Source organism: Bidens hawaiensis, unplaced genomic scaffold (assembly GCF_021521415.1).
Source record: "Bidens hawaiensis isolate Kalapana, Puna unplaced genomic scaffold, B.hawaiensis_p1.1 tig00020461_1, whole genome shotgun sequence".
In the NCBI taxonomy this organism is placed as follows: Eukaryota; Viridiplantae; Streptophyta; class Magnoliopsida; order Asterales; family Asteraceae; genus Bidens; species Bidens hawaiensis.
The window spans coordinates 136472-280650 of record NW_027493128.1 but is presented as its reverse complement, the minus strand read 5'-3'; the positions used below and the strand labels follow the sequence as shown (position 1 = coordinate 280650).

General features: G+C 35.8%; 2 protein-coding genes, 2 non-coding genes and 2 pseudogenes across 5 annotated transcripts; 4 read left to right on the top strand and 2 right to left on the bottom strand.

Moving 5' to 3' along the window:
* The first annotated feature begins 45216 nt into the window (after positions 1 to 45216).
* LOC143560869 (putative indole-3-pyruvate monooxygenase YUCCA5 pseudogene) lies at positions 45217 to 46811 on the top strand (annotated as a pseudogene).
* Positions 46812 to 47749: 938 nt separating this feature from the next.
* Positions 47750 to 47823, bottom strand: TRNAV-AAC (transfer RNA valine (anticodon AAC)). Its single transcript has one exon. It is a non-coding gene; the product is annotated as a tRNA-Val (tRNA).
* Positions 47824 to 68290: 20467 nt separating this feature from the next.
* On the top strand, positions 68291 to 74882 carry LOC143560868 (monothiol glutaredoxin-S10-like). The gene is made up of 5 exons (XM_077049065.1): positions 68291 to 68389; positions 68486 to 68559; positions 70557 to 70631; positions 74317 to 74396; positions 74838 to 74882. Exons 1-5 carry the CDS (start codon positions 68298 to 68300, stop codon positions 74880 to 74882), a joined length of 366 nt encoding a protein of 121 aa, XP_076905180.1. The 5' UTR covers positions 68291 to 68297.
* Positions 74883 to 87065: 12183 nt separating this feature from the next.
* On the top strand, positions 87066 to 100626 carry LOC143560867 (protein LOW PSII ACCUMULATION 1, chloroplastic-like; annotated as a pseudogene). The gene is made up of 5 exons (XR_013140199.1): positions 87066 to 87123; positions 87194 to 87254; positions 97868 to 98433; positions 99260 to 99310; positions 100386 to 100626. The product of XR_013140199.1 is annotated as a protein LOW PSII ACCUMULATION 1, chloroplastic-like (transcript).
* Positions 100627 to 120467: 19841 nt separating this feature from the next.
* Positions 120468 to 120548, bottom strand: TRNAL-AAG (transfer RNA leucine (anticodon AAG)). Its single transcript has one exon. It is a non-coding gene; the product is annotated as a tRNA-Leu (tRNA).
* Positions 120549 to 139859: 19311 nt separating this feature from the next.
* On the top strand, positions 139860 to 142535 carry LOC143560866 (uncharacterized). Its single transcript, XM_077049063.1, has 2 exons — positions 139860 to 141017; positions 141862 to 142535. Exons 1-2 carry the CDS (start codon positions 139865 to 139867, stop codon positions 142533 to 142535), a joined length of 1827 nt encoding a protein of 608 aa, XP_076905178.1. The 5' UTR covers positions 139860 to 139864.
* The last annotated feature ends 1644 nt before the right edge of the window (positions 142536 to 144179 follow it).

Here is a 144179-nt window from a genome sequence, read left to right as displayed (position 1 = left end):
ACGTGGCCGCGGATGATAGGGTGGAAAGGGACGAAGAGAAAGAGAAGAAAGGGGTCACTCCTGCTAAACGACCCGGTACTCAGTTATGGAACTCCAAGGATAAGAAACTGAAAGTGTGGGAGAAGAGATCGTGTAAGACCTGCGGAAAGAGGCATGGTGGTGAATGCAAGTGGGGTAAAAGTTCTAATGTTTGTCTCAAATGTGGAAAGGCTCATGGTGGAGAATGCAGAATGGGGTCGAATGCCTGTTATAAGTGCGGGAAGGTAGGGCATTATGCCAATGAGTGCAGTGCGAAGCCAGCATGTTACAAATGTGGCAAGACAGGCCATATGTCAAGGGAGTGCACTGAAGGTGTAGCTGGAGGTAGTGGAAAGAAGGATGCCGATCAAGCTAGGCCCAGAACTAGAGCCTACATGCTGACCCAGGAACAAGCCAGGCAGATTCCGGATGTCGTCACAGGTACGTTTCTAGTGAACGATGTTTCCGCTTCTGTATTATTTGATTCTGGTGCGAATAGAAGTTTTGTAGCTACGACGTTTAGTAAACTAGCTAAAATGAAAGGCTGCCGAGTGTCTGAAACTTTTGTAGTAGAAACCGCAAGTGACACTTCGGTGAAAATAACAAAAATGGTTAAGAATTGTAAGATAGAGTTAGAGGGACATGAGTTCCCTGTTACTTTGTATGTTATGGCCTTAGGAGGGTTCGATGTAGTCTTGGGTATGGATTGGTTGTCTGAGTTTGAGGCTCAGATAGTATGTAAAAGTAAGATGATAAGGTTAAAGTCATTGGATGGTAGTGCGGTGACGGTTTATGGTGATAAGGAGAGTTATGGGCTTAATGTCATTTCGATGATAAAAGCCGAGGGTTTGTTAAGGCGAGGGTGCGGTGCCTACCTGGCGTATGTTGTCAACGCTACGGCCGAGACGAAAGAAATGAAAGATGTTCCTATTGTGCGCGACTACCCAGAAGTGTTCCCTGAGGATCTTCCGGGGTTGCCGCCGGAGCGAGAAATAGAATTTCAGATAGATTTAATACCAGGAGCCCAGCCCGTCGCGAAAACGCCTTACCGTCTAGCACCGTCCGAGATGAAGGAATTAATGTCCCAACTGCAAGAACTCCTCGACAAGGGTTTTATCAGACCGAGTGTTTCTCCGTGGGGCGCACCGGTTTTGTTTGTGAAGAAAAAGGATGGAAGTATGAGAATGTGCATAGACTATCGTGAGTTGAATAAGCTTACGGTAAAGAATAGATACCCCTTGCCTAGGATTGACGATCTGTTTGACCAACTGCAAGGTTCGAGTTGGTTCTCACGAATAGATCTCAGATCAGGCTACCATCAGCTGAAGGTGAAAGAGGTAGACATCCCTAAAACAGCGTTCCGAACGCGGTATGGACACTACGAGTTCCTTGTAATGTCATTCGGTCTAACAAATGCTCCTGCAGCATTTATGGACATGATGAATAGGGTGTGTCGACCGATGTTGGATAAGTCGGTTATCGTCTTCATCGATGATATATTGATTTATTCAAAGAGTGAGTCTGACCATGCCGAGCATCTGAGAGAGGTATTGGAAGTTCTGAAGAAAGAAAGGTTGTACGCCAAGTTTTCGAAGTGCGCATTCTGGTTAAGAGAAGTGCAATTTTTAGGTCATGTGGTTAATCCGGAGGGGATTACCGTGGACCCAGCTAAGATTGAAGCGATAACGAATTGGAAGACTCCGCAGAATCCGACTGATATACGAAGCTTCCTAGGGTTAGCTGGCTACTATAGGAGATTCATCGAAGGTTTCTCCAAGATAGCCGCACCGCTGACCGGTATGACCCGAAAGACGATAGTATTCAATTGGGGAAAGTTTCAGGAGGAAGCCTTTGAAGAATTGAAGAAGAGACTCACGCAAGCTCCAATCCTTACTTTACCCGATGGTGATGAGGATTTTGTTGTTTGTGCTGATGCCTCGCATCAAGGGTTAGGTTGCGTGTTGATGCAACGAGGGAAGGTGATAGCCTACGCGTCTAGACAGTTGAAGGTCCATGAGAGTACTTATCCGACGCATGATTTGGAGTTAGCAGCTGTAGTGCATGCTCTTAAGATATGGAGGCATTATCTGTACGGCACTAAGTGTACTATCTATACCGATCATAAGAGTTTAAAGTACTTCTTCGAGCAGAAAGAACTGAACATGAGACAGAGAAGATGGTTAGAATTGATAAAGGATTACGACTGTGAGATTAAGTATTACCCCGGTAAGGCTAACGTGGTCGCTGATGCGTTAAGTCGTAAGAATGAGGAAGTCCTTGTAACCGTGAAGTCATATAAGTTGATCATGAACTCAAGTCTTTTTGAAGAAATCATCAAAGTGCAGTCAGAAGTGTTAGTAGACGAAGGGTTAATAAAGAAAGAAAGGATTTATGGCCAGCAAGATGAGTTGATGGAAAACACTCATGGAGTTAAAACTAGATTTGACCGTATGTGGATTCCACGCCATGGTGATCTTAGAAGTCGAATCTTAGATGAAGCTCATAAGTCAAGGTACTCAATCCATCCTGGAGCTACAAAGATGTACCAAGACCTGAAAAGAGATTACTGGTGGCCAGGAATGAAGAATGATGTAGTAGATTATGTCGGTAAGTGCTTAACTTGCTTACAAGTCAAGGCCGAGCACCAAAAGCCTTATGGGAAGATGCAACCGCTAGAGATACCTGAGTGGAAATGGGAACACATCACTATGGACTTCATAACTAAGCTACCTCGTACAGCTAAGCAACATGATACCATCTGGGTGATTGTGGACCGTTTGACCAAGAGTGCTCACTTTCTGCCCATACGAGAGGCCGTCTCGTCAGAAACGTTAGCAAGCTTGTTCATTAAGGAAGTGGTAACCAAGCATGGAGTACCGTTATCGATCGTGTCTGATAGGGATACACGGTTTACTTCGAGGTTCTGGAAGAAATTTCATGAAGCTATGGGGACGAGGTTGAACATCAGTACGGCGTACCATCCTCAAACCGATGGACAGTCCGAAAGGACGATCCAAACCCTTGAGGATATGCTACGTGCTTGTGTTTTAGATTTTGGTGGAAGCTGGGATGATCATCTGCATCTGGCAGAGTTCTCCTATAACAACAGTTACCATTCGAGCATTGGTATGCCACCGTTTGAGATGCTTTACGGTCGACGATGTAGAACCCCGGTGTGTTGGGGTGAGATTGGTCAGAAGGAAATGGGAAGCATAGAAGTGGTTCAAGAAACGTCTTCAAAGTTCGATCAGATCAAAGCAAGAATGAAAGCCGCTCAAGACAGACAAAAGTCTTATGCAGATAAGCGGCGACGACCAATTGAGTTTAACGTGGGTGACTATGTGATGCTTAAGGTCTCGCCTTGGAAAGGAATTATCCGTTTTAGAAAGAGAGGGAAGCTAAGTCCGAGGTACATTGGACCATTTAAAATTTTGTATCGTGTGGGGGAAGTAGCTTATAAGCTGGATTTACCCGATGAGTTAGAAGGAATTCATTCGACCTTCCATGTTTCTCATCTGAGGAAGTGTCTAGCTGATGACACGTCTCACGTGCCATTGATGGACATTGAGGTTGATGAACAATTGAACTACATCGAGCAACCGATAAAGATCGTTGATCGCAAGGAGAAGCAGCTTCGTCACAAGATTATACCCTTGGTAAAAGTGATATGGAAACACCGCAAGGGATCAGATGCTACTTGGGAAGTCGAGGATGAGATGCGCAAGTTTTACCCTAGTTTGTTTATGTAATAGTTAGGTTTCGGGGACGAAACCTCTTTAAGGGGGGAAGACTTGTAACATCCTAAAATTTTTATAATGTTAAATAAAAGAAAGTTATGTTTAGTGATTTCACGTTTTAGTTATTTAATGTCGAGTAAGGAACGGGTCATGGGCTTAGATTACGTAAAATGGGTTAAATGAGAATGGGCCTTGGGTCCGTGGGCTTGAGAGATATAAATACCCATCCCAAGCCCAAGATATCATTTTATTTCCATCTTTCTCTTTTACACACTCAAAAACACACATAACCGACCGAGATCCGAAGTCGAGACCCGAGATTTTGCTGGTAGATCTGAGTTGGAAAGGTAAGAACTAATCCCGCAAAGCTAATATTACTGAAAATGGTTAGGATTTGACGGGTTAATCGGACCCGAAACACAACTGCCCAAATCGGACCCCTAAAACGTCGATTTTAGGCCGATTTGATGGTTGGGATTTGTAGGCGCCGATCATACGATTCCGTGGGTACCAAAATCGAGTTATTTGGCTAAGAAACGAAGGAGTTATGGGCAAACAGATCTGCAGCGCGACAACTTCGCCTTCATCTGGGCAACTTCGCCTTCAAGCGATGAACTTCGCCTGCAAGCTAAGTTCGCCTGATGAACTTCGCCTGCAAGCCAAGTTCGCCTGATGATAAGTTCGCCTGAAGCCAAGTTCGCCTGATGGCAACTTCGCTGAAATGGTAACTTCGCCTAAGGTTTAACTTCGCCTAAAAGCCAAGTTCGCCTGAGGTTTAACTTCGCCTAAAAGCCAAGTTCGCCTAAGGTTTAACTTCGCCTAAAAGCCAAGTTCGCCTGAGGTTTAACTTCGCCTAAAAGCCAAGTTCGCCTAAGGTTTAACTTCGCCTGAAGCCAAGTTCGCCTAAGGTTTAACTTCGCCTGAAGCCAAGTTCGCCTAAGGTTTAACTTCGCCTAAAGTGAAGTTCGCTTAGAAAATAAATTAAAAACCTAATGGAAAATGTGTTAAGGCAGTTATCGAAAATAAAATTTTTCCAAGCTGACCTGGCAGCTTAACCCCAGCCAGGGGCTCTGCCCCTTGGACCCCGCTAGGGGCTGCCGCCCCTAGAACCCCGCTGCCAGGGGCGCTGCCCCCGGACCCCCGTTCGTTGTGGGTCATATATAGATAGAAATACAAAACGAGAAGTAGTAGTTAATTGATATGTGTAAATATTATACAGTTAGCCGAGCCCAGTTAAAGAAAGGAATTACGATCAACGGCGAGCGTAACAGGATCCAGGTGAGTTTCTAGCCCCATTCCTTGTTATATTTTCGGGGCTGTGTGCATACTTGATGTGTTGTTAATACATTTATCCTAAGTGATAAGTGTATGCCATATGTGATATATGTGATATGTATGAATGATTGCTTGATGGTACGTGAACGATCTTCGGATATTGCACGTACTGTCAGGTTGTAACGTTATAAATATGGTAAGTATGATATGTATGAACGATTGCTTGATGGTACGTGAACGATCTTCGGATATTGCACGTACTGTCAGGTTGTAACGTTATAAAGCCATATGTGATATATGTGATATGTATGAATGATTGCTTGATGGTTCGTGAACGATCTTCGGATATTGCACGTACTGTCAGGTTGTAACGTTATAAATATGGCAAGTATGATATGTATGTTTATGTGTATGAACGTAATAAAGTTAATAAAAGAAGGAAATGACGGTTGTATGGTTGTATGGTTACGAAAAGGGTACCGAGCCCTAATAATACTCGAGGTATGATGTATGGTTGTATGGTAACGAAGAGGGAATCGAACCCCACTAATATTCGAAAACAAGGGACCAGACCCTAATAATATCTGTGATGTTAGGGACCAGACCCTAATAATATCTGTGATGTTAGGGACCAGACCCTAATAATATCTGTGATGTTAGGGACCAGACCCTCATAATATCTGTGATGTTAGGGACCAGACCCTTATAATATCTGTGATGTTAGGGACCAGACCCTTATAATATCTGTGATGTTAGGGACCAGACCCTTATAATATCTGTGAGGTTATAGGGCGAAAGGCTCTTTAAAACGTATGATTATGAATGAAAAGAAAGTATGTAAGTAAGAAAGAAAGTATGTAAGTAAGAATGAAGGTATGAGTACTTATGTGTGTATGAAAGAAAGTTATGAGGTTAAGTACGTATGTATGTAATAAGGTATTGTATGGTATTGTATGATTAACTAGAACTCACTCAGCGTAGCTGACTTTTAGTATGCACGCAGGTGAGTAGGTTGAGACAGCTGGCTTGAGTGGAGGACACATGGCAGAAGACTAAAGCCTGGCATCTGAAGATCTGATATGTTTTATAAGTTATGTTTTGATTTTGAAAGACAAGTGGAACGTTTTAAGACATGATTATGAATCGATATGTAATGTTTTATGAAAGTTTTATATTCCGCGTAAAGTTTTTAATTAACTCTGATATTTAGAACTGTGTTTATGAGTAAATCCAACACGAAAGTAGGGTTACCGGTAACGGGGCCTTACAGTATTTGTGTTTTCATGAATAATGCCTTTTATTTTAAAGCAATGTCGTCTAATGGCATTTATGAATTAGTTCATGATAACACATCCTATGATAACATGTTGTACCAATCAAGCACCAAGAAACTCAAAATGGATTTGAGTAAGACTTATCTTTGGCATTGTCGCCTTGGTCACATAAACAAAGACCGCACACATACACTTCAAAAGAATGGTCTTTTGGAATCAAGTGAAGATGATTCATTTGATAAGTGTGAGTCTTGTTTACTTGGAAAGATGACCGAGGATCCCTTTAGTGGAACAAACGAAGGGGCAAAAGACTTATTGGGTATCATACATTCGGATGTATGTGGTCCTTTTAAGACAATGACAAGGAATGGTGAAAGATACTTCATTACTTTTATCGACGATTATAGTCGTTATGGGTATGTGTACTTGTCAAGACACAAAGATGAAGCCTTTGAAATGTTCAAAGTCTTCCAAAATGAAGTACAAAATCAACTCGATAAAACCATCAAAGTACTTCGTTCGGATAGAGGAGGTGAATACCTAAGTGATGCTTTCTGAGATCATCTTAGGAGTTGTGGGATCATCTCACAACTTACTCCACCCGGAACACCACTACATAATGGTGTGTCCGAGAGGAGGAATCGAACACTATTTGATATGGTTCGATCTATGATGGCTAGAAGCACATTGCCTCTACCATTTTGGGGTTTCGCTTTGCTCTCCGCGGCCCGTATTCTAAATATGGCCCCAACCAAGAAAGTGGACAAAACACCTTATGAAATATGGAATGGAAGGGTTCCATCATTGTCATATTTAAAGGTATGGGGTTGTGAGGCTTATGTCAAGAACAACACCCAAAATAAACTTGAAAGTCGATCCACTAAGTGTATCTTTGTAGGATATCCCAAGGACTCCATGGGATACTATTTCTACAACCCAACCGAGCAAAAGGTGTTCGTTGCTCGAAAGGCCGAGTTCAAGGAAAATAAGTTTCTTATGGAAGGTACTAGTAGAACGGTGGAACTCGAGGAGGATCGAGAACCACAAGCCGATACACGTTTGGTTGATACTAGCAATCAACAAGAGGTTGTTGAGAATGATCAAATGGTTGATCAAGACACACAAAACGTTCGCAAATCCGGTAGGATTAGTCATCCACCCGAAAGATATGGATTTTTCATGGATGGATGCTATATGGTAGATTCAGATGAGTTATTTGAATGATATTGTATCTAGAGGCACGATCAATACAAATTTAATTTTTTATGGACAATTTACCGAAAATTTAATTTTTTTTTATACATTGGGTCTCTTGCCCCCCGATGCAGCTACGTTTCTGAAAAAAGTTCAGCGGGTCGTGCACAGTAACTCAACGACACCAAGGAACGATAACTTTATTTTCAGTAGGATCGGTTTTGCCATTTAAAGGGGGGCGACGGCGCAACTTGTTTCCCGCTTACCTGACTCTCTATTGTTATTGGATCCGATAGAGATTATAATTTCTGCTTGATGATCCTCCTCTCATTCATCTCATATAAATATCCAAAATACAATCTCCTATCTTTGTTAAGAATATTCACCATTAATTATAATTACAGAGAAATTAATAAAGTTTAAATATAATATAAGTCTATTACACCCCCGAAGTCGAAGCAGGAGGAGAACGAATGCTGAGACTGGAGCGAAAGTCTTCAAATAATGTGCGTGGAAAACCTTTAGTAAAAATGCCAGCTGTCTAATATGGAGATGGAACATGTAGAATACATACTTGACCCCGTTGTACTTGTTCACGGTTGAAGTGTATGTCGAGTTCGATGTGCTACGTTCGTTGATGTTGTACGAAATTACCCGAGAGGTAAATAGCACTTACATTGTCATAGTAAACTACGGTTGCACGAGATAACGGTCGAAGAAGTTCCAACAAAAGGTTTCGAAGCCAACAAATTTCAGCAACCACATTCGCCACACCCCGATATTCTGCTTTGGCACTCAATCTAGAAACCGTGGGTTGGCATTTGGAAGACCAAGAAATCAAATTGATCCCGTAGTATACGCAGTAACCAGAGGTTGAGCGCCGGGTATTCGGACATCCAACCCAGTCTGCGTCCGTGTAAGCAAGTAGTGAGGGATTCACGGATTTACCAAGAGTAAGAACAAACTGCAACGTCCCTTGAATATACCATAGGATACGCTTTAGGGCATCCCAATGTGCCATTGTGGGGGCATGCATGTGTATGCACATTTTTATACCACATACCTGATGTCTAGTGTAGTAAATGTAAGGTATTATAGGCCCCCTACCATGCTTCAATAGAGCATTGGATCATCAAAAAGTGTACCAGAAGCAACACCTAACTTACCTTTAGTTTCAATCGGGGGTGGCAACGGGTTTACACGTCTGCATTCCGGCCCGTTGTATGATATCACGAGCATAATTACTCTGTGAAAGAAACATAGTATCAGCTGTACGAGTTACCGAAATCCCGAGAAAGTAACTGAGATCACCAAGATACTTCATGGCAAATTCGAAGGCCAAGTTGGCAAGTAACTTTGTGCGAAAACTATCTGAGGAAGCAGTTAAAAGAATGCCATCGACATATAATAGGAGATAAGCCGATTCAGTCCCAGAGTGCAAAATGAATAAAGGGTTATCACACCCACTTTGTCGAAAACCTAAGGTCATAACATAATCCGTGAACCATTGATACCAAGCCCTAGGTGATTGCTTTAAACCATATAAAGACTTCTTAAGAAGACACACATGATTCGGGTAGGCATGGTTATGAAAACCAATAAGCTGATACATGTAGACCGTTTCATTCAATTTCCCGTGTAAAAAAGCATTTGTAACATCCAGCTGATGCACGGGCAACGAACGAGATAAAGCAATAGATAAAAGGGTTCGTATAGTCTCCAGTTTAACTACCGGGCTAAAAGTTTCTCCACAATCAATGCCTACCTATTGTGTTCGACCATCACAAACCAACCGAGCCTTATAACATTCGAGTGTGCCATCCGAACGAAACTTATGTTTAAATAACCACATGCTACGGATCACATTCATTTGTGGGTTACGTGGGACCAATTCCCAAGTCTCATTTTCAATAAGGGCATTAAACTCGTTGGTCATGGCAGTGTGCCATTCCGGTGTGGACAAGGCATGCGCGGGGTTTTTGGGAATTGGAACAATGGTTTTTACGGATAAATTAAATATTTTCTTAGGTTTGAGAATCCCATCCATGGCTCTAGTGCGCATGGATCAGGTAGAGGTATTGGTATTTTGAGCAGGTTGTGTAGTAGTGGGCTCGAAGTGGGATGATGAAGCCGTGGCTTCTGTTTCACGACAGGGTGGATGGATTCGATGGTAGGTGTGAGCTGGAAAGTGTTTGTGTGGGTGTTATTACATTTTTTGTTGGAGTGGGTAATGAATAGGATTGGGAGTTTGAGTGGGTTGTTGGGCTAGGGGATGGGAAAGTTGAGCCAGATGGTGTAGTTGGTGGTGAGCTGGGAGCTGCCGAAGGTAGATTATTTAGGACAGTGGGTGATAGAGTTTGGGGTGTGGTAGTGGAAGTGGAAACGGGTGATCGGTCAATTTGTGTCCAAAGGCGCAGATGGGGGGGGGTAGAGAGAAATTCATATGACCGTGGGGCGGAATATGGTGAGATCGAATACTTTGAGAAAACAGAAATATCGTTTCGTCAAAGACGACGTGTCAGGAAATAATGAGTTGGTTTGTGTGTAGGTTCAGACACTTATATCCCTGATGGTTTTGTGGGTAACCTAGAAAGACACAAGGTGAGGAGCGGTGGGCAAGTTTATGAGTTAGGGTGGACGGGTGAAGTGGTTAGCATAGCGATCCAAAAACTCGCAAATGGTTATAAGCGGGATGTCTATTATAAAGAAGTTCAGTCGGTGTTTTGTAATGGTGATACAATCTTCTATCTTTGTCAAGAATATTCACCATTAATTATAATTACAGGGAAACTAATATAGGCTAAATATAATTTAAGTCTATTAGGAACCTTTTATTATAATATAAAATTTTCCATTGAAAAAAAATTGTAAAAGGTTCGTAGATTTAACATGTTAGAGTTTAAGGGGTTGCATTCAAATACATAGTCTTCTAAAACTAGGAAGTCGTAGGAAAAGTATAAAACGAGCTCCAATTGAACTCAAAGTAGTGACATTGGAACTGTCTCGACGAACTCTAGGATATTAGATTTTAGGTTTTCGCTTTTCGTTTTTCGTTTTTTAGCTTTTAGATTTTAGAGTTTTTGTCCAGGTCATTGTATCTTTTTATTTATCACTTTTTTTGAGTATTTTCGTTATTGTGTCTTTTCTCCTCGACATTGTATTATATTACTCAGTATTGTGTTATATTTTGCTAGCATCGTGTAATATTTTGTGATCTATTGTGTCTTTATCTCCTTCCTAGATTTTGAAGATTATATAGGATAACTTAACTATCGGTTACATATATGTTTGTTAAAGCCAAAAAATAGTATTCGGATACACACACACACACACACAAACACACACACAAGTTTTTGAACCCGTGTATTACACAGGATTGTTACTGACCGAAATATAGTTTAATCATATGTAATTTGTGGATTTTCTTTTGAATTTATAGATTAATTTTAATATTATCATACACACTTCAAATTTTACATATTTAAATTTTACATTTTCTTATGATTGAAATAATGTTTTAAGATGACATAAAATCAATTATTGGTACCTAAACATATTAAAGATGTTTTTATGATCAATATGAATGTAAGTTAAATAGTTTTTTTACAAATTATAAGATTATAAATATTGTATTTATTCAACGAAATTTAAAATACACACACAATTAAATATCTATTATAAACATAAGTCACTAAATATTATACGATGAGGTTCATAGATCATCATTTAACTAATTTAATATTTCACTGTTTGATTTTAAACTTATTATAGATATTCAATAGTTTATATGTTTTTTTTAATTCATGGTCAAACTTTCTATATCTAATAGTAAAATTAGATTTAGCGGGTTAGTAAAAGTTATGGTGATTTAAATTACATTAAATACCTTTTTTGTCATATGAGTAAAATTAATGGGTCATACCAATTAAACACATGACCCATAGATACCATGGATTAAGGAGAGTTGAGATTAGAAAATAGGAGGAAAAATTAATGTTTAGAATGAATATGGTTAGGACACATCATCATTATTATTTTTGTTTATTAGTATAGGTAGAGGAAGATGTTACTTTATTTGTGATTCTCCTTATTGATTGAAAAGAGTAATAACTTCATTAGTTTCTTTAGTTTAGCTGCACACCCTTTTTCTTTTTATTAAATCACCTTATCCATATTGAATCGAGTTTTTACTAAAGAGTCAAGATTATCTACTGGATGTGGAAACAACAAGAGTCAATTTCTAGACAAACATATGAGAAACGGAAAGAGATAAAGAACGCCTATGAATATGGGGATATCTGTTTATGGAAGGGCTACTTTTCACCAAATCAAATGTTTCTCGATAGGTACTTTACACGCCGGTTTCGTATGCATTGTGCACTATTCATTTAAATTGTCAATGATATGTTATTAAATCATCCATACATTCAACAAGTAGATGTTGTTGGTGGAAAATTTCTTTCACCCGTTCAGACGTGCACATATGCCACCCTACAGTTGGTGTACGACACGACAGATGACCAAACAAATCAATATATACAGATTGATGAAACTGTGGCTATAGAGTGTTTTATTTATTTATTATTTTTTTTTGCAGGTATGCTTGATGAAACTGATTCGAGTATTTATCAACCTGAGAACTTTGCGTGCATGGCAAATATTGAAGAGGTTAGTTCTAACTCTTTAGAAAAAGATCTTGTTGTTGACAGTAAAGTAAGTAATACTTCTGTTAATGAGCCAGTATGTGTTCATTGTGGTGAACTAAAGTATAAACTTGAGTCTTCACTGCACCACAATGATCAGCTGGTTCATGTGTTAACAATTGTTCGTGAAAACTATAGACAAACTGTTCAAACTGAAAAAAATCAAATGAGAAAATTAAAGCCTTGTCTGATAGTAATCACAAACTGAAAGCAGAAGTTGGTGTTAAATTAGTCATAATTGAGAATCAATTCAAAGAAATTCTTAAACTTAGAACCAACATCACTAAGTTGGAAAATGAGATTTTGGAACTGAAGAATAAAATTGGAAAATTTTGAGATTCTTCATTTCTCTTAAACGAAATCATTGAAGTTAACCATAACCAGCAAAAGAATGGTAAAGCGGGTTTGGGTTTTGTTGAAATCCCTCGTTCATTTAACAATGATTGTACTAGTGTTCCAGAAGCAGTAGTTTATAAAAAGGTTGAAACTTATTCTTCATCGGTTATTAATCCTACTGATTCTATGAACAAAGTAAGTCTGGAGGAGAAAGCCGAAAATGTACAAGCTGTCAATGATAAATCGTTTCCAGTTTCTTATGTTAAAAGTAAAGCCGTGTTTACTGAAAACAAGTGTGATGGTTCAATTGAAGAACTTGATGAACCACATGTGATTCACAAGAGTACGAATATCTTTCGAGAAAATCATATTATTTGTGAACCACATGAATTTGAAGAAGCAATTTATGGTTCAAATCATTCAAAAAGTTCTAAAATTTCAAAAGATTCTCAAGTAAAAGTAAAGAAATTAGAAAATTCTACAATTTCTGATGAGGATTTGATGAGGTTTATCAATCCTACAAATAATGTTAAATTATCTAAAGGTCAGGTTTATAAGCTGAAAGGGATTAATAAAGTATTCAATGAACAAGAAATCCATTTAGGTTTAGTGAAACCTGAACTGATCGAGAGTGTGTTTCAAGATGAAACATCCACTGTAACTGAACTTTAGAAAGCTTTCAACAAGTCAAAATTGAATAATTCATCTCAAGAGAAAAGAAGCCAATTTTGTTTAAACCTAGAAAATTTGTGAAATCCTCAGGATTGGAAAATGCTTCCAATAGCACCAATCTTGAGTTCTATAAAAATAAAAAGGCAAACAACATGGTTGGTTCGAGTTCAGCACCTAAGGCTGTTTTTTTTCATCCTGAAGCTACACACATTCCAAATATACAACCAAAAACATTTATTGACACAAGAATATGTTTCATTTGGGGTGAACATGGGCACGTTGCCAAGAAAGGTTGAGCTAAGGTCAAGACTTCTAAAGCTATAACCAAGGAATCAGTTCTTCAGGTTAAAAAATATCATGAAAAGACAACATGTGTAAGTACAAGTGGATGATTCACACATAATGTTTCCTAATGTAAATCCTCGAAAAGTTGTTCGAGTTGATGATACTAAAGTATCTCACAGACCAGTTGAGTTTGTGCAACCGATTTGTAAGAACTCGGATATAGATGTGATTAAGGATGAATAACTTAAACGAAAGTCGAAGAAACCTTTGACTTATTGATAAATTCCTTAGTCACATTTGAAACTGAAACTTGATGTATTTCAAAAGGAATCAAAGGAAGAGCCCACGACTGAGCCCTGGGCTGGCTTTCTGAACAAATCGTTTACCTAGTTGTGCAGAGTGCATCCAAAACTATTTCCAGTGATAAGTGGATTTTGGATAGCTGATGTTCTCGGCATATTACTGCCAACCTCGATCTTCTGACAAATGTTAAACACATTCCATTGGGGGAGGAGGGGGTTATGTGGCGTTTGTTGGTAATCAGGTGGATTTATTACTAAAGAGGGTGAAGTAACAAATGATCGCATTATTTTTTAGCATGTAAATTATTGTGATAAAATGGATCACAATCTGTTGAGAGTCTCACAGATTTGTGATAAGAAGTTTAACACTTTATTCACAGACAAGGAGCGCGTTATCCTTCAACCGGGATTCGTAATTCTTGAAGAGATGGTTGTCATGAGATCTCTTAGATCGAATGATATTTATGTCCTTGACATGGGTAATAAATAAATTCTTTTCCAACCGAAACGTGCTTTGTCTTGAAAGCAACTGAGAAGGACACGATCTTGTGGCACAAGCGTATGGGTCACATCCACATTCGCAAAATGAATCATTTAATGGAGAATGATTTGGTGGATGTGGTATCGTTGAAGAATTTCAAGCTGACTAATCACTGTGTTTCATGTAAAAAAAGGCAAGCAGAAGAAGTCTCACCCGTCGAAGCAGATCAACTCTATTGATACTCCTCTTGAACGACTTCATATGGATTTGTTCGGTCTAGTGAATCGTCTGAGTATCGCTAGAGACTTTTATTGTTTAGTTGTTACCGAAGACTACTCAAGATATTCGTGGGTGTTATCTATGAGTACCAAGGATCAGACACCAGTTCTAGTTCAAAACTTAATCACTAAGATCGAATCGGTATACAAACATAAAGTGATACGAATCTGAAGTGATATGGCACGGAGTTCAAGAATAACGTATTGGATTTCTACTTTATACAGAAGAGAATACATTGGGAATGCAGTGCTCCGTATGTGCCACAACAGAATGGTGTACCTGAGAGAAAATATCAAACGTTGATTAAGGCGGCGAGAACAATGTTAGCATATTCTAAGCTTCCAGTTCAATTTTGTAACGAAGCTATGAATATAACTTTCTATACATTGAATCGAGTCCTTACTGTCACACCCCGACTTAGGGCCTAGGCGTGACACCCGTAGTTGGTACCTGTTTTGAAAATATATCAGAGTTGCTGGTTATTAGCGGAAGTCTTTGATTATAATAAAATATTAATTTATTTTAAAAATCTCTTGGATAATAAATATCCAAGTATTTTGGGTTTACAAACCTTGTTTATTCTTGTTTACAATATTTTATTTATTAAAAACCGAGCCATCTCCATCTGTGAGCATCTATCTCCAAGAATGACTCTAATTCCTTGCTATCTGTGCTATACTTGTTTTCTTGTAATGTGGGGAAAAATACGTTAGCGATATGCTGGTGAATCGTTGACTCTGAAAGCATTTGACTGACAAGATAGTTTTTGGAACAAACTCAGCAGAAATGTCTCTTATTTCTGGAACTTGTGCCACTGCCATACACACACAATTACGGTTCTCCAAGAACAGTTTCCCATTGGAGAACTTTCGTTATGTCTGTTAGCCTGCGGCCACATAGCCTTGATTGATAGGCTAACAGATATGTTTGGATCCAGACACACATGTACTCGGTCTGAGTTTCTTTTATTATCCATCCTGTGACTTTAGGGATCACGTAATCCCTTAAAATTTAGAGATCACGTAATCTCATATTTAACTGACCGTTTAAGATAAACAACCCGTTTATCTGACGGACTGCAAAAGGTTTAACGTATTCACCTATGATTGTGATTGCGATTGTCTTTTCTGAATGATGTGGTGATCTCGTTTGAAAACCCTTGTGAATGAATGATGATTGATCTATAATAAAATAGGTTTATATAAATACCCGGATAGTCTCTTGATCCAGCTACAGACCTTTAGTCTGGTTTTGATAGCTATAAACCTTAACTGATCATTTGTTTGAATAAAATATTTAGACCCGTAGTCTTTTCATTTGTTTACAAATCATGAGTTAAGTTTCTTCTTCATGAAGAAACATCTATTGATAGGTTTCTTCGTTAAGAAGAAACATTGAATTGACTATGACCCTGGTATGTAAAATCTTATGTTTCTTAGTTATGAAGAAACTACTATATCTGCTTGTATGTATAAGCTTATGTTTCTTATTCATGAAGAAACATTATTTTAACTATAACATTTGCATGTACAAAGCTATTATAAACATAATCATGATCAAGGTTTTGGGCTATACCCCTGACTATGGTCTAAGCCATATAATATAATAAAATAATATTTAGGCAGAACCCCTACCTATGCGGTATTTGGAGTTAAATGCTTATGACTGATCGAGTGGCACTTCTACTCTATATAGCGTATTATTGCTTAAACCGTCAGAGCTTCGGAACTTGGCACGCTTCACGAGGTCGGCACGCAAAACGATGCAAACGTGTGGAAAGTGAAGTGGTTGATGTGAGTTGGAAAGTGCCGATCGCCCCTCCTTTAATAGCTGAAATGTTGCATCTTCGCGTATCGTAAAGATGCAGGCCTTGTTGGTTTTTCGTATCGCGAAGATTCTCTAGGTTTGTCATCAGTAGGGTTGCCACGTGTCACCCATGCAGAGATGCAACTTCGCGTATCGCGAAGATGTTTCATTTGCAACTTTGCGTATCGTGAAGATGCTTCAAAGTCGTTTCAAGTCTTTTGTCTTTCGCGTATCGCGAAGATGCCTGGTCTGCAACTTCGCGTATCGTAAAGATGTAAGTTTTCAAATTTTCATTTCCAGTCCTTGTACAATCCAAAAATACTAAAGCGGTCCTTATGCGGCTCGCGGCCGAAGTGCCAAGTGTGCCATCAAAACGCCACATTACGCCCATCGCCCGAGTCCGAGTCCGTGCGCGTGCGCGTCGGGTGCTTCTCACCCTCCGCTAGGACTATGGAGAGTGATTAGCCACATTAAAACATTTCTATGGAAACTTGCCTCCTTATAAAGAGTTTCCATTTCTTTGTTTGTCTTCATGTGGGATGAAAATTTTTCTTATTTCCTTAAGATAAGATGCTTTCTTTTTCCTATCTTATTTTTCTCATTACTTGTCTTTGTAATTATTTTTAATCCTTCAACTTTCAAAGTTGGCAACTTTAGCCCAAAATAAGTATGGGTTTTTCCTAGATGATACATCGTCCCCACCTTGGAATGAATCTCGTCCTCGAGATTCGCTGTATTTGGTTTGGATGACTAGATTCTATTTAATCTGACTCTCGAGTTTAACTCTGAGTTGATAAATATTTGAAATACTTGAATCATTGCATCTTAATTGACATTATCAATCAATGATTCAGAATATCACAAGTAATTGTAAATTGCTAAGCACAGTGGTCAGTTGTGTTTAATTATTTACCTTACCTTTTGTATTCTAAACATTTACTGACGTTAAATAAAATGCCTGTCAGATTCAGTCTATCGAATCCTTTTAACTTATTCATCTTGATAACTTTCAAGATACTTTTATTTATCTCACGTTGTCTTTGGCTTGACAGATTCTTCTATTTATATCCATCGGTTATCTTTTTGAACTTTCCATGTTCATACAACAGCTTGATTAAAACATACTCCTTCTATCTAATTCAACGCATTCTTTTCTCTATTTCACTTTTCTACAGATGATGAACTATATTAACCATATAGTCTTTATATTCTTTGAATAAAAAGATCTTTTTAATGAATATAAGCATTCTTGTGCAAAGACACGATCTATATGCGAACATCTTTCTTTATTTATATTAGGGATTAAAAACCCTATTTCAGTTACAAAACTTCTCGTTTAAAATGAGTTTACAAGCAGTTTATAAGAGCTAACTTAACTATTAGTTGTTTTTAATGCCTTAGAATCTTGCACATTCAGTCAGCATACTCTTATCCGCTTTTATTCTTGATCGCCAGATGCTTCTTGCATGTTTAACACATTTATTCTGGCGTTTCCTTTCTTAGCTCCGCTTCCACTTGCATTGTTTGTCTTCTTTGGACATTCTATGCTGAAGTGCCCATTTTCTCCACAATTAAAACACACAACTGTTTTTCTTCTACAATCATTTTCAGAATGACCAACTTTCTTGTAGAAGGTACATATGATCAGTGGATTAGTTTTGGGAATGTTAGTCGATCTAAAACATCTCCCATGGTGTCTTCTTCCACAATTCGAGCAGATTGGTCTTGTAAATTTGAATGACCCTTCTTCTTTTTCTTTGTTTTTATTTGTTCCTCTTTCCTCAGCTTATTTTTCCTTTCGCTTATCATTCCTGTCTTCTTCTTGATTTCTGATTAGACCATTCATAAAGTAACCAGCCAATTCCATGGCTGAGTCAACAGTTTGTGGTAGATTGGATCTCACCATATCTCTAATCTACCGAGGCAATCCCCAAATATATCGGGTCACTTTGTTGTATTTGGGTGTTAGCATATGTGGTACCGGTCTACAATACTCATGAAACTTAGTATTGTATTCTCTGAGATTTATGCCTTCCACTTTGTGATTCAAAAACTTACTTTGAATAAGATCTCTTTCATGCATGGGACAGAACGTTCGTATTACAAGTTCTTTGAATGCTTCTCATCCCGTTTGGTATAAGAATTCTCTACCCTTTGTCATGATTAGGTCATTCCACCATTCTAAAGCTTCACCATTAAATAGTTGAGATGTGTACTGAATCTTTTGAATCTCGGTACATTGACTTATGATGAAGATAGACTGAAGTTCCTCAAGCCATCGTAATGCTGATATGGCACCTTGATCGCCATAGAATTCTTTTGGTCCATAAACTTGAAAATTCTTGAAATTACAACCTTGGATTTCTAACTTCTTCTTAAAATCACGATTGAGACTGTTATCAGCGCTAGAACTATGAACGCTTTCTTCATGGTCAACAGGATTTCGGTATGGATGAGGTCTAACAGTTTTGTTTGAATGCAAAGATTTACTTTTATATGATCCTCCTTTCATTGCATCGACGAGAGGAGTGATTGCATTATGAATCATTTCTTGTACTTTGACCATAAATTGCTCAGGAATCTCCTGGGCATGCTCGGATACTTTGTTGCTTCTTTGATTTGAAGCTTCATCATTGTTCCCTTGATTGATTGGATTTGACATTTCTGTAAACATAATTTCTTTAGTATGAAAGAAATATATTATTGATAATAAACGTTCGCAATAATGACGTGATACTGAAATAGACGATATAAGTATGAAATATCTATTTATGCTACGTTCAATGATTTTTTCGTATTTCGAGAAAAATTATGAAAGATCTCTTGTTGACTTTTCCTTTCCTTTTCTCAAATCTCAAATATCTCTTTCTTGAGATTATCTTACATAAGGCACAATCTCGATGCTTTCTCTTTGATTGAAGAATGATGTTTGGATAACCGTGTGAATAACAAATTCATGTATCTCATCACCACTTTGTGATTTTCTGATTATCTTTGTTCTTGAATCAGCAAACTTTGATAATTTCTCTTAATTCTCTTTCTAAGTCTATTCTTATTAAAATATTTTATCTGTCGTTGACTTTGAGCAAAATATCTTTTGAAATCTATCCACCTGGACCTTTCCTTAATCCCATTGATGGATCTTTTCTTTCTTCCAAATATATTAGAAGTATTACTTGAAGAGTTTGTGCTTTCTATTCTTGACATACTACAAAAATTTTTAAAGACAAGTTCAATATTCGGGGGAATTAAAACATATCTTTTATTCATCTTATTGTAGTTACAAGAGTGCACAAAATTATTATAGCTACACTTGTTTATAGTTACTACTCTTCTTATTATCTATTTCTTCCAACGGATAATCAATTTCTTGATTTTGCTGTCCTTTTTAGTATTCCCATTTGGTTCTTTTTCCTCTCCTTTTTCTTTTTCCTTCTCCCTCTCTTCTTCCATTTCAATATCGTTGAGCATTGATTCGGCTATTTTTGTAACATCAACTTCATAACATGTTGAGTCATCTCTGATGTACATTCCTTCATAATCTGTGCTCCGGAGTTCATCTGGAGGATGAGCAAAGTACGGATCTTGGTTCATCGGATAATTGAAATATTCCTGCCCCTGAGGATTTTCTTCCGAATCAGTCATTGTTCCTTTTCCCTTTGACTTTATTGATCTTTGGGATTTACTTGATCCACTTGATCTTGTTCCCTGCACATCTTGTCTTCGCATGATATGGGCTAGTGGGATGTTGGAATCGAAAGAATCTGAATTTTCCTCCATTGAGGTCTGATGCGAGTTTTCACTACTAGATATAGGGATTGAGAGTAAGGCTGTCCCTATACACCCTTTTCCTTTACCTGCCGGTGGTCGAAATGATCCTTGGCTGGATTGACGATCAGACATCTGTACGATGTTAGATTGGAAATAGGATCGCCTTCCTATCTTATCCGTAACAGTTTATCATTCAGTGATTATATCAGTTGGTATTGAATACCAATATTTTCAGCATATCCTTATTTCTAGTCAAAGCCTAGGTAATAAATATACCTAATTCGCTAAGGCCGATGGCTATGATACCAACATGTCACACCCCGACTAAGAGCCTAGGCGTGACACCCGTTGTTGATACCTGTTTTGAAAATATATCAGAGTTGCTGGTTATTAGCGGAAGTCTTTGATTATAAAAAAATCTTAATTTATTTTAAAAATCTCTTGGATAATAAATATCCAAGTATTTTGGGTTTACAAACCTTTTTTATTCTTGTTTATAATATTTTATTTATTAAAAACCGAGCCATCTCTATCTGCAAGCATCTATCTCCATGAATGACTCTAATTTCTTGCTATCTGTGCTATACTTGTTTTCCTGTAATGTGGGGAAAAATACGTCAACGATATGCTGGTGAATCATTGACTCTGAAAACATTTGACTGATAAGATAGTTTTTGGAACAAACTCAGCAGAAACGTCTCTTATTTCTGGGAACTTGTGTCACTGCCATACACACACAATTATGGTTCTCCAAGAACAGTTGCCCATTGGAGAACATTCGTTATGTCTGTTAGCCTGCGGCCGCGTAGCCTTGATTGATAGGTTAACAGATATGTTTGGATCCAGACACATGTGTACTCGGTCTGAGTTGCTTTTATTATCCATCATGTGACTTTAGGGATCACGTAATCCCTTAAAATTTAGAGATCACGTAATCTCATATTTGACTGACCGTTTAAGATAAACAACCCGTTTATCTGACTGACTGCAAAAGGTTTAATGTATTCACCTGTGATTGTGATTGCGATTGCCTTTTCTGAATGATGTGGTGATCTCGTTTGAAAACCCTTGTGAATGAATGATGATTGATCTATAATAAAATAGGTTTATATAAATACCCGGATCGTCTCTTGATCCAGCTACAGCCCTTTAGTCTGGTTTTGATAGCTATAAACCTTAACTGATTATTTGTTTGAATAAAATATTTAGACTCGTAGTCTTTTCATTTGTTTACAAATCATGAGTTAAGTTTCTTCTTCATAAAGAAACATCTATTGATAGGTTTCTTCGTTAAGAAGAAACATTGAATTGACTATGACCCTGGTATGTAAAATCTTATGTTTCTTAGTTATGAAGAAACTACTATATCTGCTTGTATGTATAAGCTTATGTTTCTTAATCATGAAGAAACATTATTTTAACTATAACCTTTGCATGTACAAAGCTATTACAAACATAATCATGATCAAGGTTTCTATACCCCTGACTATGGTCTAAGCCATATAATATAATAAAATAATATTTAGGCAGAACCCCTACCTATGCGGTATTTGGAGTTAAATGCTTATGACTGATCGAGCGGCACTTCTACTATATATCGCGTATTATTGCTTAAACCGTCAGAGCTTCGAAACTTGGCACGCTTCACGAGGTCGGTATGCCTTTTGAGGATGGCACGCTTTTCGAGGTCGGCACGCAAAACGATGCAAACGTGTGGAAAGTGAAGTGGTTTGTGTGAGTTGGGAATTGCTGATCGCCCCTTCTTTTATAGCTGAAATGTTGCATTTTCCTGTATCGCGAAGATGCAGGCCTTGTCGGTTCGCGTATCGCGAAGATGCTCTAGGTTTGCTGAGTCATCAGTAGGGTTGCCACGTGTCGTCACGTGTCACGCATGCAAAGATAAAACTTCGCGTTTCGCGAAGATGTTTCATCTGCAACTTCACGTATCGCGAAGATGCTTCAAAGTCGGTTCAAGTCTTTTGTCTTTCGCATATCGCGAAGATGCCTGGTTTGAAACTTCGCGTATCGCGAAGATACAAGTTTTCAGATTTTCATTTCCAGTCCTTGTACTATCCAAAATTCTAAAGCGGTCCATGCGGCTCGCGGCGATGTGAAGTGCCAAGTGCGCCATCAAAACGCCACATTACGCCCATCGCCCGAGCACGTGCGCGTACGCGTCGGGTGCGAAGCACCCTCTGCTAGGACTACGGAGAGTGATTAGCCACATTAAAACATTTCTATGGAAACTTGTCTCCTTATAAAGAGCTTCCATTTCTTTGTTTGTCTCCATGTGGGATGAAAATTTTTCTTATTTCCTTAAGATAAGATGCTTTCTTTTTCTTATCTTATTTTTCTCATTACTTGTCTTTGTAATTATTTTTAATCCTTCAACTTTCAAAGTTTGCAACTTTAGCCCAAAATAAGTATGGGTGTTTCCTAGATGTTACACTTACGATTAAGAAGCTCAAGAAGACAAGCTATCATGAGTTGCTTAATAACCGTAAGCCGAACCTCAAGTTTCTAGAACCTTTCGGGTTCTCGTGTACAATGCTGAAACGGGATGCAGGTAAATTCGAAGAGAAAGCTATCGAAGGTTACTTTCTTGGGTATGCTTCACCCAAGAAACGGGAATTTAAATTATCTTCGGGTGCGTGGAAGAATGGTATCATGTTGACTATTGGAGTTACACCACACCACCTATCAGCAAAGGACACAACTGGATGTTCGATTACGACTCCTTATTTAATTCGTTCACTATATCGGTTGAGGTGCAACACAAAAATTTGATACGGGCTTATTTGGAAGAACATTTTCTTTCAATTCCAAGATCTTCTAATTATGATGAAGACATTGTACAAGACTAACCATAAACGTTTGATGATGTTTCCACGACTTCTGATGATGCCGAATATGAAGATTCCTCATCAGCTCCTTTGGTAGATCATTAGGTTATTCTTGAGATCATTCAAGTTGAAGATTATTCCCAAACCTTAACTGAAGATATGGCTGAAGAAAATATGGCCAATCTGGATGATAATGTATTAGTTCCTGAGAATCTATCCCTTAGGATTCATTCGTACCATCCTCAGGACAATATCATTGGTAATGTAAATGATGGTGTGTAAACACGAAGTCAAGTCGCTAATGTATGTGCCGATAACATATTGTGTGCATACATGGATATGCATAAGATTTCGATATTGAGCATCTCCAAGTACACTTATTTCTTATCATAGATAGAACCAACGAGTGTCTCGATCGAACTTAAGAAACCATCGTGGGTGGAAACAATGCAGGAAGAGCTGCAGCAATTCGTGCAGCTGGATACGTGGGATCTCATAGACCAACTTGCTCGGGTTAAGAAAGCTATCCCGACTAAATAGGTATTTAAATGTAAAAAGGACGACCGTGGGGTAATTGTGAGAAATAAGGCACAATTGGTCGTTCTAGGTAACAATCAACAAGAAGGCATTGACTATACTAAAGTGTATGCTCCGGTAGCACGACTGGAGGCTATACGCGTATTTCTTACCTATGTTGCTTTCAAAAACTTCAAGGTGTATCAGATGGGCGTAAAGAGTGCATTTCTGAATGGTGAAATCCACTAAGAAGTGTATTGAAACAGCCTTCCCGCTTTGAACACCCTGACTATCTAGAACATGATTACCGTTTAACAAAGCTCTTTATGGTTTACACCAAGCCCCGAGAGCTTGGTACAGCACACTTGCTGACCATCTTATTGATAGTGGTTTCAAACGGGAGACTGTGGATTGTACCTTGTTTTATAAGACTCTTGGTGATGATCTTCTCCTTGCCCAGATCTATGTTGACGATATCATCTTCAGCTCAACAAATAACATATTGTGTAAGGAATTCGAGAAGACAATGCAGACAAAGTTCGAGATGAGTTTGATAGGAGAGATGAACTTTTTCTTGGGATTGCAGGTTCACCAGTCTAATTCTGGAATCTTTATTCAGACGAAATATGTGAACGACGTCTTGAGCCGATTCAAGATAACTGCCGGAAAAATCCCCTTGAAACCTCTTCCCATGGGTCACAATTTGTCACCGGCCGAATTGGAGGATACAGTTAATCCTACCCTTTATCAAGCCATGAATGGTTCTCTTAATTATCTAACAGCGTCTCGTCCTGACATTATGTTTGCTGTTTGTTTGTGTGCTAGATATCAGTCGAGTCCTCGAATGACTCACATGGCGGCTGTGAAGCATATATTACACTATCTGAGAGGTAATCCTGACATCGAGTTCTGGTATCCAAAGGACGATAGTTTCGATCTTACTACTTTCACCGATTCGGACTATAGAGGGTGCGAGATTAACTTCAAATCCACTACAGCGGGATGTCAACTTTTAGGAAGCCGGCTTGTTTCCTAGCAGTGTAAGAAGCAGACAACGGTCTCCACTACAACCGTCGAAGCCAAATACGTAGCAGTCTCGAGTTGTTGTTCACAGGTTTTGTGGATCCAGCAGCATCTGCGAGATTACGGTTTGAAGTTTCTTACTACTCCAATATATATTGATAATTCTGCTGCTATTAGTAACACTAAGAACCCCGTTCAGCATTCTAAAACTAAACACATCAAGATACGATATCATTTTATCCGTGATTGTTTTGAAAAGAAACTAATAGGTATTGAAAATATACACACGGATTTTCAGAAAGCGGACCTTTTTACCAAAGCCTTTGATAAAACGCATTTTCAATATACTTGGTATTAGAGGTTTTAAAACTTTAAAGGAAGTTCTATCACTCGGTTAATCATTTTGTGCTTTGTACAGTGTTTCGTTTTGTTTTCATTTCTTTATATTTTGGTTTTTAGGGGTAGAAAATTAGAAAAATACAAAAATATTGTACTTTCAGTTTGTACAGATAAAATCCAAAAATATTCAAATATGAGAAAATCCAAAAATATTCAAATATGAGAAAAATCCAAAAATATTGAAAAATTTGCTCCTCAAAAATGTGTTCTTGAAGCAAAAGAGGGAAAATGATAGTACAATGACCTAACGGATCTAGCACATAAATAAATTGACTGAAAATTGCCGTAAGACCAATTATATGATGTGTAAGATAGGCTTGACCGATCATATAGGTGCTGATAAGATATAAACATAACTACTTACCGAATCTAGTGGTATAACATCTTGATGCATAGTTAATATCTAATTTGAAGTACCAAAAAGTTTAAAATATTACTGTGTGTGCATGCGTTCATTTTGCTAAGAAATTTAGCTTATTTTCTTATTTCATTTTGCAAAGAAATTCAATTTTGTTTTTTCTTTATTTTTATTCAAATCTTGGATCCTCTCCTGCACGATAAGAAATTCAAAAGGTTGCTAATATTTGGGTATTCTGCTTTATTTTCTTGGTGTTTCGTACAAGCCTTGGACCTTCTCCGCGTATACTATAAGCACATATGTGTGAAAGTCATGTACTGAACTGGAGGTTAAGGCCCTGTACAACTTCAGCCTGTTTTATCTTTTTATTTTGTTAAAATGGAACCTTATCTGCGTGTAGTAATACCGATTTTAAGGGGAAATTTTAACCAGTCTGCTTTATTTTCTTTTTATTATTTTTGCATGATTCACGGTTAATCAATTCTATAGAAAAATGAAAAACATACATGTGAAATTCACTGTATAAGAGATATAATAATTGTGTCTAATAAGTGGGGTCCACATATGATTCGTGCTTAATTGAACAATTAAAATCGTATCGTAAAGCTACCGAAAAATCTGTGTAAAATTTAAAATGGACAATTATATATGCAATCATCATTGGATTATGTGCATAATATGATGAAATTGAAGTGTAGTTTAGGATGTTGGTAGTCAATATGATTCCCTGCTCGAACTCACAAAAACATGTACTACCATATGTACTTTACTTTGTTAATTTTCGTTTTTACATTCCGTTTGAAAAATGAAAAATTCAAAAATATTTTATATGTGTTTTAATTTAAATTTTCATAAATACAAAAAGATTTTCTTTTCTTCTTTATTTTCGATTTCCGAGCGTTGAGAATTTATCAAGTGAAAAAGAAAAACTTTTATCCCCATAATTTAAGTTAAGTCGTTTTAAAGTAAAGGGGTTTTAAAGTATATCTGTTTAATTTAAGCATTTGCGGTCAAGGTTTGACTGTTAATGTAATATTTTAATGTAAAAAAACCATCAAACTAGGGTTTGATGATTATTTAATTGTTTTTTGAATGGTAATATGGCCATTCGTTAAAGTAAGGTATGGGTTCAAGTATTTTTAGCCTCAAGTACCGACTCGTAAGTACATTGGTGATATCAGTTAATGCACTGGATGGAGGAAACTGGTTCTGAATGTCAAACCACCTCGTACTATGAAGATAGCTCCTATTAAAACTTTTCCCCAAAGTTTTTTCAAGAAGTTAGGTGGTATTACGACAATAAGACAGGTGAGATTGTTATAGTATTGGGAACGGGCTTGAAGACCGAGCTTATAAGGGTGATCGACCCAATGTGACTGGTAAACCTTTCTGAATCCGATAACGACGTGTTATATAAAAATTGGATCATATGGGCGGACGTTAGAGATAATGAACAAGCTATGCAATTTCAACGCATAGTACGTGTATGTTACGCGTTCGGAATTCATAGTTGTGTTGATTGGAAATCCAGCAGGTTCAAGCCATAAAGTATTTTGAAGACAAAGATCTCCAGACGAGGGGGAGTTTGTCAGTGCTCGGTTTTGCATCTCGGACTTTGTTTAAAGTATTATTGTGTTAGAAATAATGTATAGGGGTATTTTGATACATGTAATGTCATTCGTATGACACTTTCGTTAATTGTATGTCACATTCATTAGAGTAGCTAATAACAAATGTGACCTTTCGTTAATGTAATCATCATTCGTTATAAGTTTATAACGAATGAGTGGACGAATGTGTTCATTCGTTAAGTTTTAGCGAATGACTTAATGCGTTAATAGCGGATGTGATCTCATTCGTTAGGTCTGTTTAACGAATGAATCCCTTCGTCTATATAAACCTTGTAAAGTATTTCATTATTAAGAATTATTGATTATTGAATCATGTGTGTCGTTACTTTGCCAAAATACACTCAGATCATACACAGTTAACGTAATCATCAATCCAGTCACTAAATCATATCCAATGACTAGATCCTATCTCATAAACGTATTGAATCAGGATAATACTGCTTCTCAGTTTCTATGATCTTATTATAAATCAATCACAAACTAGTCAAGAAAACACAGTAAATGGCCTAACAGAATCCTATCATATGAAACAATCACTAAAGACTCTTTGAAACAATAAATTTCATCAAACAAAGCTAAGTACACATATGCATCGAATGAATAACATGAAACTGTTTACTAATTCATAAACCCATAGAGTAAAGCAAATCCCAAGAAAAATCAAACTTAACAATGGTTCATCATAAGCCTAGGCAGTCTATAATGTTTATCCTAGCATCGGTAAATCAAATAAAACAAGAAAGATGGAATTCATGGTCAAAAATAATAAAGAACGATAGATTAAAGGTGATAAAACTCGTAGACTTCGATCTCACTTCAATAGTGCGTCACCTGGTGATCCCAAGCCTCCAAAGCCTTCAAAACTTGCAATACTAACTCCGAAATTTCGTCCAAAACGGCTCTGCTTTGTCTGTTTATGTTAGGGAATGTTGTTTATATAGTGATTTAGGATTTCAAACCCTTCAAAATGAAGGAACTTTCTAGAAAGATAGGCTCTCAACGTCACGTGACGAGAAAAGGGAAGGGGGTCGTGCGTGGCGACGTGCAAGAAAACAAACCAGCCACCCCTATGACCCCTAGGGAGGGCTGGTCGTGTGTGGCGGCATGCTCAATTTGTCCGATCTATATGCCGGTCCGGTCCAGTTCAACCTGGTTCGTTCCGGTTCATCGTTTCTTCTCGTTTCTTGCTCTTTTCAACCGTGTTTATCGACCAAAAGTTATAAGACATTATTAAGTTAGTAGTATGCACATTCTAAATGAAAAACGAACGAAAACTAATAAAATATTAAATAAACTATACAGGAGAAAACATGTATATTTATCATTATATCAGTGACTAATCAAAAGATTATTTTGATCATTTAATTTGACCACTTAATTTGGGGTAATATTCAAATTTAATTTTTTCTATCATTTATGGGATAATTTGGATTTAATAGAGGTCAAATTCATAAATGGAGTAATTTCGGCATCTTGGTTTTTCGAAAACTACTCAAGGGTCAAGAAAAAATCGGTTTGTGCAAAAGTTTGAATATGTACATATGTTAATCTATTTAGGTATATATATGTAAGTCGACAATGATATCTCGTGTAATAGCCCAACTACCGCCGCACCATAATATTGTTCGCTTTGGCCGGGACATAGCACCATCGCCTCACAGATTTGCTTTTGGTTGTCTAGGTGGAGACTTCCCAAGAGGTCACCCATCCTGATATTACTCTCACCTGAGAACGTTTAACTGTGGAGTTCTCCTATCATCCGCTACCATTGAGCGCTCAAAACGCGTTATGATGGAGAATCTATCCACCTCCTTGTAAAGAAGACTTAGTTCTCCTCCACAACCGATGTGGGATGTCACACTCCACCCCACTTAGGGGTCCAGCGTCCTCGCGGAACCTGGCACCACCGGTCCGACCCTGGCTCTGATACCATCTGTAACAGTCCATCTACCGTCGCACCATAATATTGTCCGCTTTGGCCAAGACGTACCACCATCACCTCACGGATTTGCTTTTAGTTGCCTAGGTGGAGACGTCTCAAGAGGTCACTCGTCCTGATACTACTCCCACCTGGGCATGCTTAACTGTGGAGTTCTCTTCTCATCCATTACAATTAAGTTCCCAAAACGCGTTATGATGGGGAAGTATCCACCTCCTTATAAAGAAGGCTTAGTTCTCCTCCCCAACCGATGTGGAATGCTACATCTTGTTGTATGTATAATCTATTTGAATTGTAAAGTTTTGTGACACTGCGGAGTGATATAGGTTAAAAGAAAAAAGTTGTAATACATTTATCAATTTACAGAAGTTTAAAATGATTTATGTTTTAAATGCAATTTGGGTATATATATGTATATTTAACTAGGAAAAGTTAAAATGTAAAGGGAGACAAAAATGAGAAGTGTGAGAATGATTCGTAGGCACAAAAAAAAACCTAAAAAAATCATAACTCAAAATATATATAAAAATAAAAAAACTAAAAGAACTAAAATGTTTCCACGTCATTCCGTTCCGAAAAAACCGACAAAAAGGCACAATGCCGAGAGAAAAAGACACAATGACAAAAATTAATAAAAAACATTGTGATAAATTAAAAAACAGTAGATCGCAAAATATAGCACAATGTCGAACAAAATATAACACATATCAAGTACAAAGGACACAATGTCAAGGAAAAAAAGACACAATCAATGATGAAAATAAATAAAAAAACACAATGATAAATAAAAGACACAATAATCTTTTTTCCTTAACATTGTGTCTTTTTTTTCTTCTTCTTCTTCTTGTTTTCTTTTTTTTCTTTGTTCTTTTTTTCTTTTTTTTCTTTTTTGAAAATGAGGAAGATGGTGGAAACACTTTTTTAGTTTTTATATTAAATTTTGAGCTATGATTTTTTAATAATCTTTTATTATTTTTTTCTACAAATTATCTCATCATTTTAATTTTTGTCTCTGTTTATAAAATAACCTGACACGTATTTAACCTTGTGCATATTTAAAATTTTCTTATTACTTACCTAATTTAGATTGTTTAGCCCGTGTAGTACACACATAACTAACCTAGTACATGTTATAAAACAAAATGTTACAAGCCTAAATGACTTATTATAAAAATGTTTAGAAAATATATATAACAATTTGTATAGTTTAATAAAATCAAAATGGTTATAAAAACACGTAGGAGATAGATAGCAACACATTTTTATAAATTTTAGCTATAAAAATACATTAGTTAATGACAAGTTGCTGGATGCCTCTTCTTTGAAAAGGCAATCATAAGAATATTTTTCATTAATATTAAGGTGTTGTTTGTTTTTCCTCAAAAGCACTTCTGCACCTCTTCTGTCTGCGCCGCGCAGACCACACGCAGACGTTGGGCTCTGCAGTGTGTTTGTTTTTGCGAAGACGTTTCATTAAAAAATATCTGCGCGTCCTCTTCTCCTAGAAGTCTTGTACACGTGACTTCTCACCTCTTCTCCACTTCTTCTTCTTTGTTCCTTCATCATCAGACACTTCACTCCAACCCTTTCTCCTCTCCAACCCTAACCTCTCTTCCTCCACTCCTCCACTGTCTCGGCCGACGGCGGCCTCCACTCCACCGCCTCCACTCCTCCACTTCTCCACCGCCGCCTCCACTCCTCCACCGCCGGCCCCTCCACTTACCATCAAGCTCAATCAGGGTTGACCCGGATGGACCAGGTTTTCACCCGGTTAACCGTATATCACAGGCGAGGTCATACCCGCACCCGATTGTAGACACCTCCTTCTCAGCCGCTGATTGAAGATAGAAGAAATTGTTCTTGTAAATTGACATCGGAATTCTCGAATCAATTGGGGTTTCTGGGTTTTGGAATTTATTTATTTATAAAATTGGTGGGTGTGAATACCAGGTGGAAATTGATTAGTTAATGGTGTTTACCCATAATGAATGATATGAACGTAAATGGTGTAAGGGGTTGAACTTTCGGACCCAAATTCCTTTATCCGGAGCATGATTTTGAATTGATGATATCTCTCAAATTAAGATGGTGTTTGGGATTGCTTATCAAAACAACTTATTAACTTTTAAATTTTATAAATTAAAAAGATGTATGGGTAACGTTATTTTTTAACTTTTTAAAGAAGGAAAAATGAGTTTTTGATAAGTCAGAAGGGAATGACTTATCAAAACAACTTATAAAAGTTAAAAAGAGGTAATATATAAGCAATCTCGGCCTTATTAGTCATTTTGATTGGTTACTTACGCTAAATTTAGATTTATGTTTGAACAGCGGGAGTTGAAGTTGAAAGGTACTTGCTTTTATATAAAGGTTTTGTTTTTAATGACTTTATTTTAACAGTTTGCAGACGTTAAAAAACAAACAGTCTTCTTCTTACAGTCTGCAGATGTTTGGTCCACCTCTTCTGCTGCAGATGCCTGCAGATATGGTCCACAGACTGCAGATGTTTTACCTCTTAAAAACAAACAGCACCTAACTTTAGCATCTAAATCAATTATTATGTCTATAAAACTTAGTCACAAGAGACTTCATAAATCATTATGAAATATAACCGTTAATATTATACCTCTTACCGGTTCAGAAATATCCTGTTGAATAAATCAGTAACATACTGCAAAACAGCCTCTAATCAAATGAAAAATGCAGAAGTAATTGTTTTTGTTTAACCGATGATACCTCAATAGCAGTGCGATATTTCATATTTATCTTTTACCCAGTATCACGAACCCATCGATCTCTTGTGGCAGGCCGAACCAGTACCACCGACCACAGCTCTATAGCACATTTGGCTAAAACTAACTTTCTAATTTTGGTGACTCCGCATTATCGTAAGTACCATACCCTACATTAAATCACAGCCTTCTGGAATTAATATTTTTAATTAAGCAAATTACAGATTTATATAGTATAAATATATGAATGTAGGTGCTCGGTGCTTAAACTTCAAACACACGCTTTGTCGGCGTCAACCACAACGATGAAAGCTATTTCTTTAGAATTTGTTTAATAACTCGGAACCACCGGCTGTAAAGCAATTCTCCAAAGTTGGAGTAAAAAATGTATGATAACACACACCGGAGGATGAGAGATGACTGGTAAAAAAAATACCCTTTTGTTATATTTATGAATTTAAGTTTATAACAAAAAAACGGACCGTTCTTTCAAACCTTTGAACCCGTAATTTAATTTAAAAATCACGGCAAAGCAATTTCTCAAATTAAAAGTTGGATCCGTAACAAGACTTTAAACCCGTAATTTTAAAAATCACGGGGAAGCAATTTCTAAAATTAAAGTTGGATCGGAAAATTTAGTTTTAGCAGTTAGACAAAACGTAGTGGGCGGCAAATGCTGCGCGGCAAGGGGCGGCGACAGCTAGAACCCCCCCCCCCCCCCCCCGCGGCGATAAGTGGGGTGACATGTATTGTCGCCGACTTGTGTATGAGGCTGATGGCGTGGCGATCAAGTATTGGGGCGGATGGGGCGATTTGTGGGCTACAACACCGACCCTCTGGGCTGCATATCGCTCCCCTCTAGTTACGTGTCAAAAATCCTCCCATTTTGTAGCACCTCTACTACATATAGTTTTATTATGTGACATGACCTGATGCGTACTAAAAAAAATACTTTGCAAAGACAATAGGCTCTCAAGATTTTTGTCCATAAGAAAAATAGTTATGGGTGTGTGTGTGTGAGAGAGAGAAATTGAGATTTCTTACAAATATTTTATACTATCTTTAGGACTCGTAGGTGCCCGAGATAATTCAAAAAATAAAAAATATAATAATTAAACTTAAGCAATAGGTATATAAATAGGTAGAAAAATAAATTTGCATATATACTATTTCATATAATATGTGTACAACCAAATTTTACATTTACAATTTATAAATTAAAAAAATCTCTTTAAATATAAAATTTTGAAGTTGCATTTAAATGATCAAGTGAACTTGGACAAAACTTCTTGTTTAAAGAAACATATTACTTTTTACATTCTATCTTCAAGAATTTGTTCTTGATGACCTTTTTTCTTAAAGACATGCTCTTGACTACAATTTTTTCTTAAAGGCATTACTTTTGTTCTATTTTCATAATATCTTGTTCTTGTCAACCTTGTTTTATCAAGATCTGATTAATAACTGTTTCTTTAAAATCCAGTTTCTGGCTCCTTTCTGCTTTCTTTCTTTAACTCATTAGGAAAAGGAACACCATTCTTGATTACCTACTTACCGGAAACAATCTTGTGAACTGATTCCTTCTTCATCCTCACAGCTTCCAGACAAACACCCCTTTGATTATTGTTGATCCCTACAACTATCTCAAACCCTTGGTATGAAACTAGGGTTTGACCACCTGCTGATGCTGCTTAATCACATGCTACTTATTGCTTCTGATCGCTTATGATTACGGCCCCATGTATGAGAGTACACTATGATACCAACTGTTGGAAATCAGGCCCAAGAACTTGAACATGATATTTGATCTCAACCAAGATTAACTCTTTATGTTTATTATAAGTCTTGATGCACTTACTATGACCCCTAACTCATCTAGTCATACTAAAATAAATTATACTAACCCTGCTCAAATTAGACATAAACTTAACATATTCAAACTCAAACTCATAAATTCTAGACATTCAGACAAGCTAGATGATCTTAAATATACTATATATTACTTTGAGACCCGTGTATTACACGAAGAATTAATGAAAATTATAATATTTAAACATTAAGCAAAATACAATCAATAACACAATTATCATGTATTGTTAATACAATTAAGACTTATATTAAAATTACATGAATTACAAAACAAGCATTACGCAAGTGTTTTACAAATAAGAAAAAATTTTCTTGTACACTAGATTTGTGGTTGTATTGGTCAGATTACCTTGTTTATCAAAAATCAGAATCTTTAGCCCACACCTGCTAGTAACTTTGACAAGGCGACGTATAGTTGTCCATGTGAGAACACGGGTTTTTTCAAGTACAAACCAACCCTAGATAATGATTGACTTTGGCTTTTGTTTATGGTCATCGCAAAACATACTGCAAGGGAAAACTGTCGCCTTTGAAATATATATGCTATTTTGTTGTCTGTTAGAGTCAGTGGTGACCTATGGATCAAAACTGTATGTCCAATGTCAGTTCCAGAAATAATTTTTGCTTCAACTACACGAGTACCTAAAAATATAATTTGTAGTCGAGTATCGTTATATAAGCCTTCTTTCTTTAAGATTTCTAAGGAGCATAACAGGAACACCAACTTTTAGCACAAGCTTGTGGTTTGGTAAGCCTTCTTTCAGGTTTAAATAATATTTAAAATTTAAAAACTTTATAAATATTTTAGTTATATATATGTATATATATTACCCGAATTGATGGCTGCACAAATAAAAATCAAACTCAGTAGGATGGCAGATCTTTGAATCAACAACAGTGCCTATAGTGTGATTCCAATATGAAAAAATAAATAAATAAATTTTTGCAACTAAATAAGAGAAAATGTAAATACTAACTTTTTAAAAGTAATATCGTGTTGTGCGTTATATTTCCACTCCGGTCGACAGAATTACGATCAATAAATAACTGAAAGAAATTCACAAAATGTTATGGTACTTAGTTAATATCATTACTACATTGGCTTCATGTGCAGACGTGTATAGATCATACCACTTAACTATCAAGACAGATATCTAAACTCATAAAACATCATATCCAAACTCATACCACTTAACCATCATACAACGTAACTTTTTCTTAAAATTTATCTACTTCTTTTGTCAAACTCATATAAACAAATGTCCCAGAAACCGCCAATGTCACCAGATTACATAGAAGATACTTACAAAATGTGAAATGACTACTGATATAACGTTTAATATATATAAATTCCGTGTAAATTTATTTATTATTTTATTAGTTTTGTTCGGTTTCTTGCAAGATTTGTATACTACTAACATGGTTTTGTATTTTAGGTTCCGGGTTTCAATTGAGGTGAAAAGAGGGCGAAAAATGAGCGAAAATGAGCTAAACCGGAGAACCGGACCATCAGGAAACGAACCGGACCAGATCAGGAGTGAACCGGACCGGGACCAAATTAATTTGGCCACGCTGCGCGGCCAAATAAGGGGTTTTGGTAGCATAGCGCGGCCAAATTGCCCACGTAGCGCGACCAATAGGGGTATTTTGGTAGTGTGGCGCGAGCAACCTAATTTCTAGAATATTCCAGGTTTTAGGCTTTAATCACTATATAAACACCACTAATCTCACACTTAATCAGACCTGAAGTTGCCAGCCGAATTTGGATTGCTACTTTTGGCGCATTTGGAGTTGAAGAATCATCCGGTGGTGCGCGTATTGTTTGAAGACGAAGAACACGGGTTTCATCTTTTGTTTTCTTTTATTACCGCCATGAATTCTTATTTGCTTGCTTTGTTTAAACTTAAGATGTTAGGTTAAATTACATGAACTACTTAGGCTTATGATGAACCTACTTTGTCGTTTTGATTTGATTTGGGATTTATTTATCGTTATGGTTTTTATGGTTTAGTAATAGATTTATTTATATTAAATTGGTACATATGGATGCTTAGGATTGTTTGATGAGTTTTATTCCATAGTTTCCTTGATTATTGTTTGTCATATGATAGGTTGCTATTAGATCAATTACTTTGTGTTCTTGATTATTTTATGATTGATTTCATTATAAGATCATAGGAATAATATTGTCAAATAAACCTAAGTGTGCTGCTAACCTAAAATCTGTAAAGTGCTAGGTTATTGATAGATCTTTATTATTTATTGCTAGATTTAGTTCTTCGTATGGAGTCCGTCTAGGGTTGATTATCTATTATTGTCTATTAAATCAATTAAATAAATTATTAAATTACCTTTGGTTTCCGCGCTGTAAGGTAGGATTTCGTATAAAGGAACTAAATCATAATTAATTAGGTGACTGTAAGGGAACTTGATTTTTAATACTGGTGTGCATTAAAACTTGTTAGAAACCCAAAGGTATCTTCTTGAGAAGGGTCAGGGGTCCTGTTGGGTTTTCTCTTAAGTGTCTATTTTACGATCCCAGTCCATAACTAAATATTTTCCCGGTTCATTCATAACTGAAATTTAGGGGATTCTAGCCTAGGTAGTTCTCTCATTATCATCTTATTTTAATTAACAAACTTTTGCTTTCGTTTAAATTACTTGTTTCTTAATTAGTTTTTAATTATAGTCTTAAATTAGTATTTTAAATAAAAAAACCCCCTCAAACAAATATAAATTAATAAGTCGTGTTTGTAGTCGAGTCTAATTAGCTAATAAACGTAATTTAGAGAGTCTTGTGGGTTTGATATCCGAACTTACTTAGCTTTACTAGAGTCGATCGGTTCACTTGCCGGTTAGTAGTTTAGTGGAGTTTTAGAGAGCCTAAAGTATTACTTAGTATTTATTTTTAGTTAATTTAGTTAATAATCATTAAACTACTTTTTAGCACATCAACTACCCTTTAAGGTCTTCAAATACCAAACGCTTGTTACAACATTAGCACATCATTTATTTTATTATCATGCTCAAGATAGCAAATCATACCATGACAAAAAATTTATGATAACACGACGATGAAAGCTATTTCTTTAGAATTTGTTTAATAACTCGGAACCACCGGCTGTAAAGCAATTCTCCAAAGCTGGAGTAAAAAATCTATGATAACACACACCGGAGGATGAGAGATGACTAGTAAAAAAATACCCTTTTGTTATATTTACGAAATTAAGTTTATAACAAAAAAACGAACCGTTCTTTCAAGCCTTTGAACCCGTAATTTAATTTAAAAATTACGGCAAAGCAATTTCTCAAATTAAAAGTTGGATCCGTAACAAGACTTTAAACCCGTAATTTTAAAAATCACGGGGAAGCAATTTCTAAAATTAAAGTTGGATCGGAAAATTTAGTTTTAGCAGTTAGACAAAACGTAGTGGGCGGCAAATGTTGCGTGGCAAGGGGCGGCGACAGCTAGAACACCCCCCGTGAAGATGAGTGGGGTGACATGTATTGCCGCCAGCTTGTGTATGAGGCTGATGGCGTGGCGATCAATTATTGGGGCGGATGGGACGATTTGTGGGCTACAACACCGACCCTCTGGGCTGCATATCGCTCCCCTCTAGTTACGTGTCAAAAATCCCCCCATTTTATAGCACCTCTACTACACATAGTTTTATTATGTGACATGACCTGATGCGTACTAAAAAAGATACTTTGCAAAGACAATAGGCTCTCAAGATTTTTGTCCATAAGAAAAATAGTTATGGGTATGTGTGAGAGAGAGAGAGAGAGAAAGAAAGAGAAATTGAGATTTCTTATAAATATTTTATACTATCTTTAGGACTCGTAGGTGCCCGAGATAATTCAAAAAATAAAAAATATAATAATTAAACTTAAGCAATAGGTATATATATAGGTAGAAAAATAAATTTGCATATATACTATTTCATATAATATGTGTACAACCAAATTTTACATTTACAATTTATAAATTATAAAAATCTCTTTAAATATAAAATTTTGAAGTTGCATTTAAATGATCAAGTGAACTTGGACAAAACTTCTTGTTTAAAGAAACATATTACTTTTTACATTCTATCTTCAAGAATTTGTTCTTGATGACCTTTTTTATTAAAGACATGCTCTTGACTACAATTTTTTCTTAAAGGCATTACTTTTGTTCTATTTTCATAATATCTTGTTCTTGTCAACCTTGGTTTATTAAGATCTGATTAATAACTTATTTCTTTAAAATCCAGTTTCTGGCTCCTTTCTGCTTTCTTTCTTTAACTAATTAGGAAAAGGAACACCATTCTTGATTACCTACTTACCGGAAACAATCTTGTGAACTGATTCCTTCTTCATCCTCACAGCTTCCAGACAAACACCCCTTTGATTATTGTTGATCCCTACAACTATCTCAAACCCTTGGTATGAAACTAGGGTTTGACCACCTGCTGATGCTGCTTAATCACATGCTACTTATTGCTTCTGATCGCTTATGATTACGGCCCCATGTATGAGAGTACAACTGTTGGAAATCAGACCCAAGAACTTGAACACGATATTTGATCTCAACCAAGATCAACTCTTTATGTTTATTATAAGTCTTGATGCACTTACTATGACCCCTAACTCATCTAGTCATACTAAAATAAACTATACTACCCTGCTCAAATTAGACATAAACTTAACATATTCAAACTCAAACTCATAAATTCTAGATATTCAAACAAGCTAGATGATCTTAAATATATTATATACAACTTTGAGACCCTTGTATTACACGAAGAATTAATGAAAATTATAATATTTAAACATTAGGCAAAATACAATTAATAACACAATTATCATATATTGTTAATACAATTAAGACTTACATTAAAATTACATAAATTACAAAACAAGCATTACGCAAGTGTTTTACAAATAAGAAAAAATTTCCATGTTGTCACACCCCGCCAAGGCAGAAGCGCAGGCGTGTGACGTCATGTATTACGTAAGCATATGACTATCGCAAACATAATTAGGGGTGTGCAAGAATCGGTCCGACCCGAAATTACCCGAAAACAAGACCGAAAATTAACCGAAACCGAGACCGATATGTTAATTAGGGTTGGTCTACGGTTCTCAAAAATCTGCATTATCGGGTTCGGGTTGGTCCTCGGGTCTGGACCTAGGGAAACCGAAAGAAAAAAAACCGACCCGACTCTAGATATGTCTTCAAATTCCAACATAGTTTACAACAAAGTAAAAGACTATGCAGTTGGATGGACGCAAGCCCAAGTCTCAATCTAGTGAGACACAACTAATTCAAACAATTTATTGTCCATGAATATGGAGCTATGAGATGTATGAGAGCAAGAATGAGAAAGATGAATGTAGAATAGCAGAGGCTCCATAATTTGGTTGGAAAAAAAAGGATTTTAATTAAAGGTTTGGACTTCAAATGCTTTATAAATTGGAATGGATAAAAGTAAAAAACGTATGTGGTAAAACTGTAAAAAGTACTAAATGTTAAAAGAAATAAAGACACAAATACCAATAAAGTTATTTTCATATTGTCCTCTAATATTCTTCATCATATTCTTCTTTATGCACAAGACCAGTTTCTAACTTTCTTCATCATCATCGCCTTCTTCATCTCTTCACATAGTCGATCTCGGTTAAACATTTAAAACCGAATAACCGAACCCAAAATACACTGGTACCCAAACCGACCTCAGAGGTCCGATTCTCGGTCCTGGAATTTATGTTGATCTCAGGCTCGGGTCAGGTCGGGTTTAATCCGATTCGGTTCGGTTTCCTACCTTTGCACAGCCCTAAACACAGTAATATTAGGATGCCATAAGTAAATAGTTTTACAAAACAACTTGATTTTGAAACATTAAACACTAAAAATAGGATTTTCCAACTACTACAAAAAAAATTCCATTATGTTATACGTGCAAATGCTTTTCAAAAGCGGCATCCTAATAGAGCAACCTTTGGTCTCAAAAGTGGTGTCCATCTTTAGTTAATTCACCTGAAAAACATAATAGAAAACGTCAACACTAGGTTGGTGAGTTCACAGATTTATATATAAAATTAGTTTTCTTGTGAATCTTTTATGTAAAAAAAAATTAACTATTCAAAGAGTTTTCTAAGTATTGTGTATAATCATGCAAGTAGTTATCTTGTAAATCTTGTATATAAGTACGAGGAATAAATATAACAATTTATAGTGATCTTGTGTAAGTTTGCAAGAAAAGTAAACACGATTAACCAAACGAAAACATTTTTGGTATCCCCTTTTGTGGCGCAAATATTCTTGTGGTCTTATTAATCCCAAGACATCTTGTGGCGCAATTCTTGTGGTCTTGTTAATCCCAAGACATCTTGTGGCGCAATTCTTGTATTTTTATAAAACTTAGTTATATTGTATAAAACATGCTTATAATATGTTTCTAGCATCATGTAGTCTTGCGATAGTATAAAAACAAGTTTTAGTATGTTTCTCCCCCGAGGTTATAAAAACAGTAAAAAGCATAAAAAGGGGTAGTGAACTCACCTGGTAGTTTCGTTTTTAGAATTAGTTAAGCTCGGTTCTTGCGTTGTCCTAAACACGTAAGGACGATTAGAATCTAATTGTTATCTCACGAGCTGGTTTATGCCAGTTGTTCATCCAACTTAGTTATATTCGTTTCATTCTTGCGTGGTGTTATGGTCGTTAATTTTGATGACACATTGGTGATATAGTTCATATTAAGAATAAAACATATAGTCTCTGTCTCGTAATAATTATTATCGGTTTCATTAACTTGACGTTTATATACAATGACTCGGCCGCAAAATAAAATATATATTTATATTTGTTCTATTAAAATATTCTTACCACTATTATTTCTGAAGAATATAATATAATTATATTTTCACTTAAGAGCCACCATCATTTAATTTATTTAAAACCTTTATGTTTACAATAGCAATAAAAATAATATTTTATTATTATTATTTGCCATCTCTTTCTCGTTGAGAGTGGTGGTGGTATATGACTCGGTTTGATAAACTGAAGTTGGTTTTAAATATCTTACTTCATTAATATTATCTTCAAATTCTTTTAATAGTTTTTTTTATTATTTTATTGTTAAAATAATAATACATGTTTGTATGAAAATTGAATGTTTGATCATGAATTCTTTGAATAACAATTGTATGTGTATATATATATATTTTTTCATTTTAAAATGACGCTTCGTTCAATAACATAACACCACCTCCAACAAACTAGTGCAGGACACGTCAAGGGACACGTGTCACCATGCGGTGACACGTTACAGGCCTAGGTGACACGTGGCAAGCCTATGTGGTGACTCAGCGAAGCTAGTGCAGCTTCGTGATACGCAAAGTTGCAGAAAAATTTCTATAAATATATCGGCCATGAGGGTGTTCCTCATTCATCCAACACACTCCAAAAACACATACATTACCTCAAAAAACGTGCCATCACCCCGATATGTCGATATCCCGACAAGTTTTGTCTCGAAGTGCGTGCCATAACTCTACCTAGTTACTCTCTCGACCTCCCTCCAAGTAGATGTGCGGTCCAAGTAGAGAATAGGCATTTCGAGTAATAAGCCATTCAAGGTAGGGGTTCTGCCGGTTATTATATTAAAAATGGCTTAGACCCTAGTCGGGGATATAGCCCGTACCTTGATTTTATAAAGTAAAAATAAGATTTCATAAAGTCGAGATTATAGACAAAATAATAATTCTTTATTATATATAAAGAATTTATTAAATATTTCTTATAATAAAAGAAATTTGAAATAAACATTTCTTCATGAAGAATAAACAAAGGTTTATATATGATTAACAAAAAGAGAGAACTAGAGGTCCTTATATTTATAAAGAGACAAAATGTCAAGGTAAATGTTATGCAATCGAACTAAGGTCGAAGCTAGATCGTTGATCTAGTACTTATAAAATGTTATTCTCGTACCATAGGTCCGAGGTAACAAGGCTATACAAGCAAGTGAAATAAACCAAACAAGAAGAAATGTGAACACGTCCAACTTTTTATAAAACAAGTCTGTGAATATTTACATGGGATTATATCCCTAAAACTTAATAAACCAAAATAATGCTGGCCCTCAGGCTATTGTATATGTTTGTCTGGATCCTTATATATGTGGGTAGACGGTGGGCACACCGCACCACACTTGCTAATGCCTCTGCCACGTTGGGCCGGACCTAAGTAATGTCCGAGAGGGGATTATCTTGTGTATATTGATAGTTGCTAAGACCTCGATGCTACGGTATCGCTGAGAGGTTTCAAGTATAACTGGAGGTTTATAATAGTAAATTTAACTTGGTTGTTTCCTAAGCCACGATGGGCCGGGTCATAAGATACCCGAGGGGATAACTAAGTAACTTAAATATTTTGTGTCAGCGTGTTCACCAACATGTGTTGCTGACATATTTTATAACTGTTTTACAGGTAATGGAGAATAGGTGTTTGGAGAAGATGGATAGCCATTAGACGATCTGCTGTCTCAATGGATGTTTTATTATTAAAATAATGTGAAACATGGTTTTGTAATCCAAACACTTTTGAACAAATTAACGGGTGTTATAAAATCCCGTCTTTTAAATATAATAATATTTTATTAAAGTCTTCCGCTTTACAACCTTAAACTTTGATATATTTACAAAACAGGTACCAACGTTGGGTCACACGCCTAGGTCCTAAGCCGGGGTGTGACAGCTCGGCTAACTGTGTAACAAATTACGAGTAGCAATTATCCATTACTATTACTTATTACATCTAAGTTAATGAAACTCTCAACTAACGAGGGTCCGGGGGCAGCGCCCCTGGTAGCAGGGTCTAGGGGCGGCAGCCCCTAGCAGGGTCCAAGGGGCAGAGCCCCTGGTTGGGGTCGAAAATTTTTATTTTCATTAATAGTCCTTTATAAAAAATGCATCAGAAAATTGAATCGGGTCACGTTTTACAACAATTTTGAAAGAATTCGCATGAGAATTCGCTTCGCATGGCCATTCGCTTCGCATGGCTGTGCTATGCGAATTCTTCTTCGTGCGATCAGAATGCCTTTTCTTCGTTTTTACCATTTTAAAGTCATTTTCCTCTGTGACTCTTCCTTAGGACCTGATTTTACCCTTTTTATGGGTTTTGGATTGTACCAACTTTGTATACCAGTGTTTTATATAGTCCAGATATCACCTTTTCTTCCTATATCACACCCATTTGGTCATGGCTCGTAAAGTTTGTATTTTTCTTTCATCTTACAGCCCGATCTATCATTATATCGTTTTGCATGTCGAATCCAACCTTAAAACTTATCCTTTTGCCGAAGCTTACATTTTTGGTCTCGGGTTTGGGTTCGGATCTGAACAACCCGTGGATCTTAGAAGTGTTTCTTGTCGTTTGATGATGCTGAACACGAGATTCACCCTTCCTTTTTACTCGGATTTAGATCCGGAATACTAGAGAGAGATGTGTGTGTGTTGTTGAGTGTCTGTGTGTTTTGTGAAAGAAATGAAATAGAGAAATGGGGAGTCGTTGGGGTTTATATATGGGGTCCATGGGCCCTGTGGCCCATAACCCATTCTCAAGCCCAAATCCTAATCATAATCTAAACACTAACACACAATTAAATTAACGACACGCGGTTAATAATAAAAACTTTCTGTTATTTATTATTCACAGAAATACGGATGTTACATATTTAATATTTAATAAATTACTTTTACAATACATTAATTTTATAATATTATTATTTAAAATTACTTTAAAAATTATATAAATTAAAAAACATAATACTAAAATATAAACATATTATTATGAGTTAATTGTTAATTATTATATACTAAAATATATAAACATACTAAAATATAAACATTGGAGTATTATTTAACAATTGTTATAAAATGAGTTAATTCCTCCCATTGCAGCCAAGAAAAATCAACAGTTCCCCTTGAGTCTTCCCCGGCGCCTCGTCTGCCTCTTCCCCACCGTCTCGTCTTCCTCCGAAAAACCGCCGCTCCTACATCTTCCCCAAAAACCCACCTACCCACCGCCTCCGTCTTCCTCCGTGGATCAAGGTTTTGATTGCCGCCGGCTGGGTGACCCCAACAACGTCGGGGCGGTGATTGCCGCCGGCACCACACGCCGCCACATCATCAATTTATTGTATTTTATTTGATGGTGGGCCCATTTCAAACTCCATCACAAACGTTTGTATTCTCAAACAAACGCCCATCCCTCCGTTCCTCCACCGGTAAAACCCGCCGCTTGTCCGTTTGCTCCGGTCCACATCAACACAAACCTCTCCACGTCATCCCGGTGGATCTTAGACACGTTTGGAACCTGAAACGTACCACGTGGGTTTAAATAAGGCAAATAAAATAAAGTTTTAACGTCAACCACTAAAAGATAAAAATATCCATATCCATGTTAAGAAGGAAAATTGATTTGTGTATTGAGAGTGAAATAAATAACAATGAAGTAAATCAGAAAATGAAAATGAAGGGACCAAGTTAGTAGTGGTCAGGGGTCCCCACACGTGGAATGCATGAGGCCATGAGTTGGCAGGAATGGGCTCGATTGGGGTCTGAAAAAACATTCGCTTTCAAAGCCTAAAGTTTAAACTGGTCCGGGACCGCAAACCAGATGGCGCACTGGTCAAGGGTCCAGCTTTAACCTACTCCTGCTCCACGTGAGCACGCTCCCCAAATCCACCTAAGCATATTCATTTTCAGATGCCAGTTATCACTTTCACCAAGTCACTTTCAATCTCTTTAGGATCAATGTGTTCGTGCGCATACCAACTACTTACAATTTATATATTTTACGGTGAGAGAGAGAGAGCATTTAGATAAAATTGCGGTTATTAATTAGTAGTGATTTGATGTACCATTAATTGGATAGTTAAGTATTTTCACTTGTATGCGCTATGCAACTCCACTTTCGAATTTAAGCTAATCCAAACCCTAAATCCCAATCTTCGACTTAGATCTCCCGTTTCAATTCAATGAGAATATACAAACCCTGATGGCAGTGATTCCACCGCCAGAGACCGGTAATTCATTCACGGCGCTGCTAGAATCAATCAGTTCATGTTAATTATAAAATAAAATAAAAAGAAAAGAATGAAAGAAAAAAGTCAATAATAAAATATGTTTAATTTTTAACTTTTCGACCAATTTAGCTTTCGGTTATTAACAATATTGTTATGAATAACATTATCAAAGTGGCAACTTTAACGATTAAAATAATAAGATCAACAGCACAAAACAATTTGTATGCTTTACATAGAAAAACCATTTTTGTTTGATTCGATTTCTTTGTGTATAAGACTTTTGTATATATTTATACCTCCCGCCGTCGGGAAGAAAGTAGAATAAATTATCGAATCCCAAAAGATCACTTTGAGGTAGAATATTAGTTCAGTACACAATCATATGATGATTAGATTCTTGATCATATAAAATTATTAGTAACAAAAGCTAGGTATTGAAAATATGAAAACTAAATAAATAGGAATTCAATCATTTATGACTTTATCTTAGTTAATAAATATAATACTTTTCATATTAACAATATTTCCACTTCAATGTGCATTAATATTACACCCCCACCCCACCCCACCCCACCCCACCCCATGGCCCTATATACTATAAATACACCTCCTTTTCCTCTTCATAACTTCATTCTAACACCAACAACAAGAAGCTTCTCTCCAAGTATTATTTTCTTGCATCACAAGTGATCTCCAAAATGTTTGGATTCTCCGAGCAAAATATACCAGGCCGTCGGTGTGTTTGTGTCAACGGCCCGGTTATAGTTGGAGCTGGCCCTTCAGGGCTAGCAATCTCCGCTTGTCTAAGGAAACAAGGCATCCCTTGCGTAGTAATCGAAAGAGCTGACTGCATTGCTTCTCTTTGGCAAAAGCGAACCTACAACCGCTTGAAACTTCACCTCCCGAAAAAATTCTGTCAGCTTCCAAATTTACCCTTTCCAGAGGAATACCCCGAGTACCCAACTAAAAAACAATTCATTACGTATCTCAACAACTATGCAAATAAATTCGACATCAAACCACATTTTAATGAGTGCGTCCAATCCGCAACATACGACGAGCAATGTAGCTTATGGCGGGTTAAAACCTTAACCACAACGGGCTCTATTCAGTCTGAGACCGAGTATATGTGCCAGATGCTTGTGGTTGCAACTGGGGAGAACGCCGAAGGGGTGATGCCTCAAATCGAAGGCTTACACGAGTTCACAGGTGAAGTCATCCATGCAAAAGACTACAAGTCCGGCGAGAAATATAGTCAAAAGAAAGTTTTGGTCGTCGGTTGTGGGAATTCCGGCATGGAACTCTCTCTTGATCTTTCAAACCACAACGCAAATCCATCGATGGTGGTCAGAAGCTCGGTAAGCCCCTCGAAAAACGTGCTTTGAAAATGTTAAAATACCAATGTAGTTTTTAAAAGATTGGGTTTTCCAATTCAAAAGGGGATAGCAGCGCAACTTGTTACCCGCTTGCATTCTGTTTCGATGTAATAAAAAAGTTTTGAGTAATAAGACTGAAATACCAATCTTTTTCTCAAGAAAACAACACACCCGTTAAAGATTACTAAACCATTATTCAAATTCCGTCGCAGGTTCATGTATTACCACGAGAAACACTCGGAAAATCGACATTCGACTTGGCTGTCATGATGATGAGATGGCTTCCTTTATGGCTAGTGGACAACATGTTATTGATTTTAGCATGGTTGGTGTTTGGAAACACACAAAGATATGGGATCAAAAGGCCATCTTTAGGCCCATTACAACTCAAGAACACTAATGGGAAAACCCCTGTTCTTGACATTGGTGCATTCAAAAGAATTCGGTCCGGTGACATCAAAATCGTCCCCGGAATCAAACGATTTCACAAGAAATCAGTCGAGTTTATCGATGGCGACATCCAAGAATTTGATTCAGTTGTTTTGGCAACCGGGTATTGCAGCAATGTTCCCTATTGGCTACAGGTAGTTAAAAATTAAAATACTGAAATTTGCTCTGTTTTACTATGTTTTTGATGAAACTGGTATGGATTTCAAGTTTGACTAATTGAATTTTGACTTTTGGATTAACAGGAAACTGAATTGTTTGACAAAAATGGCTTCCCAAAAAGACAATATTCGAATGGGTGGAAAGGAAGAGATGGGTTGTATGCAGCAGGGTTTACAAGAAGAGGACTTGCAGGTGTTTCTGCTGATGCTATGAAAATAGCACAAGATATTGGGAATGTTTGGAAACAAGAATTAAGTCAAATAAAAAAGGAATGTTTGGATACATGCATTCCAGCTTTCCTGAAATAGTATATGTGATTTTTTGTGTTTAATTTTGTTTTCAGTGTTTTTTTTATATAAAAGAAAAGAAAGAGAGAGATCATAGATGAGAATTAGAGAAGAGTAGGATAGCCCTCTCCATAAAAGAGTCCAAATATAGAGTTTAAGGTTTGGGCATTTTGAGTGTAGGATGATGAGGCTTTTTTTTAGTTATTTGGAAATAATTTCTTTGTATATTTTTGTACTTTGAGAAATAACAATTTAAGTTAAGTTTATTGTGATTTATTGATGAATAGAATCTAGTGTCAGCTGTCCCAAACTCGAAAATGTATGAGTAAGCCAGTTGAAATCCTTATCAAGCTTGAATAACTTAAAGATATGTATTTTTATACTTTAAAGTTTATTTCTCTTATATGTTCAATTTAATTATATTTTTATAAGTTATTAATTTATATATGGTATTATTTGGTTCAATAATATAACCTGCAAACCAGTAGAACAATCGGTTTGATAACGGTACGAATTTAACAACATTAATTGCAGATGAGCCAATTTACGTTGCATCAGCTTAGAAGGATATCTCTATCCATATGAATTAATAACATAGTTTATAGTTGTCAAACTGTCAATAACAACATAGTTCTCTATAACAAAAATTGTGCTTTCTCAAATTTTATTGGTTAACAGGGTATTAGCGGGATCACGAACTCTCATCATTAAAAAAAATGCAATCGAACCTGTTCTGAATCAAATAATAATTTGAATATCATTTTTATTCTTCTTATTTTCAGAGTTTTGTAAACCTCATATATACTTCTTTAACATGTTAAAGACCGCATCATTATCAGATTACAAGTTCCGGTACTAAACAGAAAAATAGCCAGGCCAAGAATCACAAAAGATACAAAAAACGAGAGGCTAAAAGAGTAAAGATTGAAAACTAAGTGTGACAGAAAACACAAAAATTCTGGCTTCGCCCGGGTTCGAACCGGAGACCTTCAGTGTGTTAGACTGACGTGATAACCAACTACACCACGAAACCTCTTATTTTTAGAAGACCAGACTTTATATTATTACACGGAATACTTTTGAATTCAAAAAATAACGAATATACAGCTTATGTTTATTATATTGTTTTGAACATATTTTGGGCTTGTGTAAGCACAAAACAGATTGATGGCCCAAGAACTTTTATATCATACTTTTTATTTTTTTAAGCAAGCAAATATATACCAATGGCCAAGTTACCAAAGGAATATTGGAAGTATGCATTCTCTCTTTTATATAACTTTATGAATTTGTTAATAAATAGTAGCTTTTTTCAAAATAATAAGTAGGTTTATTATGAGAAAGTTTTATTGTTATATTTCGCACGAGCGGTTAACAGTTGTACTAATTTTTTTTTCCTTTTGAGATTTACTCATGTTTTCTATAGTTTGATTTTATTACTCTTAAGTGTTACACTGGTACGTTATTGTCTTCTTATCTGTATAATGTTTTATATGTTATTAGCCTTACTGCTATGCCTTTTCACTATTTGTATGATATTGGTTTCTAAATGTATAATTAGCACATTTTTTTTTTTTTTTGAATTAACTAATTAATACATTTAAAATAAAAGTATCCAATTACAATGGAGTCATAAAGATGCATGTAAGCGGACAATAAGCTGTGCCATCACCCCCTTTTGTTGTTTAAGTTATACAAAAGACAATCCATGTCCTGGTACACTTTTTGTGTTAAGATATGGTTTTGGAGTCGATGTCTCTTTGAAAGTAGTGTATATTCTTTGAGATAAATGTAAGATTTATTACATCTCGCGGACTTCATATAAATAACATTGCTGTTAATGATGTTTACATACTAGTATGGTTGTAGTATTTTAAATATCAGTGTTATTATTTATTAACTTTTATCTAAAACTTAATTAATGATTTTAAGCATGCTGAAAGATTAGATAGCAAATCAGTGTTCCACTCGAAAAAAGATTTGAAGAATTGAAGATCAAGTAAAAAGTAAAAATGGGGGTTTAGATTAAGTAAAAATGAATTTTGGGGTCGGTAATGGGGTTTAGATTGGAAAGGATTTCGGGTTGGAATGTGTTTTAGATCGAACAGGTTTTTTGAAATGGGTCCCGGTCCGAACAAGTTTCAAATAGGAATGGATTTTGAATCGGAACAAGTTTTAGATCCATGGGTTTCGGGTTGGAACAGGCTTCAGATAAACAGGTTCGGGTCAAAACTGGTTTTGGGTCCAAACATGTTTTGAGTCAGGACTAGTTTGGGCCAGGGTGACTTTCGGGTTAGAACAGGTTTCAGATCAGATTGGGTTGGGTTGGAACGGGTTTTGGGTCAAAACTTGTGCCGAGCTAAAACCCATTCTGACCCAAAACTGTGTCGAGCCAAAACCCGCACCGAACCTGTATCGGGCCGAAACTCGTTCCAGTCCTAAACCCGATCTAGCCCAAAACTCTTCTTAATCGAAACCCGTCTCAACCCGACAGGGCCGTCTCTGAGAATTCAAAGGCTCTTGCAGACACCGTGCGAGTAGAAAAAATAGGCTCCTAAATATAAAATTAGTTTTAAATAGGAATAGGAAATTGACCCACAATCAGTCTATATGGGTTGAAAGACAAATATGTTTTATTCTTCAAATTAGTCGAAATAGATTTTTATTTTACAAGTTTTCAGTCGGGTTTTTGAATTTAACTAGCATTTTTACCCGTGCTTCATATCGCGGGCTAGTTATATTCAATTAGTAACTGTAAATCATTTAGCTTTTTTTTTTTTTGAAATACCAATATTATTAAAAAACAAAAAGAGAAACCACTTATAAAAGGCAAACAACCTAAACAATATAAAGAAAAATAAATAACATCAACAGTTAGCTAAGCTTGCTGGCATCCGAATTATGTCCAAAAGTGATACCAAAGCTTCTTAATATTCTAGTTATGTCAAACCGTGCCCAAAAATGGTTTTCTACAACTATACTTTTAAATCCAAAATAGCACGTTCTAACGGCACTCTTTGTAGATGATTATGTTCCTTGCAAGGGCAAAGCTTTATGGAAATCGGGGGTGACCCCGGTCACTGTCGTTTTTTCGGTTAATAGTTAAATGTCGCGATTTTTGTCCGAAAATTTTTATAGGTATTGTGCGTAGTTACCCCTGAGGTATTTCTCCAAAAAACTATCGATCACCATTGAACTTTTTTTTTTATAATATCCCAGCGTTTGATTTTTTTTATATACGTAAAACCTCGTATTTTTAAAAACAAATACTTGTCGAATAATAAAAGCTTTGCTTTTATAAAACTCATTGAAGGGGGCTAAACGGGATTGTCATTGGGTTAGGGTTTTGAAACCATTTACCATTCATTTGGTTCAGAACTCAAATTCACTATCTTACCGAGTCACCGGAGACCAACGGCCACCACTAAGCACGCATCGTTGTCCGTCGTTGTCGGCCACCATCCTGGAGACCACTAGCCATCACAAGCAGGATAACGCCTTCAGCCTTGGAGACACCACACACGCTACGACATCGAGTAACTGCACCCTTCCTCTCGCATTATCATGAATATTTTAGGTCTTTGTTGGTTAAAAAATTAACTAGTTTTTATTATTGTTATTTTTATTATAAGAACAATCATTTGTATGAATGAAAAAAAAAATAGATATTTAGATATCATATTGTTTGACCCGATCCAAACCGGATTGACGGCCCGAACCGAGTCACCACCCGATCCGAACCGAAAATTTTTAGGTCTGTGGTCACCGCTGTAACTAAGCTCAAGCTTCGCCACTGGTTCCTGGATAATTGAATGTACAAATGGAGAAGTAACATTTCATATTAGCACTAAAGTTTACAAGAAATATAATGCCCGCAAATGGAAAGTTATGTATGTATACTATGTCATTAGAGACCTGAAGTCATGAACAACAAAAGTTAAATAACTCTATTTTTGATTAATTCTCCAACATCGCTGTTGCTTTCCATAGAATTTTTCTGTGAAGCATATTTTTTAATAACCCGTAATTAACATAATAGTTGAATCTAAATATGGACTTTTCTCGTATTCTCATCTTGAACTTTTTGTAAAATAATAATAATAAAGGATTTATTATTATGCAGATTTATTATTTAAATTTTAAATAAATAATAAGTTAGGTGGTAGGCTTAGATATAAAAGGTGGACTTATAAAGATATGGATTAAAAGTGTTATGGGCCTAAGTATTAAACTCCTTAAACCCTCTATAAACCCTAAATCTCTCAATTCCATCTTTGCCTCCAAGCACTCAAAACACACACACTTCACCATTCATCTAAAGATCTAGAAGCTTAAGAAGGAGATTTGTGCTTCTTAATATCTAACCAACCAGAAACATATCAAGATCTTCACCTCTAACCTCATTCCAACCCAAATCCAGTTTTGGGTGAGAAACCAGCAAAGATCCGTCGATTCCCGAAGATCTAACAAAGATTTCCACAAGTCAGATCCCGACCAGAGGTTAGGAAGTCCGGCTTTTATCAATAAAATTGTAGCATTGGGGAAATGTGACACTCCGCTAAATAGGTCATTTTTCGTATAATGCTTAATAAAGATTTCTTAACGTTAATTCCCACGTGATTAAATTTTGTTAAGTTTAATCTCGACAAGTCTAGCATAGGCCGCATATGCACGATACATCACATATAAGTAATTTATTTTTATTTAAATTACTCGAAATTTCGGATTTTGTCCGACGGACATGGACGTTGGTGATATTTTAAATTCCTAGAATATAATTTAATCGACCTAGGAGGTTTAAAATCTATGATATACGACTATATTTTATAATTATTTTTATAAAATATCCGAGCAAAAAAAATACGAAATGGGTCTTCGACCGTTTAGGTTATTACAAGCCAATATATATATATGTGTGTGTGTGTGCGTGTGTGTGTGCGTGTGAGTACGTAACAATATACGTTAAGAATACATGTGCTAGTTTCTTCAACCATTGGATAACCAAAATAAAGCACATCCAAAGTTAAGTGCCTTATGATTAGTTTACAAGTAAATGTAATATTATTGATTAAAATTTTAATGAGCATTTAGTTTGCAAACTCAAGCCTTACGAATTACACCTCACCTGTGTAATATCTCAGATTTTTTGTATTCGTATTCGTATTTGTTTACCCGATTCGGGAACGTAATTCGGATTTTTTTTATCATTAAAATCATGCATTTATTAGTAATTAATTGTGTTTATAATTTTATAACCTTTAATTATGCCAAATAGCTATTATAAACCTTTAAAATCGCTTAAAATGGCTTACAAATGCATTTTGGAACTACAGGGACTAAAACTGTCAAAAATGGAATTCTGGTAAAGAACCCCCTTCGCGCCGCGCGAAGGAGGAACCCTTATTTAATCTACTATGGAAAAGTGTCTAGGTTCATTCTTTATGATTTGGTTGATATATTTAAGATCTCAAAGCCCGATTTTGTCATCAATATGTTATTCGGTTACCTAAACAAGTCAATTTCTTGTTCTACAAGTTGTACCTCTGCCTATATAAACAAACCATAACTCCAGACCCAAATATCACTATCTCAGTCGTCACCCTTCATTCAACCGACGATGTCACCTTCATTCTTGCTATTTTCCTCAAAGTTACAAGCCGATGTTTGATTTTCAAGCATTTTTAACCTTTGACTTTCATTTCTCATCAATTTAGGCATTATCCGGATAAGTTGTCTTCTGTAAACTTGTTCACTAGTACTCACTTGTCAATAACCCTCAATCAATTTAAGAGATTGAGGGGTATTGATGAGTCAATTCGATTCAAACCCGTTTAAGGGCATATTGGCCAATAACTTTGACTAATCAATTTCTCATACTTCTGGTTGGAACCGACTTTCTGTGACATTTGAGCCAAAACAAGGTACACTTCAGTACGTATTTACCGATTAAGCAAATAAACGCCTTTTGCGTAACAAACGAACGATTAACCGAACGTGTCGGGTTATGACCCAGAAATCCCGAAGGGCCATCTATAAGTGATATACGTTTAATATAAGCTAAAATATTAATAATATGGCCTTAGTTTGATAGCAAACAAGTTAAACGAAAACATGCTCGTTTAACTACCCGCTATATATTTAAACGCGAAAGATAGTTACAAACCAAGCATTGTATCATCCGATAAGCCGAAAAAGACTTATCAAATACTTATTTGAAATGTTTTAAGCGATCCGTGAAAATATTTTCGATTTTTACAAACGTATAGTATGTTTTTATAATTTTACACAAAACTAGCCGAAAAACACTCGTTTTCGCACTGTTTAACGCACCCGATAAGTTTTTCGCGCCAAAAACCGAACCCGAACTAAATTTGGAATGGGCTTTTCGTATTTGGGCTTGAGAAATCAGAAACTTGGGCCAAAATGGGCCCATATGACTTCCGATCGGCCAGCACCCCACCCCCTTTCTTTTTTCTTTCACATATAAACTAGTTTATAGATATTTTCACACATATTTCCACATACAACTTCTGGAATTCTTGTTCTCCAGCCAAAACCAGCAAGAAAACAAGGTAAAAACTATATGATTAATCGATTTTTGATTCGTTTAAACTCGTTTAATAACATATAAATATGTCTTGATTGTTAAAAATCATAGTTAACCATATAAAACTCTCAAAAATCATTCAAAAACATACTTTGATGTTAAACCTAGTTTCAAATCAGAATCATGATCTTTTTTGGCCATAAACACGGATTAAAGGGTTGAAACGGCGTTTTTACGGTTCAAAAGTTCGTTTTTGTGCACTAGCCGAAACCCTAAGTTAAAGGGCTGTTCTATTGATGAAACCTGCTTGGTTTGTGATATAGGACCTGTACCTAGCCTACATAGGAGCACAAGATCTTGAAAAGTTGATTAGAAAGGCGGAAACGAACCAAAACCGCTAAGGTAATGCCGAAACACTCGCTTACGGGCTGTTTAGGTTATGGTTGTGATGTGAAAATTTTTAGGCCTTGAAATTTTTCAGGGACATCAGGGACCAAGTCAATGAGTCCCTGTTTAAATTTGGTAATTTTTCGATCATCCGAGAATATTTGGCGAATTTATTACCGAATTGGGACGTTTATTTGAGAAAAATAGCTAAATTACTTCAAAAATTATGAAATTTTTTTGGGAACTCATATTTGATGTATTTTTATCACATATGAATTTTGGGATCATTTGGAGAACTCTAAAGGTGTTTTGTGTATATGCGTTCGTGTGAATTTTTATAGCCGAATTTGGGCCGAAAAGAATATTGCACAAGCTTTTTACATTCTGGAATTGATACAAGTTGTTTTGGGACATGATTTGAGTATTCAGAAATTTTGTGGAATTTTTGGAAATTGTTTGGGGTAAACGGACGATTTTCATGCGAAATATAGCTGATAAAATGAATTTTTATAAATTAATAAATCAGTAAATAATTCCAGAAATATTTTTATAAAAAACTACATATTTTAATTGATAAGTGGCTAAATTTTCATAATTTAATGATTAACGGTTAATTAATTATGCTAATTTGAATATTAAACAAATTCAATTTTTATAAAAACCGGCAAGTTCGCGATTAACGAACCTGCGGGAATATCAAAACACCAAGAGTAATCAAAAATCATATTTTTGGACTAATTAAGTAAAAACAAACTTTTCTATGAGAAACCTGGACAATCCGGATGGATTGTGCGCGTTTCTTCTTAAATCAAACTGAATAAACGGAAACGGGCCCCGTGGCTAATCCGGGACCCCAGTATGTGATCCTTCTTTATAACCTAATCATTTTATTAACCAATACATTTACCCAAGCTTATTTTCCCATAACTGTTTTCTGAACGCGTAAATGAACAACTTGGCCCAGCTGGGAAAATGAGAATCTTAGCCAAGTTCAATTTTAAGTATTAGACATTGAACAACATCACAACCTAAGCCTATTGCCACTTTCTGGGCACTCCAGCTATACCCAGATTAGTTATACAGCCCAGTTTAGTATTGAGATTATAATAATATTAAAATATTAATATTATTATAATATTGATTATAGGAACTACTGATAGCGGACCGAACAAACCACGAGCTGATACAGTACTGATTATCTACTAAACCGTGAGTTTCATGACCCCACTCTTTAAACAGTTTTATGAACTTTTGGGGTGAAAAGCATGTTTGATTACATATACATACCTGAAACATTTATTGATGTGAATTATCTAAGTGCTAACACACGAAAGTCCCAACGAGCACAGTGATTAACTTCGAGCCGGTGGCTTGTGAATAGTACTATTGGTTTGACAAACCCAAAACGGAATCGGCCTGGTTGCCGTGTCACATAGCGCCGTTTGCACATGACCATATTTATACATACAGGCTATGTAGTGTTAGACATAGCTACCGGGGCATGTTGTGGGCGGAAAGGGGCCACAGTGTTTGATTGAGCGTGGGAAATTGATGCACACAGCACATACAGTCAAGGCTTCACTGTAGCTTAGCATAATTACATCATTTACATACATACATACTTATTTCATGATTACAAGTGTTAACTTGTGAATACTCATAACTGTTTTCTTGAAACTCACCAACTCTAGTAGTTGACCCATTTTAAACTGCTTTTCAGGTGTACCTAAATCGGAATGATTTGGTGATCTGTTACTTGCCCAAGGTGTGTGGTTGATGCTTTGTGAATAGAGGCAAAAGAATTAGTAGTAAGATCGTATAGTTAACGAACTAGTTTTGTTTGTATCGCCTAGACTGTAAAACGATGATAGAACAATGAATTGTAATATATTGTAAATTAGTTTGTGATGTTTCTTTATAAACAATGTGTTGATACCAGAGGTGTCTGTTACATTTCCGTTTTACGCTTCCGCATTGTGCTAGTCGGGGTGTGACACTTTCGGTCCAGAAGACTTTATTTTTGTTTCGTGATTTTAGGGCTACTAACCAAAACCCGACTTCCGACTCACTGTTCGGATTCTGGTCAGTACCAGCTCGCTTAAACATTAAATATCTCATAACCGGAGTTCTAGACATCCGTTTGGATCGATTCCAACAGCTATTTTCTCGGTTTTAATCATAGTTTATTATCTCTATGTTTTAGGTCTGTTCGGTTTATCTCAGTCAACACACTAAAAGACGTTAAATATCTCATAGCTGGAGTTCTATACATCCGTTTGGATTGATTCCAGCGGCTATGTTCTCGGTTTTAATCATACTTTATTATCTCTAAGTTTCAGGTCTGTTCGGTTTATCTCAGTCAGCACACTAAAAGACGGTTCGTTCATTTAACCGTATTTTCATTCTTATTTCTCGCACACTCGCCTAAGCAATAAGATGAGATATCATTCTTATTTTCTACGCATATGCAGGCTATCAATTGATTTGAAGTTAAGATAAAGAACACATAGAGAGACCTTAGACAATAAAATAAAGAATAGTTATATTTTATTTTGTTTTGGTAATTGTTAAACTTTGTATGCTTGATTGAAATTTAAAATAAATAAATAGATATTATCATATTTTATATTGTATGATAGTACCTTGTGAGCTGTGAACCATGATTTGTAACCCGGCATTTCCGCCCTAGATTGGGGTGTGACAACCTGCTTCTTTTAACACTTACTAGTTATACATATATATGTAAAAAAAAATATAATTAGATAGTGTGTTTGATAAGGTCAAAACTTCATCACCATCCATACGTCACCACCAACACTTTCCATTGCTTTGACTTACACCTACACTCCTTACTACATCCCACACTAGTAAACTTTTCATCACATTTGAATTGATTTTGCATGCAAATCCTCCACCGCCAATAAGTTATTATTTTACTAGTTTTAAAGCCCGTGTCACACACGTGATAATTCAAATGATAAAATTATAAGTAAAACAAATGATTACATAGCGTATACGAAAAAAAATGTATTACTTCTATGCTTGTATCTATACAATGTGTACATAAATTGATTTTATTTATATCACAAAATTATTTTTTTAAATGAACTTAATAAAAAAATGCTCGTGCAAAAACGTACCCGAAAATATTTCTTTCTATTGAAAAATTCATTCTCGGTGCCATATATGTATAATTGAAAGACTTTTGGTTATGAACCAATTTCGGAAATAAAGCTTCTCATACGATAGTAGTTATAACCACTCAGTCTAAATACAAAAGGAGCGTTACCTTTATTGATATATTTATCAATTTACCACTCATTAAAGGAAAGCAGAACATTAAATTGTAACAATGGATGTTCTTCAAGAGTTATGTTTTTTTGAGCTACACCATGAAAAATATTTTGATAAGTTTCATAGGGCTTCTCGACTTTGTCATAATGACAACATAAAAAATAACATGTTAACCCATCCAATTTTGTGAATATTTTGTTTCATTTGAGCATAGTTTTCCATGACATGCTTCCCATATAACGTTCTGATCACCATTGAAGGAAAAATTAATGTAAAACATAAATATTTCAAAATTGATAAAAGTTAGAAACATTAATAGGTATGGGGGTGGTATGTCGAAAGTGTTCGTAGTCTTTTCTTACATTTTAATAGTTGAGGGAAAAATATTCAGTTTGCCAAATCCCGAACCTTTTGATTATTTTAAAAAATGTCCTTAAAAATAAATTTGAAACCTGAATCATATTTAAAATTCTAACTTTCATACTTTTGACATTTCAAAGTCAACACTTTGAACTCATAACAAATTTGACGATAAAATCTATTTTGCATTCTCAAACTTTTAAAAATACTCAAAATTTTCATTTTTGACCCGTAACAAATTTTGACCTAAATGTAGTTAATTTGTACCAAATAATCTATTTACCAACTTTTGACCCATAATATCAAATTTAAGTTTCATAAAAAAACCCGAAACAATTTTTATTTGAGAAACATGATTTGTTGTTAACTTTTGAAATTCACCAAGTATTTTGAAATATGTAGTAAAATAATATGTTAATATTTATATTTATAAAAATATATAGATATTATATAAATATAGTTTAAAAAGAAAGTGACTAATTATTGATTTATTACATATATTAGGGTAAATTAGTTTTGGAGGGAAAAAATTGTAAGAATTAACCAAAACATAACAAGTATCCATATTTATTTTACTTTATTAGAATAGGTAGATAATCAACCTATATTTCCTTTCCTTTATATGAGAGAGCACATAGCTACCTAAATAAACTAACAATCAACTTTTAAAAAACATATGCATCCTCTCGTTATCTTCTGGCCGATCTCACACCCCTAACACCAACGCTACAACACAAATAAATATTATTTTGAAGATACTTCAAGTTTTATTCAAGATCAAAGATATGGGTTAGGATGCTCTAAGAAGGGGATACAAGCTCAAGATTTTTTATTTTTTTTTTTAATCTCTAATCCTAGTACTAAGTGAGCTAAATTTCTCTAAGCCTATCCTTATATTTTTAACTGTTGTGTTTATGTCTAGTTTTAACACCCAACTCATAATCCACACACTAACATCTCTAATTAAACTTAAGAAACTTGAACATAAATTTATTATATGCTTGAAAAATATTTAGAGATTTGAAATGGTTAAATGATAAGGGGCTAACAACATGCTTAATTGTAGTTGAAATATTATAAATTTGGGTAAAGTGGCTAAAACTTCTTGTTATATTTTTAAGATTGATTTATATTTTTTAGTGCATATTATTTTCATGGCTAAAAAGAAAATATGATGGAAAGATTTCATAAATGGCATGATAATAGGGATAAAGAAGTAAAAGCTTGATGTTAATCTAAGACTCTAGTTAGTGAAAATATGTAAAGAATATTAATTTTGGTGGGTAATATGAAAGTGTTGGGAAATCTTTGTATAAACCTTGACACCGAAAATATGGAGCTTTAAAAAAGTTATAATATGAAAATACGATTAAAAGTGTACATACGGTTCTATGACAAAAATAATCGTATGTTATAATTTTGAATAACAAAAACATATTTTTATGTTGAAATGACGTTTATATAGTTTATAAAGCCTATACATAATTTTGAATAAAACTATAAAATTTTATGTTTGAAAACGGCAAATAATAAATATTACTTTTAATAATGGCATTTGTAGTCGAAACAATAATTTTTACATAAATATATATTTTAGCGAAATATATAAATGCTAGACATAAAAGTAATAATTTTTACAAGTTAAACGAACAAAACTACATATAAAGTCGGCATTAAAATTTCCGAACAGAAATATAAGCATACTATGCTTCACAAAAAATATTGGTCGTAACTTAAGGTAAAATTATCTAGACATAAATATATAATTTTAATATATATTTATCACTCGACCAAACGAATCGGTTATGTCTAAGGAAAACCGACACTAATAAGAGTTGTATTTTCAATATTTATACAAGTATATCAACATTTATATAATAACTTATCACCAACAAGTCGCCCAAAAATTAAACGAAACATTCGATTGGTGAAAGCAACTGACACAAACTTAATAAACGAAATGTTCGGTTGGTGAAAGCAACCGACACAAACTTAATAAATGAAACATTCAGTTGGTGAAAGCAACCGACACAAATATAATAAACAAAACGGCCAGTTGGGTGAAAGCGACTAGCATAAACCGACTTGCGAGTCGATAACAAACAAACAAACTAACCTTATGCATTTAGGATATGTGAAGGCAGCGGGACCAGGTTCATATAAAATTGCTAGCAAATCGATCATTGAACTCACAAGGTGAGTTTCATGTCCCCTTTTTACTGTTTTATTGTTTTCAACTAGGGGGGAAAGCATACGCAACTGCTTTTATATACGATAATTAGAAACAAAACAACCGATCCTTATACGAACTTGAGTTGAACTATGTAGTTCTATAAGTCCCTTGCTTGCATAATATAACCATTAGCTAATGGAGTTAGCCACAGGAAGATACAAATGGTAATATTGTCTTTAACATTCCCCCTATTTTAGGTTAGTCGCCCTAACCTCCGATATTGTATCGAACTAGGGTGCGGGATTTGAACAAGGCAAAAAGGATATAAGTCATGGTTTGGTTATAGGCTCATGGGTCGTATATTAGTTCGTAGAATTAGCGCACTCTACGAAGTATTACCGTATTTGTTTCAATAATTTATCGTATACTTGTTTGTGAACTGATTCAATGTTTTATAAACGACGTGATTTTATTTCGAGTCTTAAAACTTGTTAACTCACCAACCATTGTGTTGACCTTTTAAAATGTATGTTTCTTTTAGGGAATTAACAAGCTTGTAAGGAAATCATGGGACCAGGACCTCGATGCATAATTAGGATACCTATTTTGGAGGGATTTCAAATGTATAACCCGATTGATATCTGGGTCATATACGAGAAATCTCTTATTATGCATATTTATCTTGTTAAAAACATCTCGTAGTTTGTAAAACTCTTTTGAAAACTAATAGTATCCTAATACTACTCTGTTTGTAATAATCATATGCTTACGATATTCATGACGTCACGTGCCCGCGTTTCCGCCTTGGTGGGGTGTGATAGGAAATGAGTTTTCTAGAAAATGTTCAGCTTTTCCAATGGCTGTAGCAGTTGTTTTCAGCAACGGAGAGCTAAGAAGTTTGTAGATCTTGGCGATACGGTTCCGTGGCCGCCATTGTTTTGGGCAATTGAGTGATTTCGAACATAAACCTCAAAGGTACGTTTTTGTTAAAATGGTTTACTTTTTGTGTACGGATTTGCATGAAACTTGGTAGGATGATAGACCGGGTCACGATTATTGATAAAGTAATGAAATTGTTAGTAAATGAGTTAGTTGGCTCAATTCGGGTTAATCGGGTAAGGTTCGATCCGAGAAAATGATGGGTAAATGAAGTCGGTATTGCATGAGACTTGACATGGTAGTAACCCAGGGTATAAAGAATCAAAAAGTAATGAACTTGGTTGAAGGAAACAATTGAAATGGAAAAACGAGGCCAGCTTGAATCGCATTTGGATGAATGCAATTGCGATTCTAGGAATATTCGCTTGCGATTCCAGAGATACGCGATTACGATTCCATGGGGATATGCGATTGCAATTCCATGGACATGCGATTGTGAACCGGCTACCCATGCGACTGCGATCCGTGGACCAATGCGACTACGATCCAGGGACCCATGTGATTGCGATCCAAGGACCATACTCGATTGCGATCATGGATTCCATGCGACTGTGATTAGGTCGGACTTGTGAATTTAAATTAGAAAAGTCAGAAAACCCATTAAAAGAGATAAAGTTGTACACTAACTTAGATAGTAAGGTCTGACTAGAAGAATAGTTAATTGATACTTGCACTTGTTAAATAGTTAGTCGTGTCCAGTTGAAGAAAGGTGTTACCATTAGCTCCGACAGAAACAGTATCCAAGTGAGTTTCTAGCCCATTTTCTCTGTTATATTTTAGGGCTATGTGCATCATGTTTTGCAAAACACATCCGTCTTTCACATTTGTTTTAATAAGAATTCATGCTAATTATAACGTTTACGTGTCGAAATTAGTATGCACTCGCATATTTTTATATATCCAGGTTCTCGTACATGGAATGAGCGAAAGCAAGACTAAATCATGAAGAAACGAGCACCCGAGAGAATGCATGGGAGTGAAAGAAAAAATAGTAGAAAATACAAATGGATTGGAAATGGAGATATTAGAAGAGGATATGATAGAGGGTTGAAACACAAAGACAAAGGAAAAAACGGGGAAGAAAACGGATCTAAACCAAAGATTCTGCGAGCGAAACAAATATAAAATAATAAAATAATATGGTCAGGTAAGTCCCCCGTGTGGCGCGGAGGGTGGAGCTTCGTCCTATGTGCGGCTCGAAACGCTCAGACTTGGAACCCAACTATTTTATCTTTTTGTGACCCTTCAGAGAACAAAGATAGGTGCTACGCGCGGCTCGGAGGACTATATGTCGGCAAAAAGTCTTATAAACCCTATATAAATGATTTTTATCAACCCTAATCGATTCATTCAACCTTTAGCCATCCCTCAGGGACCCTTGGGGCAATTTTGGAGCAGGAGAGTGTTTGGGATCAAGATATTAAAGGCCGTTGCATGAGATTGATCATTAAGCGAGTCTTGGTTCGTTTATTCAGTTTTTCTTGTGTTTTCTTCTATTTCCAGAATATGTATGTGCTTAATTTTTATGTTTTGCTGCTGTTCTTGATGTTACGGTTAGATATCCGTTCTACCAAGGTTTTTGATGATTACTTTGTGATTTATGGATTTTTATCGGTTTATTGGATCATATTGTTGGTTTAATGCTAAAGTAAAGAACTTAATTACAATTTTTATGATGTGTATGCATATTTAGGTCGGATTTATTGTCTTCTTTGTTCCACATGTGTCTTGTTGAATGTATTTCAGTTATAGATACATGTTTAGGTCGCTTACCGTGTTTGTGATTATTTTATGGTTTTTCGAGACGTAGTAATCCATAGGAGCATTGATTGGTGATTGGTTAGAACTTCATATTCTACCTATCTAGATAGCTGACATATGATAGATAGTCGGGTTATCTTTGGGGTTAGGAGTTTAGGTTTAAACACTCTGACAAGAGGTTTCCTTAGATTTCCCTAGTTTCAATGTGATTCCGTGTTTATCAATTGTTTTTAGGTTACCCCTTGTACTTTAGGGTGTATTGAGATAGTGAGACTGACGGCTGATCTCTCTTTTAGGGTTCCTTAGCATTGTTGGAGAGACTGACAGGTAATCCGACCAGCCGGTAAGTTTAAACGCCACTTAGTTTCCTTTTAGGTCACACCCAGAGAATGATCAGGGATCCACTAGGTTATCTAAGGGCGTCGTTTTTTAAGATCTCGGTTCCATCATAGTTTCCATAGCTGAGAGAAATCTAAGAGTTACAAGTAAAATTCTAAACCTATGTAGTGTTTCTCCTATCTTTGAGTTCGTCTAGGTCATAGTGTTGAAGTTTATTAGTGTCAGTGCCAGTTTTACTTTAATTAGTCACTTGTTTAATCAGTAAAATTAATAAGTTCTTAGTCAGAGTCTAGTCTAGGTGTCGCTAGTGTCCTTTGGGTTTGATATCCCGGACTTCATTATGCTTTACTACAATCGATAGGTAGACTTGTCTGTCTATTAGTCTAGCACTAGAAGAGTCTAGGTTTGTAAATTTAAAACTAGAGTGTCTAGGTTAGGTTAAGTTTTTATAGACCGCTTTCAGCACATCAGTGCATATTCTATGTGATAGCTTAATACACTTATTTAATTAGTAAGTGTGTGATATATGAGTGCGTATGAATATAGGAAGGATATAAGTATTTGATTATAAATATATTAATACATATTTATAGAATGTTTGTATGGTTGTATGAATGTATGAAAAGTATGGACCAGACCCTAATAATATATGAGAAAGTAGGATCCAGACCCTAATAATATCTAAGGAAGTAGGGACCACACCCTAATAATATCTAAGAATGTAGGGACCAGACCCTAATAAGATTTGCGAGGTTATAGGGTGAAAGACTCTTGAAAATGTAGAAATATGTATTAAGTAAGTTAAAGCAAGAAAGTATGAAAGTAAGAAAGTATTATGAAAGTATGAAAATATGAATGTGCGTATGTATGTATGAAAGGAAGATAAACAAGTTAACTATGTAATGTGTATCTTCGGATTCGTATGTGTAAGTATGCAAATGTATGGTATATTGTCTGATTAACCAGAACTCACTCAGCATAGCTGACTTGTAGTATGCACGTAGACAAATGTGATGAGCCAACTGGCTTGGGGAGCACACATGACAGAAGAATAAAGAAGCTGACATGTGAAGATTTGAAAATCATGATGTTATGTAATGTTTGAACTCAGAAAGGCACGTTTGAATGTTTTGTTTAAATTAAGATTTTGTAATTAATGGTTGAATTTTAAATATTTCCGTAAAAGTTTTAATTCACTCTGATATTCAGAACTGTGTTTATGAGTAAATCTAACGTTCAAGTAGGGCACCCGGGTCTGGGGCCTTACATGTCTTGAGTGTGTATTATGATATGAATGATTGAAGGTTTTTCAAAGGACACAACCTATTTTTATGAGAATGCAAGAACTTATGCTAATTATAAAGCGAAAAGTTGGACTATATATTTCATACAATCAGTTTAGAAGCTATTGCTCTTAGTGTATAAATATTGAATTGCTATAATTACTTGAAGTAGCAAAACCTTACCTTCAATAGTGAACCCATAGTAGAGCATCAAGATCAACTTTTACCATGGCACGGACGTCAACTGTTCAACCAAGTGACCAACACCTGCAATATGAAACCACCTGAGGGTCCTTTTCTTCCCTTGTTTGACTTCTTGAAAAGTTAACGTTGTAGTTTTTATTCATTAGATCATTATACAATACAGCTGTACATCTTACTATCTTTTGCTTATTTTGCTACTTAAATCCCCAAATATTTGTTTACATGATCGGCCTCATTTGATGCAAAATTTATATGTATTGTAGAATATGAACTTCTAATTTTTTACGTCCATTTGAATTTGATATAAGATGATACTATTACTGATTTCAATCATCACTTCCTAAATTAACAACTTTAGAGGTTTAAGCAATGATATTAACTCATAAATACTAGCTTTGATGAATAGTTTATATATATAATGTTTATAAGAACCCCATTAATAACTAACTCAGTCAACAATCAAAGCCTAAAAACAAATTAAAGAGCCATTCTCACTTTAATGGGTGGTAAGGTAGTTACGGTGTGAAATAGAAAGACATGGGTTCAAACTTTATAGAGTGCAAAAATTTTTAAAAAAACAAATTAAAGAGAAAAAAATAGATCAGGTGTACAACAAGAAGCAACCTTAGCCCACGGTCTACAAATTTATCAATGACAACATGAACTCGACGTATATCTGATTTGTTGTGTGCAAGATTTTTTGGGCCCTGTGTAGTTACACAGGCTGCACCATGCCTTGGCTTGGCCCTGCTACCCTAACCTGTAGTGAGCCAAAACCGTGATGAACTGAAGGGCGTTCCGAGCCAAAACCTGTTCCGAGCCGAAACCCGTTCCGACCTGAAACCATTTCGATCCAAACCAAAGTAAACCTTCCATTGTTTTTTTTAACTTTTCTTGTTGAAAGTGGAATGATTGTTGAATTCCAATGAACATGTGATTTGATTTGAATAAGCTTCAAAATCTAGTTCCTTCTATATTCAAGTGAATAGGCCATGTTAAGGGATTTAAATTCCAATTACTCTAAATAATAATGAAATCCATGAAACCAGCGTGCGTAACTGTTGTGGATGCTCTTTTTTTGATAAAAAAAAAGAAGGAAAAAGTATATTATTTTAGACGTTATGTCAAACCCTATTCATAAATACTTGCCACACAACTTAACTATTAAATGTTGTGCAAACAATTGAATCAGGGAATGTTTAGAATTCCTTATGAAAGCTTCTTATGACTTTTCAAAGCAATCCTAAACACCTTATAACTTTTTAAAAGTTAGTAAGTTATAAGTTGACTAAAATAAGCAATCCTAAACACCCTCTCAGTTTAAGGATGGCAAAAAGCCCGTACCCGACGGGCATACCCAAAACTCGAAGGATCCGAGTCAGGTAAACGGGTATGGGATTGATAATTAATTTTTTTTAGCTCAGGTATGGGCATGGGATTCGATGATACCCGGCAGGTTACCCGAAATATATATACCCGATTACCCGAAATATGTACTTCACATTTTTTTAATTTCTTACTTATGTAAAACTTTAATTAATACATAAATACTTTATATTTTCCATAAAACTCTTCAGTTTCCCTCTTATTGCCTTGCCGCCTGTCATACCCCGATTGAAGGCCTAGAAGTATGATCAATAGTTGATATTTGTTTTGTAAATATATTAGAGTTGCGGGTTGTAAAGCGGAAGACTTTGTTTATAATAAAATATTTATTTATTTCGAAAACTTCTTGAATATAAATATTTGAGTATTTGATTTACAATAATTGTTTAAATATGTCTACAATATATTAATAATTAAAAACTGAGCCATCTCCATAAACGAACGTCTCCATGAGTGACTCTAATTCCTTACTACATGTGCTAAACTTTATTCCCTAAAATGTTGGGAACATACTTCAGCGATATGCTGATGAATCGTTGACAATAAAAACATTTAATAAATCTTTATCTAACAAGATAGTATTCTACGCAAAAACGTCTCTTATTCCTGGGATTTGTACCACTTGTCACACACACACACAATTCAAGGTTCTCCGAAAACTGATGCCCATTGGAGAACTAGTTATGACTGCTAGCCTGCGGCCACGGCCTTGCTAGACAGATATGTTTGGATCCAGACAGATGTATACTCGGTCTGAGTTGATTTTATTTTCTATCTTGTATATGAGAGATAATGTAATCACTTATAAACATTTGACTAACTTTCTAAGATAAACAACCTGTTTATCTTATTGACTGATTGTAAAAGGCTTAACGTATTCACCTGTGGTTGCCTGTTCGGAATAATGTGGTGATCTCGTTTGAAAACCTTTGTGAATGAATGGTGCTTAACCTATAATACATTAGACTTACATAAAAACCTGGATTGTCTCTTGATTCGGCTACAGACCTTTAGTCTGGTTTTGATAGCTTTAAACCTTGATAGATAATTTGTTTGAATAAAATAATTAGATCTGCGGTCTTTCTGTTTATTTATCAATCATGTGCTGAGTTTCTTTTTCATGAAGAAACATCTATGATATGTTTCTTCTTCAAGAAATAACGTCAATTGACTATAATCTTTGTATATATAATCTTATGTTTCTTAATCATAAAGAAACAATATTTTAAATATACTTCTTACATATAATACTTTATGTTTCTTAATCGTGAAGAAACTATAATTTAACTATATCCTGTTGTATATAAATTTCGATGTTTCTTAATTATAAAGAAACATTATTTTAACTATAACCTTTGTTTATACAAAGCTTGTGTAAATATAAATTTGAACAAGGTTTGGGATATACCCCGGACTAGGGTCTAAGCCATATAATAAAATAATAACATAAGCGGAACCACTGCTTTACACGGTTATTCGGAATTTATACACCTAAGCTTGTACGAGCAGTACTTCTACTCTATGTTGCCTACTGGGGCTTAAGCCATCGGAACTTGGCATGCACTACGAGACTCGGCATGCAACACGAGGCTATGTGTGTGTAAGAAGTGTGTTTTGAGTTGTGAGAGGTGAAATGACGTGAACCCCTTTATTACAGGTAGGGATGGCAACGGGCTGGGTTCGGGCCGGGTATTGCTAATCCCATACCCGTACCCGGTTAAGTAGATTTTTTAAAAAAATTTCATTAGGATTTTTAAGTAGATTTTACCATTATAGTTATCGTATATATTTTTATTTATATATGAACTGTTACAAACTAAAATAGGGCACATTACATATATATATATATATAAATGTTATCATAAATAAATAATAATACTATAACTTTTGTATAACTTTATATATAAACTTGATAACATATAAAACATAAATAATACAAATAATACTTTTCAATGCATATATTAAATACAAAATGTAAAGAAAAAATGGAATTAATAATAAAAAATTTCGGGTATATAGTTCGGGTAAACGGGTATGCCTTTTCGGGTAATCAGGCTGGGTAGCACCAAATCCCATACCCGGCCCGTACTCACGAAAATTTTTCAAAACTAATCCCATACCCAGCCCAATACCCGTCGGGCTTCGAGTATACCCGTCTCGAATGCTTCGGGTTTTGGGTATAGCTGTCGGGTTCGGGTTATTTTGCCATCCCTAATTACAGGCGAATTTCTCAACCCATCGCATATCGCGATGGCCTTTAAGGTAGCCATTGAGTAGCGCGATGACTCAGCGTCTGCGCGTGCTGCCACATGGCCTGCCACGTAATGGGGCCGTCGCGTAGTGCGACACTGCCTAAACATTGGGGTTTGTGAGACTCTATCGCTTATCGCGATGGGCTTGTCTCATGCCGGTCACGTAGAGCGATGGATTTCAAAACTTAAATTTTGCAACCATATTACGTCCATCGCCCGAGCCCATGTCCATCCGCGTGAAGCAACTTTACTAAACCAATGAGTGTGCCTTGCCACGTAAGAATATTATCATATATAAACTCATCTTTTTATGAAAAGTTTACAAGTGTTGTAATTTGCAACCCGTCCGGTTGCCATCCCAACCTCTGTTAACTTAAAACCTATATTTTTATATGAAACAGAAACACACACAGAGTGAGAGTGACCAAAAGCAAGCAGCATCCATGGCAGCAGCCACTTGTTTCCTCACCAGAACCTTCACATCTCTTCCTCTCCCACACTCTCCTCCCCTTTATCACCAAAACCCTTAACCTTCATCACAAAACATCACCAGCAACCATCAGAAAACGTAACATCCACGCCATGTCCGCTTCCTTCGAATCTCGTTTACAAGACACCGTGAAGAAAACAATCACTGATAACCCAGTTGTTGTTTACTCCAAAACCTGGTGTTCGTAAGTAATAAATTTGCCCCGTAAGGCCCAAAGCTTCTTCGTTTTATTAATGAATTTAAGAAATGATAAGTAATTAAAGAATTGTTTCATTTTCAGGTATTCTGCTGAGGTGAAATCCTTGTTCAATCAGCTCGGTGTGCAGCCGCTCGTTGTCGAATTGGACCAAATCGGTAAGTTAAATTGAACTGTGATATTGATCAGAATGATCGGTACAAAAGTTAGCGTTTCGTTTCATGGATTTAGTTTTTGTAGTTACCGGAGTTTAGAAATTTAGTCATGTTAATTGTCAAGTAGCATACAATAGGATTTATGGCTTTACAAACTGTTAGATGGGCGCTGCAATGCCTCTATTTGCGGTATTTCTATCAATTATTTTAGAGATTTATAATTCTTCCTTTCCTTTTATTGGATGGAATTTCAATTGTACCCTACCGAAAAGATGTCTGAAAGTGAGTCATGATTGGGAACACATTTCTAAGCTACTGGGGATCTCACGATCCGTTGTGGATTCTTATTCTTACATCCACCATTTTATATAGGAATGAAGGTGCTCTTGGCTCGACGTCGTTCTAACTTGTTTTTAAGTTGATGCGGATATTATTGGACCATCCTACTACTTTGGACTTGGGGCGTGACGAATCCGCCATATTCACTTATTGGTATAAAGAGGCATCCTCTTTACACAACCCTTTTGGAGTATGCGCTTACTGTTTTATATTTTTTTCGATAACCATAAGAGCGTTCCACCAGAAAATTCACGGGACCCACTTAAGCAGAGCGGAAGCAAGTTGAAGCACAAAGAATAAATCTAAAGAAAAGTTGATAAATATTTGGATGAATAAACCAATACAATAGGTGCACCCTTTTATAGGATTTTCTAAATTTGGCAGGCTTGCCAAATTTTCGAAGTTATATTGAATAATGACTCTTGAAATTCAAACCATAAGTAGAAGTGTAGATTATGCTAATCAAAGATTTACGCGTTTTAGACTAAAGACAGGAAAGCATTGAAGATTGTCGAAATTTGGAAAATCTTGAGTGAGGAAATCAGAGACTTAGATGAAGGAAATCGGGTCTGAAAGTTGTGCCGAACCGCCTATAGCTGTTTGTTAGATTAGCTGGCTCGCCGAAACCTTTCCATTTGCTGGTTATGGACCCGTAACTCCACTCCTAGCCCAAGTTATACCCTTATGAAGTTTGGTTTTTTTTGCCCTTTCCCTTCGTCCAACTGGTCCAAATAAGAGTTTGCTAACTCTTGGATCAACTTCTCATCAGCCACCTACACCGTGCTAACCAATGTGACGAGGTAAAAGTAAACACGGTTTCATCTGGGTAGGTGATCTTCAAGGGGTTAAAGGCGGAACAGTGAAAGATGGATTCAAGCATCAAACCTCTGCTAGAGGAAATTAGGCGCTTCCCACCACCGCGCCACGCTGCCATCCTCTTGAAGATTATTATATTTACTTGCAGTCAAGATTTCTTTGACCAAACCAAGATGGCTCGTTATTGTTGAGCCTACATAACCACATATTCATGAAATAGGTACTTCTTTTAAGAGGAAACCGAACAAAATCCATTTCTCTTATGTTGAAGGTTGCTTACACGTGATCATGTTAGGATTTGGAGATAAAGATGCAATATACAGCTGGACCTAATCAGTCTTTGGTTCACATTTGAAGACATAAAACAGGTTGGATTTGGCGTGCAGGGGCTGCTACAAAACTAACCGAATGGGCTAGGGGCATATGAGTCATTTAATTTGTTTAATTTGGGTTTAAGTTGTTACGTATAACTATTGGTTAAATTAGTTAAGAGTTTTATTTGGGGTTTATTTATTGTCTATGTTTATCTAATCGGTCAAGAAATCGTAGGTCAGTTCGGGTTGTCCATTTATTAGGTGTTCGAGTATAATTAGGTTTGGTTTTGAGTCTTTATAAGTTGGTTGCTATTTTGGCAGAAGTGTTTATGGTTTCAATTAATAAGCAGAGTCAAGCATCAGGTTGGTCAAAATCTTCTGTGTATTTATCTCGCTGTTTATCGTGATTAGTTAACGAGGCCTTGCCATTAGTGTTAGTTGCACTTTATGTTTGGAGTTAAGAGATGCAATATCTGCAAATAAGTTGTTAAGATTTGAACCGCAACTTGTTAATTTTTTATTTTATTTCAGGTGCACAAGGACCGCAGGTGCAGAAGGTTCTTGAACAACTTACTGGCCAACATACCGTTCCAAATGTTTTTATTGGTATGTAGGATATGCATTAAGAGTCTCATATAATTTTTCAATTGATAACTTATGCATGTTCTAGTTTGACCTGAACTGACTTCGGGCATAAGCAGTTAGCTAGCTACTGCATAAATTTCTTTAGCACCATGCTTGATATATAATGTACTAAGGTGGCAATTTAACCCTCTTTTAGTAAAAGTGGGTCGAGTAACTTAAGCTTTGCTGGTAGGGTTAAATTGCCAGCACTCACTTAGGCTTTTCACTATGGTGGGGGGCTTTAAAGCCCCTCCACAGTGGCACGCCATCGCCAAGTGGGCAACGGGGCTTTAAAGCCCCAAACTATAATACCCCGAGGGGCTTTAACGCTTTTATTAATTAATTAATTTTTTTAACAAAAACACTATATAATTTAAACTAAATAATAATTTAATAATACTAAAATTAAAATTTAAATAAAAATAAAAAAACATACAAACCAAAATACATAAAAATAAAAAAAACTTAAATAAAAAACAATGAAAACATAACAACTTAAATTAACCAACATATAACTAATATTTGTCGTCGCTCTCTTCGTCGGCCTCGCCTTTGTCCTCGTTTGCATATTTGGCCATTATCTTTGCTTTTTATTTTTCTCCAAAAAAGCCTACGTGGCGGAATCTAGATGCGAAAGATCTTTTGCGAGGAACTTGAAATCCTTGTCTCGCTGGCGCTCCCATTGAACTTTTTTACTTTCATCATGCATCACTTTGTATTCCGCATGCGTCAATTTTCTTTCTTCATGCATTCTTGTGATTTTGAGTCCTTTTTAACCTTGGCAATCTTGGATAGTTTAAGCTTCAAGTTGTCAAAACGTGATCTCACTTCGTAACTTATCGAGGATGTCGTTCTAGACGAAGATCCTTCACCTCTAGCCACCGCCTTGGCTTTATATCTTCCTACCCGACGTGGTAAGTCATCCAGTTAATCAAAAACGAAATCGGGATCAAACTCGTTTAAGTTAAATTGACAACGAGAATCCGATGTGGCTTGAGACGCTGATTGATCGGCCGAAGTAGACGTTGTCTTTGATCGTTTGGACGGTTGCGATGAAAATAGCGGAACTAGCGCCCACTTTGGTGAGCTCGTGCATTGTCTCCAAGCTTTCAACACATTGAAATATCCTTTATATTCGGCTCTGTATTGTTTTAAGGCAAACTCCATCACGTTGGCATCGCTCATGCCGCTTTTTCTCCCATTTTTTGCAACGCGGGTGTAAATGTTGGAGAAGTTGGTTATTTTTTTACGCATTGCCTTCCATTTGCTGTAGACAGAATCGTCTTTGTGGTATAAACCTCAACCCATTGTAGCAAAGAACTCAGCGCGTATTTCATCCCAAAACTCAGGGGTATGTTTACCATTACCTTCAATAAAAATAAAAACCTAGTATTAGTCAACAAAAGAATAAAGCATGAAACGTATATAATTATTTTATATAATTTACCTTGAGTTGAGTCTTTGGATGAGTCAATCCACGCACGTGCCAACGCCATCTCCTCGTTTGTTTCCACTTTAATCTTTCGCCTTTTTCCCTAGTTGTTTGACCGCCAGGTTTCTTTTATGACTTCGTTTAGATTTTGATGTGGTACGGGCAACTTGGGTTTCGGGTTCTTGCGAAGACATATACGGCATTGGCGGTCGAAATAACATATCAGTGAACGGTTGCATGGGTGGAGGCATTACGGGTCGATGACCTTGTTGGTTGGCAAAGAAAGGGTTAGTAGGGTCATTGTTGTTTGAGAGCAAACTAGCCTACCACATTTGAGTCGGATCCCATGGGTTCGGGTTTGAGCTCGAGGTCGGGTTCAGGTTTGGGTTTGAGCTCAGGTTCATGGTTGTAGAAAGTTGAGAATTTGTTTTGAGTAAAATGACGGTGTTGAGAATTCATTTTGGGCGCGTTTATTTCACAGAATTCGTGGGAATTCAAAGGAATTGGAATTAAAATACCATGACATGGTGTGTTCGTTTCGTTGGAATTGGAATCTTAATTTCCTTTTGATGCATTTTGTTGTCAAGGAATTGGAATCCAATTCCTTCAAGTCCTTTAAATAAAGGGATTCTAAATCCTTCCAACATGTGGAGGATTTCAAGTGAATTCGTTGGAATATTTTGTCGAGTTTTTTTTTAAACACGAGAACAACGAATAAAATATTTTGGTTTTTTTTACCTTTTTTGTTTTCGATTTATATTTTGAGTTATGAATTTTTTATTATTATTTTTGAATATATTTTTTAGGGGCTTTTTTATCTTAATCATAGTCACATAGATCGCGGTTCGCTCTGGTACGGGAACGCAATTCGCTAGTGAGGACGTATTCGGTACGTAGGGGGGTAGGTTCATTTCGGTACGGTTCGGTACGATGCACCATAGAATCTGGTTCGATGTATCTAAATCTCAATTTAAAACAAAATGTACCAAATTCAATTTACAATAACATGTAACAAAAATTACCAAAGTTCAAAAACCACCAGATTCTATTTAAGAACAAAACAGAGAATGGAAGCATAAGTCTAGACTGAAGAAGACTAGAATATCGCAGAAATAATATAAGTATGAATTAGGTTAATTGAATATATACATGACTTGGTGTAATAGTTAATTGGTTGTCTTGGAATTTGGAAATCAATTAAATTATATACAGGAATCGAAGAGTTTCCTAATTTGCCGCCAAAATTATAGAATCAATTAAATTAATGTATCATAACAGGGGGAACGACGAACCAGGTCTATGAAATTGATTTTTCCATCAATTTAGAACGGCGAACCTTTCAATTGGAATCGATTTCTCCATCGATTTGGAACGACGAACCATACAATTGAAATCGCGAATTATTAGCGATCGGAACGCTAGCGATTTCGAACCGGTACAAAACGATCCAATACGAAAATCGCGGCTTCCATAGCGAATTATGTGACTATGATCTTACTATAAAACCCTTAAAAAATTCAAAAATAAAAAATCATAACACAAAATATAAATAAAAAACAAAAAATCTAAAAACTCTGAAATATTTCTGCCGTTATCCTCGTTAAAAAAAACTCGATTCCAATTCATTTTGTCAGACGAACACACCAAGAATAATTGGATTTCAATTCCTTCAAATTCCAATTCCTATTGGAATGTTCAGATTCCAAATCCAATTCATTCCAATTCCAGAAATTATGCAAATTTCAATTCCAATTCCATTCCATTCTGTGAAACGAACGCACCTTTTGAGTAAAATGATGGATTGAGAATTTGTTTGAGTAAAATGATGGTGTTATTTTTTTAAATAGGTTAAATATACTTTTTAAAATTTTTTTTATTTCAAACGGTAATATTCCCGTTGGATTGGAGGGCCCACCAAAACAAACCAATACTGCCGGTCTTCAGGAGCGCGCCCCCCCCCCCCCCCCCCCCTCAGCGGTGTTTCCTTCCATTACCGCCCCCATTACTTACCTCTCATAACGTGGAGCCTTATAAAGACTCAAAGGGAATGATCAGCACTCACTGAGTGGCTACTGATGGATGACTCACTAAGTGCCGACCGCCTATCATCTTTTACAATATTAAAAACACTTACGAATATGAAATGAAATATATAAATAAATCGGCTTACAATAACATTCATTATACCATTCTGATTTGTTTGCATTTGCTCATTTATGTGATTCTTTGCTATAGGGGGCAAGCACATAGGCGGCTGTACAGGTACTTTCTTTGCCATTTCCCTCTTGCTATTTCTTCTGTTAACCATTTCCTTTGTTATTTTCACATTCTTTTTGCTATCCTTCTGTCTGATTATGCAAGCATTTTTTTTTAAATAAATGAGGAATATAGTTAGGCAAAATTTTGGCTAATTGTGTCGGTTGAGGATATACAGTTCATTGAACTTTGTATTATTTTTTTCATTTACGCGTTGTAACATGAGTACAAATTTGTTATAGTTACAATGATAGTCTAAATATATTAGATAAACAGGCAAGTTTTACTACGTGTCGCATTGGCCTGATAAACTTGTTTACCTGACTACAAAATTATATTATTATAATAGTAGTCTATACTTTAGATAAAGCGATTTAGGAGGTTGTATGACTAGATAAACTCGGGTTAACTTCCGGCCCATTTAAAGTATTTATTTTTGGATGTTGAGTTTTGTATATGCCAAGTTTGATTGTATAATGCTGATTTGTGATTTGGTGCAGATACTCTCAAATTACACAGCAACGGGGAACTTAAAGATTTGCTGACTGAGGCGAAAACCACCTAACTCGATAATGCTCGACTGTTTTAGTCGCTCGAATTTACTGCTTGATTGTTTTGATGCACAAAAAACTAATATTTTCATAATTTTTGTTGGCATATTAAGCTTGATAAATTTTGATACAAGTTTTGTTGATTTTGTGTTATAGTTTAGAGACAAGTAGCATGATAATGACTCATCTCATAGGCTCTTAGATAAACAGAATAGCAAGACTATAAAAAAATGGTTATGAATTTTTATACGGATTGTCTACAGACACCAAGGAGTTTTTCTAAAAACCCTTTGATACGTCGCGTATTGGTGGGTTTTCTAGAAAAAACCTATCAAATTTTGTCTTATTATGTTTTTTTTATATTTGTTTTCTTTTCTTATTCTTTTTTATAATAAATTTATAAAATAAATATGTTGTTTTTCATTTAATATTAATAAATAATTACTTTTAACAGTAAGTTCGGTTTGTAAGAGTTTGGTCAAAATAATAAACACATAAATACATCAAAACATGTATTATATACAAAACCACGAGTTCGTACATATAAAACTAAATGTAACAAATAAAACAAAATATAACAATCTACATAAACCCCCCTGAAGTTCATGTTGCCGGGGGCCCTATAAGCCGCGTCATGGACGTCGACGTCGTCCTTGGCCCTGCACCAGGCCCCCGATCCCTCACCGGCAGCGTCCACGTCGTTGCCCCGTTTGCGTCTGACGCCCGACGTGCTCGCCTCGTGATCAAAACTGGGTGGGGGGGGGGGTGGTACCTCGTACCTAGTACCACGCTGAGCAGCGCCCAGGTGACTAATGACCCAGCTCATCTGGTGCTGCATTTGTAGCATCTCGAGCTCCAAGTATCACCGGGCGTTAGTGATGGGATCCAAACGCATCGCTCGATATGTACGTAGAACGTGCTGCGGCGGTGACCAATAATAAAACGTTTAATTAATAGACGAATTAAAAGCAACCGTAATACGATATGTACGTGGAACGTGCGTCCGGATCAGGAGGCGCGTCCCCACCAGCATCCGCATCCCCATCCAGATCCCCCTCGTCGACAAGCTGATTGACAATCTGCACCTCTGCTGTCGTGAGTGGGGGAGGCTGGAGTAAAGGCACCAGGACGTAAGGGGCACGTGCCCTAACCTCGGCCACCAGTCGGTCATACGAGCCATTAGGCCCGTCGAATGAAGGCACAATGTGCATGCTGGTGCAACGGCCACGGTCTAGAGGGTGCGGAGTGATCGATGCGATAGACAAGGCGTCCACCAGGTCTCCGTGGCCTAACGAGATCGCAAGCTGGGTGACGTACGGGCCACCCATCAAAGACCCTCGCGTCTGCTTGTGGTAACACCCATCAAAGACCCTCGCGTCTGCATGTGCTGGTTAGCGCCTTAGCAGACACCTAAAAAAATAGGTCGCAGAGGCTGCAGTGCTCCGCGCCCTGACTACTGTTGGACTCGGTCTGCCCAAGACACATTTTATTATTGATGTGGCTAGTACGTTATGATCCAAGTCAGGTCATACCCAATAACAAGCTAGACAAACACCAATTATATTTGTTTATTTATGATGTGATCATAGTAAATACGTATTAACACTTAAGCTATTTGGAAAAGGGTTTCTAAATACATTGTATTTGTGAAATAAGTAAATCATATGGATGATTTATATTTTGAGAGAAGACATTATATAGTGTTATTTAAGTTGGTTAAATAACAATGTATATAAGACTAATTAACTTTGCATGATACTTATGTTATACAATTACTAAGAAATAATATAAGATTATATAAATGTTTTATGTTATAAAAAGAAAATATAAAAGTTGAAAAGGAGAGAAAGAGAGCTCCCCCCTTTTACTTCTTTCGTTTTTATATTATTATTATTATTATCTTAGTGGGTGCATGCAATGGTTTGGATTGGTTACTTGGAAGGTGCATTGAAACAAAAGACTTCTAGCTTCTCTCTTTCATTGGTATGCATCATAATTCACAAGTAAATTTTTTCTCTCCCTCTCCTTTTCTCTCTAAATTTTCGGCCAAAAAAGGAGGAGCCAAGGGAGGAAGAAATTTTGAGTGTAAATCCTAGCTACAAGGAGTTTGCTTGAAGGCTTGAAAGGTATACAAGCTTGAGGAACTCCTACCTTGAAGTTCTAGCCTACCATTCATCATCTCTTTCACATTTCCTTTGGTTTTGAAAGGTAGTCTTGACATGCATGGACTTATAGTGACATGCATGTGTTTGATAGTATGTATTTCGTATTTGGATCCGGGCTTGGGTTTTGCATGTATAAAATTGGTTTTATACATCTAAAATTAACAACATTTAAAACATTTATCCGCTGCGTTTTTGGTAAAAGTAAGGTTTTATCACTTTGATAATCTTGTTAAAACCCAACAATGACATCAAGGGCCGCTTATATGGATGCATGCTTCATTAGACCCAAAAATTTTCGGGTTTATGGTAGGGTTTTACCATATGGCCGAAAATTTTAGGGGTTTTGGTTACCCCATGGTTTTTCAAGGTTATACTTTACATACATGTGGTAATCTTGAAAAACTAAGTCATTTGGATGATTGATTGTGTTGTTTGGACAAAACCCGAAACTTTCGGTTTGGTTAAAGTTTGGGCCGAAAGTTTAGGGTCAAAGGGGAACCATTTTTTGGTCTTGTGATTATTGCATATTTGGATGTGTGATAGATGTTCATAACCTAGCCATAGCCTTGTGTTTGGTTGAATGATTATGTTGATGTGTTTGTTCATTCAAGTGGTTGTTTGTTCATTCGATATGGTTGTAATATTTATTTGGGTTTGTAATCTATTTATTCATTCATTTGGTTTGTAATAATAAGTAGATTAGATGCATTTCTTTTACTAAAAAAATGTATTAGGATATATTTTGTAAAAAGAAGATGCAAGGAAGGAGACCCAAGTGAAGTGATGGAGACCACAACACGGATTGAGCCCTTGAAGCATTTGGATGCGGGATCAAGTGGGAGTTCACCGACACAAGCTTAAGTACTTTTGGGTCCCTTAGGAGAGACCTTTTGGCACACTTGTCTTCGGTCAACAAGTGTAGTCAACATTAGGAGGCTATGGTTATGAACTTGTGGTTGTATGTTTTATGCTTGCATGGTTGATTTACTTTTGTTTGTGTTATTGCAATGTGGTTTGCTAACAACTTAAAATCAACAACTAGCATAAAATCGGTAATAAAAATTGGTTTTATTAAAGTCTAATGATGTCATAATAAAATGGGTTTTATTAATAGGAACTTTGAAAATGGGTTTTTCAACTAAGTACCATACATTTGAATGCATGCAAATGAAAGGTACATAAATTGTTTTCCAACCTAGAATTTAGAAAACAAAAAATCCGTTTTTTAAAAATAAGTCGAACACCATCCTTTTATACAACACTCGAATCACTTAGGAACTCGATATGGGATAAAGGTCACCTAACCATGTTGGAGGAAACTTGTTAGTTTGAGGTGAGTTTACCATATAAATGGGATAAAGGTCACCTAACCACTTGTATATGTAAACTCACATGTGTGTATAAGTAGGACGACTTAAATTGGAAACCATGTGAATAGGGTCACCGAAGCATGGTGTACAATGGTGTTGATGGGATTAAACATGCCAACTAAACATAATATGTTTAACCGATCCCATAAAACTAGAAGTTGCAAAGGGTTGCAATCGTCAAACGTTGACTACCTTGTTAAGTTAAATAGTAGGATAAAGGTCACCTAACTACTATTTGAATGTAACGTTGGGTTCTAGATTTTAATCATTAATTGTCTTGGATACATAAAGGGTATTAACGATTAAAATTAATTGATATCGAAAATACTAAAATTGAGCTTTGTTATATTTGTAGATGGCCGCAATCAACAATCCACCTAACGTTATTTTCCCACCCGTTAATAACCTATCACTAAGGTCAATTCTCGATAAGGATCGCCTAAACTATAACAACTTTATGGATTGGTATCGAAACTTGAGAATCGTTCTCAAGCAAGAAAAGAAATACTACGTAATAGAAGTGCCTATTTCCGATGAACCTAGCGTTGACGATGTCCAAGATTATAACGATTGGGTTAAGCACAATGAGGATTCGGTGCAAGTTTCTTGCCTCATGTTGGGAACTATGATTCCCGAAATTCAAAAGGATTTTAAACTTCATGGGGCATACGACATGATCACCCAACTTAAGGAAATGTTCCTTACACAAGCTAGGGTGGAGCGCTTCGAAATGGTTCGAGCACTTCATGCATGTCGTATGGAAGAAACCCAATCTGTTTCCTCCTATGTGCTTAAGATGAAAAGCCACATTGATCGTCTCGAGCGCCTTAATTGTCCCGTCTCAAAGGAGACGGATTTGATCCTAAATGGGCTAACCAAGAAATTTGAGACCTTTGTAATGAATTACAATATGAATGGATGGGACAAAAGCATTGGTGAGCTTCACGCAATGCTCAAGACGGCCGATACGGGAATGGGTAAGAAGGTTTTACCCGTTCTCACGATCAATGAAGGTGGGAATAGCAAGACGCATCACCCGGAACCTAAGGCAAAGGTTGCCAAAGGTAAGGGACAAGTCAAGGGCAAGTTCAAGGGAAAGGCAAAAGTGGAACCACCCAAACCAAAGAAGCTAAAGGTTAGCTCGGAGGATCCATGCTTTGGATGTGGGGAGATTGAGCATTGGATGAGGAATTTTCCAACCTGTCTCAAAGAGTTGAAAGCTAAGAGGGATGCGGGGCAAACCTCGGGTACAACTTTCATGATTCATGTTGATCTTAATATTATTTCCTCTAACACATGGGTATTGGATACCGGATGTGGAACTCATATTTGCAATTTGATGCAGGGGTTCAAAGGAAATGAAAGATTCAAGAAAGGAGATATTAGTCTCTTCATGGGCAACGGAGCAAAGGTTGTTGTCGAAGCCCGAGGGGACTACACTTTGAAGCTTCCAAATGGTTTGGAAGTTATTTTGAATGATTTTTTGTATGCTCCTAGTTTGACTAGAAATATTATCTCTGTTTCCTTGTTAAGATAATATGGTTATGATTTTAAATTTATGGATGATTGTATTTATGTTTTCATGATTGACGTATTTTATTTTAAAGCAATGCCATCTAATGGCATTTATGAATTGGTTCATAATAACACATCTTATGATAACATGTTATATCAATCAAGCACCAAAAGACTTAAAATGGATTTGAGTAAAACTTATCTTTGGCATTGTCGCCTTGGTCATATAAACAAAGATCGCATACATACACTTCAAAAGAATGGTCTTTTGGAATCAAGTGAAGATGATTCATTTGATAAGTGTGAGTCTTGTTTACTTGGAAAGATGACCGAGGACCCCTTTAGTGGAACAAACGAAGGGGCAAAAGACTTATTGGGTATCATACATTCGGAAGTATGTGGTCCTTTTAAGGGAATAACAAGGAATGGTGAGAGATACTTCATTACCTTTATTGACGACTATAGTCGTTATGGGTATGTGTACTTGTTAAGACACAAAGATGAAGCTTTTGAAATGTTCAAAATCTTCCAAAATGAAGTACAAAATCAACTCGGTAAAACCATCAAAGTACTTCGTTCGGATAGAGGAGGTGAATACCTAAGTGATGCTTTCCAAGATCATCTTAGAAGTTGTGGGATCATCTCACAACTTATTCCACTCGGAACACCACAACACAATGGTGTGTCTGAGAGGAGAAATCGAACTCTATTAGATATGGTTCGATCTATGATGGCTAGAAGCACATTGCCTCTGTCATTTTGGGTTTCGCTTTGCTCTACATGGCCCATATTTTAAATATGGCCCCAACCAAGAAAGTGGACAAGACACCTTTTGAAATACGGAATGGAAGGGCTCTATCATTATCATATTTAAAGGTATGGGGTTGTGAGGCTTATGTCAAGAACAACACCCAAAACAAACTTGAAAGTCGATCCACTAAGTGTATCTTTGTAGGATATCTCAAAGATTCTATGGGATATTATTTCTACAACCCAACCGAGCAAAAAGTGTTCGTTGCTCGAAAGGCCGAGTTCTTGGAAACTAAGTTCCTTTTGGAAGGTACTAGTAGAACGGTGGAACTCAAGGAGGATTGAGAACCACAAGCCGATACACGTTTGGTTGATACTAGCAATCAACAAGAGGATGTTGAGAATGATCAAATGGTTGATCAAAACACACAAAATGTTCGCAAATCCGGTAGAATTAGTCATCCACCCGAAAGATATGGATTTTTCATGGATGGATGCTATGTGGTAGATTCGGATGAACCCACCACATACCGTGATGCAATGTCACAATCCGATTGTGACAAATGGCTTGAAGCCATGAACTTTGAGATGCAATCCATGCATGACAACCAAGTATGGGATTTGGTTGTACCACCTCTTAATTCCAAACCGGTTGGAAGTAAGTGGGTTTTCAAGAAGTAAACCGATATGCATGGAAACTTGGATACTTATAAAGCAAGACTTGTAGCAAAAGGTTTCACTCAAACTCAAGGGGTTGACTATGATGAAACTTTTTCTCCTGTAGCAATGCTAAAGTCTATTAGGATTTTTTGCCATAGCCGCACATTATGACTATGAGATATGGCAAATGGATGTCAAAACCGCTTTCCTAAATGGGCATCTTGAGGAAGATGTCTATATAGTACAACCCGAAGGTTTTGTCGATCCACAACATCCTAACAAAGTGTGAAAGTTAAAGAAATCAATCTATGGATTGAAACAAGCATTTAGAAGTTGGAATCACTGTTTTGATGTAGAAGTTAAGAAATTTGGATTCATAAAGAATGGTGATGAAGCTTGTGTGTATAAGAAAGCTAGTGGGAACATTATCACTTTCTTAGTATTGTATGTTGATGACATACTACTATTTGGAAATGACATTCCAACCATGGAAGGTGTAAAAGCATGGTTTGGAAGTTGTTTTTCCATCAAAGATCTTGGTGAAGCCGCCTATATTTTGGGAATAAAGATCTATAGGGATAGATCAAGGTGGTTGATAGGTTTAAACCAAAGTGCATACATTGACAAAATCTTGAAAAGGTTCAAGATGGAGAAATCTAAGAGAGGTTTAGTACCTATTCAAAGAGAAACGATATTGAGTGCATCTCAATGTCCAAGCTCAAAGGATGAGCAAGAGAAAATGAATGGAATCCCATACACATCGGCTATTGGATCCATCATGTATGAAATGGTATGCACTAGACTGGATGTGTCATGCGCTTTAAGCATGACAAGTAGATTCCAACATAATCCGGGAAGTAGCCATTGGATGGCGGTTAAGAGTATATTGAAATACCTTGGAAGGACTAAGGACATGTTTCTAATATACGGTTCGGGTGAGGAGGAATTCGTTGTAAAGGGTTACACGGATGCGAGTTTCCAAACCAATCGAGATGATTCTCGATCACAATCGGGATATGTTTTCGTCATGAATGGTGGGGCAGTCTCTTGGAAGAGCTCGAAACAAGATGTGGTAGCATTGTCCACCACAGAATTGGAATACATCGCCGCCTCATTGGCAGCTCAAGAAGGTGCGTGGATAAGGAAATTCATTGCCGATCTAGGGGTGGTCCGTACCATTCAGGACCCTTTAGAAATCTTTTGTGACAACGAGGGTGCGATTGCTCAAATCAAGGAACCTCGTGCTCATCAAAAGACGAGGCACATTGAGCGGAGGTTCAACTACATAAGGGATGAAATTGAGAAATGAAAGATATGTATTCGTAAAGTTCACACCGATCAGAACATTGCGGATCCACTCACGAAGCTCCTTGAAAGGCCAAAGCATGAAGGTCACACTTGTGCCTTAGGACTTCGATATTCTAGTGATTGGATACGATCGAATTTTGTATTTGGATATCCGAACAATTGTTTTTTTGATTCATTCATATGATCATGGTTTATGATTATGACATTTTGAGTTATGTTCCATTTTAGCATGTTTAAATCCATGAATAAGTTACTTATTCTAAATGTTCGTAGTCGTTCATATTTGTGGGAACAAACATGAAGGTAAGACTATTATGAACTTGGATTGGTGGATATTCATAAGGTATGAATATAGAGCAAGGGTTGCTGCCAAGGTTCATAGATATTTATGGGATATAAATATTGGACCGGCCCGCTCTCAAATATTACTACATGGAATCTTTGTGATTGATCATAAGTAAATTTGAGGAAAGGCGAATATCATAGTCTCCTCCAACCTGAGATACATATTGGGTCTTGATATTCACCAAGTATTATGCCTTGACTTAGTTCTTCGCTGCTCTGAAACATGACTAGTACATAAGTCTAAGATCAGGTACAGTACTAGGTGATTGTGAAAGACATATGTAGTCAAAAGGGGATTTCTCCCTCTTATTCGTTGAGAGTATGATGTCTAAGGCCTGCAAAGTTAAATCAACAAAGAATGATCACTCTGTGTCTCTGGATTTGACATGACATCTGATGCAAAAGGATAAATGATAGATTCACCTAAATCATTTCAAGTAAGGGACTTGAAGGGGATGACGTTATTGAATGGAACTTCGTCATGCGTATTAGGGGTGGTAAACCGTAGTTAGGCGGTATTTGCTACTTGCATCAATATTCTATGTATCTTGTGCAAGTGGGAGATTGTTGGACTCGGTCTGCCCAAGACACATAGTATTATTGATGTGGCTGGTACATTATGATCCAAGTCGGGTCATACCCAATAACAAGCTAGACAAACACCAATTGTATTTGTTTATTTATGATGTGATCATAGTAAATAAATATTAACACTTAAGCTATTTGGAAAAGGGTTTCTAAATACATTGCACTTGTGAAATAAATAAATCATATGGATAATTTATATTTTGAGAGAAGACATTATATAGTGTTATTTAAGTTGGTTAAATAACAATGTATATAAGACTAATTAACTTTGCATGATACTTATGTTATACAATTACTAAGAAATAACATAAGATTATATAAATGTTTTGTGTTATAAAAAGAAAATATAAAATTTGAAAGGGAGAGAAAGAGAGCCCCCCCCCCTCTTACTTCTTTCATTTTTATATTATTATTATTATCTTAGTGGGTGCATGCAATGGTTTGGATTGGTCACTTGGAATGTGCATTCAAACAAAAGACTTATAGCTTCTCTCTTTCATTGGTATGCATCATAATTCACAAGTAAATTTTTTCTCTCCCTCTCCTTTTCTCTCTAAATTTTCGGCCAAAAAAAGGAGGAGCCAAGGGAGGAAGAAATTTTAAGTGTAAATCCTAGCTACAAGGTGTTTGCTTGAAGGCTTGAAGGGTATATGTAAGGCCCCGTTCCCGGTAACCCTACTTTGGTGTTGGATTTACTCATAAACACAGTTCTAAAATCAGAGTTAATTAAAACTTTCGCGGAATAATTTAAAACTTCATACATCACATTACAAAACATTCATTCTTGTCTTAACATACAAATTGTGGTTAATTAAAACAATCTTGACACTTCTTCGTAGATGCCAATCTCTTCTGTCCAAGCCATGTGTCCCTCCTCAAGCCAGCTGTCTCAATCTATTTGCCAACGTGCATACTAAAAGTCAGATATGTTGAGTGAGTTCTAGTTAAACATTTAACATACAATACTTTCATATCCTTACTCATACGCATCCGAAGATACGTATTCATACCTTACTTACTCTTACTTCTTTCATACAAACTTTATATACATGCACACGCACTTACATACTTTCTTTCATAAGGCATTGTGATTTACCATAGGCTATTCTATCTCTACCATCACAGATATTATTATGGTCTGGTCCCTTCTGTCTCAGATATTATTAGTGTCTGGTCCCTTCTGTCTTAGATATTATCAGGGTCTAGTCCCTTCTGTCTCAGATATTATTAGGGTCTGGTCCCTTTGTCTCCAATAACCATACTTGTCACGTCACTCGATCATACATTCATTTTCATTCATGCATACTTTACATATCTTCTGGTCATGTATATACGTATATGTACATATTCATTCGTATAAACATTCCATAATAACATTCAATACTTAGTCATACATATATCATACACATATCATACACTTACCACTTAAGTTAAGTGTATTAACAACTATCACAAAGGAGTATGCACACAGCCCCAAAAACATAACGGATAAAGGGGCTATAAACTCACCTGAAGTCGGTTTCTCTCGCCTTTAATAGTAATGCCCTTCTTTAGCTTTGCACGGCTAACTGTATAACGCATTACGAGTGTCAAATATCCATTACTACTACTTCTTATATCTAATTCAATGACACCCTCAACTAACGAGGGTCCGGGGGTAGCGCCCCTGGTAGCGGGGTCTAGGGGCGGCAGCCCCTAGCAGGGTCCAAGGGGCAGCGCCCCTGGCTGGGGTTCATTAACAGTCCTTTAACAAAAATGCATTAGAAAATGAATTTTATAAAATTTCGCATGGAAGAATTTCGCTTCGCATGCAACTGTTTCGCTTCGCATGAAACTGTTTCGCTTCGCATGGTCATGCGATGCGAAATAGCTTTTTTCGCTTCGCATGGCTTATGCGATGCGAAATTCTTCTTTTTCTTTGTTTTTACCATTTAATGGCCATTTTACTTCGTGACTCTTCCTTAGGACCCGATTTTACCCTTTTTAGGGGTTTTGGGTTGTACCAACTTTGCATACTTTCGTTTTATAAGGCCCGAACATCACATTTTTACCATATAACATTCTCGTGGGGTTATAACTTATCAAGTTCATGTTTTTCTTCCATCATATACCCCGATCTATCCTTCTATCGGTTTGCATGTCGAATCCGACCTAAAACTTAACCTTTAAAACCAAAACTCACCTTTTGTTGGTCTCGGGTTTGGATCTGGACAGATCCGTGGAGCTTGGTGGTGTTTCTTGTTGTTATATGGTGTTTACACCCAAGATTCTTCCTTCCTTTTGCTTGGATCCGAATCCGAATTGCTAGAGAGAAAGTGTGTGTGTTTTCTAGTGTGTGTGTGTTGTGTAAAGAAATGGTGAAAGGATGGGGGATGGCCTTATATAAGAAGCCATGGGCCCCACCATCCACCTTCATTCCAATCTTATCCAAATACAAACACGCACACAACCAAACTAACGACATACCGATAATAATAAAACTTTCCATTATTTATTAATTCTCAAAAATATGGATGTTACAGTATACAAGCTTGATGAACTCCTACCTTGAAGTTCTAGCCTACCATTCATCATCTTTTTCACATTTCATTTGGTTTTGAAAGGTAGTCTTGACATGCATGGACTTATAGTGACATGCATGTGTTTGATAGTATGTATTTCGTATTTGGATCCGGGCTTGGGTTTTGCATGTATAAAATTGGTTTTATACATCTAAAATTAACAACATTTAAAACTTTTATCCGCTGCGTTTTTGGTAAAAGTAAGGTTTTATCACTTTGATAATCTTGTTAAAACCCAACAACTACGACCCGTAATAGACGTCGCAATCAGCCTATGTAGATACCTGTATAATGTGGATATAATATAATTTAATACACATTAGGAACGTACCTGTGCAACGGGTCTCTAATGGCGGAGACCTTGGCCTTCGTGGCCCTATCCCAGGATGGCTCATCGCTGATGGCGCTCCACCAGCTGATGTATGTTCTCCGTGTAAATCGGAAGGCGTACATCCGTCTCAGTGTATAAGCCGAGAGCCACGACGAACTCCTCCATGGAGACGTGGATATCATGCCCGAACATGCGGAAATAAATCTCCACACGTGTCGGCACCTGCCACCCTCATCTGAATCTCCATCGTACCCGACACGTGCGGCCTGAAATAATATAATATAATATAATATAATATAATATAATATAATATAATATAATATAATATAATATAATATAATATAATATAATATAATATAAAAATACCTAACGCGTAGCGTGGAGTAAACCTCCAGTGTCAGCTCCCGGTGCGCTGATCGGGACATACCGAAGCATCGACTCCATGGCGTATCCTGTCTGACGTAGTCGATCGTCCGCCCCCGTGCATCACAGTCCTCTAAAAAAACAGTCAACAGATGACCGTGTTGTAAAATGGCTCCATTAATATGAATTTTGTAACATGTTAAGACTTATATTAATTGTACATGAACGGAAATGCGTTAAGGAAAGGAAAGCTACTTTTCTTTGTAAACGTGCCAACAGGTTAGTTTTAAAACACAACAAACACCCTTTAAATACTATGTTTGTTTGTTAATGTATCTTATATGTTTAGTGTTATGTTTGAAAGTCTTCTTAAAAAGGCGACCATTAGAAAAGAAGACAGGAGACCATGTGTATGAATATGTTGATGCATAACCGAGGACTTAATTACTTGGATATCCTAAACTCAATGAGAAAGAGCATGGAGAACTTAATGAGAAATTTACAGAAGCCAAAAACTCAATAACAACAGCACAAGATCAAAGTGACAAATTAAATTGAGAATGATTTAATACTTCTTGGTGCAACTACCATTGAGGACAAACTTAAAAAGGGGTGACTTTTTTTTTCATGCTTTAAAGGCATCTTATAGTATAAATCGGGGCTGATCGACCCCGAACACTTTTATAAAGTCCCTTTTTAACTTCTAAATAAATAGTTAATTCTTTAAATGCAATTAAAATTATGATTCGCATATTTCAAGAAAGTGATTTCAGATATTGTATGCGCTAAAAATACACTTTAGATATCATTGTTAACTAATTTTGTTTGTTTGACGTGCTCAGCCCATTTGAAATAAATGATAACCCAAATTAACTTATTTACAATTAAACGAATCAAATTTGTTTCCTCCACTTATTCAGTCTCATAGCATTGTCTATTCTTGTGCAGGTTTAGAGACTCTCAAGCTGGATATAGGACATGGGCTATGACATGTGATAAAACGGAAACAGGCATTAATATAGGAAAGTGTATACGCTGCTATGTTCATTTTTCATTTGTTAACTTCTGGGGGTCAAAACTTTGTAATTTTCAAATTCACAGTTGATGTTAAGTTAGTCTGTTCTTGATTTTAAAATTGGTCATTAGTACTCATAATTTAGTAAAGCATAGTTAACAAACTTTCTTACACGTATTAACTGTTAGGAACAAAGCGGCGCGCGGAAGCGAAACAGCACACACATGCACAACGATAAACACGCATAAACGAAAATATAAACGACACAAGAATTTAACGTGGTTCGGTCCCCGCGAGGGGACCTACGTCCACGGGCTGCAACTAGGTTTTCTTATTAGCTCAGAACCAAGATTACAATTACATGATGGGATATATATAATAAACAAGATTAGGGTTAAACATAATTAGGAGCCAAAACCGGGCCTCCTAATAAAACCGGCCCAAAGGCCTTCATAACCCAACAATCTCCCACTTGAAGGCCTTGCGATAAATTCCAGCCTGCCATCCAAGTAAATATAACAATCTCATTCATCCAGTAACTCTAGTAATCTTCAGTAATAGAAATCTACCAAGCCTCCAGTTCCAAGAACAAGCTAAAACTTCAACAAAAGAAGTTCTCCAAGCCTCCAGTTCTCTAGGAACAAACTAAGATTTCTACCAATCCACACCCTGGTTGCATCCGCCCTTCTCATCAGTTACCTGAAAGGCCTATTGAAGCTCCCGAGAACTCCAATCCGGTCATCCCAGACCCAGCCATGACAAAACTCGCCAATGACTCATCCTCAATCTTAACCGACCCTCACTTACTCACACAACCGGCTTCAAAGACTTCCAGAGGATAAACACTCTCCAAATCAGCAGACTATACCAGGAGAGATTTTCACATTCGGATTCCTGGTCCTCCGAACCCAACGTCCCTTTGGAAACGAACCTAGAACACACCGCGTGCTCCCACTGTTGCCAAAACCCCGAACATGTTCAGACCTCCGAATACGCTCAAGCTGACATCCTCGTGGCTCTAAGCTTCATGTCTGCAAACTGAAACCCCTTAGCTCTACCCGATTCAGCGAGCCAAGACCTTATAACTCGGAAGTTGGTTCACTTCTTCCGACGATACAAAAAAAACTCGTATATTCCAAAAGTCTTTAATTAAAAGATTCAACAATGCTTCATTGAAGTGAGTAACAAATAAAGCATACCATAATCTTGAACCCAAGAGTCGTCACCGCCTTCACTGAGTCCCAATGCATCAACCTCAGATACATTCTCAAAAGCAGAATTCCAAACCTTTCGACATCGACTCTTAAAATGTCTCACCTCTACGCAACCTATCAAGTCGACTATGCCCAGCTCCCACTGTTTCTGTTATCCCAACCCATGCCACACCAACACTCCATGAGATGAACCCCACTCGTACTATCCCGGCAAATAACTTTACCCAACACGAGATTATGAACCTCTCAAATGGTGTACCACTGATCACCACCAAACAAGATATAACTTCACAATTCCAAACGAACAAGAAGTAATAATCACAGTTTCGAACCAGCTAACAGGCAAACAGCTATAACAACAGTAGAACTTTCATAAAATCAAGCGGTACCAAGGGTTCTATGACCGTACACACGATCAGTTAACTCAAACTCTAACCGAAAGATCATCCAAACGAGCAATAGTTTACATGACTTGCCACTAACCTCATTTTTTTTTTTCACTTATGCCGTCACCAGCACACCCGCTGGTTCCATTTTCTCCAAGTTTATCCATCACCAGTACTATATCCAAGTTCACATGACAAACCAATCAACCAAAATCCATAACCGTCAACATTCCGATCATAACCACCTCGTCTTCAGTTATAACAATAACAAACGAGAACAAATCGAAAACAGTGAACAGACACAACAAGGGCACGGGCCTAAACTTGACGATTGTTCAACAGAACACTGCCAAATAAACCGATTTGCTCTTGCAATAACCGATAAATCAACTAACTGTAAATAAACTATATAAAGTTACCTCAGACTAATCTCTTGCAAACAAATCTGAACCCGAACCTAAATGGTCTTCACAAAACCCGGTTCCCTAATTTACGGTTGATAATAAATAGTCAAACCCTAACTCAGCCTGACAGCCACCAATCTTGACTGTCGATCACTGATGAACACGAACCAGAAATTAACCCTGTGATCTCCAAGAGTTATTCACGGTGACGGACCTACCCAACCCTAATCACCAAAAAACAGATTCGAACCAAAACCTTCTGCGAAATCGTTACCAGTGCAACGAACCGTGTGTCCAACAAGCCAAAGCTCTGATGCCACTTGTTAGGAACAAAGCGGCGCGCGGAAGCGAAACAGCACACACATGCACAACGATAAACACGCATAAACGAAAATATAAACGACACAAGAATTTAACGTGGTTCGGTCCCCGCGAGGGGACCTACGTCCACGGGCTGCAACTAGGTTTTCTTATTAGCTCAGAACCAAGATTACAATTACATGATGGGATATATATAATAAACAAGATTAGGGTTAAACATAATTAGGAGCCAAAACCGGGCCTCCTAATAAAACCGGCCCAAAGGCCTTCATAACCCAACATTAACATCAGTAAGAGTAGTGGAACCCATGTAGTACACTTCTTTTATTTGTTGAACCTTTTAGCTTTGCATTCTGACATAGATCTTAACCTCCGAGAAGCACATGTGTTTGCACCAACTGATGGTTATTCTTTGTATGTATTTGTCATGGATGGATGGCCCTTTAAGATACTAATTGATTACTAGGTTTACTATATGCATCATATATTCATTATAAGTGTTGGTTTTCAGATTGATTATCACTATTTAATATGTGAATGTTGAATGTGTTATTAAGTTTTGATCTATTTGATTCATATGGTATGGCCACCCTTTATTTATTTTTTTCTAAAATTGATTTTTTGTTACATTACATGCCAGATGTTTGGTATTTCGCTTAAATGTAATTTTATTATTTATGACTTATTAGTGCAAGAAAGTAGAGTCAAGGTTACATATACTTAGTAGTAGTTAATGGACTTTCAACCATGTGTTTCCAGGATTGAAATCAAATCTCATATATGTGGTCCATCTGACTTGATTTTATATCTTCATTTGGATTCTTCAGGTATGTTTGCTTCCTAAAAATCTATACATGTCTTGAGCAGACAAATTTTCCTAGAGCAAAATAGCTTTACGCACCTGATTCAACCGATTCTGTACTTTCTGGTCTATTATAGATAGTTAAGGTTAGTTATACACATTACTAAATGCGGATGAGCTATTTCGGAAAGCCACCGACGAGGGGAGACTTTTTTTTTATATCTATAAACATATTAATTTAAATTGAAAGACCCCAAAGTTTAAAAATTATAATTAGCGTCAAAAACTAATATGTACGTATTAAATCAAAACAAAAATCAGTTGAAAAATAAAACAAATAATTAGAAAAATATAATTACAAAATTAATAAAACAAAAACATAAATAAATAAGCGGACTAAAAGCTAGTATGATATATCTATAATATATATAAACGAAAACCCTAAAATCCTATGTGTCGCAATGTGGTCGCTCCCCCATTTTATGGAAGTCACCAGATTGCTTGATTTTTAAATGAGGCCTCTAATTGATTTAACCCGGTTTACACCTGTTAAAGCTTTAAAATTCGCGGGTCTTGGGTTCCGTCTAGCCTACATGGGTTATAACATGCTTCAACGCAACACTTTTCATCTTCTAACTCATTCTCAAACCCTAGATAGTAAACTATAATTTACGTTATTCATGACCTCTAATCAAGTTTTGAAGCATCATCCAGGTACGATTCCATCTGCATCTGCATCTCTACCATTCAATCTAACGTATTCTTCTTATTGATTAGGGGTAAATCGATTGAGAGACCGCCGCTGGAATTACTCTTTGGTTCCTAATTGTCAACCCTCCTTCCCAATCAATGGTATATTTTACTGGACAAATCTTTATTTGTTGACATTTCTTTTACTCTCAGAAGCACCCTAAATGTATATGAGATTTCCTTTAAAATTTGCATGCCTCAAAATCGAAATTAGCTTCAGAAATGAGTTAATTTACATTTGCATATCTCAAAGTAGAAATTAGTTAATTTCACAAAAAAAAAAAGTCAGTTTGTGTATTTAAAATTTTAGGTAGTTTGATGAAAATTGATAAATTGTAGATTAAATTTCTTATTTTAATAACAAAACTTGTGTGTTTGTTTGTTAATTGATGTTATGAACAGCTAATAAGTGTTCATAACATATGGGCGGTGTTCAGGAAAGATAGATCGGATTCAAAAGATATAATATTAAGTGCTAAACAATCATCCTTCATCCAATTCAAATAGGTATGCTACTAAATTTAAAATTTATATTGACCAAAAGGATCCAATTATAATAGAGAGGCACGTAAGCGGGCAACAAGCTGCGACTTCACCCCCTTTTGAATGGCATTATTTCTTCTTCAACATCGAGTGAAATTGTGTCTTCTTCAATATCGAGTGAAATTATTTCTTCTTCAACATCGAGTGAAATAAAGTACACATATGTGTTTTACAAAAAAAATTGTGGTTTTAATGGCAATTGTTACTATTGTTGATACTGAATACCGAACCCGACTTGAAGCGACCCGAATTTACCCGACCCGATTAAACTCCTAACCAGAACTCAAGATCAAATAGTCGGGTCGGTATTTGGGTTGAAATATCCTAATTCGGGTTGACCCGAACAACCCGAATAACTCAAAGCTAACACATATCTCAAACATCTATAAGCTATTTTATTATCGATTTTGGGTTTAATACAAAGCTTACAAATACATGAACATTATTGAAATATATCAGACTGTTAGGTTTAATTGTTTTGTTCCCCAAGAATCGAAAACTAACTGGCTGACAAACGGGCCTAAAATACATGAATATTATAGTTGCAGATCATGCTGATAGAGAGAACCATATTAGTTGCTAGGTTATTCATTTATGCATATATTGAGTAGTTGAGCTCAAAAAATATCTATAGTAGACATGAAATTAGCATAGAAACTCGCAAACTTTATTTGTTGTTCATTTGAGTTTAAGAAAGTGTTGGTATGTATTATTCACCTTTTTTGTTAGTGTTATTTATTAGATGCTAGTTGAACAGGGGTATAATTCTTGGCCAGAATTTGTTAATTTGAAAATGCTTGTGATATACTTGTATGGATGTTTGAATTGATTTGATTATGGTTTTATAAAGGTTTGAATTATAGTTTTATTTATGATCTTGTAAAAGTGAATAATTTTTTTTAACTTTTAAAACCCGTCCCGTTCAACCCGAAACCTGAACAATCCAACCTTATTTGGGTCGGTTTTTGGGTCAATTTGCTTTGAGCTCAAACCCGAACAACCCGACCCCAACAACCCGAAACCCGAATAAATAACCCGGAAAACACCCCTAGCACGAGATGCTACAATACGTGGGACTTCTATTAATTGTTCTCCTATGGATCTCACTATCATATTGCTTTTGATTATAATATGTCAACTCTTGGCTAACTGGAACGATGTGTTCCCGAGTCTCATTTAACGAGGGGAGGGGAAGGAAAGGGAATTATAACAGGAAAGAAAGCTAGGGGAAGGAAAATGTTTGATTTTATTTCGTGTTCCTGAGTTTAATAAAAAGGAAAGGAAAGGAAATTAAACATTTTTGCTGTTCCCGAGTTAAGAGGAAAAGAAAAGAAAGTTGCAATTTTTCTATTATACCCTTTAAGTAAACTATAATAGAAGTTAGATATAAGGGTAATTTAGAAATTAATAGAAAATTATTATTAAACACAAGTATTTTCTCTCCTAATCTCTCCAATTTGGGAGGATGATAATATGCTCACATTTTTCAACATTTTCCATCCTTTCCCCTCCCCTCCCCTCCCCTCCTCTTCTTTAAAAATCTCGGGAACATGATTTTTTCATATTTTCCTCTCTTTTCCTTCCTCCCCCTGTTAAATGAGACTCGGGAACACAGCGTGTGCTTTATTCTCATCTTTAAAATATGCATTGTGATATCTACCAATATTCAACATGAGAATTGTATACGCCGACAATGAACTAGGTAACAAACAATACAAAATTTATACATGTATTTGGTAACAAGCCCATATGAGTTTTTTTGCGTCAGGTATTGTTTGTGTAATTCTTGTGTCATATTGTTAATCTGGCAAATGTATTGAAATTTTTATAGGCAAACTTTTGTGGTCAAACAGATTAATATTCTAATATGAATTTTAGATAATTTTTTAAAAAACTTACGAAAAGTTTGTAGATTGAGTTTTTAAGTATATAACAAGTACACCCAAAGTAAGGTCAAAGTCTACGTGATTTTTGGAACAAAGAGTAATGTTTTTTATCATCGCTAGAATAAGCCTCCTTACAATATGTACTAAATTCCACCAAGAGCTTACCATTTAAAATTGAACAAGATCGTATAAATTGAATATATCTTTTTAGTTATTGTATATTATATATATTGGGTTCAAATGAAATAATATTGAGCAAAGTAATGGCTGCACATGAAATAAACCAAGGTGAAATGAGCACAAACCTACTTTCTATGCTTAAATATTCATAATCTGCCTCATGTTAATGTGCCTAAATATACAAAGTTAGACAATGTACTTTACACTACAAGTTGTGAAATTGGTGAACATGTTTTTTTGTGTGATAGGAGATAGCTTTGGGTTTGCCGATCTAAGGTGATGAACAAATGAACAATGAATTCGGTAAGTCTTAATTTATTTTGTTTGTTTGTTTATATTCGTTTTACGTTTGTGAATTGTTCATTTAGGTTTTATATGACTAGACATGAACGAACACGAGAATGAACATGAGCATGCCCATTTTTTAGTAAGCGAACACGGGTACAATGAATTTGTTCATTTATCTGATGTTACGTAAAATGAATAGTTTTTGCATTCATAAATGTTTTTTTTTTATTTTATCTCTATAGCTATGTTTTTTACGGGGAGCCTCCAGATATGAAGAAACACGAGCTTGCATAATGGTAATTTGATTATTGTTCCAACCAGTTTACAATTTAAAAAGATGTATAGTTTTGCTAATAAGGTTCAAGGATAAATTGGTTTTAAAGTTGAAATGGTATTTTTCTTTCCTTTCTTGAAAGTGCTCTAATTCTTCACTTAATCCCTTTTCGCATATTGTTTTTGATGTTATTGTAGTCTGCCTTTGTATTTGGTACCTATGTTCAGTTGTTTGGCAGTACCTAACATGGAAGCATATCATTGAGGAAACAAAAATATGTGAATTAAGGTGACAAATGCCTGCTTATAGCCTGGGATTCTAATTTTTAGTATATTAATGGCATTTTTTTTTGTCAAATGGGTCAATTTTAGCTAGATGTGAACACTCAGATCTTATTATGAGTTAAAATGATCTATATGCCCATAATTTTTTTTTAAATAAATCAACTATAGATAACAAACAATAAAAAAGATTCAATTATAATAGAAAGACAGGCAAGCGGGCAATAAGTTGTGTCGCCACCCCCCCCTTTTGAATGGCAAATCCGATCATACTACATATGTTAATTGCATTTAATAATGTAGGAAGTGGGATAACACATGTGCATTGATAGTTGGTTATAGTCAAAGGATTCAATTTTTTTTAGATTCAATTTGTTTGAGATTTACAGGGAGGGTGGTTGGATGAAATTAGTTGGGTGTTGTTTAGTTGGGTTTAGAACTGCTTCGGGAAGGGTTCGATAATTGAGCTAAATTAAGTGTAATGAATGAAAAGGGGAATGGTGGACATATTTGTAATTTGGTATTTTAAAAGAAAAGGCAAAACAAAATGTCTGGATTTGTGGCTTCTCAAAAACAAATTTTTAACTCATAACGAAAATGAAAATACCACTTTTATGATACCTAAATAGCTTATTGGGCTACACTTTCTAAAAACTTAAGCAAAACACTTTCTGAATAAAACAAACTTCCTTATAATAAATTCAAATAAAAAATAATAGAAAACGACAAATGTAAAAAATAACCCACGCAACACTTTTCCTTTCTCAAATAACGATGAAGAAGATGATTGTGCGATACATGGTAGTGTATAACTTGGTTATGATGTTGAAGAATATGAGTATGTGCCTATTCTTAGTTTGAGTAACCTGCTAATGTTCATGATTATCTAATTATATAAACTTTAAATAATAAGATATGATTTATTATTTGTATAATTGGAATAATCGTCGCTATGGAGAAGCTTGAAAGTTCATAGCTACTTTGCCCACTAATAACACATATCTTTTCCAATTCTTCATATACAGAGAATGACACATCGACAAAGAACGTGGCCAAACATCCTGCGCTCAAGACCCATGTAATACACATGCTTGGTTTGAAATGGTAGCGGGAATAGATGTGTAATTTAAATGACGCAAAGAAATGTCAATATTCATATCCATTATACCAAAATCATTTAAAGGTGATTGTTAAATGGTTATAAATATTATCATTAATTGTACATTATCATTAGTTTGTTGTTTAAAATACGAATTATCCTGAACAAACACGAACATGTCATTATTCTTGTTCGTTCATTTAACTTTAAACAAACATTTAACCAGACAAATATGTGACTTCATGTTCATATCGTTTAAAAAATGAACATGTACGTGTCCGTTTATGTTCATTTGTTATTAAGCTAAACGATCATAAGTGAAGAAATATAGGCGAATATATATGAACAAATGTAAGCGAACGCAAACATAAATGAGCATTATTGAATTAATTTCTATGAATATGTAAAATGCAAGTACCATTTTCACATAGTCTATTAACATGTAAACGAACACAAATAAACAAACATATATGAACAAACATAAACAAACGTTCATGAACAAACGCAACATGATGATGCTAATGTAACAAAAATATTGTTTGCATCCGTTAGTTTATTAATGAAAACTAAGTTAACCTCGGTACGTTGTTCATGTTTGGCAGGTGGATTCTCATCACAAGCTATTGACAACTTTGCATTGGATATTGGTAGCAAAATTCCCATTTGGCCAAATTTTTGATTTGTGTATTATTTTTCTTATCCTTTACCAACAAAACCATACATATTTACTTTCAAGTTAAGATAGAAAGGGTTAAAATAAAAAAAAAACTATAATAAGTATATGCTTTCTTGTTAAAAAAAAAACAGTTACAACCAAAATGTCATTAAAAGCATAGTCCAAGTAGATTAATTAAAATGATATAACAAATTATATATTTAAAATAATATTATAAAAAAATTGAATAAGTCCGTATAACACGCAGGCTAAAAGCTAATAAAATATATAGTAGAGAATGAGGTAAGAATGCTACAATGAAATTAAGTGAGATTACATCCTATCCTAAATATTAAATAAAGAATTCAAAACTAGTTTATTGAATAGGGCTGGTCTCAAAACTTACTCGTGTCATCATAGCAATCACCCAAACAAGAAAAGAAAAGAAAAGAAAAGAAAATAAGAATATTATTAATTAAAAATAAATAAAAAACAAAGCACCAGTAGCAAAGCAACGACTCCCTCCGGCAACATGTCGACGGTGGCGCAAGTGGCTATGGTTACCACCGGCTGCCGTCAAACTTCCAAATGCTTAGGCCTTTGTTTTTCCTTCCACAAATTAACTACCACCACCACCAGCAGCAGCCGTACAGTTTCAATATATATATATGGATCCTAATACTTCCTAATACATGTACTTAGTTTAGGTTGTTAGGTTTATTTAATTGTTTATTAAATTACCTATTGTTTAGGAATCCTAGTTAGACTCAAACGTGTCTAGGTTTGGTCTATATAAACCGTGTAAGGTTTCATTATTGTAATTGAGTTTTGAGTGAGTTCTCAATAAAGTTGTTTGGGTGTTTAGCCAAATACGTGTTCGGTTCATTAATACCTGGTACCAATTCTCTTTATCTTTCATCTTCAGTTCTTCTGCCAGAATCAGGAGTGAAGTCCTAACACCTTTTAGATCAGTCAGGATGTTCTTCTACATTGCTTTCATTGCACAGGCTTCACTTGGTGGCCTAATAGCCATCACACAACTCATTGGTGCTCTAGCCAACCCATCGAGAGCCGATGCCGTTGCCGACATAGCCAAAGGCCTTGGTATAGATGTAGGAGCTGCAGCCCTGTTTGCTGTATTACAGGGAACAAGATCAAAAACGCGCAAATGGCCAAGTTATCACGCGAAGAAAACCTATCGAACCTTAAACTGCGAGTAGATGAAAGAAAGGTTATTACTGTGAGTGACTTCAGAGGACTTGCTCGGCTTGTGATCGTTGCTGGACCGGCGTCTTTTATCAAAGAGGCCTTTGAGCTGAGTGAGATGTTCACTGAACAGCTTGTTGAAAGAGGGGTGCTTGTGGTGCCTCTTTGTAGTGACGGAAACGTACCTGATTTTGAGTTTGATGAAAGCGAAGAAATGAAGGAGGTAATGAACAAAAGAAGACGGCTTTGGCAGCTTGTACCTGTTCTTACACCCGAGTGGTCTGAGTATGTGTCTAAATTTACTCTTTTTTTCTAAATATGATTATAGAAATAGTCAGGACCGGCCCAACCTTTTTGGAGGCCTAAAGCTAAATAAAAAATTGGGGACTCTTTTTTAGTTAGTTTCGATATTTCCCTGCTTGCAAAAGATTGTTATTTTTTGTACCCTATAAGCTTGTGTGTGTAAATAGAAAACAATAATTGGATCCTTAACTATTTAAAATTGCTAATAGATTACAAAATTACCAATTACGATATGTCATAACTCATAATAACAGTTTCCATATGCAAGTATAATAGTTTGAAAATCAAAGTTATAATATAGCCGAGATTTGTTCAATATATATATAGGAATACAAGGGCTAAGGCTTATTTATGGTATGGTACAACTACAAATGTGCATTTACAATTAAGGTGAAAACAAACTCCTAAAATAGAAACGATGATTATGCATATTGATTGTGAGAGAATATATTCAAATACTTTAAATATAATTTGCATTTATTTTTATCCGTTGATAGAAACAATAAGTTGCATTTATTCTTATTCACATCCCAAAAATAATTTGTATTTATTCTTATTCACATCCCAAAAATAAAGAGCATATAATTTCCAATGAACGACGTACATTGTTATTATTTCATCTGCATGGCCAAACATATATGCTAATTCACAGCCCAAAAAACTCTTAGTTGACTATCTTTTAAAATTTTGGGGCCTTAGAAACTGGTGGCCCAAAGCCCTTGCTTGGGTTGTGTACGCTGTTGGGCCGCCCCTGGAAATAGTAGTAAAACTAGACATGATCTGACTTGGTTTCATTCATACACACCAGTTGGTTAGATGAGCAGAAGAAGCTTGCCAATGTATCACCTGAATCTCCCGTGTAAGCCATTTTCTCTTCTGTTTTTGGTTTAATATTGTAGAGTTTCAAGCTATATTTCAAATACTATTTTCTAACTTTTGCAGAACACACCACTATTGCATGTGTCAGTTTCTGTAAAGTTATACGAGTCGCATAAGGTTATACGAGATTTTGTGGGCTGTATAATCTTATGGGCCATTTGGCCGTATAACTTTTGCAGAACACACCACCGTCCAGTGGCGGAGCATGCTTAGGGCTAGGGGTGGCCCTGCCCCCCCCCCTATTTTTTTACGCAGCAGTGTAAATTTACCCACTTTTTGCCGAAATTTTTATATGTAGTGTGAATTTAGCCGTCTTCCTCCGAAAATTTGAGCCCGGCCCCCCTCGTTTATGAACTTTTTTTAACATACATTTTGAGTCCCCCCCCCCCCCCCCGCGGTTGTCTTAGTCCAAGCTTCGCCACTGCCCCCGTCAAATATGTCAGTTTCCGTAAAGTTATATGGGTCGTATAACGTTATGCTGGCCGTGTAACTCTCTCAGACCACCTTAAATGATTTGTAAAACTGCTCATATAAAACCTTGTTTTATTTTCACACAGTCCGTATAAGGTTATACATATGTCGTATAACTATATAGAAAAGGTTTTACGAGTCGTATAACTTGTCAGCGGTGTGTCGATTGTGTGTCAGAAGTGTTCGTATAGCCCGTTCCTTTCTAAATTTGGCATCTCGTGTTTACCTTTTTTAAGTGGTTCCCCTATAATGAGATAGAAATGGCTGCATTTAAAATTTTTGAATCTGCTTTTTGCAATTTACACTAAATTAATAAATTGCAACTTGGTTTATAATTTGTGTCAGTTTTAAGGCTTGTTGCTAAAATCATGAAAAAAAGTCTAAAGCTCATTTCTGTTTCATGAAATATGCCCTATTAAGGGACAGTGACATATTCCCCCCCCCCCCCCCCCAATATAATTTACTTTGTCGATAATTATACAAACAGACTTTGTTTTGACTAGATGATGCCCATAAATTTCAACCTGTTTTTTAAAATTTAATGTTCAAATGCCACGATATATATATTTTTTTTAACTTTAAAGGTATTTATCTCTACGGCTGGATGGTCGGGTTCGTGGGAGTGGTGTGGGTTACCCACCTTGGAATGCTTTTGTAGCACAGTTACCTCCTGTTAAAGGAATGTGGTCTGGCCTTCTTGATGGCATGGATGGAAGAGTACTTTGAAAATCATATATTTATCCAAATTTATGAAGGTTTGACTCATTCAGCAATATCCTAATTTAGGGGTGTACATGGGTCATGGGTCGGTCTGGGCTCAAACCGACAGAAAAACCAAAATTTATATGCACGCGCATGGCCTTGCCAGCTGAAAGAGAGACCAATTACTTGTACTATTTGTATAGCAGGTGAAAGATTACATTATGAATTCCGTAGAACCTAAAATTATCGTAGTAACAATTCATATGAGATTATATCTTTCCTGTCTAATGCTTATGGTGAATTTTAGTAAAACCAAAGAAGCTATATATACGACATGGATTTTCGTCACCGGGGCTGAAAACCGGGTGAAAATGGGTCTGGCTGAAATAACTAAAGAAAATTGTAGCAAAACTGAAATTTGTTGGTGCCTACTAATAAAATTATAAAATTACAGAAGCTTACCCAAATCTACTACCTATGTTCTAATAAAGTAAAATAAATATGGACACTTGTCATGTTTTGGTTAATTCTTATAATTTTTTCCCTTCAAAACTAATATACCATAATATATGTAATAAATCAATAATTATTCACTTTCCTTTTATACTATATTTATATAATATCTATATATTTTTATAAATATAAATATTAACATATTATTTTATTATATATTCAAAAATTTGGTGAATTTAAAAAATCAACAACAAATCATTTCTCAAATGAAAATTGTTTCGAGTTTTTTTGTGAAACTTAAATTTGATTTTATAGGTCAAAAGTTGCTAAATAGATTGTTTGGTACAAGCTAACTACATTTTAGTCAAAATTTGTTAGGGTCAAAAATGAAATTTTTGAGTATTTTTAAAAGTTTGAGAATGCAAAATAAATTTATCGTCAAATTTGTTATGGGTTCAAAGTGTTGACTTTAGAATGTCAAAAGTATGAAAATGAAAATTTTAAACATGATTCGGATTTCAAATTTATTTTTAAGGGCATTTTTTGAAATAATCAAAAGGTTCAGGATTTGGCAAACTGACTATTTTCCCCTCAACTATTAAAATTTAAGAAAACATTGCGAACACTTTCGACATGCCACCCCTCAATGCTTAACTTTTATCAAATTTGAAATATTTTTGTCAACATTAATTTTTCTTTCAATGATGATCAGAACATTGTATGGGAAGCATGGCATGCTAAACTATGCTAAAAAAACAAAGTATTCACAAAATTGAATGGGTTAACATGTTTTTTATGTTGTCATTATGACAAAGTCGAGAAGCCCTCTGAAACTTATTAAAATATTTTTCATAGTGTAGCTTAGAAAAACTTAGTTCTTGAAGAACATCCATTGTTACAATTTAATGTTCTACTTTCCTTTAATTGGTGGTAAATTGATAAATATAAATAAAAAAAATCATTTTGTGATATAACTAAAATCAATTTATGTACACATTGTATAAATACACGCATAGATGTAATACATTTTTTTCATACACGCTATGTAATTATTTGTTTTACTTATAATTTTATAATTTGAATTATCACGTGGGTGACACGGGCTCTAAAACTAGTTAATATTATAATGTAAATAGTTAAAGTTGTAAATGAGCCAAGCCGTTCATGCGCTACGTAAGATCACCTCATTAAAGACTAAAATGAAAGCTCATTTATTAATTGAGTTAATAGTTAAAGTAGTTATACTATTAGTCATTTAGTTTATTTTTCTTGAGTGATATATTGATATATACTGTTTATTAGTATTAGGAATTTAGGTCAATTGTGAAAAAACTATTAGTCTATTTATATTGATAGATTGACATAATGTATTTGATTTTTAGCCCTTTAACAATCGATTAATCAATTATGCATTCTAAACAACAATTTGGTGCTCAAAAACGTGAAAAGGGAAAACAAGATGATGCAAAGAAAAAGTCTCAAGTCGGTGCTATGTATAAGTTTATACATAAACCGTTATTGTATTTAGTTTTTTGCTATATTTTTGCTATTTTAATTGTTATAACGTTTTTGTCGTTTAAAACAATCAGCCTATATGTTATGTATTTCGTTACTCGTTAGGGCCTACGGGCCTTTTTATTTGGGTCCGGTCGAAGTATATAAATTCTTGGAGACAACGATGATAGATTCTAATTATTTGTTGTTTTATTTAACCTTGTTAATTTTTAAATCAACTCTTATTTCATCATTACTCTTTATAGTTTATCTAGTTACTACCATTAATAATATAATGATTTTTTGAGATTTCGGAAAATCCCTGACCTAGCTATCAAGAGAAATGTTGCCAGCCTGCCGATATAGCACCCCACTTTTTATATTTTTTAGACGATTCGGAATATTTAGAAAAAATATATGGAACCAAATAAATAAGTTGTTTGGGTCTCATTACCCGTGAAGTGTCGGTCTTCCTTTGATATGATGTGGCCCAATTTTGATGATCATAGACCTATAGTTTTATCTTTCTTTTTTTATTTATTTATTTTTTATTTTTTTATTAGGTGGGCTTCTCAGAAGTCATGGGCTACTCTTAAGGTCCTATTAAATAGGCCAATAGTATTATTTGATGATTATGGGCATGGTAGAGGAAGAGGTCGTGAGGAAAGGCAAGGGTGTTGTTGCCTATGCCGCGGAAGAAAAGTCATTGGGGTTTCAAAGGTGGAAGATCGGTTACCGGAATGCTTAGTTTGGGAAAAATTGAAAAAGGTTCAAAGATCAAGATTATTGCATTCAATCATCAATCAAGAATTCAGTGGCGGTTACTGGGGTACTTGACGAACCAAAAACCGAGTCGCGAGGTTCCCTGCGAGTCTTGCACATCAAACAATTTTGGTGTTAGGGTGAAACAATAAAGAAGAATAGGATGGCTGTGATAGTTTGGTGATAGTTATAATCGGTTCAAGGTTTAACGAGTTGGGTGTGACTTGTGGAGGCTACGGTGTGATCTGGAGGAAAAGATGTAGTGGCGGTGGGAATGACGAGGCATACTCAGTGGTCATCGATGGCGGCCAAGAAGCGACAACAGTGTGTGGCGACATCAAAAGCGGCAGGAGGCCGCGGGTATTGATGCAGGGGATGTGTTTGGATTCGGGTTTGGAAAATAGATCATCATTGAGGGTGGTTGGAATCCCGGTGTTTTATCGTAGTCACGCAAGAGGTTTCCAAAGGACTGTTTGAATCCAAAGGTATTAGAAGCACAAGAAGACAATGGTTTGGGGGTGATCAAGTGGCGTTCGGTCGTTTAATCAATGGCAGTGGCACTTCAACATGCAATCTAACTGGGGAGAACTGAAGTTCGGCATGAGGCTGAAGGGAATCCGATCAGATAGCGTTTTGGTCCAGGGTTGCACAAGGTGTTCACAAGGAAAGCGAAGAGTGAGAAGAAAAGCTATTTACAGAACCATAAGATGCGATAAAATACAAGACAAGATGGATCAAGACCAAGTGAAAAAGACTCAAACTTGGATCAACAATTAGGGGGTGAATGTTGGCCTTAATTGTGTGATCAAGTTTGATAAAATGTTGCAGAGCAATTTTGTAATGAGTACAAAGTATAGTTTAGGGTGCTTTATGCAACATTTGTAAGTTAGGTGGTCTTGATGTAAATATTAGGCGGTTAATGGCGGTTATAAAGTTAGTTATATAACGACTAGGTAGTTAGATAATCGCCGTGGTAGTTATAATCGCCTGAGGTGGTTACTTAAGCGCCATGATGCTGCCTATAAATAGATGTTCGATATAAGTGTCTTGTAACAACGTTGTTCATATAATAAAGATCGTGTCTTGTTCGATCAATAAAATTTGTAGGTTAATCCCCTTGTTGTTTTCTTTTTTGTTACGTTCTTGATTGTTTGTTGAATCGTGATCTCTTGAGTCCTACATACTAGAGTAGTAGACTTCCATTTTCACGATCTTTCCTCATGATGTCATACAATTATATGATATATATTGTGATTATCATGAGTTGGGTCATCTCTTATTCTCTATCAGTAGGGTAACTGGTACTTAATAACTGTTTGGTATATTCATCTTAGACATTTTTTTAATTACGAATCTCACATGGTTCAAGTATTCGATGCGTTACTAGTACTGCATTACACGCTCGTCCGATATTGCATTGCATGCTCGTCCGATACTGCATTATAGCTTGGGCTTCTTCACGGGGGTGACCGAAGTCACGGACCCAAAAATTTTTGGGTCGACGATTCGATTCGTGTTGGTGATTTTGTTCAGGTCGAATCAAACAATATGGCATCTATATATCTATTTTTATGGCAATGGCAATGGGCGGTAGGCGGTGGACGGCTGGTGGTCTCCGGTGGGAACAGGGGCGCAAGTGAGGTGAGGTAACAGGCTTATTAGTTTTCTAAAATTCAAACCCTAATCAATCCACGTTTTTTTATGTTGTTGTTTAAACAAGTTTTTATTTTTACAAATAGCCACCCTCCAATTTTGAGTTTTATAAAAACAAAGCATTTTTACAATTCGACTACTATTTTGTAATGTTTTTAAAACCGGACCGGTTCGGCCGGTCCAACCGGTCGGAACGGGATTCGGTCACCCGACCGGTCTGGTTCGATGTAGTTCGCTCACTTCTCAAAAAACCGGGCGGTCCAAACTGGTTCTCCGGTCGGACCGGTTGAATCGGTCCGACCGGTGAACCGGTTATTATGGAAATTTCATATATTTTTCATTTAACATTTTTTTCCAGAATTTTTGAGTTCGGCCGGCCTGACTGGTTCGACTGGTTAAATCGATGACCCGGTAATCTATCCGGTTATGAAAACATAGATATTGTAACTTTTGTTTATAAAAACTACGAGGTTTTATAAAAAAAAAATCAAACGATGGGGTTTTATATATATAAAAAAAATCAGTGGTGACCGTAGATTTTTGGAAAAATACTGCGGGGGTGACCGCGGTTAATACCTATAAAAATTTTCAGGAAAAATCACGAAATTTATCCTACTAACCGAAAAACGGCATTGACCGGGGCCACCCTAGGTCCCCAAAGAGCTTCGCCCACAGCGGAGATCAGTGGCGGATTCAGGAATTTTTTCCGGTGGGTTTATAATTCGGGTCGGTTTAACGGCTTGGATTGTTTTGATGGTTCGGGTCGTTAAGTTTATCACATAATAAAATTTTCAACACAATACCTACAAATCAAATTTAAATACTACTAATTGTCTAATTCAGTTAGCAAATTTCAAAATAATCATTCATTTATTCTAATTCTAATTTTAACAAATAAACAAAAATAATTGAATAAAAACATGAAAATATGATATATAAGCAATAAGTTAAACGGAGAAGGCTAGATGAATATTATTGTTGAAAATCATATAATTTGATGGGTGAAATTTAACGATGTTCTAACCAGAATAATTTCACTTATTTATTTGTGTGGAGTGAGAATTGAACCTGGGTTATCACTTTGAGATTGCAAGGTTTTTACCAGTAAACAGTGGCGAAGCTTGGGCTTCCTCACGGCGGTGGCCAAAGTCACGGACTAAAAATTGTCGGGTCGACGATTCGATTCGTGTCGGTGGTTCGGTTGGGTTTAGGTTAGATACAATATGGCATCTAGATATCTAAGTTTTTTACATTCATTCAAACGATTGTTCTTACAATAAAAAAAACTAGATAATTTTTAACCAACGGAGACCTAAAATATTCATAATAACACGAGAGACGGGAGGAAGTTAGAAAAAGAATTACAAAGCAGCTCGACGACCTTTAAAATTTTTGAATTCCTCAATTATGCATTCCGAATCAAATGTTCCAGCAATTTCTTTTTCTATATAAACCACCTAGCTATTCGCAAGATACTCATCTGACATCTTATTGCGAAGGCGATTCTTGAATATTTTCATTGCTGAAAACCCCCTTTGTTGTTGCCGTAAAAACTGGAAGTGTCAAGATTAGCTCAACAACTCTATCAACCAAATAGTGCGTCTCACATTTCTGAGTTTCCACAAGACTTTTGCATAAACCAGAAATACTTGAAAACACCACTTAGATTGGTATTCTTTGGCATTTCAAAATTAAAATTCTGCAATTGATATTGTAAAAGAGTAATTTCCTGCCCCCTAATCAATCCTCGTTCTTTTTTTATGTTTTGCTTAAACAAGTTTTTATTTTTACAAATAGCCCCCTCAATTTTGAGTTTTATAAAAACAATGTTTTTTACTATTCGACTACTATTTTGTAACTTTTGTTTATAAAAATTGTGAGGTTTTATAAAAAAAAAATCAAACTATGGGGTATTATATTTAAAAAAAAAAACAGTGGTGATCGGTAGCATTTTGAAAAAAATAAATCGGGGTGATCGCGCTTAATACCTATAAAAATTTTCGGGAAAAATCATGAAAATTACACTACTAACGGAAAAAATGGTAGTGACCGGGGCCACCCCAGGTCCCCAAAGAACTTCGCCATTGCCAGTAAACCAAGGTTCCACAATGGTTATTGTTTTGGTCAAAAATAAACAAACGTGATTTTACAACCAAATTAGTAAAATGGGACTAGGTGCTTGTAAAAATGGCTTGAACACAGAGATTTGTTGCGAGGAAAAAACCTGTTATCCTTAGGATAACAAGAAAAAAACCCCGGTTGGTGAAAACTATCACCACCGATTTATTAATAACAAAGTGGTTACAAGTATGGAGCTGAAACTCGATCGTGATTACAGAGAATACGAGTACTAGTAAGTCTCGTGTGTCTAGAGTGTGTGTGTTGATCGGAGTTTGTAGCTCTATTTATAACAAAATGAGTCTAACAATATTGCCTATAATTTAGGAAATAAGAGACCGGATCCAATTAGCCGTTAATTCTTCAATTAAACACGTTTTCCATATCGGCCACGTTCTATTAACAGCAAGTCTGAATCTTCAGCTAATCTCGATAAGTCCTTTGACCTGGTAAACAAGGAAAGGCTGCGAATAAATTGTTAGTTATATAACATATTTAGGATACCTGTTACCTTGGAGGATACCGCATCCTGGAGTTGTCCTGAACACAATGTTTGCTGAGGATATCGAAAATCCAAGCCCTAACAATTGTCCCCAAATTTAACGGCTGTAGATATGGATTACAGCTGTAAAATTTTGAATTTTGAATTTTGAATTCTTGCATGTGTGAAGGATCTCGTTGCACGTGTCATACATCCTGGTGATTCGCTAAACCTTAGATTGTCCATATAACTACCCGGATAAATAATATTTCTATCCATCTTCCCTTGTATCTAGGTAACTTCTTCCTTCTTTATATTCTTTATCTTCGCGAAATCATGAGTCCGAAACCTTGTCCTTCCGGTATTGAGGATTTTGTGTCTTAGAGTCTCCTCGCAAGTCCTGTGAATGAGATATGCATTTTTGGCAACACCGATATTGCGAACCTTCAATCCCGGGGTTGTTTTCCTTCTGGAACTGTTTTTAGACCATTTGATGCCGCGCTTTCTTCTGGTCTTGTTTCAAAAACCTGGATTTGCTTTCCGTTTTTGCCATTTAAAATCGGCTTTTCTTACCCATTTCCTGCTTTTACCACCAAGTTCTTTATCAGAACTGGTCTCAATTTTGCCCAAACCATGCCTATGGTTTGGAGGACCTTGTTTGTTTTGAAAAGATTAATCGCTGACCATGCCCTTGACTTCACCCTTTCTGAACTTGCTTCTGTGTATGACCTTCGTAGTCATGGTTCCTCCAGATACCTTCTCAAAACTAGATCCGGTCGTACCCCACTTGTTTCTAAAAATACCCAAAATAACGATCAGTGGAAGAGACAGTTCTTCTTTGTTAGGAGAGACAGTCTCCCTCATCCTGAGGATCTTCCGTATTTTTGGGTTGCCAAAAGTAGGATACACTATCTTGAAGATGTATGCCGATAATCTTCATGACTGATATGTTTTTTGTTTTTTTTCAGCTTTGAAGTTCTCCGAGATTGCCCCTCCCACCAAAGAGACTGAGACCAAGCTTAGCTCTTTCTTTCTCATTGATGAGGAGGAAAGGACCTTTCATTTTCAGCCAAGTCTCTAAGAACCATCGCCATCAGCTGGCTCCATTATGTCTGGTAAGGAATATTGAAATGTTAGTATAAATATTCTAAGGATTAGGGATACTAACCTGTATACTCGTAGGTAAATTTGCCTCAGTCTTTGCTTTGGACGACATTAACAGCATGGTCTCTACTCGTAGCACCAAGAAAAAAAAAGCCGCTCCTGCCTCCCTACCAAAACCTGAGAGCAGTCGTGCCAAGGCTGCAAAAAGAGGAAGACCCAGGAAGTATCTGACTCTTCTCCGACCTGTAATCTCAAGTTCAATAAGGTATGCCCTCTTATAATACCCTTGAATTTTGAGGATAACATATGCTGAGGATATCATGAAGATTTGTTATTTTGGGCAGGGACTGGAGCAGCTATCCTCCAGCTTTAACGATCTGCATTATGAACTTCTTTACGCCAATACCCGCATAGCCGAGGTGCTGAAGATCACAACTGCCAAAGCCAACCTCCTTTACAAGAAGACCAAGGAGATTGAAGATTTGAAGCAGGAACTTTCGATGGCCAAGAAAGAGCTCGTCCACCAAGAAGCGGATCGTCTGGTGCAGATCCAAGAGGTCACTAAGGGGGGCAAAGAGGTCCGCTGCTATTTCCATCTTCTAGTCTCGACTAAAGATGGCTAAGGAGGCCAAAGATGCTGGTGTTGACACTTCCATCCGGGATATGGCTGCTTGGGAGAAAGTTTTGGCCAAGCTTAATGGTGAAAGTGTGGAGGATGCTGGTCCGAGTGGAGTGGAGAAGGCTGCGGAGGAGGCTATGGAGGTGGCGATCAAGGATGCGGTAAAGGCGGTTGGTGACGAGGTGCAATTGGGCGATGATAGCGTTAAAGAAAAGGCCTGAGCTTTAAGGTTTATGTGTTTGTGTTTGTTGGTCTGATGTTGGGTTGTAATGGTTTGTTGAACAATTTACTTTTCTGTCGTTAAACAATTATGCTTAGGATAATAGGATATATGGGTGGAGGGATCTTGACTTTCCAAGACGAAGCTCATGTTATATTGACTTTTGGACATCTGGCAATATTCAGGTGGAGGGATCTTGGCTTTTCAAGACGAAACCCGGGTGTTGCCTTTTTAATTTCCTGCACTTATGATTAGTAATAATATAATCTTTTGGCTTTAAGCATTGTGTTCAGTATGCTATTTTTACATAGCTTCTCGAACATTTTGAGGATTATATATCTTTAAGACTTTTAATAAAACATCTTGAGGATAATGTATCCTGATCATAAAATATTTTAAGGATTATATATATTTTTGGAAAATATATCTTTAAGACTTATTATGTATTGAAATAAAATATCTTAAGGATAATATATCCTTATGCCTTGTGTAAGTTATCACAATCAAACCAAAAGATCATACATTGAAATATAAATTGTGTGATAAAACTAAGTGTAAAGAGTACCTTTGTGGAGATCATTTATAAATCTAGTTAGCTTACATATGATGTCCCCAACTGTTGAGCTTTTTGAAGTATCATGTTTCTGGAATTTTGCTAAGTCAAAAACAACTTTGTAATATTACTACATTTAGCGATTTGTCCGATCTTCGATTTGTACTGACAATAAAGCCTTTTCACTGGCGACAAAGCCTCTGTACTGACAATAAAGCCTTTTCACTGGCGACTAGCCCTTTACTTGAGAGACATGAAAATGTCTAAGCTTGAGATAAAACTGAGGAAAGTCCCAAACGTATGGGCATGAAAATGCCAGAACTTTAGATAACATGAAAATGTTATAAATCTTAGATAACATGAAAATGTTATAAACCGTATGTGTGACACGTCTGCCACTTATCTTAAGGATTTGGTATATAGCCAACAACAAACTGATTATCAGCTGGTTTTCTTTGTCGGGCGGGGCGCCCGGACCTGCAAATTCACAAATAACTCAAATAAGTACCTAAAATAATGAATTTGCATAGAGTTCGGGATAAATATGAAGATAATTCGATGTAATACGATGTACACTTTGTGTTACATCAGTTAGCAGAACACTTAGGTTTATTTGACAATATTATTCCTATGACCTTATCATCACATCAATCACAAAATAATCAAAAACACAAAGTAGTTGACCTAATAGCAATCCTATCATATGACAAACAATAATCAAGGAAAACTATGGAATAAAACTCATCAAAAAATCCTAAGCATTCATACACATCAACTAATTATAGATAAATCTTTTACTAAACCATAAAAACCATAACGATAAACAATCCCAAAGTCAAATCAAAACATCAACATAGGTTCATCTTAAGCCTAAGTAGTTCATTCAATTTAGCCTAGAATCTTAGGTTTAAACAAAACAAGCAAATAAGAAGTCATGGCGTAAAATAAACGAAAACGAAAGAAACAAAAGATAAAACCCGTGTTCTTCGTCTTCAACCAATATGCGCAACACCTGCTGATTCTTCGACTCCAAAGCTGCCAAAATCTGCTCTCGGACTCCTCGAAACTCACCAAAATCTTCTGGAACTTCAGGGTATGTTTAAGGGTGAGTTTAGGGGTCTTTAAATAGGCAACAGGTGTCCAAAAATACGAAAGACGGTGCAAATCAAGAACATTCTGGAGATTCGAGTTGCCGCGTCGCGCGACGGCCTCCTCTCCCTTGGTCGCGCGGCGCTCTGGCCTAGGGGGCTGGCTCGTTCTGGTCTGGTCCGGTTCACTCCTGGTTCGGTCTGGTTCATTTCCTGATGCGTCGGTTCACTGGTTCGGCTTGTTTTTTATCCTTTTTCGTCCTCTTTTCACCACAATCAAAATCCGACACCTAAAATATAAAACCATGTTAGTAGTATACAAATCTTACGAGAAACCGAACAAAACTAATAAAATATTATTAATTAAACTATACAAGGGATTAATGTATATTAAACGTTATATCAGGATAACAGCTTCGGCCCCAAACACCAAGGAGAAAGGTGTTTGTCTCGTTGCATTTTTTGAAGTGGTTCTATTAGCCCAAAGAACAAATGGTAGTTCTTCAGCCCATTTTCCCTTCTTGGATCCCAATTTCTTCTTCAAATTGTTGATGATGATCTTGTTACTATATTCTGCTTGACCATTAGCTTGAGGATGTACTGGAGTTGAAGTCACCATCTTGATTCCCCAATTTTCACAAAAGTTGGTTGTTCTACTACCGATGAACTGTGATCCATTGTCACAGACAATCTCTGCCGGGATACCAAATCTTATCAGGATATTGCGTTTGATGAGTGAGATCACATCCTTTTCTTTAACTTGGACAAATGCCTCTGCTTCGATCCACTTGGAGAAGTAATCTGTCATGGCCAGCATAAAGACCTTTCCACCATGAGCCTTGGGCAGCTTTCCCACAATATCCATTCCCCCAATTCATAAGTGGCCACGGGGATATGATAGGATATAATGTTTTAGCTGGTTGATGTAAGATGTTGCTGTGTCTTTGACAAGCATCACATTTTCTGGAGAAGTTCATTGCGTCCTTCTTCATTGTTGGCCAGAAGTAATCTGTCCTCAGTATCTTGGATACTAAGGCTCTGCCCCCAGTGTGGTTTCCACAATCACCTTCATGTATATCCTTGAGAACTTCTTATGCTTCTTGATATTCCAAGCATCTCAAGTATGGACCTACAAGTGATTTTCTATACAAAACATCATTTAAGATAATATTGGGTTACCTTCATTCGGAAAGCTCTTGGATTTTCTCCTTCTGGTATCTCATTATCCTGAAGATACCGCATTATGGGATGGGTCCAGGATACTTGATTATCCTTAGGCTTTAAAGTTTCCAAGACTTCGTGGCTCTCCTTTGTTGCTGGAGTCAAGATATGTATGATGGGTATCTTGTTGTCATCAGGTATCTTGAGAGCTGATGCTAAATTTGCAAAAGCATCTACTTCAGTGTTTTCTTCTCTTGGTACTTGTACTATATCAAATGTTTCGAAACACATAGCAAATTTCTTAACTATTTCTAAATATTTTGCTAAGTTTTCTGCATTCACTGCATAAGAGCCATTAAAATGGTTAGCTAATAACAAAGAATCAACATAAACTTGAAGATAGCTGACCTTCATGTCCTTAGCTAGTTGTAAACCAGCTATTAAGGCTTCATATTCAGCCTCATTATTAGTAGTCTGAAATTCACATGATATAGATAGAGGTATTATGTCCCCCTGTGGCGATTTTAGTAGGATACCTAGACCTGTTCCTCTTATGTTGGAGGCACCATCGGTATGCAAGGTCCAATTCTCTTTAACCTCCAATTGTTGAACTTCTTTCTCTACTTCCTTAAGTATGTCTTGGCTAAAGTCAGCCACAAAGTTGGCAAGTGCCTATGATTTGATGGCTGTCCTTGGTTCATACAAGATATCGTATGCACTAAGTTTCACAGCCCACTTTGCCATCCTACCTGACATTTCTGGTTTTCTCAAAACAGCTTTAATAGGATAGTTAGTTTTTACATGAATAGCATGAGTTTCAAAGTAATGTCTTAATTTAGTAGAAGCCATTATAAGTGCTAAAATTAATTTTTCAAGATAAGAATACCTGGATTCAGCATCTAGTAAACTTTTACTTACATAATATATTGGATGCTGTTGACCTTCATGATCTTTGACGAGGACAGCACTGATTGCACTTCCGGAAACAGCTAAGTACAAGGACAATGGTTCACTATCAACTGGCTTCATCAGGAGTGGTGCTGAGGATAAGTATTCCTCAAGGATACCAATGCCCTTTCTTGCTTTTCTCCCCATTCGAATTTTTGATTCTTCCTCAGGATATCATAGAAGGCTTTACACTTCTCTGAAGATCTTGAGATGAATATGTTGAGAGCTGCTATTCTTCCAGTTAATCTTTGGACATCTTTAACATTTCTTGGTGATTTGATGTCCAGGATGGCCTTGATCTGTTCAGGGCTTGCCTCTATTCCTCTCTTGGTGACCATGTATCTAATAAACTTTCCTGCTTTGACACCAAAATGACACTTGGCTGGATTCAGCTTCATTTTATACTCATCCAGGATGTCAAATGCTGTTGCCAAGTCTTTGAGATGATCCTTAGCCTTTCTTGACTTTACCACCATGTCGTCTATGTAGACTTCCATCGTGTCCCCCAGTTGGTCTTTGAACATCATGTTGACTAGTCTCTGGTATGTTGCACCTACATTTTTTAATCCAAAAAGCATTGCAGTATAACAGTATATACCTGTGGGAGTCATGAATGCTGTATCTTCTTGATCTGAAGGCTCCATTTTGATTTGTTGAAATCCTGAGGATGCATCCATGAAGGTTAGCAGTTCGTGGCCAGCAGTTGCATCCACCATTGAGTCAATGTGTGGGAGTGGAAATGGATCTTTTGGACAGGCCTTATTCAGGTCGGTGAAATCCACACACACTCTCCACTTTCCATTTTTCTTCTGGACAACAACTAGATTGGCTAACCATCTAGGATATTGGACCTCTCTTATCATCTTGGTATTGAGCAGCTTCTGCACTTTTTCTTGTATGATAGTGTTTCTCTCAGGAACAAACTTCCTTCGCTTTTAATGTACCGGCCTGAAAGATTTATCTATACCAAGTTTATGAGTAATTATAGATTTAGAAATACCTGTCATATCTTCATGTTTCCAGGCGAAGGTAGAAGCTCTAATCTTTAGGAAGGATATTAACTCCATCTCAATATCCTCAGGAATACGTGATCCTAATAATACTTTGATCTCAGTATCCTGAGGATCCAAAGATACTTCCTTTACATCCTGCTCTCTTGCTTGCAGGACCTTCCCTGGCTGTTTCTGTAATTGCTATGCTTGAGTAGGCTTTGTAGTCCACTTCATTGATGAAGCACAACATTCCTTGGCATCTTGCTGATCATTTTCAATTTTTATGACTCCTTAAGGACTTGGGAGTTTCATACATTGATGATAAGTTGAGGGTACTGCCTTCATGCTATGGATCCAGGGCCTGCCTAATATCACATTACAACAAGATAATGAGTCAGTAACACAAAATTTTTGTAGAGAGTTAGTTCCCTCAATATATATTGGAAGTTTGATTTCTCCCAAAGTGTTCTTGGTTTGCCACTGAATCCTACGAGAACTGAAGATTTTGGGATAATCTCTGTTTCCGGGATATCCATCTTCTTCAAGGCATCCATTTGGATAATGTTCATAGAGCTTCCTCCATCAACGAGTATCTTGCGCACAAAACAGTTAGCTATACATAAAGTGATTACCAAACCATCATGGTTGGGATCAACAAGATCATATCGATCCTCCTCATCGAAGGACATGATTCTTTGAGTTGTCAGAGTGGAAGTGCGGAGTGGTCTTTCTCCGTTGTCCATCTTTGTTTATTTGGAACGCTTCTTAGCTGCTGAATATGAGGTTCCACAGATGTCGGATCCTCCTGAGATAAATGATACAACCTTTGCTCCGGGTGGAGGAGAAGGTGCCCTTTTAGGTATCTTGACAGGATCCTGACTCTTGTTCTTGTTTCTTCCAAACAGTTCCTTCAGGTATCCTTTGCTGAGAATGTATCCTATTTCTTTCCAAAGTGCTATGCAATCTTCAGTGCGATGGCCAAAGTCTTCTGGAATGCACACCATTTGGACTTGTCTTTGATGGATCCGGGCTTTTCATTTTTCTTAGGCCATCTGGCATTGTCACCTAAATCCTACATGGCACATATCACACCACTAATATCAATATTAAAACAATATTAAGAGATTTTAGGATACTCTTCATCATCTTCATCTTCTTCCACAGCATTTATCCTAGAATTATCTTGTTTGGAATATGGCTTGTCCTGGAGAAATTTTGTGGAGAGTCTGATTTCCTGTTGGTAAACTCATACTTCGGGATAACCAAGTTTCCATGGGCCTTCTTGTCATCCTCTAGCCAAATGTATCTTAATGCCCTGTTTCTGACTTCATCAAGATTCCTGCATGGAGTCATGACAAGATCATCATAGAAACGAGAATCCTTCCTTAATCCCATCTTGAAGGCTTCAACAGCAGCTGCCATGTCAAGGTTGGGGATTTCCAAAGCTTCCCTGCTAAATCTGGTTATGTAATCTGATGTAACACAAAGTGTACATCTTATTGCATCGAATTACCCTCATATTTATGCCGAACTCCATGGAAATTCATTGTTTTAGGTACTTATTTGAGTTATTTGTGAATTTGCAGGTTTGGGCGCCCGCCCGACAAAGAAAACATGAAAAGATGGCGTTTCGGAGGCAAAAAATAGCAATCTGCCAGACTTGCACGGCCATGCCAGCTCGTGCACCTGCCCGTGCCAAACAGGAAATGTGCCAATACAAGCCAATACATGATCTAATGCTGAGAAAAGTCATAATAACCAGCCCGTGCCAGAACAAAGAAATGACTTTTTGGTCAGATTAAAGCCAATTGTTGACTTTCCACAAATAGGCACGGCCGTGCGTGCCCGTGCACCTGCCCGTGCCAGACGTCCAGAATGCATAAATACACCTCCATTATCCTCATTTCAAGGGTGGAGTCTTGGGGATTTTCTCTCAATCAAGTGCAGCAATTTTAGGGGATTCTTTGAGGCTTCCACCAACATAAGATTCATCATTCCATCCTTCAATCCTTGCTTGATTTTGGTTTGCATTTCTATGTTTAATGGCATGTTTTGTAAGCTTATTTCTAGATTGATTGTAGTTGTATTAAGCCTTATGGGCTAAAAACATTTACTATCTAGACATTGTTGAAGCCTTTACTATTGTGATTTTTATCTATGTATGGTTATGGTAATTTGGTTTTCTTTCAAGGAAATGTTGAAGTTACGAGTTGATATTGATGGTGTTCATGCTTGTTAGAATTGCATACCTTGTTAGTCTTACAAATGTTTAGGCATTCATGTTGGAAAACTATGTTCTAGATGTTTGTTTGTAAACTTTGAATGTTCATGTTTCTTTGTTTACATTGCTAAGTTAGGAATGACTAGTAAAGATTTGTTTGGTTATAATATTATTGATGAGAATGAAACCCTACACTTGATATTGGAAAATTGATGAGTGTTGTTATGATTCTTGACTTGGTGATGACTTGCTAGTTAAAGTTTCATAAGTTGATGTTTAATTCATGAGTTTAGCTAATTTAGTGTAATTTTAGGTGGTTAGAATGTTGTTCATGCTAGCTTTCCTTTGATTATGAGACTTTGTTATTTTGACAAACAAGTCAGTCTATGTTTAATTCTTAATTGAAAACCCATCATGATGATTAATTGTTAGTATTAGGTTGCTTGATTGTAATCTAGTATTTATGTTTAGATTCATGATGTTTACCATATCATTGCTATTTTATCACATTGGTAGAGTGGATGCATGTCTAGGTAGTTTTGTTGGATTGATTGTTTCTTGTATTTTTACTTGCTTTGTTGTATGCTAGTTTAGTTAATTAAAAACTCAAATTAAGATTTCTTTGTTCGGTTAGTCATTTACAAAGATTTAGTACTAGAAAATTACCGTATCCATGGATTGACACTCGGTTCTTGCTGACACTTTACTACAAACGATAGGTACACTTGCCTTTCGTGTGTGGTTTAGTTGTAGGTGAAAACCTATTTTTAAAACCCGATTTGTGTGGAACTTTTATCCAAATTTATATATATATTCACACACGTCATAATCCCTTAAGGATTTATTGTTATGCTGAACAATTCTATATAAGTCACATGTCATTTTCTCAAAAGATCTACTACAAGAAAATTGACTATTGAACAAGTTAATCAAATGAGAAAATGAGGTAATAGTGTTGGAAGGAATACTCAATAACCATTTGAGGGCTGGCCCCATCAATGTTGAACCAAATCTCTTGCATAGGCAAGCTTCTTTGATGTCAATGGGGATGGGGTTGATCTCCATCCTTTCTCTATACTGAGCTACGTGTTCCTAAGGATCCGTAGTGCCGTCGTACAGCTTCGTGCTGGGAGTTTGGAACTTCTTGGGGATTTCTACGTCACATATAGGCCAAGTGAACCTGGATAACCTGTGGCTACCTGCGGGGACTTCAGCTATGGGACGTATTATCCCTGGGATATTGGAAATCATGTCTTTCATTTTCTGCAATTCCCTTGCTATCTCGGGGGATATCCTTTTATCCTGCACAGATAAATGATTAGTGTATAAATTTGCATTAAATGAATTGTTACCAAGATCGTGGCTAGGCCTGTGCTATCCTGAGCCTTGACGACAAATATTTCCATTGAGGGTATCCTCAGAATAAGGTGACGCCTGCGTTGGGATATCATCTCCGACATGCACTTTAGAAGACACCATGGGAGATCCTGATGAGAATACGCCAGCTAGCATGGTTGAACGAGGCTGCATGTTGATGGATTCTGGCCTCGTTGGTCTAGGTAATTCCGAGGATACCGGAAGATAAGTTCCCCCGTATCCTGGTTGCTGCTGAGACGGAGTCCTTGTTGATTGTGTCCCCAAGGATCCGGGATTCTGAATGATGGATGATCCTGGAGAACCAAAATCAAGAATCCAGGGCTTGATTGGAGTAGCCTCCTGCCCTGGCATCTTTTTGATCCCTTCAATCTCCTTAAATAGCCTTGAGTTGGTCTTTTCTTGCTGCTCCATGTGTGTTTTGACCTGTTTCATCAAAGCAAAAATGTCATTGTTAGAAATAACCGGGTCTACCCGTGTAGAGGATCCAGCGAATGGTGGAAGTTTTCCTCTGGGGTGAGTATTCTCTTCGGCAATGGTGGAGGTCCTGGGTTGACATTTGAAGCAGCAGTGACTACCGGAGCAAAGACTGAACTGGTTTTTGGTTGTGAGGCTATTGTCAAGAGAATGAAAGTGATTGAAAATGAAATAAACGGATTTCAAGGATTGAAGCACCGTAGCCCCACGGTGGGCGCCAAATTGTTTTGGTCAAAAATTGACAAACGTGATTATACAATCAAATTAGTAAAATGGGACTAGGTGCTTGTAAAAATGGCTTGAACACAGAGATTTGTTGCGAGAAAAAAACCTGTTATCCTTAGGATAACAAGAAAAAAACCCTGGTTGGTGAAAACTATCCCCACCGATTTATTAATAACAAAGTGGTTACAAGTGTGGAGCTGAAACTCGATCATGATTACAGAGAATGCGAGTACTAGTAAGTCTCGTGTGTCTAGAGTGTGTGTGTTGACCGGAGTTTGTAGCTCTATTTTTAACAAAATGAGTCTAACAATATTGCCTATAATTTAGGAAATAAGAGACCGGATCCAATTAGCCGTTAATTCTTTAATTAAACATATTTTCCTTATCGGCCACGTTCTATTAACAGCAAGTCCGAATCTTCAGCTAATCTTGATAAGTCCTTTGACCTGGTAAACAAGGAAAGACTGCGAACAAATTGTTAGTTATATAACATATTTAGGATACCTGTTACCTTGGAGGATACCGCATCCTGGAGTTGTCCTGAACACAATGTTTGCTGAGGATACCGAAAATCCGAGCCCTAATAGTTATGTGTTCACTCACAATTTATATGTGGGTTCACTCTCATATTATATAGGCGTCCTATATGAAATCCGGAACTCAGTGGGTTCCTGTAAACCCGCACGCGTACACGTAGATCCGCCCCTGGTGGAGATGCTAACTATGTTGGATCTCATGATGATTGCCCATCTGCAATTGGATGTTGTGGGACACTACCTGATTAACTGTTCCACATAATAGCATATCGTTACTTGATCGAGTACTTAAATTGTTCAGTATAATGCATTGGCTCGTATTGTCGTCGCGATTCCATGTGTTGTGTTATCTTAAATGAGTTACACGTAATCACGTATCTATATTCGTGTCTGCCTAGTGCCTACGTTGTTATTAATGATCTTTGCTCTTATATCCTTCTTAGTAATTTTAGACCAACTTAAAAGTTAAACCAACGGCATAGCAATAACTTAAGCTTCAATTGTTAAGTACATATTTGTAATTAGGTCTCAGTTAGTTACTTGCATGCACCTTTTTCTTTCTTTTTTTTAGAAAGGATGGATGATAAATTTATTAAAATGACTATATTACTAACGACTGTCATTTCTACTTGAAACCAGGCCCGAAACTGAAGCCACCCGAACCCGAATTAGAGAATACCTAAAAAACCCAAACACGAAGTTTAATATTCCACATCGGTTGGGGAGGAGAACGAAACCTTTTTTATAAGAAGGTGAATACCTTTCCTACCACGGTGCATTTTAATATCTTCTTACACAAATATCCTGAACCCAATCAAACTGAACCTTAAACTTGTCGGTTATCAGCTCACTTTAAACCCAAATAGCCCGACCTGAAAAACCCGAAACCCCATAAAAACCCGAACATTTATTCGTTTTTCTATGGATGCGTTTTGATTTGGAGTTCTTGTTATTAGGAATATTGAGAATTTTGAACATTATCATATCATATTGTGAAATGATGTTTGATTTTTAATGATATCTTTTAGTAGCATGATTAATTTTGATGATATTTTGTGATTAAATTTTTTTTTTATTTTACATCAAATCCTGAAAACCGAATATGAACTAACACAGGCCCGGATAACCCGAACTTGAACAACCCAAACTTTAAATGTGTCGGTTAGCAGGTCACTTTTCCCAAGCCAAAAACAAAATCACCAGAAAATAAGAACTAAAATTTAAGACACAACATATATGCTAGTCGACTAACCAAAAGTAAGCTCACAACGTTGTTGAAGACCAAAATAAACTATGGAGAAATGCATCCCTACCTAGAACACTTGGTACCTATTTGGCTATTTCATAAGCATTTTAGTTATTAAAAAAATAATAAAAGAAAGTTGATTAGTATCCTAAAAAATGTATTCTACTTTAAAAATAGTATATTTTTTATTACTAATTTAGAAATGACAATAAAAGTAATTGTTTAAAAGCAAAAGGATATGTTGAAAGTGGGATTTGAACCCACGCCCTTTCGGACCAGAACCTTAATCTGGCGCCTTAGACCAACTCGGCCATCTCAACATTTGTTTACTTTTCTGTAAAATAATAAAATATAAACATAAACTTACTCACTACTCTCCTGTGATGGCAGTTTTAGTCCCCAAATATTTATTGTAACCTTGAGGTTACAATATGACAAGCTGATTTTTAGATTATGGCAACTTCATTTTAAGAATGTTCAGTCATTTTGAGTTTACGTGAAAGATAAGTGTTAATATATTCTGTAAAACCTGTTAAATTTTTTAATTTGTTCTGTTATTTCAGATCGAAATCTTTTTGTGCTTGAATCTATTTGTGTTTGAATCTTATTTGGTCAAGCTCAATTCGACTTCGAATCAACTCAAAGTGAATAAATTAAAGTGGAACCTAGTCAAATTTGAGAGTGCCTCAACCGGTTTGCTAGCCTAGTCTCAAAATCCAACTTGTTTCCTAAACTGATTTGATGTAAGGTATGTTTTATAATTAGAAGTATAACTTAACGAAAGTTACATCGAATTATATATGATAAAAATATAACCAAACTAGTGTTTTGTCACCCAAACCATAGCCGAATCTTCTCAATTTTGGTTTAGTAACACGACACCCGTGTGTGCTGTGGCGCATCACCCAACATTTGTGAAGACTATAATTCATTTGTGAAGGAAATGTGAAAAAACAAACAAGGTTATCCGTTATGGTACTTCTATCTATTGCTTCTGTTAGTACATCAAATGTGAGAGTTAATCCCGACTAGTCATTTGGTCTTGATATGTGGCTCATTTGTTAAAACATGCATGCTTAGGATGGTGAATGGCATGCGGTTAGCGAATGGCATGCAAAGACTAGCGAATGAGAGCAATGGCTAACGAATGAAGGATGAAAGCAAGATAGCAAATGAACATGCAAATCTAACAAATGGGAGCATGCATGTAACGAATGTGCATGTTACGCTTGACGAATGAGCAGTTTACTATATCTACTCATTTTCCAGCGGCAATACAACAGGCGGATACTGTTGTTGTTCATACTTCACGCTGACGTCGCGTTGCAATAGCTATGAGTTTTGTTTGTGAATTGATTTGTGATTGAGTGTAAGAGTACATCTGATCTGTAGGTTAGTGTGTTGATTCAGATCATAATCCAATTGTGATTTACATCCGACGACCTCCATTGATCTGCAATCACTTACAATTGATGAATTTTTCTATTCAGAAAACATAACAATTCAGTTCTGATTTCATTTCAGAATCTTATTTCGTGTTCATTCGTGCTACAATTTCGTGTTCGTCGGTTATCCATTTTGATTCCTAATAGTTCACGTGTTGTGTTAGGTGCTCGTTTCGGTTCATGCGTATAAAATTTTGAGTTCATTCGTCAGAGGATGTGCAGACACTTAATGCTGCTGCAAGTTTGTGTTCGAATGTGTACTCATACGCCTATATCTACAAGGGTATTTTGGTCTACGTATTTGTTGTGATTAACTGGAGATAAAGGGCATATTGGACATTTATGGAAAGCATTTTCTTAAACAAGTAAAGATTCAAGTTCGGTTCAGATTTGTACTGACGTGTGGCGAATTTGGACGGCAGTTTAAAGATTGTTTTGAGTTCATTTGTCTAAAGGGCCCAAATGAAAGAAAACGAACGTTTTGGTAAATCTGCAAACAGGCCAAAACACGCCGGATTAACTGTTGTTGCTGCTGTCCACTGATAAACGAGTAGTTAAACTTGCTGAATTGCTGCAAAACTGGTTAAACCGTGCTGAAACGTGTTTTAAACAAGCTGAAATACACTGTTTTGTTGCTGAAATGAGCTGTTTATCGTGCTGAACTGCTGTTAAAGGAACTGAACTAGGTGAAAAGTGCTGAAAACACGCTAAAATTGCTGAAACGAGCTGAAAAGTGCTGAACAACGCGCCAAAACAGCTGAAACGAACCAAAAACTGCTGATTCATTGCTGATTTTCTGTTAAACCTGCTGCACGTGCTGTTTTAGTGACTGAAACATGCTGAAACGAACTTAAAATGTGCTGAAACAAGCTGTTTAATGTGCTGAAACGTACCGAACTGCTGAGACGAACTGATAAACGTGCTGAAACATGCTGTTTTTGCACTGAATTTGCTGTTAATGAGCTGCAGTTTGCTGTTAACGTGCTGATTTTCAAGTTCGAAAGTTGTTTAAAGTTTGTTGGTTGCCTGTCTTTGACAAATTAAACACTTGAACTTTTAATCATGACAAGCTATTATGCCTTAGCTTCTCATAATGCTCTTATGCAGCAGATGCTAAACTATGATTCTGAGATCAGGTCTCATACAAAATGCCCGAAGCTTAATAACCTTTGTGATTTTCCGAGATGGAGTTTGAGATTTAGTTCTCATTTGGAGGCAATTGATCCGGATTGTTTAACAATGTTGGACAAGACATACGTGGGACCAGTTGTTGATGCATCTGACATTTATAATATTATCAAATGTCACACCCCAACCTAAGGCGGAAATGCCGGGGCGTGATCCGATTGCTCACAACTCGAAGATACTATCATAATATAAATGTGACAATATCTATTTAATTATTTTATTTCAAATGTACACACAATAATCAAATACAACAAAACAATTCAAATAAATAAATATAACAAACAATTCACATATATGAATATAAGCTCAAATAATGTTTATCTTGATCATATCCTAAGGTCTTGTCTAAATGTCCAAACTTCAATCTTCAATACAAGCAACCTGCTGTATATGCGTATAAAATGGAGTTTTGTCAACATAAAGTTGAGTGAGAATATCACCAGTTTTGACACAACAAGATAAATAAGCATGACGTGATAAGTGCGGTAAATATAATCAAACCATAAACAGGTATGTAGACCGTTGCCAAGCGACTCGGGCGTTGGTCACCAGACCCGCTATATGATTGATTGAATAGTAATCCCAATATACGATTGATTGAATGGTAACACAAGTAAGCAAGTAGCACGTATGTTTGATTAAATCACTTACAATAACACGTATGCATTTGTTTGAATATATAGTATGAAATATGGATACGTACGCATATGTCCCCAAAACGTTTATAAAACTTGGTAAAATAGGGGAATGATAAACTCACCTTAGATTAATGAATAACGAATAATAATATGAATAAGCGAGCTAACGAATAAGCGAGTCGTCCACTACACGTCAAACGATATGAACAAATAAGAATCTGAGATTTTAGTATATGATAATATAAATAAAAACGAACTTTTTTCCGCTGGAATCAATCCAAACGAACGTTTAGAACTCAAGTTATGTTAAATTTAAGATTTAAGCGAGCTGGTACTGACCAGAATCCGAACAGCGAGTCGGAAGTCGGGTTTTGGTCAGTAGCCTTAAAATCACGTTACGAGAATAAAAGTCTTCTGGACCGAACGTTGAATCCGACCAGAAGTATGAAAAAACAGTAAGTCAAACAAGTTGACTATTATGCCCTTAAACGGGTTTGAGTCCAATTGACCACCGAGACTCCCTCAATCGGCAAAATTGATTGAGGGCTTTTGTTCTACAGATAAAAATCTACAATATTGAAGAATACAACTTACCGTAACGATGAATGGAACAAGAGATAATCGAGGTCAAAGGGTCTTGAAGCTTGAAAGTCAAACTGGAAGATGAAAGTTCTTGAAGAAAACGCCATGAACCATCATGAACGAATTTTTAGAGTTGGGGGCTGAATTTCCAGATTATATTAGGGTTTTAGGATATGCCTTGTTTAAATATTAAATGTTAAGACTTGTTTATTAGAAAATAACTATTTTAGGAAAACGAATAATCAATTAATGGCAAAATCGGGTATAATAACTTAAAGATTTTGGTTTGGGCAGCAATAAAACGAAATTTGAATGTTTTATAAAATTAATTGACATATATTGGAGCTTAACTTCCGTTAATTTAATCAAAAATAGAAAAGAATTCGCAAAACTAGTCCCTGTAGTTCCCGAAAATGCGATTTTTAGCCGTTTTAAGCGATTTTAAAGGTTGTTAAGAGCTATTTGGCATAATTGAAAGTTATGAAATTATAAAATATGTTAAACCAAGTTAAAAACCAATAAATACAATTTTTAAATAGTTCGAAAGATCCGAATATGTTCTCGAATCGGTTTAAACAATACTAAAAATCCGAGATGTTACATCAAAGCTCCTGAGGATATGCTTGTTTCTGATAAGAAAGCTTATGATCTTAAAGTGAAGACATATTCAACTTTAAAAAGAGCATTATCTGAACGTATCTTTTATCAATTTAACCATATCAAAACTGATGCACCATTGTTTGCTTCTCTACAATTAAGAAGTCTTGGCAATACTCAAGAAGGCAAGCGGTGTATGCTGCAGTTTCAGTATAAGAATTTCCACAGAATGCTAAATGAGACTGTTGAAGAAATGTTGACTAGATATTGTCTCTTATTGACCATGATGGATCAATATGAATTGATTGGAGATGAAATGGATAGGATTGATACTTTGAAGGTTGCTCTTCCTAAGTCATACTCAACCTATGTACTTGGGTTAACTGAAATTGGGTATTCGAAACGCCGGATCTCAAATGCATCGATTTTGTAAAAAAAATTGAGGGAGTGTGAACTAATATGTTAAAGCTCATTTAAGCTAATCAAGAGCCTTCCTTATGTGATGAGTCAAAGCCTTTGGAACAAACAGAGCTAGAAGCCAATATTCTTGATAACATGACACCTGAAGCTACATCAACAATGACTGTAGAGTTTTCTATTTCATTTCATCAGTGAAATCTTTTGATTTTGAAGTGGACGAGTGATTAATGAATTTGAAGAAAGCTCATGTTGATGATGGGTGGTCTATGCATATAGATGAGATATCCAAGACCACCTCATCAATGAATGTTAATGAAGATCTAAATTCAATGGAGATTATCATGCCTACCCAGGTGATTTTCCTGATAACCTTTATGAATCTTATGATTCCGTGCCAATGTCACCTGAGGTATCTTCTAAACCATCTAATTCATTTGTTTGTGAAACTTGTGCTGAGAATTTAAATTCATCTATTGTTGATAAAACTCAAAAAATTGAGTGTTTTCATTGTGGTGAATACAAGTCTAAACTTGAATCAATTCGTCACCACAATGAGCAATTAGTACGTGATTTAACTATCATTCGTGATAACTATCGGCAAGTTGTTGAAATTGATCAAAAATCTAAAGATAAGATTGATGTCTTGTCCATTAGTAATCATGATTTGAAAGCTGAAGTTTCCACTAAATTAAGCATTATTGAAAATCAGTTTCAAGATATTTTAAGATTAAGAACCAAAATAACTGAACCAAAATAACTGAGCTAGAAAATGAGGCGATGGAGTTAAAAAAATAAATTGGGAAAGTTTAGAAACTCATCATTTTTACTTAATGAAATCATTAAAGTCAACAGTAATCACCAAATAAGTGGGAAAGCTGGTTTAGGGTTTATTGAAATCCCTCCTCCTTTTCATAATGGTTACACCAAATGACCAGACATGGTAGATCTATAGAAGTGGACACTAACTATCCACTGACAATAGATCCTCTTGTGACAGTGAGTGAGGTTAACGCTATCAAAGAGGAGAAGGCTAAACCAGTGGAACCAATAAAAATTGTTGAGAAAAGGTCAACTCCAAAATCTCATGTTCAAAGCAATCTGTTTTTTTTTTATCAAACTGATGATGATATTCTTATTGAAGATGTGACTGAACCAGTAGTGGTTCACAAGAATGAAAATATACCTGTTGAAAATCATATTTTTTGTGAACCACAAACTGCTGAGAAATCAAAAACTAGTAAACCAAAATTGGTTGTTACACCAAAGACATGTGAGAAGAAAGTTGTTTATGAAAAGATAATAAAATCATTTTCTAAACCAAGTGTCGAGGGAAGAAACTGGAAGGTTTATAAAGTAAAATGTTGATAAGATGTTTGTTAATGAGCTATTTCCGTTAACTCATGTTAAACCTTAATGTGTTGAAAAAGTTTATAATTGTGGTAAACTTGTTTTTTTTGATTATGATGCATCAGTGATATCTATTAGGGGAAAGGAAAACGATAAAATCAAAACCCCAAAAGGAATTCAAACTAGTTTTGTTTCAACATAACAAATTTGTTAAAACTACTGGTTCTAATGTATTGAATAATTTTGCATAGTGTTCAAATATGGAGTTTTTTAAAAAGAAAAATCATGAGAAAATTCAACCTTCCACGTCTAAGCTTCTAACAGAATCATTTTTGACGCGGGTTGAATTGAGAAAATGTTTTTATTGTAATGTCAAAGGACATTTGATTGTTAATTATCCATATAGGAGAAGACTCAAATTGCTTAATGCTTTTAACAAGGTTTCATTTGGGCAATTTGAGACACTTAAATAGAAAGCTACACAACAAAGACTTTATCTTAATTCTATGTTAAAATCTCCTGAACAGTCTCACGGTTCTTATGATGTTACATTTTTGAGACATCAAACTGATAAGTCGTTACCAGCTTGGAAACCAAAAATCCCATCGGTTGTTACTGATCATGTTGAGGATACTGGTCGACCTAAGACTATGGTCGAGGTTCCAGTTTCTCATTAATTATTTAGTTTTGTGAAGGGATATCCAAGAAGATCCATCAACGGCAATTTGGATTGTTGCTAAATCAAATTTGTTAATAGTGGATTATCTCGGCATATTGGTTTAGTTTGATTTGATTGTTACTTGCAAAGATTTAAATTTCATAAAATTTTCAATCGGAAAACTTTCTCACCATTCATATTTTTAAAATGCAAGATTTCTTTTTGGTGAACAAGATCTTCAAAAGATTTATCCATGTTGGAAGATCGCTTTTCGTTTTTCGTTATTTTTCTGCGCATTATTGTTATTGTGTTTAGATTTTTAGGGGGGGGATTAGAGAAATCCAAAAACATTGTGTTTTAAATCAATCCAAAAATAGTGTGTTTTAGAACAATCCAAAAATATTGTATTTTCTGTCTTAAAAATATAAAAGTACAAAAATATATTGTTAATTTTGAAAAATATAAAATTTGAGATATGTGATCTGACAAATATGGAAATTGATAGTGCATTGACTTGACAGACCTAACATATGGATAAGCTAGACTAAAAATTGCCAGAAGCTCGAATGCATGATGTGTATGATAGGCTTAAAAGATCGTATAAGTGTTGAAAAGATATAAACCTAAATGTTTGCCAAATCTAGTGATATTACATCTTGATGCATGGTTAATATCTGTTTTTTAAGTTACAAAAAGTTTAAATATTGTTGAGTTTACATGCTTTCATTTTTCAAAGAAATCCAACTTAATTTTTTCTTTATTTTGCAAAGAAATTCAACTTGGTTTTTTCTTTATTTTTGCTTAAGTCTTGGATCCTCTCTGCATGTAGTAATACCGATCTGAGGGTTAAGGCTTAAGTATTCTGCTTTATTTTCTTAGTGTTTCATATAAAACCTTGGGCTTTCTCCACGCTATAATACGGGATTATCCGAATTAATTGTTAAGGCCTTATACAACTTCAACTTATTATATCCTTTTATTTTGTTAAAATGGAACCTTATCTGCGTATAGTAATACCGATCTTAAGGGAAAATTTTAACCTACTGAGTTGTTTTCTGTTTGTTATTTTTGCATGGGTCACAGCTTAATCATTTCAAGAAAAAAAATGTATACATTTGGAAATTCACTGTATGAGATAAAATTGTGTTTAACAGATGGGGTCAATATAAGATTTGTGCTTAATTGAACCTTAATACGCATCGTATAGTTTGAAGGATCTGTATAAAGTTTAAAGTGGACAATTATAATCATCGTTGAATTATGTGCATAATAATGTCGAAATTGAAGTGTAGTTTAGGACGTTACTAGTCAATATGATCCCATGTCGCGATCTATCTCACAAAATATGTATTGCTTAATCTATTTTGATTATAGTTTGACTTTTGTTAGAATTTTTTGAGAAAAATACAAAAAGGATTTAGGTGTGTTTTGATATAAACTTTGAAAAATCAAAAATATTTTGGATGTGTTTTAGCATAAACTTGGTAAAAGCCAAAAAAATTTTCTTTTCAATTTATTTTTGATCTTCTGACAAGTGATATGCATTTCCAAATTGTTATGCCGTGTTACAAAAATGATTTTCACCATGACACATTATTATTTATACATTTGTGCTCAAATGCTAAATCAAGATAAAGCTATACAATTTGTTGATGGAATGTGTTGATTGACTACATTTTTGACATAATGATGATTATTCAATTCTTGAATCTTCTTAAGATGATGAATTTAAGTTATGGCAGAGTGTTAGAGTTAAGGGGGAGAGAAGATGCTGATCGTGTATACAAGCTTGATGCTGATAAAGATTGGAGATGTACAACTAATGCAAAGGGGGAGTTTGTTGGTGCATTTTCTACATGGCATTACATGTATAAAGACACACATGACGATCAAGTGAAAGACCAACTGAAAGCTACAAAGACTAAAGTTTAACGAACTCTAGCAATTGCTAAGGGGGAGTTTGTTATGAGAAAAGGCCAAACATATTGAGATCAGACATCACTTCATCAAAGATTGCTATGAGAAAAGTTTTATCTCACTTGAACATGTTTCATTTGAAAATCAGTTAGCCGATGTGTTCACAAAAGCACTTGATATAGCAACTTTTCAAAAACTGATTTCCAGATTAGGAATGTTAAATTTTGAATAACCATTTCTGGAACTCGAAACAGTTGTTTGCAACTTACTTTTGAAAATAAAAATGTGTTTTCAACTTTTCAAAAAGACTGTTTAGACATTTGATGTATACAACAATAGAAAAACGATTGTTTTTGAAAGAAATATCAATTTTTTTCAAAACTATTGATCAAGGTTTTCAAAAACATTGCTTTTTTGAACTATTTTGAGAAAAATAATGAAAACAATTATTCAAAATAATTGTTTATCGAAACTACTAATGTCAATCAGTATTTTCAAAGGACTAGTTAGTTTTATTCAAAACTACTGATCAATGAAAACAATAGTTGTTTCATTTTTAATAGTTCTTTCGTTTTACTAGCCGTTGTTTCAATAGAACAGTGGTTTCAACGGTAACTTTTAACCACCCACTTGCTAAAACCGCCTAAACCTTCTCTAATCAAAATATACCTTCCATAATCATCTTACTTAATTCCAAAGAAAGCTTTTGCCTATATAAAACCTCCTCTTATCATAGTTCATCATCACACATCATTTTCAACCTTCATCATCTTAACACACTCTACAAAAATGGTACAAAACGCTAGAAATATTCAATTCAAGAACCCTCACAACTGGTTGCCATATCTTATATGTCACACCCCGAAAACCATAATTTAAACAGCGGAAGTCTTTGACTAAGTCATTCGGATGGTGATAGATGTCGCTTTCAGCCAATCACATTTAAGTATACATTTCTAACAAAAGTTAGACTTTATTTAACCAATGTGCCATATTACACGATTTTTATTCAAATTATTACAAGTCCAACATAAAGTGAATATTTTTCATTCAAACACACATCACCTCAATATTTCATTTACCTAAAAAGCATATTAAAAACATTTGTCAACATGAATGTTGGTGAATTCTCGTTTAAAAAATATTTTTTTTATATAAAAACCATGGTATAATAGGGTTCGACTATTACACCTCAATTCCTCACTGTTCAATGACAGCATTTAATTCCGCACCATTCTACGACGATGGCATCAACTTTTAGGAAAACACAACGTTTTATTTCTTAAACAAATCGTATTAGTTGTAAACTAGCAAAGAGTACAACACGTGCAAGACTATCAAAATGATAACTCGAAACATACCAAACTCAAAATATTCCCACTTTTAACCCAACGTGACTGGAAGTAGGGGGCGTCACCCTGATAGATCTACCAATATTTCTATGCCCTTATTAATTCGGTTAACAGTTATTTAGTTAAATTGACTCATCCCACTTTAGAACGATTTGTAAAATAAAATGCCTTTAATTTAAATATGCCTTTCACCAAAAAACATTTGTAAATTATTTTAAAAAGGGGGGGGGGATTTAAGAGAAACTCACATATTTGATGTGATGCCGGATAATTCCGATACAAGTGTCCTATTATTATATTATTCATGTTAAAAACTATATTTATAAGTTGTTAACTTAAAATATTTCACACAAGCATTTAATTTACTTTTTTTTAATGTTTCTTTTTACTTATTTGAGTTGGAATGACTCGTTGGCGACTTTCATTTTGTTTAAGTCTAACTTTAAGTTTTCATACAAGCCCACAAGTTTCTAACCAAGGTACACCCCTAATTTAATTAACAACTAATGCTTTAAAAAAAAATCAAAACAAAAAACACACCAAGTAATTCACAAGTATCCTAATTTAAAGACAAGTTTCTAACCAAGGTACACCCCTATTTTAATTAACAACTAATGCTTTAAAAAAAAAAACCAAAACAAAAAACACACCAAGTAATTCACAAGTATCCTAATTTATATTACTTTAGCAAATAATTATATTATTTAGTAATATATATAAAATTATATAAATATGTTTTAGTTGTTGGAATCATTTGATAATTTGATGTGCTAAAAGTAGTCTAATAATTATTAATTAAATTATGCTAATCTAAACACTAAGTAATAAATTCTAGACTCTTAAAATTAACTAAACTACTAATCGGCAAGTGAACCAGTCGACTCTAGTACAGCTAAGTGATTCCGGATATCGAACCCACAAGACTCTTTAAATTACGTAAACTAGCTAAATTAGACTTACTACATACACGACTATTTATTTATTATTATTGGGGGGTTTTACTAAAAACTAATATTAAATTAATCACTAAGACTTAAAGACAACTTAAACCTAGACTTAATTCAAATGATGACAAACAACCACCTAGGCTAGAATCCCTAATGTATCAATTATCAATTAGTTGGAAAATGCATGTTATGGAACTGGGATCGTAAAATAGACGCTTAAAAAAATCCCAAACAGGACCCTTGACCCTTCTCAAGAAGACACCTATGGATATCTATTAAGTTCTAAAAAACACTAGCTTAATTAGACTCGCTTACGGTCGCTAATTTATTTTATGACAAGTACCTCCATAAGAAATCCTACCTTACAGCGCGGAAATCAAAGGTAGTTAAAAGTATTCACTCGACTAGATAAACAAGGTTGAAAAATCAAACCTAGACGGACTCCTTACGAAGAACTAAATCTAGCAATCTTTAACAACCAAAACTTATCATATAATCTATCACCTCTCAGCTATTTAGATTAGCAGCACACTTAGGTCTATTTGATTTATTAATATTGTTCCTATAGCTTTATTGCAAATCAACCATAAACTAGTCAAAAACACACAATAGATGACCTAACAGAATCCTATCATATGACAGACAATCACCAAGGAAACAGTGAAACAATAAAATTTACCAAACAATCCTGAGCACACACATGCATCGAATGAATAAAATAAAACCTCTTACTTAATCATAAACCATAACAAAAGCAAAGTCCAAACTATAATCCAAAATCAACAAAAGTTCATCATAAACCTAGGTAGTCTAGGGTTTAGCCAACAACCATACTCAGGAACAAACCAAAATAAATAAGTTCAAATAATGAGTTCATAACGAAAACAATAAATTCAAACCAAATATTAATGATGTTTGGATGAGTAGGTGTTGAACCCGGACGGTCTCTGCTCGAACCAAAGTGCTGCTCTATCTTTTTCTTGTGGCTGCCTTTCGGTCTCTTCTGGTCGAACCCTCTCTCCAAAACGTTCGGAAGAATATTATATTGTGGCTGTCCCAAAAAGTAAGTCCTCTAAATCCCACCGAAAATTATAAATATATAGCGGCTGCTTTTGTCTTGTCTCCCTCTAATCCCCTAATGGGTCACGGCTGTCAAAAACACCCCAAAACCAATTGTTGACCCTAACTTGCTTTACACGTGATAATTACCGACGTCAAATTGGGCCATTCTAATTGATTATTTTGAGCCCTCCTGATTAGCATATTGTATGCTTAATGAATGTAAATCAAAGCCCATCATACCATTTATCTTTCCTTTCGTTTGGCTCACTGTGAAAACAAACGTATATTTATTAAATAATTAGTAATATCATATATGAACTAAGTCCTAGACAAATTTTATACCCCGACATTCAAATCTAGCTAAATACTATTACTTGATCGTAATTTTAAAATAATAATAATAATAGTGGTTCTATAAAATCTACTCGATGTATTCATTCGTTAGTCTCAAGTTTAGTAAAAGTATTTCATTTTAGCTCATTTTCTCTAGAAACCATATAACTAACATATAAACCTAATAATAATAATATTCAATAAAAACTTGGCTCAAAAGTCTTAAAAGTATAGGAAATATTTATATAATAATATGTATATTTTAGACCATATCATAATTCTAAGTTTTATTCTTTATAAGATTTTAGTGTCGTTTTCTCAGTTTTGGTCGGTTTTGTCGGTTTCGTGTTTAACGGCAAACCAGTTAATTTTTCGTGTGAATCTTTATGTTTTAAAATTTTGAAAACACTTTTTTATGTGAAATTTTTAAGTTTTATAAGTTATTTTATAAAAAACACTTTATTTTCCATTTTAGTTTTTATTTCACAAAATAAGCAATTTAACGTTTCCGTGTCGGTTCTCGCTACACGAACCGTTTATGACCACGTTTGACCATCTTGTCCTTATTATACCCATTTACTTAAGTAAAGTATATATATTTAAAGGTTTCAGGGGCTGTTCTAAAACAGTCCCGAAAACCCGTGTCGAAAGAGTCGAACTTTTTAACCGTTTAGGCTACCGACAAGCAAACTAGACCAAACGAAACACACCAAACACTTTATGCTACAAATATGTATGCTCCAACATATAATCTATCATTATTTCCATATTTTAACACTTAATACAAAAATACAATTTTAAACAATTTTCAAGTGAACGATTTATGTCTAAATATTACATGTATACCAACAAACAACTAGCATTCATTAAATAGCATTTCTAAAACTTCTAACAATATGATTTTTATCAACATATGTATCATGTCATGAGTATTATCACGATATGCTAAATAGTCACCTTTCCAACACTTATTCGACCCGTCCTCAACAAATTTATAACAAACAAGTCTCAAGTTTGTCAACAACTTGTTATTCTTAGCAATACATCCTATTTCTTATCATTTTATTAACAAAATTTTTAGTTAAAATGTCATCTTTTAATACCAAGAGTTTAGTTCATGTATGATAAAGTTATAACATGAACCTAATAATCAGCAACGATCTTTCAAGTATGTACCAATATTCACATCATCAAAAATTCAAATCTCTTATCACTCTCTCGGTTCTCTCTCTTTTTCTATCATCTTTAAAACCCAAATTTTTAACCATTTCATTACCATATGCAAGGCAATCAAAAAACAATCAAACTCAAAACAACCTATGGAATCAAACCAACATCAAGATTAAATAGCAAATAATAATAATAACAATAAATAAATTAATAAAATCAAGAATCTTTTATAAGTGAAATACTCAAATCTAACACCCATTTATTTCTCTCTTTCTACTAACACCCAATCCCATTATTTTAATGAACAAAAATCTCAAATATTTCAAGAACCAAAAATGTTCATTCATCACTACCAAGGATCATAATCTACTATTAATAATCCATGAAGGGTTGCATACATGGGTGTGTGCATGTATGTTGGTGTTACACACATAGAGACCCACGTCTCATACACACACATGCATTCATATACTTTCCATTTTTAAGAATAATCCTAAGCTTAGTTTGTGTGGAGTATCCATAGCAAACTTAAATAAATCAAAACTTTGTGTTAAACCGCACCTTATAGTTTTGGATGAACATGGAGATGAAGATAAGATATGTTCTTGGTGTGTGCTTACTAGACCTCCTAAAATGCTTTCTAATCCTTCTTGGTTTTCTTCCTACAAAGGTTGAATGTGTTATTTGGATGGTTTGCGTGTGTGGAGTTTGATAGCCGTGAATATCAAGAGGGAGAGGAGAGTGGTAGAGTTGTGAGTTGTTTGCTAGACTTGAAATGTGGAAGATGAGGAGTAACTTAGGTTTGCTTGGCAAGAGAAGGTTTCTACAACACATCATATAGCCAATGATTAGGAATAATGGACAAATGGTGAGGTGGGGGCGACTAGGGAGAGTTGGGGTGGTGGTTTGATGATATGTGTGGTTTATTTACTTTAGGTATTATATCTGATATTTTACGTTTTGCTAATTTTAACTAATCACTTCACGTTTCCAATTTATGACAATTATAAATCTGGATTTGATATTAAATTCCTAACATTACTAGCTATTGATATAAACTTTTGGAGATAGTTGGATCCCGAGCTCTTACGGTGTCCTACACCGGCTTTTATTCACTTATTTCTAAATTTCGTAATTCGAATATTCGAAAAATAACTTTATACATTATTACTAATATTTTTCATAAAACTTTTATTTTTTTCCTTGGTGTTCGTGACATGTTTGGACTCTGATCGGTTTTAAGTTGTAGTCGGTGGTCATTTTGCATAGTGTTAGCTACGCAATAAATTTGAACATTTTGAACTCGATGACATCGATCCTATATATTTTTGGAGTTTTGGACTAAAATAATATCACTTTATTTTTATATTATTTTATTTACGTAAGTACGGATTACATTAGTACCGGATTAGGCTTACAATGGTCGAGTATCACATTATAACCAACCCTAACTATCTTGAATATGATGCTATAATCAGGACAATCACTGGTAGTTCATTTCATAACATTATAACGATTGATCCTGATTTATAACCCCAAAACACTCAATGACTTCTGGAAAAATGCATCAATTAAGTATGACATTGATGACAAGGCGCCTTTGTTCATCAAATCAAAGGTTGGTAAGTCAAAGGTAATTGTATCTTCGTCACTCATCTCTCTACACTTGGAGTTAAATGATAATGATTTTACTCAGAAATTTGCACCATAATCTCTAAAGTCAGAGTTTATTGAAAGGGGATATTTGACTTTAACTCAAAAAGCCACACTTTACAAAAACTTTTCCCCCTTCAATGAAATTCTTGTTCATACTTTGCTTCAATGTTTGTCATGCAAAACAACTGGTTGGAATGAGTTGCCACTCAATGTTCAAAATTTGGAATCCTCTATTCTTACTGGTGAAAGTTACTGTTTTTCAAAATCACTATTTAATGATTTGGTAGCAAACATAAAAGCAATGAATGCTCCAAAGGGAAAACCATTTTTGATGTTTACAACGTTCGTTATGGTATATCTGATGAAGATATTACCAAAAGTTGATTAGATCTAATGAACGTCAACAAAAAGTCAAAGTCTCAGCAAAGAGATCTTTGCGAGAATGAAAGATTCCAAGTCATCAACTTTGTTTGATGAGGAGGAACCTGCACAAACTGTTGATGCTTCTGCAACAGCAGTTACAAAAAAAGAGCCCACTGCTCTATGTGATCAAAGTGCTCAGCCTAGCACCTTGAAACCCACACCTAGCACAAAAAAGAAACCATCAAAGAAATTTACAAAAGCCAAAACCCAACGAAAACCCAAAAAGGTAGTTCAAGGGGGTACCTGAACAACCAGTAGTAACACAAATGCCACAAACACAATTGACTGTTTTACTTCCTCACAACAGATCACACCTCCACCCAAGCTAACTCCTTAGTCCTCCTCACAAAAGGAGGCTGTTGTAAGTACAAGGGAAGTACAAGAAAGTAACTCAAGTATTTTCCAAGGCTACATCTCTTTCACCTCCATTAGACTATCATGTCATTACCATTGAAAAAGTAACTTAAGTATTTGCCAAGAAGTCTCACATCATTGAAAGTAGTCATTTTTTCACCTCTTCAACTGAAATGATACCTACAGATACAACTACTGGTGATGAGACAGGCAATACTAACCAAGAGTTAGAGGAGGAGAATGTCCCTATCACTATAGGTGATTGGGATATGGGATTAGGAGCAACTACTACAACTGCTGAAACAACTGTTTCACAGTTGGGCAATAATTTAGGTAATAAGACTCCTATCCTGACAACAACTTATGATGTTATTACATCAACTCCAATTAAAAGTCCTAGTACTAAGACAAAGAGGCATCTGAACAATTTCAAAATGTAAATCCTGAATTTATCTCAGACCAAACTGCGAATGTATGTAAAACTACTGATAGCAGGTTTGGATGAGACTATTAAGTTAGTTGATGCAAAATTTATTAAGGAATTGACAGCTCAAGTCAAAAATTTGAGTTTTGAGGTCTTGCAGCTCAAGCAACCCATCACCAACATGTTTTAACGTGTTATGGCAACAAGCGATAAAACTTTTATTTTATTTTATTATACTAGTTATGCTTATTTGTTTTTTTTACCACTTCATTGATTAATTTTTTTTTACCATTTAGGATCATATAAGAAAGAGTAGATGTAATGATCTTCAAGTGATGCAAAATTCTTTAAAGGAATTCAAAAAAAAAAATATAAGGGTGGTTTTAAACACATCGATGCATGGGAGGTTATAACAAAGCATGATAAATGGGAACAAGTCTAGTTGATAGGTGAACCGTCCAGTTCTCACTCTAACAAAAGAAGACAGTCGTCGGAAGCCAACAACTACATATCGAGTTCACCTAACGACGCTTCCACTACTAATATGTTGGACCTCAATGATGACCCCGTGCTTACAAGATCAACTCGAAAAACAAAGAAACAATTCGGGTCATCAAGCAAAGGCAGTTTCGTTAACACCCTTGATTCCTACACATCATTGAGATCACTCATCAGAGCAACACAAAGAGGCTAGGGAAATGAAAAGGAAACAAGGAGAATAAGATTTACGCATCAATAGAGGAGCAAAGAGCATAGGGGGCGACACAACAACAAATTGATCACGTCATAAGTTGTTTAGGGAGCTGTATGAATGTTTGGCCGATACGATACCGGAATTAGTTCTCAAGCATAAACGTGAGATAGCGAAAAAATATGGTTGCCTTGTGCTTTTTAGGATTTTTTTTAATGTATGTATGTATGTATGTATGTATGTTTTAGTTTGAATCATGTAATTTTTAACATTTATGAAAGTTTTTTTATTTGTTTCTTAGTTATTAAATATTAAAATATTTAGGGTACTTAGGGTTGTACACCCACCCCTTAGGGTAGTCTGGAACATTTGAGGGTAAAAATGAGATTACGATGTAGGATTGGTCAGGTATTAGAGTAGATTGGGTATCTTTAGTGTTGCACCCCCACCACCTTAAAACTTAATAGTACTGGGTTGACTAAGAGCATTCTCAGCCTATTCTCTATATTTTTGTGAGTGAGTTTTGTAAATTATATGGTATGATTATGAGTGGTTGTGAGTGGATGAAAGAGAAAATGTTATATGGGAAAGTTAAATATGGGTTTCATTGTTCACACCGTATATTTTTTAATATTTTCTGAAAGTGGTTGTGAGTGAAGGGGAGAGAAAATATAATGATAAATGTATAAAAAGTATTATTTAATTGAATACGAGAAAGAAAATATAGTGTTTTTTAGTGTAATTATATGATATATATGGATATATGGTAAGGAATGGACTAGGGATGCTCTAACATAACTAGTTTAAATTGGGTTGGGTTTGGGTTGACTAACCTGACCCGTTTAAAAAATGGGCTGGGTTCTGGTGGACCCATATAAAAACGGGTTGATCTGTTAACGTGTTTAAGTAATTAAAACTAAACATTTTTTTTGTTTTTTCTTGTTTTCCATTTTCCGAATACCCTCTTGAAAGTTGAAAGCTCCAATTAAATTTGATGATTTTAATTATTTTTAAAACTTAAAAAAATCATATTACTTATTTTCTCCACCAACTCTAAATTCTATCAATTTTATTTAAATAAACTTTTAGTTTTTTGGTATATCGGTAAAACGGATCATTTTTGATCGACTTGAATCTTTGTGTGTGCGGGTTTTAGTTGCACATTTTAACCTGTCAAACCGACACGATTGACAGACAGCCCAACGGCCCCAACCTAACACTGGTAATGGGCTTCCTTTGACAATAAACAAAAGTATAAGGACTTTCTATGGAAATTCGAAAGTTTATATTTATTTAACGTGGATTTCCTTTTTATTATTATTATTATTATTATTATTATTTCTCATTTGATCTATTCGCCTATTTCTCGTGTCTCACCGGCGAGTGTGTAATCAATCAATCGGAAGCGAGTATCCGGTCGCCGGAATGTCTAATTCCGGCTATCAGTCAACGAGACTTTCAGCATAAGGTGGTCATTGATTCTGTTATTGCAGGTTTTTGTTTCAATTGATCTGGCGATGAATGTGTTCATAAAAGTAGGGCTTCCAGTTGAATAGATAATGATGTTATTGTCATTTTATGATTTTTATTTATTTTAATCAAGTGGTCGCACTGGCTGATGTGAAAGTTCATGTGAATATGCTGGGGTTTGCAGTAGTCCTGTCGCTCTTATAACAATATCTTCTTGCTTCTCTAATTCATAATAATATCTCTCTCTCTCTCACACACACACATTAGGATTTTGCAACCATTTATTTTTACTATTTCTTGATCAAGATTCTTTTTTTTTATGGTTCCCAATGGTGCTGCAATTATTATTATTATTATTATTATTATTATTATTATTATTATTATTATTATTATTATTATTATTATTATTAAATGAAATGTGTTCTTCACAGGTGTAAAAATGAACTGGCCTCAAAATTCTGTTTCAGGATGTTTGGGAAGAATGGTGAACATGTTCGATTTGAATACCTCCGGTGCGAAATTGAACAAGCTACTTACAGAAAAGCCTGGTGATTTTATTCACTTTTTACCTTTATTTCATCTTCTTTTTATTAAAAAACTGATTTTTAAATATCAAAATGTGACATTCAACAGGTTGTTCATCCTCTCAGAGGCAATCATATGATGATCAAATGCATGATAAAGAGGTACTTTTTGATAATATTATTATCTCCTTTTCTATTAGAACTTAGAGTTAATATTGGTGCATATATAGATTGTATCATCATCGAATAGAAAATCAAATGGAACGCCTATAAAGATGCTTATTGCACAAGAAATGTCAAAGGAAGAGGATTGCAAGCAAAGTCCATCTAATTTGGTTGCCAAATTAATGGGCCTTGATGCCCTGCCACATCAGCATCATGAAATATGTGAAAATGATTCACCGCAAAAGATAAAAAGCAGTGAAAAAAAACCAAAAGATGGCTCTTGTTCGTGAAAGTTTCATGGAAGCGAAGCGTTTATCAGGCGATAATCATCTTCGCGAGTCAAAGCAATTTCAAGACGCGTTACAAGTTTTAACTTCCAATAAAGATACGTTTCTCAAGTTTCTAAACGAACCCAACTCGTTATTCTCACAAGACCTATACAAATACAATTTGCAGCCGGGCCCACCGCCTCCTGACACTAAACGTATCACAATTCTTAAACCGTCTAAGTTGGTGGATAATAAAAGTGGCTCTGATATTTTATTTTCTCCGGAAATTTGCAAAATTGATGATAACCGTACTCACCCGACTCGCATTGTGGTACTGAAGCCAAGCTCTTTGAAACCTCATAACCTCAAAGTTGTTTCTTCTTCAACATCACATGATGAAACCCAATGTTCTTCGGTTTTGTCAAATGGTTATATTGGTGACGATAATTATGATTATGCAACGGGGAATCTTAGTGAATCTGAAGTTGTTTCGCCGGCTTCTAGGCACTCATGGGATTATATTAATCGGTTTAATAGTCAGTATTCGGCTTCATCGAGCCGTGCGTCTTATTGTCACGAGTTGTCTGTTTGTAAGGAAGCTAAAAAACGTCTTTCTGAACGATGGGCGATCATGTCAATACACGAGAATGTTCTAGAGCAAAGAGAGGTTCAAAGAAGCTCAAGTACTTTGGGTGATATGCTTGCTCTTGCTGATTTAAACAAATCAGTAAAACCCGATGACAATGATGAAATTTGTGGAGATAAAAGTTCAAGAAATGTTTTGAGATCAAAGTCGGTGCCAGCTAGACTTGGAGTAAAAGTTCAAGATGATGCGGTGAAGGAAAAGTTAGTTAAATCATCGTCTTTTAAGTGCCGAGTTTCAAGTTTATTTTTTACGAAAAGTAAAAAATCATGTGACAAGTCCCACCGGTCTAATGATGGACCTCATTGTGCTAGATGCTACCTCAAGAATGTTAGTGATGAAAGATTTACATGCACTGGTGACATGGTTATCGAAGAAGCATCATGTTCCACAACTTTTGGAAACCACATTGAGAATCAGGATCAACCAAGCCCAAGTTCAGTTTTGGACCCGCAATTTGAAGAAGATGATCCGAGAATTAACCGTCTTCATGGTTACACGCCACATCAGCATGGTAATTTTCATAAACATTGGTATATGTTCTTGTTAAAGGTCAGGCGGGTTGGGTAACATGTCAAAATGGGAAATTTTAAGTGATGGTCATATGGGTTGACCCAATCGGAAAACACAATTTTTTGACCGTTTTTGTTAGTTTATTTGTATGTGCTAAATATGATTAACCGAACGAACATGAACGAGGCATGTTAATGTTCGTTCGTTTACCTTTAATAGAACAAACGATCAAACATGGGCTTAAAGGAACAAAGTTCTCTTGTTCGCGTTCGTTTGTTAAGAAAATGAACGTGTTCATTTACGTTTTCATTTTTATTTGTTCGCTAAACGAACAGTTGCACGTTCCTGTTCGTTCATTTACATTTAACTAAACAAACCATCGAACACGAATTACTAAACGAACAGTTGCATGTTCGTGTTCGTTCATTTACATATAACTAAATAAACCATCGAACACGAACTACTAAACGAACGAAGTTTTCTTGTTCGTTTGTTAAGGAGATGCATGTGTTCATGTTCGTTTATGTTTGTTCGCTAACTACACAAATGAGCTAACCTAAATGAACGAACGAGGTGTGTGCTCATGTTCTTTCGTGTAACTAAACGTACAAAAGATGTTCGTATTCATTCTTTTATTAAATAAACAATCATAAACGAACTTCCTGCCGAATGGTTCACTAAAAGTTCCGTTCGTTTACAGGCCTAGGACCCACTAGAGCTAAAACTATCCCAATTGGTCAAAATTGCCACTTTTTTATTCTTGTCATTAAATATTCCATATTTGTATTGTTAGTACTCTTAATAATAATCTTCACATTGATTAAAATTTATTTTTGTATCAACAGGAACAATAGAGCCTATGAAATACAACTTGATTTATAAATCTCCCCCAATCGGATCCATATCCCGAACCCTATTGTGGGAAGATTCTGTGCAGTACTCCAGTAAACCCTCATTCACACCTCTAAATCCCGAGGAAGAAGAGGAAGAATGTTTGTTCTATGTTGAAACCTTATTATCGGTAGCGGGCGTTAATAAAATAAAGTCAAGTTCATTTTTAGGCAAATGGCATTCACCTGAAAGCCCATTAGACCCATCATTAAGGGATAAGTACATGAACTTAAGTGAAAAGGAACCGATAAGTAGTCGAACTAAGTTAAGACATCACAGGGCAATCACAAAGCTTGTGTTTGACTGTGTCAATAAAGCTTTGGTGGATATTGCTGGCTATGGGCCCTACAGTGGGGCCCGCGGCAGCATGGATGACATGGTAATGTCATCCATGGTCCTTATGGACCGCGTGTGGGGTCAGATAAAGGGGTGGATGTTGTGGGAGGAGAGGGGTGATTGGAACGAGGTGGACGGTGGCGGTATGGTGATGGTGAGGGAGGTGGTGGGGAGGGGGTGGGTGGAAGGGTTTAGGGTGGAAATTGATAATATAAGAAAGGAAATAGAAAGGAGATTGCTAGAAGAATTGGTGCAAGAATTTGTGTTGGAGTTAACTGGTAGAGTTTGCTAAGGATTTTTTTTTTCTTTTTTTCTTTTTTTAATGTTTTGGTGTTTTTTATTTTTTTATTTTTTTGCTTCTAGTTATGAAATTGTAAACAAGGTTATTTGTGTACCATTGAACATTATTATATTAATTTTTTCAAAAAGTGGACTTTATAGTAGCTCTTATTCAAATGGGTTTAAGCGTGTAAAAAAGACCCGTGCCACTCGTTAATAGCTCGATTTAATCAAATGAGTTTAAAGCTCAAGTTATAGGAGCATTCATAGCACACTCTTCATCTGCATCTCTATAATTATACTAAAAATCACTTCATTTTCTTCTTTATTTTTAATTAAATAATATTTTTTATACCTGTATTATTCTCTTTTTGCTTTTCTTCACTCACAACTATTATTAAAAAAAATATTAAAAAATTAAAGATGGTAAACAATGGCTTACCATATTACTGATGGACAGTAACATTTTATCTCTCTTCGACTCGTAACCATTCCATACAATATGAAGAGCTCACTCACATAAATATGGAGAATCTGTTGTGAATGCTTTAACGAACCCACATCCAAACTTAACAAGTCTAGTAATTGAAGTTATTGTGTTTATAAATGTAATAATTTTATCTTAAGTAGTAAATATATAATATATAATTATGTAATAAGTATTAATATATTATAGTATGTATGTACATGAATGTAGAGGTTAATTACACAAAAACTAAATTACCGCAAGAACACAAGGATCAAGCTCAAATAATGCAATTTTCTATTACTGGTTCATATTTTTAATAACGTTTACTTCTTGCATACACATGTCGATGATATGTGCATAGAAAAACAACAAAACTAGTTACATGTTTATTTTTTTTACTTGTAAACATTTGCCTAGATGTGTGGTGTAGGTTCTATGAATAAACAAACTTTGTTTATGTATTTTTTTTAATAAAATGTTATAAAAGATTAGCTAATATTGCATTTTAATAAAAAATAAAACTGAAAAAATGAATGTTTTATTTTGTATTTCTGTTCTAACAAAAATTGTCTTCAATGTAGAACCCTTCCCTGTGGATGTATGTATATTGCTCTTTATGTTTATAAAAAAATAGTTAAAAGTAACACTTAATGAATGATAAACAAGTTGTGTCACAGCTTGAAAATTTATGAAAGTTTGGCTCTAAGTTCTAAATATAGAACTTGTAATGAATCGAACACAAGCAATCAAGCATAGATTTTACTGTTTACAGGGGTGGACCTAGGCCCTTTTAATGGGGGCAGTCACCCACCTTAAAAGAACTCTCTAGTGTTATGCGTATGCAAAAATCCCGATCGCCCTCTTTAAAGTTAGTGTTAAGCCCTCTGACCCCCCCCCAACCCAATGAAAAATAAATTTCTCGGTCTGCCACACAAGTTTAATCACGCTCAAGTTGGATTGGAGTCGTTTACATCCTCAATCACATGTGCCTTCCTTTTCCCAAGGTTCATGTAAGCCCTTGAAAAGAAATAAAACCTACGAGTCATGCTTACTAGTTATTAGTGTAGGTAAATACAATCAATGCAACGTTTCAAAGTTTTAACACGCAAAGATAAGGTATTATACGATATCTGACCTTGTTGTAACATGTCGTCATGATATATGCTTTACAAGGATCATTTCACATAT

Bases quoted from the DNA above. Each gene is read 5' to 3' on its own strand.
- LOC143560868 (XM_077049065.1), top strand. From the start codon at position 68,298: ATGTCCGCTTCCTTCGAATCTCGTTTACAAGACACCGTGAAGAAAACA. The intron at 68,390-68,485 runs GTAAGTAATAAA...TTTCATTTTCAG, and splicing joins TACTCCAAAACCTGGTGTTC to GTATTCTGCTGAGGTGAAAT. The intron at 68,560-70,556 runs GTAAGTTAAATT...ATTTTATTTCAG, and splicing joins TGTCGAATTGGACCAAATCG to GTGCACAAGGACCGCAGGTG.
- LOC143560866 (XM_077049063.1), top strand. From the start codon at position 139,865: ATGGCTCTTGTTCGTGAAAGTTTCATGGAAGCGAAGCGTTTATCAGGC. The intron at 141,018-141,861 runs GTAATTTTCATA...TTGTATCAACAG, and splicing joins TTACACGCCACATCAGCATG to GAACAATAGAGCCTATGAAA.